Source organism: Centruroides sculpturatus, unplaced genomic scaffold (genome assembly GCF_000671375.1).
Source record: "Centruroides sculpturatus isolate CEXI.00-Female unplaced genomic scaffold, Cexi_2.0 scaffold19, whole genome shotgun sequence".
NCBI lineage: Eukaryota > Metazoa > Arthropoda > Arachnida > Scorpiones > Buthidae > Centruroides > Centruroides sculpturatus.
In genome coordinates, this window is record NW_019386694.1 from 570,335 (window position 1) to 707,375 (window position 137,041).

Consider the following 137,041-nt stretch of genomic DNA (forward strand, 5'->3'; position numbering starts at 1 on the left):
TTTATCTCCTATATAAAAGCGATCACGGACTAGTCTGTTGGACCGGTCTAGTCCAACACACTAAGCAATTCCGACGTTACGTAATGTTTTCCAGGAACCGTTCCGTCCGAACATTTCGCACTCGGATCAGTTTCAATAGTTCCAGTTCAAGCAGCGAAACTGGATCTTCCACTTTTACTTTATAATTCAATCACGTACTTTACCTAGATGTAGTGACAGCAAAATCACGTAATAGTTACAGCTAATTACCTTAATTCAAAATTATGATTTTTATAAGACGACCTTTACGCTTTACTTGCAGATTATTCGACCGATCATTTTTAATATACAGTATTTCAAGGATTCTCAGTGATTGTGATTCGGTTTTAAACGAAATGCTCAGTTTAGAATTGATCATATTATTACATGTCTGGTATGAGATATTATCGCATGTTAATATCATAAGCAAATTATGGCAATCGGTACAAGTCCATTTAAGCATTGCTCTTGAACATTTGTGTACATTTCGTGACTGGATCAAAGAATATCGACAAACTGGATTCGAAAATGCTTGTTTGACGCTCGTCAATTTATTGAGAATAGCAGTTATGAACAGTTATGACTTTAAAAATGAAAGGGTAGCCAAAAGGAAAAGGATGTTCGATTACGAAGGCAGCGAACAACCTATACAGTCTCCCAAAAGCTGGTATGAAACAGATTTTTTTAACACCATAATTGATTCTATAATAAGCTATATGGATTCGAGATTTATGTCTTTAAATCAACATTTTGAAAATTTCGGTTTTCTCTATGATCTAAGCAAGTTAAAAACTAAACACATTCAAGAAAACCTTTAAATATGCAGCCGTATTTATTAAATTCTAACGTTTTCGGTCATATTCAATGACCTTTATTAAGAAAAAACAAAAAAAAAACAGAAAAAATAGAACTCCGAACTTTAAACTTGAATTAACGATACAAGCGTTTTGGAACGTTTTTTAAAAAAGGATATTCTACTGGAATAACTTCATCTCTATATAACGGTTGTCATTATATAACCACAGTAGACAATGTGTTTAGCAAATACATTAACTTAAGATTTCTGCCCTTAAGTAAGTTGCCGCTTCCATCGTTCTTGACGTTTATAATATACTTGCTCGCCAGGCTGCCGATACTTTGCTTGCATCTCGGAAGTTGATAGCTAATCTTTTTTGGCTTGTTTTGCAGATATGCCAGTCTTCAGCGTACCGGAGGTGCTTTTTGTCGCGAACTATTTGTATCAATCTGGCTCGGTCCCATTCAGCTTTGATCTCTTGGGGGTCAGCTAAGACGTAAGTCGCCAGTGCACGGTTGTTCGCTTCTTATGTTTCTCTGGTGTTCTGACAGCCTTTCTTTGAGGGATCTTCCGGTAGCTCCGATGTAGAACATCATATTCTGCCTCCGCGTGTCTGTAACGGGGATTCTGTAGACCCCTGGAAGAGTGTTTTTGTCTACGCCATCTTTGTCTGCCCTTAGCAATTGGTAAATAGTAGGATTCCTTTTGTATATTTTTTTTCGTAGCTGCTCCTATTCGCCTATAGACACTGCTCAGTGAGGCCTTATATTCCATCAGTGTGAACTCTTCTGTATTTTGTACGTTTCGCACCTTGCTACGTGTCTTACTTTGGTTAGTAATAGCTTTAATATTAACTCCATACCTCTTAGCTATTTTATTGATATAACACAGCTTTTCGTTTCTGTCTTTGGTACTGCTGCAGTGTGAGTAAGCTCGTGCGATGAGCGCCCGAATGCAGCTAGTTTGTAAGTTGGCGGGTCGTGCGAATTCCATGAGATAAATATCGGGTTGTACGTAGGCTTTCTATATACTTTAGTGAGAAAATCCCCTTTGCTGTCAAGTTGTATAGATAAATCCAGAAAGTGTATGCGCGTATCACTTTCTTGCTCGAGTTCAATCTCGAGGCCGAACTTGTTGTCATTAATGTCCTTTAAGAATTGTTGTAAGTTGGGTTTGACTTTCCATTAGAACATTAGAATTTGTGTTTCGTAATTCGGCACGAATGCATTTTCTAGCGTTCTTAACACCATTTCACATAAAGTACCCGCCACTGGGCTTCCCATGGCGACGCCCTTCTGCTGCGTGTATATGACACCTTTAAAGTTAAAAATAGATGAAAAAGTTGCTAGATGCGTCAACTCTAAGATCTGCTTTCTTTTCTTTTCTGGGTGCTTGATCTTGCTTAAAAGGAAATCCCGTAAATGGCAAAAACATGGTTCTAGTTGGATGGAAGGGTACAACGCCTTGAAGTCCAATACGGTCATATACTTAACTTCTTGCGACTTCATATTTGCCATTTTATGTAGAAGTTCTAAAGGTTGTTTTACGCTGTATTGATATGGTGGCGAGTTTTTGCGAATAAACTCATTGACAAACCTTTCCAATAATATTGTGGGTGCGCATTCTTTATCAACGACAGGCCTTAAGCTTTTATCGTTTTTATGGATTTTGGCAAATCCAAATCCATATATAATGACAACCGTTATATAGAGATGGCGTTATTCCAGTAGAATATATTTTTTTAAAAAACGTTCCAAAACGCTTGTATCGTTAATTCAAGTTTAAAGTTCGGAGTTCGATTTTTTTCCGTTTTTTCTTGATAAAGGTCATTGAATATGACCGAAAACGTTAGAATTTAATAAATACGGCTGCATATTTAAAGGTTTTCTTGAATGTGTTTAGTTAGTAAGAAATTGCAGTCTACGATGAATTGCAAGTTAAAAAATATTCCAAAAGAGCAAATATTAAAAAGCTGTCAAGATTTACACTCAGTCCTGCGAGTGGGTGAGAGCAGTGACTTCCAACCTTATAAATTATATGAAGAATTACAAACAATGATCCCAAATTTACCCAACTTCATTAAAAATGTGAAACAGCTGCTCCAATACATAACAGAAAATAACTTCAAAGAAATTTACTCAAATATTTCCATTGTCATTCGAATTTTGTTAACATTACCGGTAAGTACTGCCTACGCTGAAAGGAGCTTTTCAAAATTAAAACTAATAAAGAATTATTTAAGAAACACAATGGGCATGGAAAGACTTTCAGCTTTGGCAGTTTTATCTATTGAAGCATATTTAGCATCTAAGATGAATTACGATACAATTATTAAAAAGTTCAGTAAGGCTAAAAGCAGGAAATTTCTGTTTCTTTAATTCTTTTTTTTTATTTTTCTTTAATTAATGTTAGTCAAAGAATATAGTTTTGCATTTTTATGAATAAAAATTTGACAGTTTCAACTGCTTTTTATTTTATAAAATCCGTCTTCTTGCGCCACCAGAGGGCCTCGCGAAATGTACCTTGCCCACATCGAATTTAGGTCTTGCGCCGCCACTGCTCAGTAGTGAAGGCTGAAAACCCATCATACCAAGTAAATAAGAAGTTGTGCGTAGGGCCTGACATATTCAGAATCTGAAAAACTACGAAACACACATTCTTCATCATCAATGAAACAACTGAGTTCTTCGCGGGCAACTGCCTCATTTGTAACTGAAATCCTGAAGATAACAGGCATTTGTGAAAATCCACAGAGTCATATCCAGCGTTGCCATTACTAGTACATTTGTATTTTTCGGGTACATTTTGCCCTTTCGAATACATTGAAAGTACACTTAGATTTTTAGTACATTTTGAGTACATTATAATATTTCAGTACTATTTATGGTACAAAATAATATTTCATGCATTAAGGAAAAAATGTGAAAAAATTAGTTTAATAAAGTCTCAGTAGTGTCAATGCTTGCTAATTTGATTTACCCAATCACAACATACACATGGTGTATGTAGGTCGACATCATACACAACATCATATTTGCATGTGCAACATCATACAGATAGTTGCACATGCAAATATTATGACTCAGTGGTCCTCTTTCACACGTGTCACATTCTGCTGAGGATCTTGATGAAATTTTTCAAGCCACGTGGTCCAAACAATTCAACTCTGTCAAACAAAAACATTGGACAGATAAGGAAATCAATAATTTTAAACTTTTGTCATCAATAATATCAAAATAGCCATTAAGTCAGAGTCGAATTATTACACAGAATAGTTTTGAAATTGTACAGTACAAATAATTATAAACACTTTTATATTATTTTCTACCACTATAATTTAATTCTAAATTATGAAATTCAATTTTAGTAATCTTGGTAAAAGAAATAACTTTAACTTGAATCTGTCCATGCATATTTAATGTATAATTTTTTTTATCCATCACTATAATAATTTTAAAAAATCAACTTTTAATGCTGTATTTAACAAAAAGCCATAGAAACTGTTTTCATAAAAATAAATGAAAATTGGCTTCCAATATTATAAAATGATAGAAACGTTTATAATATTAGAAAATCATGTTAATAATTATATAGATTAAAAGAAAATTCGGGGAAAAATGAACAGAAAATATTCTATTAATTGTAAACGTATTTAAATTAGTTAAATATCAATAATAATCAATTATCAAAATAGCTGTTAAAAGATTAAATAAAGAATGTAATAAATGTCTTGTGGCTTATCAACTGCACTTCGTTGTGCTGAATAAATAAAACATAAAACATACTTCAGTTAATTAATTAATTAATCATATTTGGCACGCCAGACAAATCTCATAATTGTAGTTTCTTTGGATTTTAAGAAAGTCCGTGTACAAATTATTTCATCTCAGGGATATCAAAAAGTACCCAGCATTCATAAAAGAAATTTATAGCTTTCTTCTCATGCATAGTTATCTTCAAATGCTGTGTATAATTGATAATTTTTTTTCAAATTTCCTTTAGGTTGTTCATTTTGTAAAAATTGCCAAACCGATTAACCTAACTATTATTCTGAAAAGATCCTTCAAGATGAAATTTAAGAATCATCGATTTATTTCATAGTTAACAGGTTATGCAACGAGATCGATTGTTTCCATATCAATGCCAGCCTGATACTTGATCTCCCATCCTTGTGAGTGACCTGAACGATCGCAATCTGGAAACACAGTCTCAAGGAAGACGATACAGCTATCGATTGCCAATCTGAAATTGTCATGGTCTTCGCAATTAATAACAATAGAATATGGAAATTACTAAAATTAATTATGATAAATGATAATGCATATTTTATTTTGAAATTAAAATTTCCGAAAGAATCAAATCAATTAGTACAAGGTTTACGTCTTATCTTCGCTTCCATTTTGTACATATATTGATGCAACGGAGTATTCTTAATTACATCGATGTAATCTTTCCCTTGAAAATATATGTCGAAGTTTAAACATCCATCGAACCACCAACCATATTTGTAAACATCAGCACAGTTCAGGTCTTCTAAAAAATCATTGTCGCTATCGAACGAGCTAAAATTTAGGTAATTTGTATAGCCCGACAGATTAGGCACTGAAATATAAGAAATTATCACATTTATTACTCACGCAAATATTATGCGTAATGCTTTAAATTAAACAAGCTGGTGTAACTCACCGTAAATTTTATAGGGATTGGTTAAATATAATCGATATAACTCGTATTCATTTCCAATTTTGAATGTATCCATGTAATTATGAAAAGCGAATCCGCCTTTAATTTCTCTATCGAGTCTCATTGTGTAATTTCCTTGACTGGTTATCGCTGTCAGTTTATCATTGCCTAAATAAAGTACATTAGATATTACCGATACTAAAACACAACTTGAAAAACTTTAATATTAATCAATGCAGAATATTTTACCTAACCAGAAATCACTATCCAATTCACCGAAACCCAAAGAGTAATCTTCCCAAATTTCACGAAAATAATTCGTAGAATTTTCGTCAGAAATTCTCCTATGAAAAACCTTAAAAATTCAAAACATAATTAATAGAAGGACGATGTTTCTTTTGGACTCTTTCTGTTCTGTTGGCACTAAGAGGGTATTTTTATCGGGAACATTCGGATTTAGCCAGGCACCTGAATAGTCAGGATCAGGGCCTAACAAATCCGGGTTAGACCATTCTCAATAAATTTCTGGAGTTATCGGAAGCACGTATTCGATCCCGGATTCCCCAGAAACGTAAACTAACGCTTCAACAGCCTCGGACGTCCGATCACCTACATAAACAGAGCTAACGAAAAACAGAAAGGTCCAGATTTTAAATAAAAAGTTACTTATCAAACTGACCGTCCATCCTCCGCCTTCGGTATCCATATCACAATACACTTGAAAACCTTCAGCATGTGATACTGGCCATATACTGTAAATTCCTGATGAATTTATGCCACTTTCTTTAATATCGGTACAATCGATAGGCTTATATATAGAATGGGATATAAATTTTTCTCCTGGTAGCAAGTATAACCCTAATAAACATATTTAATAATTTTAAATTAATTAATTTAATTAATTATTAATGAAACTTACATCTGTAGAAACGACTATAACGTTCTGGATTTTCGGTTGTTGCCTTCACGTTAAACATTAATTTAGAGCAAAATGCATGNAACATATTTAATAATTTTAAATTAATTAATTTAATTAATTATTAATGAAACTTACATCTGTAGAAACGACTATAACGTTCTGGATTTTCGGTTGTTGCCTTCACGTTAAACATTAATTTAGAGCAAAATGCATGTTTCTGATATAGAAATAAAAAGAAAATCAAACTGATGAATTGTTGCATCTTACGCTACAGAGTTAACTCATATAAAATGTTCGTGAAACTCGTAATTAGGTTAATTCTCCAGTAATCTTAAAACGGAAAAGGATATCCACTGTAAGATAACGCGTCTTAATTTCTAAAAAGTTATCTTTGACTCCTTTCATTGTAATTAATTTACTTCTTCCTCTTAAATTCTATGATAAAAAACATATATTACTTCACTTTAAACTATTTACATTTATAGTACCCGTATATAAATGCTATAATTGTAAAGATTTGCTGTAATTTGGAATGGTCCGTTTTCTCTCTACGTAAAATGCATTATAAATTTTAATGTTGTAATGTGTGAAGATATAATTTTTACTTTCCCTACATTGTTATACATAACAGAGGGAAAGTATTGCAAATGGTGAAAAGATAACCACCGAAGATTTTTATATTTTTGGACTCGGGGCACCTTGAAACGGCAAGAAATGCAAAATTATTCGAAGATTTTTTCTGTATGTCCAGTAAAGTCAGACTTAATAATGATTTTATTCGTTATTATCATGTACAGTTTTTTATAAAACCCTGAAAATTAAGCTTCTTGTCATTTTATAATAATTAAAATACAGGTATGCACCATTTGACCACAGATCACATTAGAAAGAAAAGTCCCACTAAAGAAAGTCCCATAAGATTATAATGGTAATACTATTAATACATTTGCTACCACTCTGAAACCAACCGAAATTTTCTTGTACTTTGCCTATTTTTAGATACATGAATGCTTATCATTGTGTTACTTATAGTTTATGTGAGTAATAGACTATTTCACATACAATTATGCAACTTTCTTTATAAATGTGTTAGTTAATCACATTTCAATCAAGCTTATGGACAATATTAAGTTAATATTGTCTATTATCAAGTTAATGGACAATATTAGGTTTATACTGCTCCGGCATCCTGAATCAAATATATCTGGATCATCTGAATGCACGAAGCAGTAGCGACATTAGCCCACTCCTGTAAAGGACGTCTGAGTCTAGTCTGATACAAGTCTGATCAAATTATCAGAAATTTTTATTGATCTTCGTTAGACCTAAATATGCTTGTCTTATCAATCATATATTTCAATCTCTCACTTCCTAACAACCTCATTGTGGACCAAGTTAAATCCTTGAATACGAAAAGAGATATTTATAGTACAATACATATTGAGTGAAGAGTTGAAATAAATATGGTTAACGTTTTGCGTGTGTGAAAATATAGTTATTACATGTTATAAGAATTTCTTCTTGAAAGTCTTTAAAATGTGACATTAGATCTTAAAGGATATTCTTGTTAGATGCGTAAAAGAAAATGTAGTGTCAAGTATTAGTTATTATTGTGATAACGTCAGAACTCACATAATCAAAATTAAGAAAGAATCGATTGCAGCATTTCGAGTGAACAAGAGAAACCGATTAACTAATAGCAATCAACTTCAGGTGTACGGCATTATCAAACGTATTGACGAATTACAACTCAAAGTTGATTGATATTGGTTTAAGCAATTTTCTTTCCAAATTCATAGAGAAAATCTTAAAACTTACTCAACTCGATTTTCTAGACTCGTTTCTACTACAAGAAAGGAAATTTTTTCTCAATTTTTTCCGAGTTTCTTTTCAATGGTGGCTTTCCTAAATAAGAAGGGGGCTTTAATGTATGATGTAGCTATGATTTCAAAGTTTCCACTGAGCTTAATCGGCCATTTCCTTTTAAGTGACAACACAAGCCATCTTACCACAAATTCTTACCACGTTAAGATACCTAATTTTGCACAAAAGAGAAAATTCCATCACTACAAATACGGAGCATAATCTGTTTTTCTTCTGTGCCAATACGTACTGTACAGTACTTTCGAAATACTTTCCGGAATTTGGTACTTTTATCTAAAAAATGCAAACAAATAAACTGCACGTGACATTTTCATCTAACACACAAAATTAGTAATTTTTCTCCAATTTAGTGCAATTTCAAATTATTCGTATGCAGAGAAAACAAAGATATCATAAAGAAAATTTTATTTGCTATTCGATATAACATATTTTTCAAGTAAAACTGTTAACTAGAAGGAAATTTGAGTCTGTACTGAATCAACATCAAGAACTCGAACTCTGAAACACAAAATTTAATTAAAATAAAAACTATAAATAAAATTTTATTAGTCATCTTATACACTATATATCTTCTGAAATTATTTGTAAAATTACAAAGCCTTTACAACTTAATAGATTTTATTTCTTTTATACGAGGCGTATTTATAATGACACTCATATTTTAACAATTTTAATTTCGTCCTCTATTTTTACTTGCTGTCTGACAAAGAATAATCGTTCAATGATTCTTAAGCACTTCTTGCTTTTGCCCACGAAGCCGTTCAGATTTCTAAGTGTTCTCCATTAGTAAACATGGCATGATTTCATCTGTATTTTACAGCTAATGTAGAATACTTGTTACATTACACTGAAATTCACTTACCGGTGATCTTCATGGCTAACATATCTAACTACAGGGTTGAAAAATACGTCGACGTGATGGTAATTTACGGCGAACCTCAGTGTTATAAAATGGCTGTCTGTTTTCTTTAATGAAGAGCGTTTTGCAATGGACAGCTTTAAGATGAATCTACTTATATATATATATATATATATTTTTTAAGTAAAACCTTGCAATTCAAATAAAAAACAAAACATGAATTTATCCTCATTTGAACGAGAACCGGGAAATAACGTCACTGAAGATTAAACTTCTATAATTTCTTAATAAAGAAATTATTTCTTAATAAAGAAATTATTGGAAAAATATTACCGAAAATTCTTATCATAATTTTGCTGAAATAATTTGTAAGTAATTTATAAGTTTGTAAGAGGAATTTCGTAATGACCTGTATATTTTAAGGTGTTACACCTTGCATAACAATTTCAAAAAGTAATTATAATGACAGTATACCGATTTTTCGATTTCTAATGTAAATGCATTGGAAAATTTCAATTGACTTTTGGTAAATATTTTTGAGCTTTTTTTTTCTTTTCTTTAAAATAGGAATAATCTGAACTATCTTGACAGTGGCAGGAGTAACGAAGCCCATACCCTGTCGATCGTTTATTATGTATGTTCAGGAAGTTTAAGAACAAAGATAAGAATTGATTGCTTATGCAGAGTGTGGAATCGCTTTAGTTTAATGCCCCTAATAATCTACTATTAGTTCGCCAATCGTCGCGTATTTTATTCAGGTACGAAGTTCTCCTAGTACAGTTTTCTTTACTTGGATTTCTTTGCGTTAATATCTTAGTAGGGAAATGATAGCTGCATTAGCGTTACCAACTCAAAATGTAAATTTATAGCTAAATATTTTAACAAAAATACCTGAATCGCATTACTTCCATTATAATTGGTTTATTTTTTACAGCTATTATAAAAACAGCAAGGACATTATAATTCGGGTAATTTACATAGCTGAATCGTTCATACGTCCACTGAATGTAGAAAGAAATAAGTAAAATTGGCAACTCAGCTGCATTGATTGTGTGATTTCATTAGCAATGTAGTAAAACTTAGAGGAATGTAGCTACAGACACGTAACAAAGTTAACATAAACATTTTATTAACATCATGTAGTTACAAAACACAATAAACTGAAAATAATTAATAAAGTTTCTAATTATGAGTTACACAAAAGTGCAAAGACGCAGTTATACGTGAATTAAATACACATGTGTACAGTAATATGTATTTCAAATTCTGTTAAATCGAGGTTTTCCTGTACGAATTTTCAAATCGTCTGATATCACTCCCAAACTAAAATTAAAATAACGCTACACCTTGTGATTCTGGCATTCATAACTTAAAAATTAATGTAATTTTTCGATGATGACAGGAAAGTGCAGCAAATCCTGTCATATGACTTATGAAAGACACTTTTCCGAGTCACGTTTCAGGCGTCACGCAATTAAACGTGACATCCTATGAAAAGTAAGAAAAATAACATATTAACCTGCCAATAACATTATATTCTATGTAGAGAACTCTATATAACCTTTCAACAGTGGACTAGACGGGTATGGTTCTATCCCTAGTAGTGGAGAATAAACGTGGGAAATTTCTAAAGTATTTTTCCACGCGTTTTTTCTCATTACTGTTTCGGAAAAATATTTTATAAACAGTTCTGTCTAGTAAAGAAAAGTCAATTTTTTTTGTTAAATAATTCATTTTTACGTGATTTTTTGCGGTAGTTTTAGGCTAGTTTTTGGCGATACCCCAAAAGAATTTGACGACTATAGTCGTCCCTCACCACTGCCATACGATCGCCCTTGACGACTCTGCGTATGATTGAAGAAAACATTTACAGTTAAAGATTAGAAAATAGGTGTATGAACAAACAAATTGCTAAATATATACTTTTATATAATATATAATTAAGTAATTATTAAGAAATCTTATATTAAAATACACGTTGAGTTCAAAATTAACATTTCGAGAATATCAATTTTTGCGACTCGAAACTGTCCTGAGGTTTAGAAGACCACAAAATACGAAACAGAGTGAACTGGCCATCAAAAATTTTCAAAAATTAAATATATGAATACAAAATTTCCATAATTAATATTATGAAATGTAGTTAAATACAATTTAATGGGAAATTTCTTGGTAACGTTGAAATAATCATTCACGGATAAGCATAGAGATACTTTAGCAAATCTCTTCATACAATTCAACAGCTGTACAATAATTGATTGTCGTTATTGTATCTAAATTTTACAAAAAAATTAACATTTATTTATGAAAAAAAAAACAAATTTAAAATAGTTTACCTTTAATTTCTGTTCTAAACTGAGATCGCGATCATCAAATCTTATATATTGAAAGGCTGTTCGCATCTGAAAGAGAAAAACGAAAGAAAAACGTTTGATTTTAAATTATTTTTATTTTTTAAATAAAATTTCTTACGTTTTTGTATAAAAATAGACGCTGATAATCCTACTAAAATACATAGAAAAGTTTTTACAGCACAAATCATAAAAATACTTTCAATGCGAATTTCACTTTTGAGAAGATAGCAGAAAAATAAAGTAGACACGTCTTTGTTAATAAAGTAGCATAAAAAATCGAACACATAATTGAATGGTCCGTTGAGTTGATTGGTAAATGTCCAAATTTCATGTTGTTGTACTATAATTTCTTCCAATTCAAGCTCCAAGTTTCGATTTCTCTTTCTTAGTAAGTACAGTTCTTCCGATACTTTCTGGAATGCTTTTGATAAAATAACAATAATCATGAAAAGAAAGAAAGCCAGGTACAATAAACCTCCACTGAGTAAAATCATCCATATTCTAGCTTCGATGCTACAGAAAAGTGCTTCGAGTTTAAATAATTCTCTTTTATTTTTAAATCGTGATAAAAGAAAAATACATTGAACTGAAGCCGTAATGTAATAATTAATTAATTGCCAAAATCATTATGGCAATTCTTATGTAACTATTAATTAATGTCATAGAAAACAACTGATTTTGACGAAAGTAATTTAATTTTTTTATTTTTATTGTTAAGTTCAATTTTACTCGTCTGATGATGCTGAATATTACGGCAAACACTAAGGAAAGAAGACAGCCGCTTACTTTAACAAAGATGTCGTTTTCGTCGATCGAATATCAGGAGATACAGGGCGTTTTACTTGACACATAAGTAAGTGAAATGCAAAAATTAAGAAAGAAATGTATCAAGCAGATAAATTCGATGAAGTGTAGATAAAACCTGTTCAGAAATTTAGACAAATAATTGTGGTTTCTCGTGACACGTGAACAGGATTTGAAGAAATTTCATCCGTAAATCATTGACATTGAGGTAAATGATGACAGAAAACATTTCAGACAAATTTCCTGTTGAAAACTAAAGATAAACAAAATTAAGTATCATTAAACATAATAACGTGGTTCGCTTTTTAAATTGATGCATTTAAGTTTAGTACCAGTCGACCCCCTATAACACTGTTGGTTATTCCGTTTTATATGAATTCCATGTTGTACGAGACACTTATATTTTACAAATACGTGAGCCGTTCACAGCCCGGTACACGTATTTCTAAATTCTAAGTGACTCGTACAACATGGAATTCATATAAAACGGAATAATCAACAGTGTTATAGGGGGGTCGACTGGTATTACTAATAAATTTCACTCTAAAATATTCATATTATATTTTAATTATAGTACAGAAAGTCCTTGGAAACATTACCATTATTGATATCCACATTTTCTTGACAATGCATTTTCAAGGCTATACGTGAACTCTAGTCTTTTAAAAGCGCAAAGCTCAGTTCACACTGGCGCGCGATTCGCTGGCGAAAGTGAAAAACAGAGCGAATAACCGGTGAAACATGACTCGTTTGACGGGTTATTCGCTTTCGCCAGCGAATCGCGCTCAGTGTGAACTAAGCTTAAACATTACACTGTCAATATCGAAACTGAATCGACACATCTTTCGTTAGAAGTGGTCGTTGTCGGGACGTGGTTAATATTGGAATTCAATAGTTTACTTATTACTAAATTTATAAAAATAAAGTAAGATGTGAAAAATCGATAAATTCCAATTTTAATTTAAAAATCTAATTAGAAATCGATAATGTAAAAACGTAAGCTTATTATATTTGTTAATAATAATTTATTTATTATAAGTTTATTATATTTGCATATTATTTTATTATATTACTGTACATATTTAAGCAAAATTTAGTATTAATAATAATTATTAATTCAATTTTATGTTAAATATTTACAAAATTTTGAATTTGTCAATTAATAAATTTTTTGAAAGTTATGGCAACACTTAAGTTATTACCACGTGTTTCATACGATTTCAGTACGACAGTCGAGGAGCGAATTTGAACGGGTTGTTGGTAAGTATTTTAAATTGATTTTTTTGACGTATATTTATTAATATAATGAAAATTTACACCTTATTTATCATTTTAATTTCTAAATTGTTTTAATGTCGTAATAGAGCTACAACGTGATTTTTTACTATTTTGTATGGCGATTTTCGAAGTATAAGAAATGACTAACTTAAATTTAACAAATAATATTGAAAGTAATCCTGCTAGAAACATTCAGTTAACAAATAGAAAGATTGGAGACCATTTTGAACCCACGACGACGGAACTGAGTAGTAAAGAGAACAATAGAAGTGTAATAAATACGAACAATGCACGTGTGTCAAAGGTAGGTTAATTGTATTTGGAGAAATTTATTTTATTATGACAATAACATTGTCGCGTTTATAAAATTAAAAGGTGGTAAGAGTTATCATTACACTAAGATTAAATTGATAATACAATACAAAGGTTTATTGTTCAAAAACAGTTTCTAGAATAGGATGCCCTTGGCTTTTTTTACCATTTTTTAAGGCAATAATAATAATAATAATAATGTTTATAAGCCATATACCAACGATTTCTCTTTTAATTTTATTTATAATAGAGACATACATGCTAGACATGTCCAAAACACACAGAAAATTTGAGTTATCACTCATTTAAAAAACGCTATAAACAAAAAAGTCAGCATTACTTACCGACTCTGCACCTTTCCAGCTGCCATTGATTAAGCTTGTCTTCATTGTGGAGCTGCAAATTGGATGGTGGATGTGTACAATGTGTCGTACGACCTCGCTTGCAGTCGTGACTACTTGAAAAGTCACTCGCCTTGCCCATATGACATTTCTGATAGATTTTTTGAGAACTTTTCTGACTCTGAAGAGACTGCAGACTACAATTTGTTAAACATTGTACAGTGGAACCTCGCTTAATGAGCATAATTCGTTCCAGAATCTTATTTGTAATGTGAAACACTGGTTAAGCGAAACAGTTTTTCCCATATAAATTAATGTAAAATGCGATAATGCATTCCATGCTGAATAAAAATACTAAAATATTTTATGTTTTATTCAAAGAAAATTTTACAATATACATTGTTTAGGACGTGAATCATCATATTTTTTCTAGTGTATTGAATAGAATGAACCAACCTGGAATGTGAATTCAAAATTTGCAGAAAACAAAAAAATCAGCTATGTCTGATAAACATTCCAAACAATATGCCAAATTCTTGGGATATGTAAAGACTATAATTAAATATTAGAAATGAATTAATTTGACTAGCATATGCTGCTATCTCATATTAAATTTAATAATTATAAATAATTAATTTTTAATTTAGACATTTTAAAAATTTAATCTGAAATTGGTCATTAAATTTGATATAAGATGACAGCATAACTGCCTACCTCTTGTCAAATTAATTTCTAATATTTAATTATAGCCTTTACGTAGTCCGTGAATTTAGCATATTGTTTGGTGTGTTTATTATATAATGGACGATGGTTGTTGATGTTTATACCTAATATGTCTGGACACAAGTTTGGATAAATGTGTGATCACAGGCGAAACTAATATGCTAGTGGAACAAGTGCTAAACACAGACTGATGGTGCATGCACATAATCTGGGACTTCCCCTCTTCTCCTCACTTGTTATGTGAAACATAGCTTGTCAAGTAAGTCAGTTTTTACAATTTGTTTTGCTCATTATGCGAAACACTCGAGTGACATCAAAGTGGAGTCATGTGACTCATTTTGTACTTGTCTGCCATCCAATGTGATACTCCACAATGGAAATGAGCTTAAATGATAGCAGCCTGAATGGTGTAGCGTCAGTAACCAGTCCTATGGTTTTTTGTTTATAGTGTTTTTTATAAAGCTCAGCAATACTAATAATTCTGTTTTGGAAATATCTATCAAATGTCTTTAAAAAAAAATTTTTAAGAAAACATGTAATGGTAAGTATATAGTTTGCTCATGAGGAATTTCAACATACATGAATAAACTATTTTGAATAACATCAGGTTCTAATTATTAACTTAAGGTTATTGATGTGTTTTTTTAATCAAAAATTTATTTTGTATTAAAGTATATATATCTGTACTACTAGTTTACTTAAATTACAAATTTAATCGGAGTGGCATTTCTTGAAGATAGAAATTTTAGAAAAAATTTTTTATACTTTATGCCTACCTCGGCAGTCAGTATGAAATAGATTCATTTTTGATGATGCATAATGCTTGAAAGTGCTTGAACTAGAACAGCAATTTCCAACCTTTTTGAATTGTGGAGCCTTTTTTGAATCCATTTCTAACGGAACAGATTGAAGAATCCATTTCTATTATGGATCTTCTTAGGCCTATCCCATGTCTTACAAATTAATGGTGTTTAGGAATATTGTTATTGGGGAGCCTAGGAGTAGGCCTAAATTAAGACATAACATAAAATCACGTATAAACGTTTAATGAGACACCTATGGTTTCATTTTCTTCAGTTTTCTTATTTTATGTTCAATTAATGATGATAGCAGGTGAATGACTGCATTTAAGCAGTTTCTGTATTTTGTTTTGGTACTTGTATAAGGAAAGAATCCTGCTTCACAGAGATATGTAATTGAGAAAAACAGCAATACCAAATTTAACTTGGCAAATTGTTTCTTTATCTTTAATTTTATTCAATTTTTATTTATTTTATTTTTGTTGAGTGGCTGCAGAGCCCCTGGAAATGTTTATGAAGCCCTTAGGTCTCTACAGAGAACAGGTTGGGGACCACTGAACTTGAGACTTGAAGCACTTTCAAAATAATGTTTTTACAGGCTACCATTTAATGTTATAATATAAATATTTTCATATGGTTTTATTGTGCATAAATAATTTAATGTTATGTAATCTCTGCATTAGAGTAAGAAAGTACAGCTTGTTTTATGATATGTCCAGGCTATAAAAATGAACAGTAGCAAAGGCTTGTTTCATAGTAAGGCTTTGCTACTGTAGCACAGTATTTACTTCATATCGCTTCCTGGCCCCAGGCTAAGATCGATTTTGAGTATTTACTTCATAAATGGAACAGATTGAAGAATCTGTGACAAGGTTGTTGTGCAATACCAAAAAGGGGGTTCTTGAACTCTATAAAACTTCCAGAGTCCCAAGTATCATGTATTGCCTGGCCAGAATGTATAAAATAATGTATAAGTCTTCATTTTGTATGAAATAAGAAATTTTGATATTTTAATAAAAATTTAATATCAATTATATTTAAGGATATTATTTGATGGTAATTGGTAATTAGTTTGTGATGAAAAAAATGAACAAACAATTGGCTGATAAATTCATTTGCTAAATCAATGTTTCAATAGAAGTTGCTGTTAGGAAAATTATGTGTGTTATAGGTATAACTTGAGTTCTTAACCTTAGAATTACCAGCTAACTTCAGTTTTCTCATTTCAAGTTTTGGAAAAATTGCTTGAGACTCAAGTCTTATAAGATTTACAAAACTGAAACAGAAAACTTGGATTTATTATATATTTTAATTAAATGAGTTTTGTATCATAGGCAAATGAGTAAAATTTTATTATAGAATAACAAAAATTTTTAATGGCTGCTAATAATGTTCTTTGTTATTTTATATATTGATTTTTGTTTTTTGTGAATGTAATACAATACCTATTTATTTGTACCTTTGTAAAAATGTTATATTTTATATATTTATTAAATGTAATTAATGCCAGATTTGGTTTTTTACTATTTTTTTACTTAATACAGTATGTTTTATATGTCTATAAACAGGTACAACCAAACCAACAAATAGTAGACACATACTTCTCCCTTGTTTATGTCAATTCATCCATGCAATTATATATCTTACTTATTAGTTCATATTTTGTTTGCATTTTACATAAACTAATTTTTGCGTATGTTTTGTTATATGTAATTAGCAAAATCTTATCTATTTTTCACTTACTTTTTGCTTAAACTTTTATTTTGTATTGTTTAAAATAAAATTTATCATAAAACTTCTATTTAAATAGTTAAATATATTAATATATCATTTAGTCCTAGTATAAATGTTATAGTCCTGGGAATTCCCTGAAAAATTCTAGTGAAAATAAATGATCAAAAAGTAACTTTTAGCAATATTTTTAAATGTTTAGTTAAACTCTTGTGATCATTTAAGATTATGAAATTATTAAAGAATACTCAATTAAAAGAAAATTTATTGTAATAATGTTTACTGTTTATTATATTGAATTTATGATTATAGTACACTTGCTATTTGAAAATTAATTTTGACTGTAATACATGCCTTACATACAGTAGAGAACTTACGATACATCAACAACAGTAAAAATTGTTATATATTATTTAAGTTAAAAACACAGTAGAACTCTAATTATCTGAGTTCCAGTTAACCAAGGTTCTACATTGACCAAGATAAACCCATAAGTAAATACATTACTATTCTCATATTGTAATTCATAAAATAAGGTTTAAAACAATAACATTTATACCAAAAGGATTTGTTTTTGTTACGTTTTATCATTTAATTTCAATCTGAGACAAGCAATTCATTTTAAAATGTAACAACAATAATATATATTTTTATTCTTAAACCTATTGTATGTATCAGCTGTATAATAAATGTAAAAATTGTTTTTCTTGTACATAATTAAATTCACTAATGTGTAAAAAGAGAGTTGAAAGTGATACCATGTAACTTTTTATATTTAAATTTTAGTCTGAAACACCGATTTCATCTGAGGTTGTGTTGATCCACATTACTTTGAATAGATAATTAGGGTTATACTGTATTTCAATTAATTTAGTTTAAATTTTCAGATAGTATATGTAGAATATGAGCACATGGCTTAACCTTTTCTTTTATACATTTTGCATATAACTAGAACAATTATAAGATTTCTGGTGGTATGGTTGCTTCTTGTTCTATTTGAATTTTTCAAATTAATAGCAAAATTGCTTTAAAGATTTTATCACACAGGAACTTCCAGATAACTGGTTAAAATATACTTTATTAATTAAAGGAATGTAAATGCATTTTGGACATTTTTGCCTTTTATCAGTGCTTTCCTTCAAAGATCTGGTAAATAAGATTATGCTATGAATTAATTATTGTTTATAATTAATTGATGTGTTACATAAATATGAATTATGCTATACAGTAATACCTCAGTTTTCATCGGTTGCCTCAGAATTCGTCAGTGTGCCAACATGACCTCATTGCTAATTTTGCAAAAACAAAGGGTAACCCACATGTTTTCCTGCTCAATGTGTCATTGTTTCTTGTTGTGTGAACACTACCCCATGCGTCTAGCCGAGCAGTTCCATTGCTTTCCTTTCCTTTTCTCCTCCATGGGACCAAAGAAAGTTTCCAGAGTCAGCAGTCCTTCAAATGCCATGTTAAATGTTCATTTATTCTTTAAATTAATCTTTTATATTGATTTCTTATTGTTTTAGCATTAAACAGTATATTTATTCTACATAAAATGTGTGTTTTTAGTATATATTTTGGTGTGTCTAGAATGAATTAACTGGCTTTACATTGATTCATATGGAAATAATTGCCTCAGTTTACATCGGTTTCAGATTTCGTTGATTGTTTTTGAATGGATTATCGACGAAAAACGAGGTATCACTGTATGTTTAAATTAATTATAATTACCATGGAGTGACAACAGGACGATTAAAATTAAATAAAAACCTGTATAATCTAAAATAAAATAATAAATTCATAAAATACTTTTTAAAAAAGAAAGGGTTTTATAATAGTGATGATAACATTTTTTTAATTTTACAAATAATGTTATGTTTTAAACTTGGAATAATGCAAAAAATTAATACTGATAAAATTGCTAAAATAACAAAAATCAAATAAAGTGGATGTATAGACTTCTCTGCATCGACATTGTCCTATCGAATAATCATATGGTGCAGTATATTCTTTGAAGCTGGGAGAAGGTGGCATAATCATAAAATGGACTCTGTATTTGTGCAGTAATGATTGAACAATACAGTGGTACCTCAGGATACGAAATTAATCTGTTCCGACACTGAGATCGTATCATGAAAATGTCGTAAGGTGAATCATTTTTCCCCATACGATTATATGTAAAACCAAATAATTTGTTCTAACATGAAAAACACACTCAAATTAAAGCTAAGTAATACATTAAGAAAAAAACTATAGTAAGGAAAACACTGAAAAATGTGTTTTGTAGTTGTAAATGTATAAATAATCGTAATAGAATAATAATTGATTTAAAAAAAATGTAGTTTTATTTGCACTATACCTTTGAGGATAGACTACGGTGGAGGTGTAAATTGGTGGCGGAAGAGAGGGAGAAGGGAAATGATAATAAACTTAACTTACATAACATAATGTAACAATAACTTAAAAATAACTTAGAAAAGATTTTAAAAAATTAGTGTTGTTTTATTTTTTATTTTTTTTTAATTTTTATCCACTGCTTGTTGCTTTCTTTCCTTCACTTCTATTAGCACTTTCACTGGATAGAGGTCGCTTGGTAAAATGTCTATCCAAAGAGTTTCTAAAATGACTTAAGCAAATGTCATTACTCCGAGCAGCAATATGGCAATTGTGAACCTTTTCGCGGTGTTTCTTTTCAATAAAATCAGTCACTTTCTGATAATACCTCAAAATTTCTTTTATTGAGCGAGATCCTTCCACGACAAAGCAAACACGTAGACTGAGACCAACGAACAGAAGTGAATAAAAAATGGTGCTGCGAACTAATGTAACGTCGTATGGTGAGTTTTTGTTCATATCGTGGAGCAAAAATATGTTTGAATTTCATGTCGTATCCTGAAAATTTCGTATGCTGGGGCGTTCGTATCCTGAAGTACCACTGTATTTAGAAATCATACCATAAAACTTTCAATAAAGAAGAGAATTAATCTAAATACTATAGTAGTGAATCTCACTATATTTGTTAACTGCAATTCCAGTATTTAGGTTATTATTATTTGAAATTATTGTATTAGTTTATTATCTATTATCTATCGAAATTTTCATATTTTCTAAGTGTTGATAACCCAAATACAAGGTTTTATTCGATTTTAATTGTCACTCACACTTTACACCTTTTTTCAAGTTAATTATAATTGCTTTAAATGTGTAATGTAATTCATATTTATGTAACACATGAAGTGGTTATAATTACTAGGATGTTACTATGCAATAAGTTCTATAAAGCAATTTTGTACTTTATTTTCACCATAATATTTGTGTCATGCTAATTACTGATATAATATATATAGTGCAAATATTTATATGTTAAAGTTTGCTTAAGTAAATTAATATATTATCGTCAATTTAATACTGAAAATGTTTTCTGTTTATGTTCAATTAAAATTTTTGAAAATACATAACATTTTCTTTCTTTTATTTTGAATTGCTTATAATTATGTTTAGTTTTTCACTCAGATTGTAACGTTTTTCTTAATAATTTTGTATGATGATGATTTCTCCTGTGCAAGCTTAGTTATATCCAATATGTAAACTATTTTTCATTTACTAGATTTACAAAACATTTCGTTTTTTATTAACCTCTGTGCCACTGTGTATCTCGGTGTTTTCAGTTATGTTACAAAGAGAGATTATTAGCAAATTTGCAAAAACTGCTTCTTGATAGTATTACTGTATTTAGAGAATACTTTGTTTCATACAACACATGCTGCATGCAATTAAAAATGAATGGTTTGCATTATAGTATCATTTTAGCAAACTATTAAATATAATATTGGAGCTACAAAGTATTGCTATTTATTATATGCTTTTGTTTGCATTTCATTCATTTGATGCATATTTTTCAATAACTTGAAATAATTGCTTTATTGTATGGAATTGTTAAACTGCAATATATTTTAGTTTAAGAACAAACACTATTTTTACAGATTATATCATCACTGTAAACATTTTGCATTATATTAACTATTGCATTATATTTCAAAAGATCCAAAGTTATGGAAATAGTGATTGCATGTTTTAAGATTTGAAAAGAAAGCATCTAAAAATGTGCTTATTTTCTTTTTGCATTTTCATACTATAGATTACATATTTCCATATAAATAGTATTATTTTGCCTATATTTATTTTAAATGATCAATTTTAAAGAGTTGTGTATGAGGTACATTCAAAAGGTTTCAGGGCTGGTCCAGTAAAAAATGTTTGAAGTACATGTGAATTTATTAAGAGTTGTTGCCTTCAAAAGTTTCTTCTTCTGCTATATATAGATTCCAGCACTTCTTCCAGTTTTCAAAACATTTCTGGATTGTTTTTTTTTTCTTTTCTGACATTGTTGAACACTCACTGTAATTTTATTTGAATGTGATCAATGTTCTCAAATTGCTGTCTTTTCAATCATGGAAATAGAAAAAAGTCATACAGTGCAAAGTCTGATGAATAAGGAGGGTAGGACCCATGGCCATTTTATTTTTAGTGAGAAACATTTAAATAGAGATAGCTGTATGAGTGGTGACATTGTCGTGATGCAACTACTAGTTCTGAGCTTTCCAAAGTTCTGGTTTTTTTGTCTAACATTTTTATGCAGGTTCCTCAAAACATCCATATAAAAATTTTGATTCAAAGTTGACCTTGTTGAATAAATTCTCAAAGAATAATTTCCTTACTATTGAAAAAAAAAAAACAGCAAGCAGGCTCTTGAGATTGTACAGTACCTCACATTGTTGTATTTTCTTTGTTGTGGGTGGGCCATGATTTTTCCACTGAGTTAATTGTTGTTTGGTCTCAGGGTCATAGCGATAAATCCATGTTTTTTCTCCTGTAATCATTTTTTAAGAAAAATTTTGGTCATTTTGCAAGCATTCTTTAAGGTCACAAATTGTCAGATGCATTTGTTTTTGTTTGTTAGTCAAAAGTTGAGGAATAAATTTTGCAGCAATGTTACTCTTGTTCAAAATATCTGTCAATGTGATGAACTGATTTGTGGAGATTCCAACATTTGCAATACCATCAATTGTTTGATGTCAGTCTTTGTAAATTTCTTCTTTCACTTTTTTCAATATTTTCATCATTGATGCTTGTTGCTTGGATGACCAGGACTTTAATCATCTTCAATAGATATTTGTCCAGTTTTTACAGTCAAATTCAAAACAAAATTTCAAAAATGCATGCTGTTCCTTAAAAGAATTCATTTTTTGAAGCAATAAAAATTTAAATTGGAAGACAAGAACATGGATGTAATCTGAATAGCAAGAAACAAAAACTACATATGATACTGACACGAAATTTAGTGGAAAACTATATAACTATGTCTATTACACACAAGTTCATCACAGGGCTGATTGTAATGCCACGTCACTAGTCCCAGAACTTTGTACCTGATTTTTCACCATTTTTACCCTAGTTACATCCCCACTCAGCTACTTACAGGATATGGCAACTTTAAGCAATACTTGCATAGATTTAACCTTGGGGACAATCCACAATGTGATTGTGGTATTCAGGAAGATCAAACATCACTTCACTTAGTTTTTTGCTTCAATAGTACAATCACATTAGGAATAGTTTAATGAGAGCTGCTGTTCTTGAAGTGGCCTTGCAATCTGTGTCAGCTCATTCACGTACAATGTTCCATCATCTACTCACATTCCTATCTCTTAGTGGTGCTCATGAGAGCACTCGCTCCAGAGCATGGATGGCAATTAGCTTTCATTTCCATTATTTCAACTGTCTGTATATACCTGCCTTTCAACTTTGTATTTTAATTCTTATTGTCTGTCTTTTTTCAGTCTAAATTTGGTAGTTGTAACTTACAGGACATTCTAATTTTCAACGTGAGTGTTGAAGTCAACAATTTGACATCATCAACGACGTTCCAACTTGAGTACGAAGTGTTTAGTTCCCATAATTCCATTCTCAGCAAGATGGATTCCATTCAAATGTCTTACCAATTACCCATAATTCATTGGAAAGTAGCAGTCAACATATCTGTTGAGTGCTGAGTGTGTTGAGTCAGCGCTACCTCAACGTTGAAAAAAGGAACAAATTTTAACGAATGTTGAGATCAGCGCTGAGTCAGCGTTGAAAATTGGAATGTCCCGTTAGATTAGGGTTTGTTAACTTTAGTTGTCTGGTGAGGTTTGTCCTAGGTTATGGTAAGTTAGGTTAGTTAGTGAGTAAGTTAATGTTAAAAAAAAAACATAAATAAATACATAAAAATGATAAAAATTTTGAGGTTTTGCTTGTTTCTCTCTGTCAGTTGTTAGTCTCGTCTAGTTTATCATTGTGTTCATTTGCTTTTTGCTCTGTCTGTCTAGCTGTTAATTAGTATTAAGATTTGCGATCTCATTCAGTTTTATTAGTATTAAGTAGATATAAGTCTTCCTACTAACAGCCACTTGGCACTAACTTCTACACTTAGCTATTTGTGGCTGCACTCAATTATTGGTGTTGCTACACTTGGGTTTTCTTTTTGACCCTTCGGGAGACTATGGTCTTGCAGCCTAAAATCTGCATGCCAACATCAAACATAGAGGGTACTGTAGCCTTATGTATGCCGTTCAGAGGGATCCTACTTTTCTCTACTGTCTATCTCCTCTTTCTTTCCCTCCCCTTTCCCTTACACTCTTTTTTGCCGGCTAAACATTTTGTGTACAGCCTATGTTTTTCTTGTATGTATGTATACATTTATGTATGCACTTCCATATGAATATAATTATTATATTGAAATAGGCTGATAAAATTTGCTGTAATTTACTTTATATCTTTGTTCAATCTATATATATAATCGAGACAAGTTGATAATAATAATAATAATCAGCGCAGAGCCCAAACGGTTAGGAGTTGGAAGCTGAAATTTGGTACACAGTTAGGATACGTCACGAAAACGCACACTAAAAAGGGATTTTTCGAAATGCCACCCTTGTGGGAGAGGGACAGGATCAAGCTTAACACTTCCATCAACAATAGAAGTGTTAAGTAACAATGAAAGTGTTAACAATGGAAGTGTCAACAATGAACGTGTTACGTAACAATGGAATTGTTAAGAGAAAGCGCCGTTTTAAGAGAAAGTGCAGTTGGTTTTCGTTTTTGCAGGAAATTGAAGATATTTTTAGACCCATGTAAAAATTCTCTAATTAGTCTGGAAACGGGGGATCCAATTTTTGCATTCTGTGAAAACGGGTAAGGTTGAGTATAACGTAATAATCTTAATCTTCGCTATCGTTACTTTTGCCCGAGCAACGCCGGACCCACCTGCTAGTAGATTAAATATTTATAGTCATAAAGAAATGTTGATATGATAGAGCAGCTTATTTTCATGAAATGAACAGCAATATTTTTTAACAAGCTTCTTGGTCTGTAAATCCTTGATGTTGACTCTCTGTACAATGGTGGAGTCTAAACAAAATTTGTTTGCATAAGGTAATATTTTCATCAGTAAAAGATTGTTTTATTTCTTCCTCTGAATAAGCTCGTACATCAGTTAAAGTAATTTGTTTTTAAAAGACATATCTAATAACTACTTATCAGTACACAAAATTTGTATATAATATATATATATATACATACAGTAGAGTGTTGTTTATCCGAAAGCCAATCAACAGAACCGTCGGTTCACCAAAAGCATTCCAGTCTGACTGTGTCATGCTGAATCAAACATTTTAGATACTAGATTAACTTGCAAAATATAATTTTTTTGTTTTAATATTTTTCACTATATTTATTTTGTTTGTACAAAATAAAGAAATACAGTAATTTTTAACTTTACAATAGACATGATTATTTTTAAAAATTTGTGTTAGGCTTAACATCGACGAAAATTCAATGCGAAGTGATAAGCAATGGAGAAAAATTTCAACATGGGATAGGTTAATATATTTTTTTGTATATAATCGGTTATCCGAAAAGTAAGTTATCCAAACAACCCCAGTCCCTAATTGATTTGGATAAACGACACACTTCTATGTATATATAAAATATTGAGTACAATAATTTACTACTAAATTTACTTGATAATTTGGTAACTTAGTGTTACACAAAGAAACAAGTGCTTAGTTTAGTATACCAAAATATTTTCGTATGAAATTGTGGATGTTAAGTTATAGTACCGTATTATATTTTAAATTACCACATTGGAAGGATTGAACTGCCTCTAAGGTAGATTTTAGTTGCAAAATTTGATAAAATTTCATGATATATGTGTAATAAATTTAAAAAATTTTTTTACAGTTAGGACATGAAAAGTTCCTGAATATTCTTAAAACAAATTATATTGCTGAAATTGTTTACATTTAGGTTTTGGTTTCAAGTATGTTCAGCTACTAATTGTTATGTATTGCTATATTAATATTGATAAACAAATTTGGTGTTTATCGTTATCTAAGTTTTCTCTAATCTTTCATGTTAGTCAACTTCTGTTGGAAATTACTTATATTATAAACTAAACTGAAACTATAAGTTATGAACAATTAATAACAAAACAAAAATTTATGAGAAATCAAATACTTATTTAATGTAGATAGCTCTATTTAGAAGTATCTGTAAACCTTTTCTAACTAGCAAAATTAAAATTATAACTTTAAAAGTAACCTTAATTAATTTTCAGTAATATTTAACGTGAAAAATTCAAGCTAATTTTTTCAATCTATGCTGTTTCAGTTTTCAAAAAATGTCAACTGTTCTGTTTTTGCATTCTATATTGGAATATACATAAATAATCCTCATGAAACTTGATAAAGTTAGAAAATCCAAACAACCACTGGATTGCATCAGGCTACTTTTCAACAAATATATTTAATTAATTACTGAATAATTTGTCACTAGAGGCATTAGGAGCCATCTCTTATTAAATTTAATAAATAGTAACCTTCAGTAAAATATTTTGAACTGAAGATCATCTATGTAGATTGAAAATGTTAGGTCAAATTTTTCACTTATGGAAATTAATTAAAGCTTTTTAGTGTATGTACTTTTGATGTTTGAAGTCCTTACAATCTCTCATTGGTGTTTTGAACTATATTAAAAGTAACAATTGACTTTTGTTGTACAGTATTGAGGATCACTTCTCACTAGAAAGGTTTTAAGCACCCAAGTATCTTCTAATTTATTACCAGTCCTCCTCCTAAAGTAAATGTGTTAAAATTGTATAATCTTAGTTTTAGTATAAAGCAGTTTTAACATTTGAAAATTTAAATAAGCATGGTAATAAAAAAAACTTAAACCAATGATTCAGTTCATTGACCCCTTTTGTCATTTTAAAATGTTTTTTTTAATAAATTTAAAATTAATATTGATTATTTTAAGTTTAAATAATTTTTTGTTTTATTGTAGCTTACTTCTAGGGATTGATTAGACATTTAGAACTTTTCTTGTTGCTTACTTCATTTTATAAACTTTTTCACAGATCATTTGTTTTCTGCATACATAATGTCTCAATCTCTTCTGGCTATTAATATTTTAGCATCCTCATAGTGAATTTATACTTCAAAAGATCTTTTACATGCACCTTATGCCAAATAATACACCAGATTTAATAATAAGACTATCAATGCTTAGAAAGGTTTAAGAAAATAAGGGTAATTTTTTCTTAAACTTTTCTGAGTAAGTATTGTACTTTTATTTCTGATTTAACCTGTAAAGACAGTATGATAGATAGTCCAAAAAGTTTAAGAAACAAAGTAGATGGTGTAATAAGAGGATGCTAAAATCATAGTCATAGGAAAAGGAGGAGTCATCTGGAAAAAGAATAGATATATGAGAAACTTTACAAAATGAAGCTACTTAACTCCAGGAAGTGGCTCTGAATGAAAGATTGTGAAAATTATAATAATTTTAGTTAAGATGATAGCTATTTTTCTTGAAATAAACTTAAATTAATATGTTAGAGTGATAGTTAGTCTTGATGAATTGAACTGTTCAAATCTATTATCTTTCATTTAAACTTAAAGCTGTAAATATTACAACCTTATTCTATTAAGAATAAGATCTAATTAATACATACCTATTCTCGAAGGAGTGATAATGAATCAGAAAGTAGTTAGTTGTAAAAAGAATGATTTCCAGAAGAGGTTGACCACCAATAAAGTAGAGATTAGTGGTTATTTCGAATTTGATACAAAGAAATTTGATTTTCTTATGCATGTTATTTTGATAATTAATTTTAAAGTTCTTAAATATCAATGCAAATAGAATAATTTGTACTTCTTTGCTAGATAGATCAAAAGTTGTAAAAGATCTAAGTGTTTGATGATTAAATAAATAAATAAAAACATGTTTGTAGTTCTAATTTAGGAAGATGATGTATATCTCATGTTGTTTTATAGTGTGCCGATACTATACTTTTTAAATTAAAAGCTTCCATGAAAATAACAATCTTTTCAAGACTTTACATAACTAGACTTTACATAAATATTTTAATATTATAATTGTATAATATGAATGACCAAAAAGCATTATTTTATACTTACAAGTGAGCTTAACTTTCTGAAATATTTCTCTTTTTTCTATTTTTTGTAGCATTATGATACCCATTTACGTGGACAGTGTACTTCAATAACTTCGTTTCTTCGACTCGAAGTCCATGGACAGAACTATTGCTAGTTGCAAATGGTTATTGGATGTGAAGACCTCCCACCTTAACTTCTTTGCAGAAGTTCATTGCAGCCTTTAATTAAGATTAAGCATAATAAGAACAGATACTGCTATTTATCTTATTCAAAAGGCAGCAATACCTTTTGGTGGTGATGGTTAAAGATGCATTGTTCAATATTAAGTTACTATAAAAACTGACTGAAGTTTTAACTTTGAAAATTTTATAAAAATTACTGATTTATAGTATCTTATCATTTTATACAAATATATGTTTAATATGTAAATATAAGTATATAATTATGCAAATATGTAATTAGTAACTTTTTATTGAAAATTGCAGCCCATATGTGAATGATATAGACTCCCTTGTATGGTATAAAACTACACAAATTCTTTTAATCTCAAAATTTAGTTTTTTTAAGGGTCAACATCAGTGGCATGGAAGGCCAATCTACAGTTTCCAGCTGGACCAGAAAGATTCCAGGATAATGAAACAATTGCATCCCCTGTTCATCTCTAAATGGATTGTTAATTTGGAGATGAACAATGGACAAACCTGTTTATTGCTTATTTATATTTTCAACTATATTCTATTGTATCTTTCAGGAGTATAAAAAAGTAAACACGAAGAAGAAAAAAGTGAAATATTTTATTTGTTTTTTGTCTTTTCTTTCCTTTCTTGATTCTGGCAAAATGAAAAGTGCATTATTTTCGAGAAAAGTTCAGAATGGTTATTTTTATTAAAACATAATCAACACACTAAGGAATACATTTAATTGTAAAAATATGGACTAATTTGAAAAGGAAATTTTTCACTTAAAGATACTTCAATCTGTCTTAAAATATTATAAAATAATAGATCAAAATTAGCAAACAAGTGAAATAAATAACATGCTATTAGGCCAAATTTTTGTTACAAATAAATCTTTAAATGCTTAATTAAAAAGAAGTAGAAATTATCCAATGTTCAGACTTACTTCTCCTTTTTTACTTGAAACACCCAATAGCATCGAATTGTTTAATTCCTGTTCATAAATGCTAGATTTTTCATTTTGATCATTATTGAAATTATATCAGAGGAGGACTTTAAAAATGTGCATTAAAAATTTTCAAATTTTAGTACCTAAACATAATGGGTAGATAGGAATGGGTGAACAATTTGACTGATATCTAATAGTCAGTTTGCCAGTCTGATTTGTTGTAATTGCTGCTGGCAGTCTTTATCATAAATTTTTGCTTCAGAATCATTTTAATTACAAAATTGGATACTTATGTGCAAATTCAAAGGATTTCATACAAATGAATTTTGCTGACTGATACTTTAGTTCTAGTGTTCTTGATTAAAAGCTTCCATGGATAAAAAAAAAACAAAAAATGGACAATTTTTCAGTTATGGCTCCAGTAAGTAGAGCAGTATAATTAGTACACACATGAATCCCTAGACTTTTTCACTTTAAAATATAAAATGAAATTTTCAAACAATATTGATGCCTGGCATCAAATCTGGATTTCTTTGTGGGAAAATTATTTCATTTACAACACAAAAATCTGATTCTTGTGTCATTTGGTTTAAAACTCTGTGGAGGTGCTGTTTTGGTAAGAATTTCACACCTCCAAGACTTCATAATGGTTGAAAACAGACTCCATTGGAACATTTTGAAACAAACTTTATTGCAGTAAGTACTTGTGTCCCAAGACTTCTTCGTGTTGGTAAATGCCTTATTGTTTATTTTATAAGTTATTAAGATAGTTAATGTCAATCCTTTACATTGTCACTGTCTAACATCTCATCTATCTGAGATAAAATAGACAAGAAACGTATTGATAATGATTATTAACTATAATTCTGAAATGGCTTTCAGAAATCGTTTGTGTTAACTTGCGATGAACCATTTCTTTCACTGCAAATGACTTGAATAAATGGAAGTTGCTAACAAAAAGTTTGAAGAATTTTTATAATTTAAAATATGTGCACTCCACCTGAAATTAGTAGTGGCTTGACCCCTACATCATACATGGTACTTTTCCTTTAAAAATGGAGTCGTGCTGGTCATCTATAAGTAAAGTAATAAATTCCATAAATAGTGATGACTGTCATATAGTGAATTATTGCACATTGTTTTATCTGGTGTGTATATATTGCATTATAACGTTTTGCATTATGTGTACACTCATTAAGGAAGGTAATCTTATATTTAATTTTAGCGTATGATGATATTTTTATAATTATAGATATATAAAAAATTCTGAACTTTACTAAAAATCATGCATATTCTTAGAACCAAAAAGGAAAGAAAAGAACATACAAATAATTGCATATAAAAACAAAACCTCTCTACTTAAATGATGTACCAGATTTTTATAGGGTTCTAATATGGTTAATTAATGTTCAGATAGTAATTTGGAGTAGAGAGCGAGGATGCCAATTTAGCGAAAAATCTGCAAAATTTACTTTACTTGTAGGCTAGTCTAGCGGGTTAGAAGATAGAAATGTTAGTTTTTTAGTTTTCATTAAAGAATTTTCGTAATTCATATTTCTATTTAGGGCACAGTTCGTAAAATTTATGAACTCGCATTAACAAAAATTATTTGCAAACCCCTCAATTTTACTATAACGTTTCGATGGATGTAACTGGACCCACAATTCCTGCTTACCGCGCTAATGTAACAGCGCGGTAAGCAGCAATTGTGGGTTCAAGTCGCGTTTTGGGATTCGTTATTCTATCAATATATTTAATCGAGATGGGTTAATGATAATCAGGGCCGTGGAGTTTTGGTGTTTTAGCCGGAGTCGTCAAAAATCCGCCGACTCCGACTCCTTTTTACTTACCAACTTGTTATGTATATAAAACGGAAAAGTATGGGAATCGTGTCAAATTTGATCCTCCAAGTTTTTTTTGCAAATCTACACGTTTGGAGACCTCCTGAACCCTCAAAAAAGTCAGTAAAGGGGAAAAATTCGCGCGCCTGCGTGTTGGCATCGAATTTAATTTCTTTATTTTCTGTTCTGAGATATTAAACAACATCTCAGAACAAGTAAAGTTTAAGAAACGAAATGTGGCACTGTAGCTTGCGTATAAAGGGGCATTAATACTATTAAATTTTGGTTCTTAATGAGGACATAAAAGTGGCCATGTGTCATATCTGTTAATGAATATTTTACTCGTTATTAGCGTTCAAAATTAAAAAAATAAAATAAAATAAAACTCGTCTCTACTCTCAAAGTAAGCTTTTTAGCCATTTTATAATAGTACAGTAAAACCCGTTAAGATGTTAGAATGTATAAGGGGACACGATTTAGTTCAACCACTTTAACGCTTAATAACTAACTCTTGTGTTAAACCATCTGACTCCGATTCTGACCACTGATCACAGAAATTATTAGGCTTCAAACAGAATGAACAAAATCATGCCCCCCTTACCAATAGCGTAGCGAAGGGGGCGGCACTTTTTAGGGGACGGCAAAATTTCACAATAAATAATATCATCTTGTAAGAATTTGAACCATTTTATTTCATATTTTCGTCCACCTACGATTCGGACCGATTGAAATAAGCACAGAATAGTGTTACCATCCGACTCGCCGTCGGGGGATATCGTGCGCAACCTGTCGACCTTTTTTTTCATTTTTTTGCTTGTACGATTCATTCGTAATCACATACACCTCCAAAATCCAATAGAGCTAGGTCACTTGCGTTACTCCTATCCAGTTCTCCCTAGTCGCTAACTGTAACTGATTTAGAATCGGCATGAACTGCGCGTGTCAGGAACTTCTGTTCGAACAAACCTCACCTTTTTAAACTCGCTGACCTCCGGGTCAGCGATTTTAAAATGGTGGCAACACTAGCACGAAATTTTTCATTACTTATTCTGTGACGAAACTGAATTTTAGTCTTTTAAATTGAGATACCTAAATAAGGGGACGGCGAAATTTTCCTTTGCCCCGGGCAGCTGACACCCACGATACGCCACTGCCCCCCACACAGTCTAACATCCACACATATAGGGTACGTTCGTAAAGTCAAACGAGTTAAACGCGTTAGTAACGAATCGTTCGAATAGTAGTAGTCTCGCTCAGTGCGCATGCTCTGCGGTGATGACGTTTCGAACGAAACTCTAACGAAATTCACGAAGGAAAGAGAGAGAGTACTTCGTTAAGAAAATGGCGCCCGACGATATCGATGTTTCTAAATCTACTCGAGTGTTTAAACTGTGAATTAAAAGATGAAATGATTGGAGTAACTGTCCACCCGAAGCAATCTAAGAAAAATATTTCGGATAAGGCTGTACTAGCAAAATTTGTATCTTCGATTTTAGAAATAGCCATTTAGTTCTAAACGAATCGTTCGAAAAGTCTATCGAAATAAGAATAACGATGACGTCATTCTCGTTTAACTCGTTCGACTTTACGAACATACCCATAGAAAAAGCCTCGAATCTTTTGCATATCTCGAAATTTTACGGTGTCCTGAGTCCAAAAATATAAAAATTTGGGAGGGGTCATTTTTTGACCGAGCGCTACACTTTTCATCTGTTATATATAACAGCCGGAAAAGTAAAAATTATCGAATACATATTTATATTATATATTACATATTTGTATATTAGAGACGTCTTTTAGCTTTGAAATAAAAAGTTTCTACGCTCTATCTTTATTAGAACTCTATTTATTGAATCTTTTATTCTGAGGTCACGTGATGATATCAGAATTTCCGGGTCTCTTTCGGTAATAAATCGCCCCTGGTCGGAGTCGGAGTTGAAGTCGGTAGATTTTTACGCGACTCCACAGCCCTGATAATATTAATCATCGCAGAGCCCAAACGGTTAGGAGTTGAAATTTGGTACACAGTAAGGGTACTTCATGAAAGTGTACCAAGAAGGGATTTTTCGAAATTCCATTGCGGGTGGAGGAAGGGAACCCTGGATAACTTTGCTTCTATTGTACTTCTTTAGATGCGGTGTTTAGCTTTTTACGGGAAATCGAACATATTTTTAGACCCATCTAAAAAATTCTCTAATTAGTCTGGGAAGAGGGTGAACCTAATTCTCGCACCCGGTGAAAACGGGTAAAATCGGTTATAATTTAATAATAATCATGCCCAAGCAACTCCGGTCTCGTTTAGTTCTAGAATATTTGTTTGGAATGGTTAAATTTAAACATAAGACAGCAGCTCAACCGCCTATCTCTAATTCAAATTACTTAGTATCTTACTAATTAACCATAATATAGCTCAATGATAATTCAACTGTATTGTTTGAAAACAAATGGAAAACTAGTGTTATTTGTGTCACTTCACCGAGTCATACACTTAATTTTACAGAATATAATGACATCTAAGTTATTTGAAGGGTTAATTACACACTATTTTAGAATTAAATAGATAGATTTCTATTTAATTCTAAAATAGAGTGTAATTAACCCTTCAAATTATAATCAGAATAAATGTACCATTAAGTTAAATAAAATTTAAACTTTAATTATTAAGACGTTTTTGTACTAAAGCCGGGTCCACGTTATTAAACATTTGTACAGTACGTTGAATATGAATTTCGCCTCAAATCGGAATTTATTTCCTTGATAAAAATTTTCAGGACAATTTTTTTAATTTTACTAAATAAGAAAAATCTGAAAAAAAAATGACAATAGAAAAAAATGACTTATCACTTGTCCTTTTACACTCACACGAGGAAAATAACAGTTACAATTTATTTCTATATAAATTTGACCATCCGGAGTATTTTGAAAAACTCCACGTTTTGAGACTTAAAGAACCCAAAAACAAAAAAAATTGCATGTGTGTGTTTGCTGTCTACCTTGTTTTTTGAGTCAGCGTGCCATATAGTAAGCATACTTTAATGATGTTCGTGTGTGCCAAACTTTTAGACTTCGAATAAAGATACTTAAAGAAATTAAGAAAGGATGGACAATGGGAATTTGTAAGTCTATATACAGTATATAAGTAAAATTATAGTCCTGCCAATCCTTAAACTTTTACAGACGTTATCTGTTCAGATACATTTGGCGCGAGACGCTATTTTATCCGTAGATGTACAAAATCAAGGAGGGAGGTAGTATATAAATATATGGATTTTTTTTTACAGTAATTAAATTACTTTGCCTGCGTTTTTACACACGCGAAAAGAGGAGAAAACAAGCGAAAGAGTACTTTTGGGATTAGAATTCTCACTCGCGAAGCACTTTATGCAGAAGAAGGAAACTGAAATGAACCAGTTTCATTAGAGAAAGTTCAACAGTTTGAAGTTTTTCAAATTTTTTCTTACGAGTTGGAGATGTAGTAGTTCGGCAACTTCGTGCAATGACTTTAATAAAATGATGACGATGGACAACGCCGAAAATCTGTCGAACGTGTCATTTTCTTTACGAAAATGATCCGAGAAGCTGCAAAAAAAATGGGAGCAGTAGAACCAATAAAAGGAAGGAAATATTAATAGATAGTTTCGTTCTTATTTTTCTTTAACACTATTTCGTTGTAAAATTCTTTCCTCTTCTGCATGAATGCTGGAATGAAAATAAGGAGAATAGATCTCTTCCATTTCTCATGTCTGCATAAATGCAGCCTTACTAGACAACGCGCCAGTTGTTTCGATGATATAATTAAAATTATGAATTTTAATATTGTCTTTAGAGAAAATTTTATTTCCGCACATTCTGAAAAAGAATATAAACTTCATTTTTGTAACAATGTTTTTTCCTCGTATTTTCATGAGTACTCAACCTTCAATACATAATAAATGGCAATAAACTTAGCGATTATAGAAAAGGCAGAAGAAAATACATTTTCCTGTAAAACATTTTTAATAATCTTATTGCATTACGCGCTTCCCTGGTTGACGGCACTTCATTTTCTGTGATGTTTTATCATCTTCATTTTTTTCGTCTGAACATTTAATTTGTATCTGTATAAAATAACGAGTAACTATGCAGACTAACCGATCGTTACGTCGTTTAAAGATGTGACGAACCTCACCCCACCGAAGTCAGGTGGTGAGAGTACCCCCCACAGTCGTTCTAGGAAGTGGACTCTGACCCTAGAAACTGAACGCCTAGTACATGTACTGTATTTTCTTTTTTTGTTAAATTAATTATAAATGGAAATTTCTTAAACTGAACCTCAATATATATAAATGAGAATGTTTATTCGTTATACATGCTTAGTCCGTTCGACCAATTGCTACGAAACTCGGCAATTACATTCAAATTCTAACTTGGATAATGTACAGTACAGTACATCGCACACGAAATTATCGATTGGATTTCTATATATCAATTAATTTCTGTCGACATTCGACTGCTGGCTTTACATGTTGTGCTAGTATTGGAAAAAATTTAACAAAATAATTAAATATAATTACAAAAAAATGTAATTTAAATAATCTATATATATATACAGTGGAACCTCGGTATAAGACCTTAATCCGTTCCTAATGTTTGGACTTATACCGAATAGGACGTATACCAAACCAACCTTTCCCATAAGAAGTAATGTAAAAATAATTAATCCGTTCTCGTGAAAAAAATGGTTGGCTTTAAACACTTCGCTTTCCTGGCTAGCTCCTGCTTGATTTTTCATGAGATCAGCATGTATCTTTTTAGCTTTCTCGCAAATAATTGCTTTCGATACGATGTCGCCAGCACACTTTTTCAGTTATCCAAAGCAAAAGCAATTTCTCAACATGTCTAATGTCTTCGATCTCTGTTTAGAAATTGATTTAACTCCTTTCGCAACGTTAGCAGATTTAATAATGTCTATTTTTCACGATTGTCGATATCGTCGTTCTCGGAATACGGCATGCAACAGTTAAATCTCGAACACGCATTCCACCTTCATTCCTCAACAATCTCATTTTTCAGTTCCATTGTGATTCTAGTCATTTTTTTAGTTTTCTGTTGCTTTTCACTTGTCTTTTTGCAATTCATGATTAATAAAAATAATAAAATTTTACTTACAAATTAAAATCAGGAGAAATTTAACAAAGTTATAAACTGTGGCACCGCGAACGTCTAGTCTGGTCTAGTATACCTACAGTGACCATATTTTTTGGGGGAAAATAAAGGACATATCGAAGAAAATCAAAAAATATCTCATAAGTTTATAACATTTATTACGAAAATAGTAGCATACATTAAAATTTTAAACAATATAAATTATTACACATACACGCATTGTAAAAATTTAATTAACATTAATTTTGATACTTTTCAGTAGAATTAATTTTTTTTATAGCGCCGTTTCACCGTTTAAAGTTACAAAATTCCATACAGTTCATTTGAAAGTTGTATTTGATGGAAATACATGCTTCTAATTTGCTTACTTTTAAATCAGTTTTTTTCATTCGTCCACCTATTATTCACCAATGAAAATATTCGTTCAACGGGAGCATTAGATCCAGGGAGACAAAGAAAATTCTACGATTTTACAATGTTTTTGAAAACAATTTCTTTTGCTGTAAAATGTTCAAAAATCTCAATCCACCTTTGATGGCTGGTTATTCTGTCACCATCCTTCGATCTTTTCGTTTGTGACATATTTTTTTACACATGAAACTTCAAATAATTCACCATCGAGTATATTTACGGACCAATGATTCGAAATAAAGATATAGCTTTCCTCTACCTTCGCCCACAAAGGGATTTCGCATAATGTGACCCATTCAAACACCTCTATTTCAATAAAAAACATGTCCCAATTATTTAGATAATCTATGCACGTTTGATAAAATGTGTACACAGCATCATTGAATTTTTTGGCTTGTATATTTTCTGATTTTTCTAATGCTAAGACCACTTTTCTAATAACAATAGGAAGAAACCCCTCATTTTTTCTTTCAACTAACTTCAGCTTTAATTAACAAGTGTATCATCCACCAACTAGAGAGTTAAAAAACTATCACAAAAATCCCCATAAGAGTGTCCACCCCCTGGTACTGTCAGTGGGCCGTTTGGTTGGCGACACACTGCACTACTGCGCTCTATGTAGCAATGCAACACTGGTCGTGATGGCGTATACAAAACTAACTTGTTCAATATATTATTAAAAAAAATTTCTTTAAACTTTGCATCAACTTTACAAAATAAAGGACAAAATGCTTATTTTAGAAAATAAATAAAGTTAAAGGACAGAGCAGTGAAATAAAGGACTGTCCTCTTAAATAAAGGACGTATGGTCACTGTAAGTATACCGATAGTGCTACTTGTTCATAGATGACACGTATAATCGAATTAAGTCGTATACCGAGCAAAATTTATTTCGTCCAAACAGGACGTTTTCTAAAGCAATTGTATACCGAAGTACCACTATATGTATAATTACTGAATCACTACGATAATGATACAGCGCGTTTATTTGGCGCTATATTACTGAGACAGGTAGCACAGCACTTGCCTGCATGCAGTGTAGCAGAGTTTTGCCCCCGTACATCATACTTTTCCTGTTATCAGTACAGTCATACCGGTTATGTAACTAACTCCGTTCAGGGAAAAATTTTTAATTGCGATACAAATCGAGAAGTTCATGTATAGTTAATCTAGTCCTCTTTTACGTTTTCCATGTCTGATTTTGACTTTTATCTATCTAACTTTCTAGAGATTAAGGAAGGAGAGAGCAGACGGACGACGGTGGGAATTTAGAGATTACAATGTTTTCAAATTGCAGCCCGATAACCACCCTCTGGTAACCGAGTGGATAAAACTCTGTTACCGGAGGGTGTGGGTTAACGGATCTGCCACATAGTTTTTTTCGCGTTAGTAACACTTAAATTGGAGCCAGCTTTATAAAACTCTCCGGATGTATTCTCCTTGACAAATCGCTCGTGTCGCGTTGCCGTAACGAAATAAACCAAACCAATTCTAATAATTTCTATAAACGTGATATTTATGGGGACATGCTTAACTACCAGGGAATCTGGACATCCCGTTCTTCCCCTGATTTAATCTTCTCTTAGTAACTCATGAACCTATTGCCCCAAACTCCTTTCACTGATATGCTTAAGTTGATCTAACGTTCAGCAAAATTAATGTACAGTACAATACGTGCAACAATTTTAAGGCACAAAGTAAAGCTCAAAGTCTCTGTGCCGGTATTTATTTTTCTTATTTATTGTGATTGCTTCCTCAAATTTCCTGTAGTTATATATTGTGTATTGCGCATTTTATTCACATGTTGAGTATTACTGTCAAATCTGCTTTCAGTATGCTTATTCCACAACTTTCAAAAGTTTTCTTTTCTTTTAGCAACTTCGATTACATGCGAGGCCATTACAACCCGGATCACTTTTCAAATATTAATTAATAGTAGACCAGTGTTAATTAGTAGTCGTTGATCGTCTTCTCTCCTGGGAGGAGGACAACATCTACTTTTCGTCGAATTAACTTCAATCTCTACAACAGTCATTTCCTATCGGACCCACCGGTGTGGTGGCATTCGAATAGGAAAATTACACAATACCAGGCTACCGACGAACACAAAATATGGTTTAAGTGGTTTTCGAGGGTGCCGAGTTTAAATATTTGGTCCATTTTTCGTGAAATTTGATAATCCTTTACGTAAGATAACGTTTGTAGTTATATAAATCAAATACTATAATATAATAGAAAGGTGGAAGTACAAAATAATGTAATGACCTTAATGTTTGTACTTATTTTTTGCTCGGGCAACGCCGGGCTTACCTGCAAGTTTTAATCTAATCAAGTTTAAACATAAAAATAAAATTATCCATTGATTTTCGTGTAAGCCATCCCTCAGATAAATCTGAATGTCTTGGGTGGGAACCTTCAGTTAAAAAGTGATTTAACAAATGAAAGTCTGCTCCTATTTACAAAGTCTCATTTTTTAACATTGCGATTAGTTTATGAGCAAATAAATGTGCTAATCCACTCCACTACAAGTTACTTTTTAGGGAAAAATTGTATATAAAATAAACTAGACAGTGATTTTTGTATAGATTATATTGCTGATAAAGCTTACGAATTTCATTTAAAACTATTAATTTTTTGCTTAAAGTACATATCCTACACATAAACATGTTTAAATATTAACAAAAATAAATAGTGTATTTTTCGACAGTAATAATCATCCATCTAGCGCCATTAGCAAAACAGTTTTCCCGTGCTTATTATGACTTCGACCAGACCCAGTGTTGGGAGCTGGATAATGCCGATTATCATCTGACATCCAAACGGGGAAGTGAGTAAAAAACACTTTCCTGGAGGTGGCACCAAATGGCAATGGCTTTGGCTATTTGATGCCTCATCCTTTCATAATTGTCATAAAGCACAGTATTTCTGTGCACTTATGTAGACTAAACTTCATCTTACACACTACATTCCAGTACTTAATAATGCTTGTTTGAAGTGTGTCTTCTAGATGTAATATAATTGAGTTAGAATATAATTTACACTTAAAGCTCAACAGCAACGGTAACCTTGGCCTTATTAAATCAGATATACTTACAAACAATAATTTCGATGTTCTAGACTTAAGTATCACTAAGGGGTATTATAATTTATTTATTGTACTTTTTTAATTCACAACGCTTTTTAAAACAAACAAAGCATTGTATAGAAAATATATTTACATTTTCATACAAGATGTTTACACAATATAATCTTCATACCTTATCAGTACAGATCACCAATATTTTATAATTAGATGAAGTTTCAAAGTCTTACATGTTAGATTGAATAATTCTTTAAAAGTAATCGAGAATATGAGTTTAAATGTTCATTTATAAAAACGAAAATACTGTATATGATTACTCCAAAGGTTCAAATCGTATACTTTTTATGTAAGAATCTAATAATTTCAAAATTTTACAGAAATAATTACTTATTTTTCTGACTGACAGACTTCCAGATAAACTACATGAAACTTTTGTGAGACTGAGTTACAAGTTGGTAAAATTCATCCAATAATAATTATTTTTTAAACTAATATTTTGCTTTATAAAGTAGTAATAGTTCAATTTACCTTTTAAAAATATTCAACATTAATATTTTCTTTTCCAAATGCAGGTTTGTATCATAAGACTCCGTGCAGTAAAAGATGATGAGAATCAACCCTTTAAAGATTACGAAAAAAGTAAGTTTTATTTTAATTTATTTAATTTAAAATATATGCTCTCTTCCTCAAATCAGTAGTGTCTTGTCCCTGTACATCATACTTTTCTCTTAGCAGTAGAGTCTTGCGGGTTATCTATCTAACTGCCTTCAGGGGAAATATTTGAATTGAAATAACGTGACTTTCGGTTCGAATTGGAAGTTTATGTATAATTTATCGGGGCTTCTTGCCCCTAAGCATTCCATATCTGCTCTCGAGATTAGAGAACGACAAACAGACAGTGTACAACATTGGAGGAATTTATAGGTTATAGTTTTTTTCAAATTGCAGCTTAATTACTTAGGTCAAAGGTGGCGAACTGTTTTTAATTGGGCCCACCAGTGGCCGAGTGAGTAAAATCGCTGAACACTAGTAATTAGTTATGGGTTGTCTCCTCACCAACAGACTGGTATTTGGAGTTTTTTATATCAACACCTTAATATGTCCAAATTCTTATTGAAAATCCTTCCAGAAGGCATTCACCCTTAGCAGCTCTCTATCAGTTTTATTGTCTTAGCCCGTCAATATAATCTAATTAATTAATTTTTGAAAGGAAAGCCACGTCTTAATTTAGAGGGCTCTTATATGGTTTCATATATTTCAGTATATGTGCATTAAAAATATACATAAATTGTAATAGATGATTTTACTGAAAAAACAAACGATATTTTTATAATCCTTAATTTAACTTATAAATTTATGATTTGATATTTTATCAGGTCATAATTGAAAACATAAATGGCTACATGTTCCCTACCCATGGTTTAGATATGTAATTCTTAATCTTCTTGAGTTAATAGTTCACTTACGAATAAACATGGCGTTAAAAATCTACATTCTTTTATATTTAAAAAAAATCTAGCGACGAGTTGCTTAACTTTTCCGGCTTTTATTAGCTTTTACTTAAAAAATAACTTGTATACTATTAATAACAATACAGTGTGGCGTCATCTGTTGAGATTTTATTATTAAAAAATTTATATAATTTTAAGGAAAATTACAAAATATTGTATTTAAGAAAATGTTCGATTTATAAAAATTATTATATAATAATTTTAATTTTTACAGGATGTTATGATTCTGATTATTTTTCATCCAATGTTGATAATGCTTATAAGAGGAGAGAAAGCTTGAATAAATACAGACTTACCTCTACTAGAAAAAAACTTTCCGCAGTATCTCATACAGAGAAATATATTTGTAAAAAGTATATAAATGAAAGAAAGTATCAGTGTACAATGTGTCTTAGATATTTTACAAACAATATTGTTTTGAAGCGTCATCTTTTCATGCACATTAGGAGGATACCATTTTCCTGTCGTATCTGCAAACAACCATTTTTCTCAGAAGATACATGGAAGAAGCACGAAACGAAACATGGCATTCGACATAAAGAAGTAACGAAACCTCTTAATTCATCTACGATACAGTCAGAAAATCTCCAGGAAAGTTGCTCAAAGAAGCGCAAGAAGAAGAGGACGAGGAGGAAGAAACCTCTCAGGATTCACACGTGTAACCTTTGTGGTAAGAGTTATAGAAGGACAAAGCTTTTTATATTACATTGTAAATATCATTTTTACAAGAAGCCTTTTAAGTGTGAAATTTGCAAAAAAGATTTCGTAACTAAACGTGGGTATAAGAAACATCAACTCATACATTCTGACAAAACACCATACTCTTGCGCCATTTGTGAAAATAAATATAAATATAAAGATGCTCTAAGGATGCATTTAACATCTCACACCGCAGAAAAACTTCATCGTTGCAATATTTGTGAGAAAAGTTTTAAACACCACTGTAGTTTATACAGACATCAAAAATGTCACATTGAAATATTCCCGTTCGAGTGCAATATTTGCAGAAAGAAATTTAAACTTGAAAAAGGTTTAGAATTTCATCAGAAAGAAAAATGTAAAGAATTTCATCATTTTTGTAATATCTGCAAGAAAGGATTTGAATTTCAATGTCGTCTAAATGTACACAATGCTATTCACCATAATAATAATAAAAGGCCTTTCCGTTGCTCCATTTGTGACGATAGATTTAAAATTGAACGTGATCTGAAAAATCATATGAAGAGCAAACACTTTGAATAGAAGGAAAATTATATTCCCCATTTTCCTCATTCAAAATTAAATTTAGGTATTTCACATGTTTGGGAGAAGAACTTCAAAGAAAGAAATGTGATATTTTTCATGTCTCTGAAAGTGGTAGATGGTTACAGAGAAAATTTTGCATAAAATGTTTACATTTAAAATAATATTTCGTTGTAACTTATCTGATTTTATGAAAGAACAAACGATGTATAATACTCATAATTATATATACATACATATATTTAATTTCAACCAATTTCGCAATAAGAATGTATTCTGATATTACCACAATACATGTTTCCATATTGTGTGAATCAGAAATTATTCTCAGTTCTTATGTTATTTGAGAAAATATCAAAAAGTCTTTTTACAAATTTCCTTATTCCTTATCATTTTTGATATTTGTAAAAAAATCTTTCAGTAATGAATAATTCATTTGGAAGAAGAATAAATTTGTTTGCATTTCAAACAACTGTCAAGTGGAAGTAGAGTGTAAAAATGAGAGTTTTAGTTTGTAAATTTTTTATTTATTTAATTTAATATTCGTATCTTTAGTTTAATAATCGAAAGTTGCGTTCATAACGATTTTAATTAATAAAACTATATTGATTCTGACAACATTTAGTGTACCTGATGTAAAGTTTTCATGCACAAGATTTATCTCTGTGCACTCCAACACTATATTTTAATAATAGTAACCATAAAATGTGACCAAAATTGATTTTGTAAGCAAAAGACAAGCAACAGAATTTATCGATTTTAGATTTTTCAATTTGTAATAAGAAACTTATAATTTCAGTTGAGAGCTTGTTATATTTCTTGTGAATATAATGTACAGGCAACAAACTTTTTAACGAAATCATAATACAATTGTTCTGTTAATGTAATTTGCTTCTATGTTAAAACCTGTGTTTTGTTTTTAGTTCAGTATTCTATTATTTATTTTGTCTTTCAATTGGTTTTGTAAAAGTTGTCATCCTAGCTTTTCATGTTAACATTTTATTTTATTTGCATTACTATTGAATTTGAAATGAGAGAACTTTGTAATTTTATTTTATAATAAATTTCTTCTACTATTATGTAACTATTTGACGTTATTATTATTATTATTTTTTTTTTGGTTGCACTCACCAATGCCCGCCGAATGCGTAAAGCTCCAACACTGGTAATTGTCTGTTGTTCGTGGGTTTGCGCCTGATAAATCTATCTCTCGTCTCTCCTTTCGCTCACGAATGACGTCAAAACGAGTGGCGATTATGGTCATTGGTGATAATCTCGCCTTTGTTGGTGACGTCATGATTCTAGTGGGTTTATTATAAATGTCCTGTTTATCTGCACGCGCAACACGGTATAGAATTTTAACCAATGAAATTGTACAATTTTCGAAAATGCAGAATAAGAAAACATAGGGCACGAGGTAATCAAAATGTTTCGAGTTACGTTATCCTCGGAACAGATGGAAGTTTTGATAATCGAGTTGCAAAAGCGTACATATTTAGTTAAAGGAGACTTGGAAGGGAATGTTTCCAAATATACTTTGCGGGACGGATGGCAAGAAGTAAGAGATAAAGTGAACTGTCTAGCCAATGGTCTACTGATCTAAGTGGATACATTAAAAAAAAAAAGAGAGAGTCTGTGGCGTTCCCGAACTAAAAGTAAAGTGGCTGCTTTAAGAAAGGATATCTTTACAACAGGTGGAAGGAAAAGAAGTACTCCATTAACAGACCTTGAAGAAAAGATCTTATCATTAATCGAAAACGAAGAATCTGGCTTAGAAGAAGAAAATTTATTTCAGCTTGGAGCTTGCTGTACAACTTCTCTTGAACCTTTACGTGAGTAACATATTTTTATTTATAAATTCGTTTATTATATATTAAATATAGGATATATCAGTGGCGTACCGTGACATTTGATGACAGTGAAGCTGTGTTTCTGTAAGAAACCGACTTCCAGGGGTAATCGGTTAATTGCGCGTTAGGGCAGCGGTCGGCAACCGATGGTCCGTGAGAAAATTTGGGTGGTCCATGGAGAAAGTTCAACATTAATCAACAGAAGGTTACGCGAAGTATTCGAAAGAAATGCAAAATGCTTAGTTGCTTTTTTCACTCATTGAGGGTTTTTATTTCAATCTAAAACCAAATACGAAGTGACTGTTATCAATTAATAACGAATAATAAACAATATTGTGAGTGGGATTGTCGTCCTTGGTGGAAAAGCGCTAAGAATTCATAAATTTATTTCAAACAAGCAGCAATGAACCTTATGGTTGCATTAATTGATTATAATTAAACAAGCGAATTTCATATTAAGATAGTAAAATTGGACTTTTATAATCATTATTCTACAGATTTTATATCGTTTAAAAAAATTCATGATAGTGGTCAACGGAATTCAAAATTGTGAGTTTAGTGGTCCATGAGGTCAGAAAGGTTGCAGACCGCTGTAGTCTAGGGCCCATTCGTATTTCTTCGATAAGCCAGTAAAAACCGTAGACTTCTCTAAATGTATTTTTAATATCACAATTACATTCCGAATCGCTAGCCTGTGTGATATGTTCTCAACAGCAACATTGTGCTATGAAAATACAAGAATTGTACACTTTTTCCCCTGCATCCCCTTATAGATGGAACATACTGAATCATAATATCACTAGTTTAACATTGAAATCTGTAAGTAATACAAGACGGGAGAGCAGAATAAAAGCGGAATAAATATATCAAATATTTTAATGGATTTTTTTAAACTCCTGTCAACTATACAAAACTATCGTAAAAACATACCAGTAAACTCCTATCGGTTGGGTTAAGTTATAAATCTACTCGTGATTGACATAATGGGGCGAGGGCGGCCAAATATCTAGCAGGCAGGCGGCTAACAGCCCAGAACCGGTTTTGGATAGAATCATTGAAAGCGTTATACGATGTTTTGGTGTGTAGTATCCACCAACTAAACCACGTGAGGATGGTGCTCTGTAAAGCGTATGCGCAAATGTCTATAATCTAGCTGCTTTACACCATTCAGACTTTCGCCGTGAAAGCTGTCCCGTTTTCAACAATACAGCGCTTCCATTCCACCATTGATATTCGAATATACAATAGCAATCTTATCGTTATTTTTCCTCACATGTGGTTATAATAAAATATTAATTTTAATTGATTCAAAGTACTTAAAATATGAAAATAATCGCGCATATGTCTTTATAGTTTAGAAAATACAGTAGAGCATCGATTATCCGATCCCCGATTAACCGTCACTTCCGTTAATCGCAAATTTCAAATGTCCAGTAGCTATGTGGCGTTACAATATTTGGCTATGTCTTGCCTACTTTAATATTAGTGTTTTGTTAAATTTTTGCGTGTTTTAGCTGGCAACATTGACTCGAGCATTGAAGGGAGGCCAGTATTTAAACGAGACTTAATTTTCTAATTATGAGTGGTTGTTTGTTTTGTGAGCAATAAAATAATTTTTAACGATACAATAGCGACGATTATTATTTTAAAAAAAATTTGTTAGGCTTAACATCGATGAAAATTCAACGCGAAGTTGGTTAATAGTGATATACTANATATATCAGTGGCGTACCGTGACATTTGATGACAGGGAAGCTGTGTTTCTGTAAGAAACCGACTTCCAGGGGTAATCGGTTAATTGCGCGTTAGGGCAGCGGTCGGCAACCGATGGTCCGAGAGAAAATTTGGGTGGTCCATGGAGAAAGTTCGACATTAATCAACAGAAGGTTACGCGAAGTATTCGAAAGAAATGCAAAATGCTTAGTTGCTTTTTTCAGTCATTGAGGGGTTTTTATTTGAATCTAAAACCAAATACGAAGTGACTGTTATCAATAAATAATAAATGGTAAACAATATTGTGAGTGCGATTGTCGTCCTTGGTGGAAAAGCGCTAAGAATCCGTAAACTTATTTCAAACAAGCAGCAACGAACTTTATAGTTGCATTAATTTGTTATAATTAAACAAGCGAATTTCATATTAAGATAGTAAAATTGAACTGTTATAATCATTATTCTACAGATTTTATATCGTTTAAAAAAGTTCATGATAGTGATCAGCGGAATTCAAAATTGTGAGTTTAGTGATCCGTGAGGTCAGAAAGGTTGCAGACCGCTGTGGTCTAGGGTCCATTCGTATTTCTTCGATAAGCCAGTAAAAACCGCAGACTTCTCTAAATGTATTTTTAATATCACAATTACATTTTGAATCGCTAGCCTGTGTGATATGTTCTCAACAGCAACATTGTGCTAAGAAAATACAAGAATTGTACACTTTTCCCCTGCATCCTCTTACAGATGGAACATACTGAATCGTAATATCACTAGTTTAATATTGAAATCTGTAAGTAATACAAGATGGGAGAGCAGAATAAAAATATCATATATTTTAATGAATTTTTTAAACTCTTGTCAATTATACAGAACTATCATAAAAACATACCAGTAAATTCTTATCGGTTGGGTTAAGTTATAAATCTATTCGTAATTCACATAATGGGGCGAGGGCGGTCAAATATCTAGCAGGCAGGCGGCTAACAGCCCAAAACCGGTTCTGGATAGAATCATTGAAAGCGTTATACGATGTTTTGGTGTGTAGCATCCACCAACTAAACCACGTGAGGATGGTGCTCTGTAAAGCGTATGCGCAATTGTCTATAATCTGGCTGCTTTGCATCATTGATACTTTCGCCGTGAAAGCTGTTCCGTTTTCGACAATACAGAACGTTACGACAATACAGAACGTTACAGACAATACGTTTTCGACAATACGCTTCCATTCCATCACTGATATTCGAATATACAATAGCGATCTTATCGTTTTTTTTCTCACATGTAGTAGAGAAATTTGTAATATGATACACGATGCGGTTATAATAAAATATTAGTTTTAATTAATTCAAAGTACGTTAAAATATGAAAATCATCGCGCATATGTCTTTATATTTTAGAAAATACAAGGAAAGTGGCGCTTACACCGCTTCCAAGGACAATACTGCCATATATAAAATTGTTTGTGAAGCCATCTGTTATAAGAATTTTTATATTATAAATTATTATAAAACTAGCAGGTAGGCCCGGCGTTGCTCATACAAAAGTAACGATAGGGAAGATTAACATTATTATGTTATAGTCAACCTTACCTGTTTTCACTGAATGCAAGAATTGGGTTTTCCTGTTTGCGGATTGATTAGAGAATTTTTAGATGGGTCTAAAAATATGTTCGATTTCCCGCAAAAACTTAAAAGCTGCATCTGCGTCTTGCAGGTCGCTTTCTCTTAACAATTCCATTGTTACGTAACACTTCCATTGTTGACACTTCCATTGTTACTTAACACTTCCATTGTTGATGGAAGTGTTAAGCCTTAATCCTGTTTCTCTCCCCCGGTGGAATTTCGAAAAATTTCTTCTTAGTGTGCGTTTTCGTGACGTACCCTATCTGTGTACCATATTTCAACTTTCAACTCCTAACCGTTTGGGCTCTGCGCTTATTATTATTATCATCATCAACCCATCTCGATTATATAGGCCTATATATAGATAGCAAAATGCTTAATTTTGAGGGTAAAGATAAGTTTCATAAAAATATGTAAATGCTAACGACCAGTAAAATCTTCATAAAATCTTATTCTTCTCGAGATACGATACATGACTCTTTCTATCTCTATTGTATCTACTCTTGTATAGACCTTTGTGAGCGTGTCATTTATTCGATATGCGTAGTAAACTATCAGAGCGCTGTGTCGCCATATTCAAATAAATGTAGATTATAGTGACCTTTTAGATGTTTATTTGCGATAACTACGAAAACGCTTAATGGATTTTTTCCAAATTTAACCAGAAATTTCTCTCATTTTGTTGTAGTACTGTGCCAAGTTTGATAAAAATCGGGCGCGTTTTTATACCTTAATTTTAAATTAGTTATAATTAGAATATCACACGCGGGACGATTTTGGAATTCCAAATCTTCGCTTACAACTCAGACTAATAAAAATCTGTGAATTGAAAATTAATGTGATAGCTCGAAAGATGCGGGATTATTGAAAAATATGCATATTTAAATATAGTAAAATGAGCATACAAGTTACTATAATTATCACATTTTATTTTCTGTTTATTTTACAGAATACATTTTGAAATATTTGAGAAAATGTGCGAAATTATTACATTGTATTTTTATCAAATTTCAGAAATAGAATAGTAATATTTTTTCTTTTATTCATAATAATCCTCATTTGTAAAAATATTCTTATGATTTTCGTCGAATTTTCATTTCAAAGGCCGTTAGGTAATAAGAATCTCTAGTATAGTGATATGACATTCCCCATGCACAGCGAGACTGCTTATTTTGCCGATGCATAGCCATAGTAGATAAGCAATTTCTATACCACCATCCTCCTATTTTATGTTTATTACATTCATTAAATTTCCATACACCTTCTTTGTAATCATCATATGTACTAAATCTTTGATATCTTGCTTCACTCAAAACATTACCTGTAAAAAACAAAAACAAGTATATATTTATATTTACTTATTTATATATACACACTAAGTTTCAATTATTTTCCTGACACTCGAGACAGATTATTTCATCTGAGTTAGAGTTATGGTGAGAATCAGCTTTTCTATGGAATCTGAAATTGAATCGGAACGAGCCGAAAAATCTTATCAAATTTTTCAAGGGTGGTCCGTTCGGATATGTCGAATCTTATTCTTCGAGTCACGGCCATCCAGTCCCACTGTGGATCTGGCCGCACCCAAAATGAGCATGCTACAAAAGGCCCTGTTAGTGCCCACAGGGCAGAAACAGTCAACAAAAAGAAGTTAATCATAATGCTATATAGGAAAATAAACGAATTATTCTTTAACATTATATAATTGTTTAAAAGCTAAAGTCTAAGATCATTTTGGTCTTATTACATTCATGCCCACCACCACCCGAGTGGACAAAAACATCGAACATTCGTGGGTACTCGCCTTGCCAATGGGTTGGCTACGTGGAGTTTTCCGGGTTTTCTCCACATCTATAAGCCTGAATAGGGACCACCGGGTTACCTTTAAAAGACTTCCCGGAGGGCATTATTCCCCGCGTAACGACCATCGTAAACACATACAACTACTATTACATCACAATTACGTCACACTTTACCATAGCTTGGAAGCTTGCCAAGACAAGACATTCAATATTAAATTTTAAAGAAGACAAAAAGAATGAATTACCTGATAAACCTTCACGATAGATATTCTCATCATAATTCAGTGGATATTTTTCTTCTTCACTTCCTATATTAAAATTGCTGTAAGCAGTACTAAGGTATCTTCCATTCAAATCCATCATATTAATTAACAGCAAGTACTTTCCTTGTTTAGTTAAAGAATGTATTTTATCAAGGCCTAAATGAAAATGTTTATTATTTTTTAACAATTATATTAACGTCTTTAGGAATATAATTTTAATATATTTACCTAACCAAAATTCTTTATCCAAGTCACCAAAGCCTTGCGAATAATCTTGTCAATTTCGATAGAAGTAATCTGAAGGATATCCAAAATTACCTCTTCTGTCAATTAACTTAAAAATAAATAAAATAAATAACTTTTACTGCGATTATAAATTTATTTTTTTGTAATTTTCTTAAAAATAAATGATGAAACAACTCACTGTCCATCCTCCTCCATCTTTATCCATATCACAATATACTTGGAAGCAAAGAGGTTCTTTTATTCTGTTTTTAGGACACACTTCATAAATTCCAGATTTCTCAACGCCATTTTCCATTAGTTCTTCGCAGTCCATTGCTGTCACAGGTGTATCTAAAACAATTCACAGTTTATTTATTTGATTATTCATTAGAAAAACTTAAGATAAATTACCGTTGTCTTCATTATCTGTGGATTCTTCGGAGGCATCTCTTTTCTTAGATCGAAAAGAGAAGCCAAAGATCTGTTCAGAAAAAAGAAATAAAATCAAAATCAGGCTGCAGAAAACTTTCATCTTAAGTCGAGTTTTAATTAGAGAAGGAAGTTGAGAAATTTTTATATTAAAAGTAGCAGGAAATGATATTTCTGTCGTAGAAAGATAAGGTAATTTAATTGCTAACATTAAGTAATTAACTGAGGAAAAGTATTTGGAATTTAAGATTAACTTATCGAAAAGGAAATTAGAAGTATAAATCTTATTTTAAACAATAAAATTATAAAAATTCGTTTACAATGATAATAATTTCTTATCTTTTCAATTTTGTATTTATTGATTAATTTCGTGGTCATTTTAATTTATCATTTCTTAGATGAGCCTACTAATGGATAAAACCACTGGTAGTTACTTGGTCGTGGGTTCGCACTTGCCCATTAGGCTTGAATGAGGTCCAGATACAGTTCGAATCACGTTAAACGTACAAAAATTTAATTCATTTGTTAAAAACNGCATAAATTATATCATGAGAAGATTAAAACCAAGTGAATGCAACTTCCCATTTGGGATGTAAAGTCATTAATGCTTCTTAAAATAGAGACTATTACATCAGTAAACACTTCATTGTGTAAAACAATGGTTTTCAAACATATTATGCCTACGGACCCCTTCTCATAGCGAAAACTTGAATATAAACTCCAAGTGAACAACTGTGTACCACTACATAATGGCAAAATTTAAAATTTAACTTTGATTTCTTAAATAATGACGTAAAAATTAAATATAAATAAAACATTTAATTTTTAAAGTAATATTTATTGAAATTACGAGCTAAAGCTTGCTCGTTTTTAAAAAACAGATATGATGTAATGACAACGGAAAAAATATATAATTCATTTGTAATTGGATTATAAATTACATTACAAAAATATAAAATTAATAAGCTTTTTTTAAATTTTATCTATTGAATTTTTAGAGAAAAACATATTTTTATTAAAATAAATAAATTATTTATATATTTTTAGTTATTGAACAGTCTTTATAATTATGAAAAACAACTAATAATTATCACTGTTTTGGAAAAATATTAAATAAATGTATTATATAATATAAGTTTTCTGGATAAATAACCTGACATTTTATGGTAAAATGAAAAACGATACGCGTCATTCGTACAGTACATTTCCAGCAATAACTTTAATCTAGAACAAACATTTACAGAACGTCAAAATGATTACCAATTTATTTATTACTATTTATTTTTAACTTTCATAATAATAAAAATGAGTTCTATTTTCTATTAAACCTTTGGTAGATCCCCTGACGTTGTCCACGCACCCCCAAATTAATTTTAATTTGTCCCCAACCCCATCAGTGGTTTCAAGAATTCCTGGGAGTTCGTAGGAACAACTTTGAGAAACAGTGATCTAGAATTTAATACCTGCAAGCAAGGCATATTAATAGTGTTATACTAATAATGGACAATAAAATAATGTAAGTAATTGCATAATATTCTTTCATGATATTATATAGTTGATTATATCATATGTAAAAGACAATTTTAAGCACTTTTAGATGTTACTTTATTTACACGTATTACACAGATACAGATATAATATATGTTTGTATGTATTCATTAATAACTGTTAACACGAACGTATATGCAAGGAATAATCCTTTAATAATAGGGGTGTCGTTAAACTTGCAAAATCTGATTATTTCCCTCTTCATTTACCACACTTTCTATCATCTTCGAAAAGTTACGTTAGTTTCAAATAATTAAAGTCGTTTCAACAAGTTTCATTTATTTCAAAATTATTTTAAATTTCAGACTATTTCAAGATTAAAAACTTGCCACTTTATTAAAAAGACAAACGATGTATTATTAAAAACAACGCAGACACGACGAAACTGTACGTAGATCACGACCTTCTACCGTGTTATATATTCCTCGCCAATATATTTTTTATCAACTCAACTATCATTTTGAGCATATACTTTAATTCAGATTATTCCTGTAAAAGTTTTCTGTCCTGTTTAGATTATAGCCTATATAGGAGAATGTGGTGCAAGATGGGGCCATGGGATAAGACGGGACGTCTGTTTATTCGTGGTTGACGCGCTTTCATCTAGCCGTTATTTGGGGAACTAAATGATGACGGGACGAGAGAAGGTCGGAATCGCTCTCTTTGTTCGGAAGTAAGACAGTTTTCCACGTTTCGGCAATACTTCATCTAATGTTACGCCCGCTACAAAGTTTCTACAAAGTAAGCACCATTGCGAACTTTTAGATAAAGATATTACGGTATTCGAAGTAACCTTTAAGACTGAAATTGTTTAGTTTTGAAATAAAGTTGACCCGTGTTTGCAGTCAGTATGAAAAATGCACGTTGGGGCAGCCCAAGCTTGGCCACGAATTCTGTCGCTGGCGCAATATAATGCAGCGAACTAGTTTTAAATTCGTTGTCATTGATAATTCTATATCAATTTTTCGAATATATAAAATAATAAATTTAAAAATAATCTTTTTATAGAGAATGAAATATTCCACTTTTAAATCATATCATACTGTAANTGGAATGTTTAGAATGTCCATCCGAAAGTCCGACATTGAGTTCAATGGTCGTAGACTTGACAAAATTTAGAAAAAAACGAGAAAATGTAACATTATTTTAAAAGAAAACAGCATCACGTGAGATATGAGCGAAAGTTCTAAAATTCGAACGACACTTGGGGATGAAGTCGAACGGAGGTTTCAAATTAACTAACGCAAAGCGAACTTTTCCGCGCCCAATCTGGTCGTCTAATTTCACCTGGGAACAAGAAACAGACCAATCAAAAGGTAAAGAGAGAATGGAAACATTCAAATTCAGAATTTCGGGGAGAAATTCTTTATAAACCCTGAGATTCAAAGACGAGAGTGGTCGCTTCTCCCTTTTTAACCTGTTCCTCCTCTGTGTCGGTTTCCTTGTCATCTTGGACTTAATCTTCGTACGCCGACTTCCAGTCAGTTTGGCCCTGGTCCGCCGATTTCCATCGAAACTCCTACAGATCTCCGTCAGATCGCGTGGATAAAAGACTGTGACCAGACTGAACTTTCTATATCCGTTCAAGAGAAGAAATTCTCGACTGGAATTGTGTAAGCATTGTCTTTCCAAATAAACGGCTTGTGTTGTAAAGGTGACTGTCTCAGTACCGACAACCACACCCACGTCACGTTCACACCTTTCGTTCATCTTGATAAAAATAGGGATAACCGTTCTTCCTACTCCTTATCGAAGTAGTAATTGGAGTTCTTCGGAATCTCTTCATGAAATTTAAGATATAAAATAAAAAATAACTTAAAATACCATTATTAATTTAGATGAAGTAGATGAAATTAAATACCTCAATTTGTATTCAAGACGAAATGAGACAGATGACAAGACATTGCATCTATTGAAATCGCTATAAATCTGCAATGCAAGAAAATAAAACAATTCGTAAAATTATAAACAAAACTCCAAAAGATAAAAACTTCACAGAAACAACTAACAGAAGTAACTCTTAAAACCTCATAATAAACCAAAATGCAGAAAACTAACGAAGTGAATGAGAATATCGAAAATATAACACGAAATATAGGATTTGTGTGGAACAAAATCGCAATTGATATGAGGAAACATGTATAATAAATAAGAAATGCATAACAGATCGGGTAAACAAGCTCTATACTCGAATTTAATTCTTGAATAAACTCCCACATTTCCCAATGTATCTGGATGACTTTTTCTATATCACGAACGTTTCTTCTTTCTTCAATAACTTGAATTATCAAAGAGATTAATTTCTGAAAAGAAGTTCTTATCAAAGCAAACAGAATAACGTTAACGAGAAAAAAGTGCAATAAAGTTCAATATGGTATATAACATACGACGTAGAATTTACGTGACAAAAATGATTTCAAACTTTGGTGAAGTTGATAAACAGGGATAAAGAAAGAAATCGACGTATAACAGTTCCATACTTATTACAGTGTTACATATTACGAACACTGCTAAGCGTAAATTAAATATTGTGTTTGAGTGTTCGTGTTGGACACAAATGAAAATATCAGGGTTCAGAAACTTTCTTTGCTTGAAAAATTTAAACACGAAAAAATGAAGATTGTGTTCATAATTAACATCAAAATATAAATTACATTTACTGAAAGCCATTTTAATTAAGTATTGTTTGCAGACGAATTAAATTTCAAGTGTTTGCAATAACCACAAGAAATACATTAGAATAAAGGAAAACTTCTACCATTTTCTGGTATAAGTTGTAAAATCTGTTATTCGTATTAATTTTATAGGGATTACTTTATTGATAAATTCGATTTCATCAGTCGAAAAATTGTTTCGATTAAACAAGTGATACCCATTTTAATAATTATCTTCTTGTTCAAGTTTAAGAAGGAAGCTCACACTTCCTTATCCGTGGCCGAGCAAATAAAAGCACTGTACTTGCAATTTGTCGTGGATTTACACTTCACCAACTTCTGGTACTCATCGAAAGTTCGTATATAGTTAATCAGGTCCTTCCCTAATCTTTCCATATATGGTCTCGATTTTTATCTATTCAACTCCGTTCTCGAAATTAAGGAACAGACGGACAGACGACAGCGGAAATTTATAGGAATAAAATATTTTTAAATTGTAGCTCGATAAAAAAAAATGTTTGTACAATTAGCTTGAATAACTACAATGAAACACTTGTGCGTTAATATCATGGAGCTGGTAAACGACGACATTGGCACTTGTCCTATGACAATATAATTACACAGCCTCCTGGATGTGAGCAATGCTGTTAATTGATTAAACTGTATATATTTCTCGATTCTGATTAATAATACATTAGCCTCCAAACAACTATTTATGTATATTAGAGTAAGAATAACCTGCTATAGTTGTACTAAATTTGTAAGTAATTTTTTCTTAAGCATATCTGGATAAGGTCCAGCATTTATACGGTCTAAAAATCTTTTATACATATAAACAACGCATGTAAAATATGTAATTAAATAAATATTACTAATTATTATATTGAAATATATCTTTATTTGGAAACAGGTACATTGAACATATCAACTACAGAGTATTATGTCTCGAAGCTGTTCTCAGATTCAGAAGACCAGAAAATACGGAGTAAAGGGAACTCGCCATCTGAAATATTTCAAAATATCAATATAATATAAAAAAAATATTTCAAATATATCAATTAATATTATAAAATTAGTTTAAATATACCTTAATCGGAAATTTCTTGGTGACGTTGAAGTAATCATTAGCAGATAAGCATAGAGACACTTTACCAAATCTCTTCATAAAATTCAGCATCTGCACAATAACTTATTGCTATTATTATATTAAAATCACAGAGACATTATGTAAATTTATCCGTAAATATAACAGATTCAAAATATTTGACCTTTAATTTCTGTTCTAAACTCAGATCGCAATTAGCAAATCTTCTTATATCTTGAAAGGATGTTTGCATCTAAAAGAGAAAAACAAAGCAAAAACATTTCATCAAATGTATACATTAAATTAAGTTTTTATTTTCATAAAATCTCTTACTTTTGACGTGGAAACAGACATTACAAATCCAACTAAAATACAGCCGAAACTTATTACAACACAAATTAAAAAAACAAAGATTTTCAATGCAAAATTCATTTCCGAAAAAATTAAGATAAAATAAAGTAGACACGTTTCTGTTAATAAAGTAGCATACAAAATCGTCAATACATAATTGAAAGGTCCGTTGAGTTGATTGGTGTATGTCCAAATTTCATGGTGTTGTGCCATAATTTCTTCCAATTCAAGTTCCAAATTTGGATTATCCTTTCTTAGTAAGTACAGTTCTTCCGATACTTTCTGAAATGCTTTTGTTAAACTAACTGCAAGCAAGAAAAGAAAGAAACAGAGGTATACCAAACCGCCACTCATCAATGTCATCCATATTCCAGCTTCGATGCTACAGAAAAGTGCTTCGAATTTGAACAATTCTCTTTTTTTTAAATCGTGATAAAAGAAAAATACGTTCAAAAACTGAAGCCATAATGTGATAATTATTGTCATAATCACTGTGGCTATTCGTGTGTAATTAATGATAGAAAACAGCTTATTTTGGCAGAGGTAATTTGAATTTCTTAGTTTTATTTTTGTATTTAATTTTACTCTTTTAACAATACTAAATATTACGGCAAACACGAAGGTAAAAGTAACGACGCCTACTTTGGCAAAGATATCATTGTTAACGATCGAGTACCATGAGATGCACGGCGTTTTATTTGAATGTAAAGGCACCAGTATACAAAAGCTAAGAACGAAATGTATCCAGTGTATGCACTCGATCCAGAATAAGTAAAATCTCTTCAGAAGTTTGTGCAAATAACTGTAGTTTCTTGTAACACACGAACATGGATTGAAAAAGTTCCACCCGTAAATCTTTGACATAGAAGTGAACGATGACAGAAAACATTGCAGACATATTTCGTATTCAAAAGTTACAAATGTAGTTGTAATAAGTGGTGAAGTTTGCATTTTGTTCTATTCAGATATTTATAATAATCTTTTCTATGTAGAAACGATTATTCTTGTTTATTAGAAGAATTATTGCAGACAAAAATTGCCGAGTGGATGAAGTCCGTTGAGGTTATTATTCAGTTTCCTAAGAACTATGAATTGCGCTTTGCTATATTCATACTCTTTTATATAAGCCTTGTCTTAATTTAAGCGATTTTAATTACTTCTCATAAGTGTAATTGCATAACTTTAATTTATGAAACTAATAAGTGCCTGAAATCATAGCAGCACTAATTAATAATCTACGCAAGTTGATTTAAATCTACGATACTTCACTTTAATTAGCAAACAATGCAATGAATTGGTACGCTTTCTAAATTGACGTAATTAAGTGCTTTAGAAATCGCTGTAATGGTAAAATATTGTTGTTGTTTTATTCATTAATCGAAGTGCATTTCTAAGACATATAGGATAATTATTTGTTCTCTTAGAAATGCATAAATTATATCATGAGAAGATTAAAACCAAGTGAATGCAACTTCCCATTTGGGATGTAAAGTCATTAATGCTTCTTAAAATAGAGACTATTACATCAGTAAACACTTCATTGTGTAAAACAATGGTTTTCAAACATATTATGCCTACGGACCCCTTCTCATAGCGAAAACTTGAATATAAACTCCAAGTGAACAACTGTGTACCACTACATAATGGCAAAATTTAAAATTTAACTTTGATTTCTTAAATAATGACGTAAAAATTAAATATAAATAAAACATTTAATTTTTAAAGTAATATTTATTGAAATTACGAGCTAAAGCTTGCTCGTTTTTAAAAAACAGATATGATGTAATGACAACGGAAAAAATATATAATTCATTTGTAATTGGATTATAAATTACATTACAAAAATATAAAATTAATAAGCTTTTTTTAAATTTTATCTATTGAATTTTTAGAGAAAAACATATTTTTATTAAAATAAATAAATTATTTATATATTTTTAGTTATTGAACAGTCTTTATAATTATGAAAAACAACTAATAATTATCACTGTTTTGGAAAAATATTAAATAAATGTATTATATAATATAAGTTTTCTGGATAAATAACCTGACATTTTATGGTAAAATGAAAAACGATACGCGTCATTCGTACAGTACATTTCCAGCAATAACTTTAATCTAGAACAAACATTTACAGAACGTCAAAATGATTACCAATTTATTTATTACTATTTATTTTTAACTTTCATAATAATAAAAATGAGTTCTATTTTCTATTAAACCTTTGGTAGATCCCCTGACGTTGTCCACGCACCCCCAAATTAATTTTAATTTGTCCCCAACCCCATCAGTGGTTTCAAGAATTCCTGGGAGTTCGTAGGAACAACTTTGAGAAACAGTGATCTAGAATTTAATACCTGCAAGCAAGGCATATTAATAGTGTTATACTAATAATGGACAATAAAATAATGTAAGTAATTGCATAATATTCTTTCATGATATTATATAGTTGATTATATCATATGTAAAAGACAATTTTAAGCACTTTTAGATGTTACTTTATTTACACGTATTACACAGATACAGATATAATATATGTTTGTATGTATTCATTAATAACTGTTAACACGAACGTATATGCAAGGAATAATCCTTTAATAATAGGGGTGTCGTTAAACTTGCAAAATCTGATTATTTCCCTCTTCATTTACCACACTTTCTATCATCTTCGAAAAGTTACGTTAGTTTCAAATAATTAAAGTCGTTTCAACAAGTTTCATTTATTTCAAAATTATTTTAAATTTCAGACTATTTCAAGATTAAAAACTTGCCACTTTATTAAAAAGACAAACGATGTATTATTAAAAACAACGCAGACACGACGAAACTGTACGTAGATCACGACCTTCTACCGTGTTATATATTCCTCGCCAATATATTTTTTATCAACTCAACTATCATTTTGAGCATATACTTTAATTCAGATTATTCCTGTAAAAGTTTTCTGTCCTGTTTAGATTATAGCCTATATAGGAGAATGTGGTGCAAGATGGGGCCATGGGATAAGACGGGACGTCTGTTTATTCGTGGTTGACGCGCTTTCATCTAGCCGTTATTTGGGGAACTAAATGATGACGGGACGAGAGAAGGTCGGAATCGCTCTCTTTGTTCGGAAGTAAGACAGTTTTCCACGTTTCGGCAATACTTCATCTAATGTTACGCCCGCTACAAAGTTTCTACAAAGTAAGCACCATTGCGAACTTTTAGATAAAGATATTACGGTATTCGAAGTAACCTTTAAGACTGAAATTGTTTAGTTTTGAGATAAAGTTGACCCGTGTTTGCAGTCAGTATGAAAAATGCACGTTGGGGCAGCCCAAGCTTGGCCACGAATTCTGTCGCTGGCGCAATATAATGCAGCGAACTAGTTTTAAATTCGTTGTCATTGATAATTCTATATCAATTTTTCGAATATATAAAATAATAAATTTAAAAATGATCTTTTTATAGAGAATGAAATATTCCACTTTTAAATCATATCATACTGTAATAAATTTATACAGTATATACTGTATTACTTTATTATTTATGTTTTTACGTTTTATTTTATTTATGAAAGCATTTTTTTAATTTAAATATTATCTTAAGAAGAAATAAAATGTGAGATAACAATCGAAATAAAATTTTTTTTTCACGAAAAGAAAATAGTGTATCGTCTGTTTACAAAATAGCGAAACTGAGCATGCGCGAAGTGACAGTATCGTCTGGTAAAGTAAATACGAGTAAGTTCAAACTTTTATATTTATTTATTCGGAAAATAATAATAAATGTAGCCGCTGTGATAAATGGGCGCGTTGTTCTTGCGCCAATATTAAAGAAAATGACAGTTTAATCATTTTAATTTCTCCTTGTATATAAAAATAATATCTCCATCTTACCTTACGGGTGGGGCAAGATGGCGTTTACGTATAATTTTAAAATATTAAATTTTCTTGCTTTTAAAAACGTTCATCATAAATTAAATTTTGTATTATATATTACCAAATGTTGGAGTTGCCGAGAATAAAAAAAAATTATTGTTCTCATTAAAGTGGTTGCCATCTTATGACTTTTCAAACTTTAACGTCCTCATTCTGCCCCACCTTCCCCTACTATAATTGTGTAAGTGCGTATTTACAATTGTGTTAAAGTCATTAGTGCAGAGTTTATTAACTGTCATTTTTATTTATTTGTTTATTTATTTGTAATTAAATAATAGTAATAAGATGTTTGTTTCGGCCTTCTGGGATGTTTTATAAAAATTTCATTAAGTCCGATCATCCTACTCGAAATATGACCTCTTCTAATACCCTGATCTTTAATTACCAAAATTTAATATCATCAATCACAGTAATATGCAAACCTGCCTATATAATTCCAGAAATTTTCGACAAAAAGCACAGCAGTTATTAAGCTTCAAAAAGGATGAACACATTAACATCCTCGCACTTTCTGGCACGACAAAAAACCTTGCAGTAGTGGCCACACGAAGAGGCGATCCAAGAACAAAGCGATCGGATGCATCGATTGCTTCGTCCTTGTGTATTGTTTGGTTTAAGCACTCGTTCGGCATAGAGTTGATCTGAAAAACAAAAACAGAGGTTTCAATTGATTCGAATGAATTTGATAGCCGTCACACAAAGCCAACTCATTACCTAGTAAACTTCGGGGTATAAGCCGAACCATTACTCCTAAAAAGCCAGGTTATTGCAAATTGAATTTCATCCCTGCCATCTAGAGCACACACGAAGTTATATCACCATCGTCATACTTCATGTTGCTATTACAGCTGTTTACATTGAAATTAAAAACATGCATGAACAAAACAAGCCAATGATAAATTAACAGGAAATTAATACCCAAAGGAGCTAATAAAATACCAGTATATTTTAAAGATAATTAATTAGTAATTGGTTGAAAACAAAACCGGATTACATCCGATTGTTTCCTAGACTGAAATTCTTACAGAAGTCAAGCAATTATTTATTGTGACATCGTCACAATAAATAATTCACAATCACAATCACAATAAATAAATATCACAATGCCAGATTGCAATTTTTAATCATATTTTTAATTAATTTTATTTAAAATATATGCTCGCCATCATAAATTAGTAATGGCTTGCCCCAGAACATCATACTTTTCCTCTAAGAATATAGTCGTGCCGGTCGGTTATATATCTAACACCTTTTGGGGGAATTTTCAATTGAAATAACATAATTTTCGATTTGCATTCGAAGTTGCTATATAGGTAATCGGGGCCTATCACTCCTACAGTTTTCATGACTTGTCTCGTCTTACATTTTCCTAACTTCTTTCTCCAGGTTAAGAGAAGACAGGCGACAGTGAAAATTTACAAATCTATAATTTTTTTCAAATTGCAACACAAATTGTTTTATTTCTCTTATTCTTTCGATAGTTATTTTATAACTAATTTAGAATTAAAGTATGAATTAAAGGAATTGCATTAAAATATGCATGTTCTAAGGTTGCTTTAAACCTAGGTATATTTATCTTATTAGTTGTAAGAGAAATATCATTAATTACACTTGTAAATTCTTGAGAAAATAAATATATCGCGCATTATGAATAAACTCATAATGATTGTTTCCAAATGCAGACAATCATCAAGGTTTAGTAGAAATCTGTTCGTATTAAATATCTTTGAATTAATATATAATCACTTCTTGATTTTAATTGAAATCCTAGAGTAGGGGGTGCACAAACTATGGCCTCGGACTAAATTCGGACCACCCACAGGTCCGAAGCCTAACGTGAAACTTATAAATGATAGAAATACGTCCACTATTTGTATATTTGAAACATACAAAATATTTGTGACTCACCTACTTACGACTTATACACTTTGACCAAACTTCGATTAAATACCACTGTCATAGTCAGTAGGTAATATCAAAAGCAACCGATCTGATGAAAGTATCTAATAAAATGTTATTTTAATTTGCGTTGTTTCGTTAAAATTTTGTGAATTCAGTTTACAATTTTTAGAAGTAGAGGACAACTTCAAAGTAGTAATTATTACCAGGATCGATGTCTTCTGGTTGAATGTCACTATTGTTTGCGATGTAGAAATAATTAAATGGCGGGGTAATACGTATGTCGTAACGCGTGATGTCATCACTGTTTAAAATTTGAAATTGTAGAAAAGTAGTTGAATTCTTTATTAGAAATATAGGTTTTGATAAATTGACGTTTCCGTGATAACTACAGTCGAAAGTATCCCGGGGAATGTTATTTTTCGGTGAATTCGAATTGCCATCTAGCATTATTCTTATCCTTCGTAAATGATCAAATGTTATTGGAAGCGTAAAACTTGTTATATAGCAATCTTCTCTCACAAATATTTCGCATTTGAACCGGGTGTTTACATCGATTGTGGTTTCTAATTCATTGTTAGGATTAAACTGGTTTTGATATGTAAACAACGCATCATACATTTTTTCAGTTCTTTCGTCCGCATACGGGCAAAAGTACTCTGGGTAGTTGTAGAAAGTGTGATTCTGGAGACATCTACGAATAGAATTTACTTCGATTTCTGTCAAGACGTGTTTAGTGAAAACATAAGTTTCTGCCTCATCTATTGTCATGGCACGAAACCTAATTTTCGAAAGAAACGGTCGTATCTCTGTACGGATTTTTTCTTCCAATTCTCTGTTTTCTAAGTCAGGAGATTCTCTCGTAACTCTCTCTTTCATCCAACTATAAAAAGCTTCAAACAGACTTACTTCATTTAATGAATCATATATGGAACGCGAAAGAAATCTCATAATTGTTGTTTCTTTGGATTGTAAAAAATCCTGAGTACGAAATATTTCATCCCAATGGCGATCGAAAAATATCCAGCATTCGTATTGTATAAGTCTGTCGTTCTGTTCACACGCAAAATCATGGACCGAACACACATCTTCAACACTTATTTCTGACCTGATATAATTTCTACAAACTTCCTTCAGATTGTTTATTTTGTAGACATTGCTAAACCGATACGTTTTCATCGCAACAGTTACCGACATAAATGGCATGTATCCCCTGGGTAAAAAGCTATAGAAAATAAAATATAGAGTTTAAAAATATAATAAGATGCACACTTTAAAAGTCTTACGGCACTAATTCAGCACTATCTAATAATATATAATGTACGAATGAAAATATATAATTGATCGATGGATAAAGAAAAAAACATACCTTTTTAATGCTAATAATACCTGCCTTGAGACTGGTAAGTATATGGCATAATGTTTTACGAGAGGATCTATTGAAAAATACAAATCAAATAAGGGACAACGGTTTCTCAAATCAGAGATTAATACACGTATTTGATCACCCTCCATATTTTTGAGAAACACATAATCATCTTCCGTAGTGGAAGTTGGCATTTTCTGTGAATTATAATTTGCTCAGTTGCAATTTTCACTTATTTATTAATTTTATTGTTGGATTAATTAATAATAATTGTTTTTGTTGTATTGTTTTTAGTAGTTTAATTTATTATTGTTATGGACTAAGTGATTAATACGGGCATTATAAATAATGACAAACAAAATCGAGCACTAATAAATTTTAGGTGTTTTAACATAATTTATCAGATTGACCGGTCATTATGAATACTGCTATCACCTAGTCGGGCAAAGTGATGATAACACGTTGAATGGTTATCATTTAACATACAGTAGGCAATCAGCACTCGCATCAGAGATTGGCGTGCGTATTGCGTTTAGTACCGAATTTTAAATTTATGCCACCAATAGGTAATCTTGTGCGACATTTTAATTTTGCTTTCCTCTCTTAAAATAATGTTTTCTTTCTTTGATAAAAGTAACGGTCACGAATAATAAGGGAATTGATCATAATTTATTTAACTTATGTAAAATCTGTCAGAAAAAACAGAATGTTTTTAAGAAAGGCTTGGGAGTTAAACCATTTTATGTAATGAAATAAACTTGCGATGTCAGGTCGATCTTACAGATATGCAGTGGCAAGCCGATGAACAATATAAATTTATACTCCTGTATCAACACTATGTGAGTCAATTCGTTAAACTACTAGCGTTAATTAAAAACCAAAAGGGCTGACGGTGCAATATATGTTCTTTTAGACATTTTTATAATCTTCAGTGCACCGAGTATTTTACAAAGTGATAACGGTAGAAAATTCGCGAATAGAATAATGCCATCAAAAAAATGTGTAGTATGTGGCCTGATTTAAAAGGGGTTCTGAAAAAGCCTAGGCAATAACTAGGCTCAGTAGAAAGTAACTAGGCCTAGGGCTCAGTAGACAGATATAATCAAAACGTAGAAAATATGCCTAGTTCTTGGTTCAAGACTAACAATACTAACAAATGGTGGAAAGAATATCGTTTTTTACAACTGATGAAAAATAGAGCGCACCATACTGGAATAAAGTGCAGTTCCTATGAAGCCACGTTTGGAGCAATGTTAAAAGTTGAACTAAAGACTTTTATATCCAACGATTCGTCGACCAACGTTAATACGGAAGAAAATCTAGAGACTCTTTCTAAAACTATCGACGAAGTAAGTCAAAGATGCTCAAACTCTGAAAAATCAGGCACCTTCTAAGAAAACATTATAAAAGATTATTTGATAATGCCATCCTCATATAGCAATATAACTTAAAGATCTACATCGTCTTCACATGAAAAAGATTTAACCACGCTGATTTCCAAACACCAAGATGTTATTAGTATAACAGAGTTTGTGAATTACGAAAAAAAGCCCAAACAGTTAATCCAAGAATAGAAGAAAAATAAGTAGTGTGTTTAAAACAAGGGAAATGGCTTTGTTTAATATTAAAAAGCAAGCAGAAAAAATAATTGGTATATTGAACTCCAAATACACAGCAGCTAATGTTGGTGATACATTAAGGGTTCATGTACTGTACCAGACGTAGATCGAGACCGCAGTGATGGAAACAATATTTTAGGTGTCGTTGCGGTTGAAGATGAAAACCTTTACAAACTGGGTACCAAACATGGCATATTAATTAAATCTATTATATTCTAGAAACCATTTTACTGTTTGTAAAGAAAATTTCATTTCTATTGGAGATGTAACGGGTGCAAAAGTTTCGCTTAGAGAATGTGCAAGAATGTCATCAATTTCTGGAAGCCAAGGCTCAGTAGAAAGATATAATCAAGATGTAGAAAATATGCTTAGTTCTTGGTTGAAGACCGCTGCTGCTGAAGACTTCTGTTCCATGCTGCTGCAAAATTGATTGCAAATGTAATAGGTGCAAATGTTACAAAGATTATTTAATTACAAATGTTATCAAAATCTTAAGCACAGTTAGTTCATATTCCCAGATGATATTCAACTCTCATTTATCCTCTTGGAATTATCATCAAAAATAAAATCGTCAATATGTGCATTATATGCACNAAATTTGGATTATCCTTTCTTAGTAAGTACAGTTCTTCCGATACTTTCTGAAATGCTTTTGTTAAACTAACTGCAAGCAAGAAAAGAAAGAAACAGAGGTATACCAAACCGCCACTCATCAATGTCATCCATATTCCAGCTTCGATGCTACAGAAAAGTGCTTCGAATTTGAACAATTCTCTTTTTTTTAAATCGTGATAAAAGAAAAATACGTTTTCAAAAACTGAAGCCATAATGTGATAATTATTGTCATAATCACTGTGGCTATTCGTGTGTAATTAATGATAGAAAACAGCTTATTTTGGCAGAGGTAATTTGAATTTCTTAGTTTTATTTTTGTATTTAATTTTACTCTTTTAACAATACTAAATATTACGGCAAACACGAAGGTAAAAGTAACGACGCCTACTTTGGCAAAGATATCATTGTTAACGATCGAGTACCATGAGATGCACGGCGTTTTATTTGAATGTAAAGGCACCAGTATACAAAAGCTAAGAACGAAATGTATCCAGTGTATGCACTCGATACAGAATAAGTAAAATTTCTTCAGAAGTTTGTGCAAATAACTGTAGTTTCTTGTAACGCACGAACATGGATTGAAAAAGTTCCACCCGTAAATCTTTGACATAGAAGTGAACGATGACAGAAAACATTGCAGACATATTTCGTATTCAAAAGTTACAAATGTAGTTGTAATAAGTGGTGAAGTTTGCATTTTGTTCTATTCAGATATTTATAATAATCTTTTCTATGTAGAAACGATTATTCTTGTTTATTAGAAGAATTATTGCAGACAAAAATTGCCGAGTGGATGAAGTCCGTTGAGGTTATTATTCAGTTTCCTAAGAACTATGAATTGCGCTTTGCTATATTCATACTCTTTTATATAAGCCTTGTCTTAATTTAAGCGATTTTAATTACTTCTCATAAGTGTAATTGCATAACTTTAATTTATGAAACTAATAAGTGCCTGAAATCATAGCAGCACTAATTAATAATCTACGCAAGTTGATTTAAATCTACGATACTTCACTTTAATTAGCAAACAATGCAATGAATTGGTACGCTTTCTAAATTGACGTAATTAAGTGCTTTAGAAATCGCTGTAATGGTAAAATATTGTTGTTGTTTTATTCATTAATCGAAGTGCATTTCTAAGACATATAGGATAATTATTTGTTCTCTTAGAAATGCATAAATTATATCATGAGAAGATTAAAACCAAGTGAATGCAACTTCCCATTTCGGATGTAAAGTCATTAATGCTTCTTAAAATAGAGACTATTACATCAGTAAACACTTCATTGTGTAAAACAATGGTTTTCAAACATATTATGCCTACGGACCCCTTCTCATAGCGAAAACTTGAATATAAACTCCAAGTGAACAACTGTGTACCACTACATAATGGCAAAATTTAAAATTTAACTTTGATTTCTTAAATAATGACGTAAAAATTAAATATAAATAAAACATTTAATTTTTAAAGTAATATTTATTGAAATTACGAGCTAAAGCTTGCTCGTTTTTAAAAAACAGATATGATGTAATGACAACGGAAAAAATATATAATTCATTTGTAATTGGATTATAAATTACATTACAAAAATATAAAATTAATAAGCTTTTTTTAAATTTTATCTATTGAATTTTTAGAGAAAAACATATTTTTATTAAAATAAATAAATTATTTATATATTTTTAGTTATTGAACAGTCTTTATAATTATGAAAAACAACTAATAATTATCACTGTTTTGGAAAAATATTAAATAAATGTATTATATAATATAAGTTTTCTGGATAAATAACCTGACATTTTATGGTAAAATGAAAAACGATACGCGTCATTCGTACAGTACATTTCCAGCAATAACTTTAATCTAGAACAAACATTTACAGAACGTCAAAATGATTACCAATTTATTTATTACTATTTATTTTTAACTTTCATAATAATAAAAATGAGTTCTATTTTCTATTAAACCTTTGGTAGATCCCCTGACGTTGTCCACGCACCCCCAAATTAATTTTAATTTGTCCCCAACCCCATCAGTGGTTTCAAGAATTCCTGGGAGTTCGTAGGAACAACTTTGAGAAACAGTGATCTAGAATTTAATACCTGCAAGCAAGGCATATTAATAGTGTTATACTAATAATGGACAATAAAATAATGTAAGTAATTGCATAATATTCTTTCATGATATTATATAGTTGATTATATCATATGTAAAAGACAATTTTAAGCACTTTTAGATGTTACTTTATTTACACGTATTACACAGATACAGATATAATATATGTTTGTATGTATTCATTAATAACTGTTAACACGAACGTATATGCAAGGAATAATCCTTTAATAATAGGGGTGTCGTTAAACTTGCAAAATCTGATTATTTCCCTCTTCATTTACCACACTTTCTATCATCTTCGAAAAGTTACGTTAGTTTCAAATAATTAAAGTCGTTTCAACAAGTTTCATTTATTTCAAAATTATTTTAAATTTCAGACTATTTCAAGATTAAAAACTTGCCACTTTATTAAAAAGACAAACGATGTATTATTAAAAACAACGCAGACACGACGAAACTGTACGTAGATCACGACCTTCTACCGTGTTATATATTCCTCGCCAATATATTTTTTATCAACTCAACTATCATTTTGAGCATATACTTTAATTCAGATTATTCCTGTAAAAGTTTTCTGTCCTGTTTAGATTATAGCCTATATAGGAGAATGTGGTGCAAGATGGGGCCATGGGATAAGACGGGACGTCTGTTTATTCGTGGTTGACGCGCTTTCATCTAGCCGTTATTTGGGGAACTAAATGATGACGGGACGAGAGAAGGTCGGAATCGCTCTCTTTGTTCGGAAGTAAGACAGTTTTCCACGTTTCGGCAATACTTCATCTAATGTTACGCCCGCTACAAAGTTTCTACAAAGTAAGCACCATTGCGAACTTTTAGATAAAGATATTACGGTATTCGAAGTAACCTTTAAGACTGAAATTGTTTAGTTTTGAGATAAAGTTGACCCGTGTTTGCAGTCAGTATGAAAAATGCACGTTGGGGCAGCCCAAGCTTGGCCACGAATTCTGTCGCTGGCGCAATATAATGCAGCGAACTAGTTTTAAATTCGTTGTCATTGATAATTCTATATCAATTTTTCGAATATATAAAATAATAAATTTAAAAATGATCTTTTTATAGAGAATGAAATATTCCACTTTTAAATCATATCATACTGTAATAAATTTATACAGTATATACTGTATTACTTTATTATTTATGTTTTTACGTTTTATTTTATTTATGAAAGCATTTTTTTAATTTAAATATTATCTTAAGAAGAAATAAAATGTGAGATAACAATCGAAATAAAATTTTTTTTTCACGAAAAGAAAATAGTGTATCGTCTGTTTACAAAATAGCGAAACTGAGCATGCGCGAAGTGACAGTATCGTCTGGTAAAGTAAATACGAGTAAGTTCAAACTTTTATATTTATTTATTCGGAAAATAATAATAAATGTAGCCGCTGTGATAAATGGGCGCATTGTTCTTGCACCAATATTAAAGAAAATGACAGTTTAATCATTTTAATTTCTCCTTGTATATAAAAATAATATCTCCATCTTACCTTACGGGTGGGGCAAGATGGCGTTTACGTATAATTTTAAAATATTAAATTTTCTTGCTTTTAAAAACGTTCATCATAAATTAAATTTTGTATTATATATTACCAAATGTTGGAGTTGCCGAGAATAAAAAAAATTATTGTTCTCATTAAAGTGGTTGCCATCTTATGACTTTTCAAACTTTAACGTCCTCATTCTGCCCCACCTTCCCCTACTATAATTGTGTAAGTGCGTATTTACAATTGTGTTAAAGTCATTAGTGCAGAGTTTATTAACTGTCATTTTTATTTATTTGTTTATTTATTTGTAATTAAATAATAGTAATAAGATGTTTGTTTCGGCCTTCTGGGATGTTTTATAAAAATTTCATTAAGTCCGATCATCCTACTCGAAATATGACCTCTTCTAATACCCTGATCTTTAATTACCAAAATTTAATATCATCAATCACAGTAATATGCAAACCTGCCTATATAATTCCAGAAATTTTCGACAAAAAGCACAGCAGTTATTAAGCTTCAAAAAGGATGAACACATTAACATCCTCGCACTTTCTGGCACGACAAAAAACCTTGCAGTAGTGGCCACACGAAGAGGCGATCCAAGAACAAAGCGATCGGATGCATCGATTGCTTCGTCCTTGTGTATTGTTTGGTTTAAGCACTCGTTCGGCATAGAGTTGATCTGAAAAACAAAAACAGAGGTTTCAATTGATTCGAATGAATTTGATAGCCGTCACACAAAGCCAACTCATTACCTAGTAAACTTCGGGGTATAAGCCGAACCATTACTCCTAAAAAGCCAGGTTATTGCAAATTGAATTTCATCCCTGCCATCTAGAGCACACACGAAGTTATATCACCATCGTCATACTTCATGTTGCTATTACAGCTGTTTACATTGAAATTAAAAACATGCATGAACAAAACAAGCCAATGATAAATTAACAGGAAATTAATACCCAAAGGAGCTAATAAAATACCAGTATATTTTAAAGATAATTAATTAGTAATTGGTTGAAAACAAAACCGGATTACATCCGATTGTTTCCTAGACTGAAATTCTTACAGAAGTCAAGCAATTATTTATTGTGACATCGTCACAATAAATAATTCACAATCACAATCACAATAAATAAATATCACAATGCCAGATTGCAATTTTTAATCATATTTTTAATTAATTTTATTTAAAATATATGCTCGCCATCATAAATTAGTAATGGCTTGCCCCAGAACATCATACTTTTCCTCTAAGAATATAGTCGTGCCGGTCGGTTATATATCTAACACCTTTTGGGGGAATTTTCAATTGAAATAACATAATTTTCGATTTGCATTCGAAGTTGCTATATAGGTAATCGGGGCCTATCACTCCTACAGTTTTCATGACTTGTCTCGTCTTACATTTTCCTAACTTCTTTCTCCAGGTTAAGAGAAGACAGGCGACAGTGAAAATTTACAAATCTATAATTTTTTTCAAATTGCAACACAAATTGTTTTATTTCTCTTATTCTTTCGATAGTTATTTTATAACTAATTTAGAATTAAAGTATGAATTAAAGGAATTGCATTAAAATATGCATGTTCTAAGGTTGCTTTAAACCTAGGTATATTTATCTTATTAGTTGTAAGAGAAATATCATTAATTACACTTGTAAATTCTTGAGAAAATAAATATATCGCGCATTATGAATAAACTCATAATGATTGTTTCCAAATGCAGACAATCATCAAGGTTTAGTAGAAATCTGTTCGTATTAAATATCTTTGAATTAATATATAATCACTTCTTGATTTTAATTGAAATCCTAGAGTAGGGGGTGCACAAACTATGGCCTCGGACTAAATTCGGACCACCCACAGGTCCGAAGCCTAACGTGAAACTTATAAATGATAGAAATACGTCCACTATTTGTATATTTGAAACATACAAAATATTTGTGACTCACCTACTTACGACTTATACACTTTGATCAAACTTCGATTAAATACCACTGTCATAGTCAGTAGGTAATATCAAAAGCAACCGATCTGATGAAAGTATCTAATAAAATGTTATTTTAATTTGCGTTGTTTCGTTAAAATTTTGTGAATTCAGTTTACAATTTTTAGAAGTAGAGGACAACTTCAAAGTAGTAATTATTACCAGGATCGATGTCTTCTGGTTGAATGTCACTATTGTTTGCGATGTAGAAATAATTAAATGGCGGGGTAATACGTATGTCGTAACGCGTGATGTCATCACTGTTTAAAATTTGAAATTGTAGAAAAGTAGTTGAATTCTTTATTAGAAATATAGGTTTTGATAAATTGACGTTTCCGTGATAACTACAGTCGAAAGTATCCCGGGGAATGTTATTTTTCGGTGAATTCGAATTGCCATCTAGCATTATTCTTATCCTTCGTAAATGATCAAATGTTATTGGAAGCGTAAAACTTGTTATATAGCAATCTTCTCTCACAAATATTTCGCATTTGAACCGGGTGTTTACATCGATTGTGGTTTCTAATTCATTGTTAGGATTAAACTGGTTTTGATATGTAAACAACGCATCATACATTTTTTCAGTTCTTTCGTCCGCATACGGGCAAAAGTACTCTGGGTAGTTGTAGAAAGTGTGATTCTGGAGACATCTACGAATAGAATTTACTTCGATTTCTGTCAAGACGTGTTTAGTGAAAACATAAGTTTCTGCCTCATCTATTGTCATGGCACGAAACCTAATTTTCGAAAGAAACGGTCGTATCTCTGTACGGATTTTTTCTTCCAATTCTCTGTTTTCTAAGTCAGGAGATTCTCTCGTAACTCTCTCTTTCATCCAACTATAAAAAGCTTCAAACAGACTTACTTCATTTAATGAATCATATATGGAACGCGAAAGAAATCTCATAATTGTTGTTTCTTTGGATTGTAAAAAATCCTGAGTACGAAATATTTCATCCCAATGGCGATCGAAAAATATCCAGCATTCGTATTGTATAAGTCTGTCGTTCTGTTCACACGCAAAATCATGGACCGAACACACATCTTCAACACTTATTTCTGACCTGATATAATTTCTACAAACTTCCTTCAGATTGTTTATTTTGTAGACATTGCTAAACCGATACGTTTTCATCGCAACAGTTACCGACATAAATGGCATGTATCCCCTGGGTAAAAAGCTATAGAAAATAAAATATAGAGTTTAAAAATATAATAAGATGCACACTTTAAAAGTCTTACGGCACTAATTCAGCACTATCTAATAATATATAATGTACGAATGAAAATATATAATTGATCGATGGATAAAGAAAAAAACATACCTTTTTAATGCTAATAATACCTGCCTTGAGACTGGTAAGTATATGGCATAATGTTTTACGAGAGGATCTATTGAAAAATACAAATCAAATAAGGGACAACGGTTTCTCAAATCAGAGATTAATACACGTATTTGATCACCCTCCATATTTTTGAGAAACACATAATCATCTTCCGTAGTGGAAGTTGGCATTTTCTGTGAATTATAATTTGCTCAGTTGCAATTTTCACTTATTTATTAATTTTATTGTTGGATTAATTAATAATAATTGTTTTTGTTGTATTGTTTTTAGTAGTTTAATTTATTATTGTTATGGACTAAGTGATTAATACGGGCATTATAAATAATGACAAACAAAATCGAGCACTAATAAATTTTAGGTGTTTTAACATAATTTATCAGATTGACCGGTCATTATGAATACTGCTATCACCTAGTCGGGCAAAGTGATGATAACACGTTGAATGGTTATCATTTAACATACAGTAGGCAATCAGCACTCGCATCAGAGATTGGCGTGCGTATTGCGTTTAGTACCGAATTTTAAATTTATGCCACCAATAGGTAATCTTGTGCGACATTTTAATTTTGCTTTCCTCTCTTAAAATAATGTTTTCTTTCTTTGATAAAAGTAACGGTCACGAATAATAAGGGAATTGATCATAATTTATTTAACTTATGTAAAATCTGTCAGAAAAAACAGAATGTTTTTAAGAAAGGCTTGGGAGTTAAACCATTTTATGTAATGAAATAAACTTGCGATGTCAGGTCGATCTTACAGATATGCAGTGGCAAGCCGATGAACAATATAAATTTATACTCCTGTATCAACACTATGTGAGTCAATTCGTTAAACTACTAGCGTTAATTAAAAACCAAAAGGGCTGACGGTGCAATATATGTTCTTTTAGACATTTTTATAATCTTCAGTGCACCGAGTATTTTACAAAGTGATAACGGTAGAAAATTCGCGAATAGAATAATGCCATCAAAAAAATGTGTAGTATGTGGCCTGATTTAAAAGGGGTTCTGAAAAAGCCTAGGCAATAACTAGGCTCAGTAGAAAGTAACTAGGCCTAGGGCTCAGTAGACAGATATAATCAAAACGTAGAAAATATGCCTAGTTCTTGGTTCAAGACTAACAATACTAACAAATGGTGGAAAGAATATCGTTTTTTACAACTGATGAAAAATAGAGCGCACCATACTGGAATAAAGTGCAGTTCCTATGAAGCCACGTTTGGAGCAATGTTAAAAGTTGAACTAAAGACTTTTATATCCAACGATTCGTCGACCAACGTTAATACGGAAGAAAATCTAGAGACTCTTTCTAAAACTATCGACGAAGTAAGTCAAAGATGCTCAAACTCTGAAAAATCAGGCACCTTCTAAGAAAACATTATAAAAGATTATTTGATAATGCCATCCTCATATAGCAATATAACTTAAAGATCTACATCGTCTTCACATGAAAAAGATTTAACCACGCTGATTTCCAAACACCAAGATGTTATTAGTATAACAGAGTTTGTGAATTACGAAAAAAAGCCCAAACAGTTAATCCAAGAATAGAAGAAAAATAAGTAGTGTGTTTAAAACAAGGGAAATGGCTTTGTTTAATATTAAAAAGCAAGCAGAAAAAATAATTGGTATATTGAACTCCAAATACACAGCAGCTAATGTTGGTGATACATTAAGGGTTCATGTACTGTACCAGACGTAGATCGAGACCGCAGTGATGGAAACAATATTTTAGGTGTCGTTGCGGTTGAAGATGAAAACCTTTACAAACTGGGTACCAAACATGGCATATTAATTAAATCTATTATATTCTAGAAACCATTTTACTGTTTGTAAAGAAAATTTCATTTCTATTGGAGATGTAACGGGTGCAAAAGTTTCGCTTAGAGAATGTGCAAGAATGTCATCAATTTCTGGAAGCCAAGGCTCAGTAGAAAGATATAATCAAGATGTAGAAAATATGCTTAGTTCTTGGTTGAAGACCGCTGCTGCTGAAGACTTCTGTTCCATGCTGCTGCAAAATTGATTGCAAATGTAATAGGTGCAAATGTTACAAAGATTATTTAATTACAAATGTTATCAAAATCTTAATTGCTCGAATAAATAAACTAAAAAACTTTTAATTTTTTATATAATTTATATCAAAAATGAAATTCCATAAGTTTCCTGAAAGTTGATTTTTCGATTGAAGTATAAATTTGTTAATAATACTTTCTATAAACATTAGTTTAGTTAATACGGTTAATAATACTTACTTTTAAAAGATTGAATGTTTTTAAATACTTTTAAATAATTCACAAAAAATAAATAATTCTTAATGAAAAAGTAGAGATATTTTAAAATCAAATTGCTTAAAGTGAATGTAGCTGTATTCATAATGTCTGGTCAATTTAATAAATCAATCAATATTTACCAGACTGCGCGCCCGTGTTAGTCATTATTCATAATGACTGAGCATTATGAATAATGCCGTATGAATCACTTGGTCCATAACAGATACATCGCAAATATGTATAAAATGCAAAGTACCCCTTCATTTTTAATAATTTATCTGAAATTTTTCGACTATTGTTATAAATTTAAATGAATTTTTACTTTTTGAATATGGCGAATATTCAACTAATGATAATATATCCTTAAATTAATGTATTCTAGTATTCCATATTTGATAATTATCGATTTATTTTGTGAGAGTAGCCAAGGGTATAGGGAAATTACCTATATCACTTACTGGCGCACGATCGTGTGATCGGCTCTCTAAACTTTTTATAGGAAGGCGATAATCGCTATATGATCCGAACGGCGAAGTTCAGATGCTCGTCAGGATTCCTTGACACCAGTTAATCAATCTTATTATACGCGGATTAACACGCGTTTGCGATCTGATTCGGAATCAATTTAAGAGACCTTTAAGTAAATTAAACACGAGTAAATTTAATAATTCAAAAACAAAACGAATACAAATATCAATGAACAAGGGATAATAAAACGACAATTAGATTACACGATATTAGCTTGGACTTATTCTATGCTAATGCGCGATCGAGAGAGAGAGCTCACAAATCATTCCAAAACATACGACCTGTTTCAGTTGTCGTCGTTCGTCTTCATTTCTGTAGGTAAGGGACTCCTTGTAGATAGAGTTCATTTACTTCTTCGTATGGGAGATCACTACGTGCACAAAATATAAGAGTATTTTCCTTAAGTTTAGACTCGGGACGTAGTCTATGGGACTCGTTTAAGGGCGTTGGTCATCAGGAGGAGAACTGTGTGGAGTTCAGACGCTTCGGATCTGTCGAAGAACTCCTGGAATTCGGACTAAATTCCCTTATATCTCCTGAATTTCGACCAATCATTGGCCAGTAACTCTTTCGTGAGAACGGACGAAAGGGGGATGAATGAGGAGTAACCATTTCCCATCTGAGTGAGATTTTTAACCAGATAAGGGAAAGTCAGAGGATGTTCTCTTCTGTGAAAGGAAGTAGCATCTGTTATCTGGTTTTTTCCACGTCTAAAACACTAGTTTTTCACAAAAATGAAGTAATATTTTGTGTCGATATTTAAACATATTTAATAAAAATTATTAAATTAACCCAGGGCCTTTCGGGTCTCACAATTTCAATACAAATTCACCTTAAACTATCGGTTCCAAAGTCTTGTGAATAAAGTCATAATAACTAAACTGTGTAACCAAGATAACTACAGTAGACCCCCCTATAACACGATAGATACGTTCCGTGTTTTATGAATTCCATGTTGAACGAGTCACTTAAATACATCAGTCACTCACAGCTCGGCACTTGTGCAGTTTACGGACTACTACAGCTGTTTGAAAGGTTTTCTTCCATAAAATTAATCGATTCAAGACTAATTTACTCAACATTTTCAAAACACGTATAATTTTTTATTAATAATCCATATAAACTATGCTATAAACAAACAATTGTAGGATTACTTACCGAGTGTGCACCGTTCGACAATGCCATTTCTTAAGTTGGTTTTCGTCGCGGAGCAGTGCATCGACGGCCGGCGCGTTTCCTGATAAGTTATTTTTTTGCGAAGAATTTGCTGAACTTTGGAGACATCATTAATAGAAATATAATTTTTATGTCCGTTAAATAATAAATGGTTTTTAGTAGATCCACTGCTCGTTTAAACTCAACGGTTTGTGTAATATCCGCTATTGGTATAGATTCGACCAATCCTGTCGCGACACGAGTCGGCGATGACGTTTTACCGTATTATACGAGTCTCTTTTAGCGTGTTTATACGAATGCGATGGCAATTATTTCGTCGTTTTATACTAATCCGTATTATATTAACCCGTGTTACAAGGGGATCTACTGTAATTATATGCTTCTTATGCCTCTAAAACACCATCGATTGCTGGAAAATTAAATTATGAATGTTACAAATATGGTCTACTATTTATGTTGGATAGGACTGACCTGTGCATATTAAACTATACAGGTGAAACATGTGTTTCACCTGCATAATTTCTGAAGTATTGGATAGTGTTGAATGCAATAAAGTAGGCTAAAAATCGAATAGACAGAACGCAGTAATTTACAATTTAGGAAATTCAAGCAACCGGAACAAAACTTTCACCGAGAAGGCTGGCCTGGTTTCAAAGAAGTGCGGAAAGACAGGCTTAACTACCATTTCTGTGAACTGTGCAATTCTCGGGGCCAAACTAAAATTACGAGTACGTTAGTGACCCTCGGTTTCGCACACTATCCGCAATAGAAGAACTTATAAAGAATTATTTGAGTACAAACAACCCGAAGAAAGTACTGTACATTATTACTTTTGCATAGAAAATTCAAAAGCAAGAAAATTTACTTTTGTAATGCAGGTCCAGAAAACAAATTTTGGCGGTTACTTTTAAAACGAATAAATTACTTACCGTTTTATAGTTTTAAGTACTGTACATTAGGCTGTCTCTCGAAAGCCCGATGCAGGGCACATTTTAGAAAAGTTACACAAGGCACAGTCTTATTTCGTTACACCATCGCGTCACACTACCAGATATCAGGACGTTTTGCAGTGATTAATTTCATTAATTTTATGTACTGTAAAAAACTAGTGTCGTAAAATACTGAAATTTATTATATTATTACTTAATATAGTGCATATATTACGGTTCTTCCTTAATTTCGAGAATAGAGTAAAATAGATGAAAATCGAGACCAGATATTGAGAACATAACGGGATGAGGTCCAGATTAACTATATGCGAACTTCTAGTTTGCATAAGCAATTTTATTATTTCAATTCAAAAATTTTCTCCTGAACAAAGTTAGAAACGTGACTGGTATGACTTCATTGTTAACTGGAAAGGAATGACGTACAAATGCAAGACACTATTAAACTTAATTTAAGTGGATTATAACGATAAATTGGAGCCGGACATGAATAGTATCTAATTAGATATACATTTATTTCAAAATTAACATGTTGAAAATATCAGTTTTTAGGTCTTGAAGGAAAAAAAAGACGAATCTTCATACAATAAGTTAAAAACAATTTTGAAATGTTGTATTTACAAGATCAGAAATTAAATTACTTAAAAATTATTAATTATAGTATATACAACAAACATGCACTATTTATTGCTTTTATCAACGAGCTAGAATATACTACATAGCGTTACTGTGACCATGCTATGTTTAAAGTAATTTCAATTTGCATCCGCCATTTTCATTTATTCGAGGAGCATGCCATTTGTGTTGTGTAAAGTCAACGAGCTAGAATATTCTAACACGTTGTGTAGAAGTGTGCAAAAGAAAGGAAGAGTTTTAATTCTTAATTGAGATGGTGAAGACCAAAATGATCCAACTTAGTTTTTTTTTTAATTTTAAAAGTAAATAACAAGACACTTCTATCTTTAATTAATAAAATAAATATCTTTTGATTCTGATGAAACCGTGTTGTAATTTACCTTGCTTTTTTTACAGACACACTACGGTGACATTATTCAACACTTGGCAGATTATTCACCACTTTATTCAATTGGGACGCTATTTACAAGTCGCGTTTCGGGCATTAGCCCTCTTCAGCCAACTAAACATTAAAATAAACCATAAGAAATTATACATATAAATACGCTAGTAAAACATCCCGTAGATACAAGATTTTAAAAAAATTTTTTGAAAAACATACCTTAAAAGTACATATCACGAGCGTACAGATGTCGTACAGGATGGATAGTTTCATATACTGTATATCAAGTGGACAATAAACAGATTGACAGTACTCGAAGCTGACTGCTTAACGACAGGGCTTTCGAATATGATGTTCTTTAAGTTTATACAAATAATTCAAATAAATAAATTGAAGTTTATAAACATTTTTTTACAATATTTGTTTTACCTGTAATTTATATTCATATATCATAACAAAATTCACACAATAACTGTTGTAACTTTTTTTTTTACGACGAGTTTCACGCACAGTCATCCCAGCGATGCTATTTGGTTAATTTATATATAAATCAGTGAACTTATTTAAAACTATTACATTAAATGTTGTGTACAAACAAATTATTAGCATTTGTTTTATCTGTAGTTTATATACTGACATCAAATTCACACATTATCAGTTGTAGCTTTTCGTAAAACAAGTCTTGCATACAGTTATCCCAACGACAGTATTTGGTCTACTAATTTACATATATAAGTGAGCTGATTTTTGAAACTATTTCAGTATACAATGGAAAATTGTGTACAAACAGGAATTATTATATTAATATTAACTTATATTATTTCCAGATTTTTACAATCATTTATTTATACATAAACTTTAAACTTTGGTGATTATCGTCATAATTATATCCAACGGTCACCAACTTAATTATAATATTTTTATCCAGTTCTCACTAATTTTGATGCTTAAGTTTTTATTTATACAATTGTTATTTTTATTTTTAATAATCTCAAAACTCTCTTTAAATTTTCTGTTATATGTTTTCTTCTCTTTACGTAGAACCTGTATGTTAGATTTATCTATGTTGCAATCGTTTAGTACACAATGACCAGAGAGCGTACAGATGTAAAAATAAATATCATTTGAGATGGGAAAAATAAAATCTATATTATTATTATTATCTATATTATTCTCATCTATATTATTCTCGGCTGTTAGGCCTATATATGACAGAAAGTATGGCGATCGTCTAAAAAATGAAATGAAAAAAAATTCGGGTTTTTTCTGGTATGTATGGAAGTTTGTGTTTCTGTGTCATGATTTTGTTCGCTCTCTTTGAAGCTTAATAACTCCTATACTTTTTGTCCAAAATTTCTGAAATTTTGCATGAAAAATTATTTATTATGCGTATTGACGCTGTTAAATTTTAGTGATTACAGGTCGAGAGAATGGAGAGATAATGGGGGTCGTGTTTACCTCCAATAGGGTCAGACGTAATGACGAATTTATTCATTATTAACATTTACAACTTTTTATAAAACTCATCCCTACCCTCAAAATTAAGCTTTTCGCCATTCGATAATAATTAAAAATATAAAGTTATTTTTTAAACAAAATCTAACAACAGCCGGAATAGTTACGCAACACGTTCCAGGACTTTTTACAAGCTGCTAGGTTTAAAATATGTTTTAAGTTTTTTTTTAATTAAAAAAGCGATGTTAATAATTTTTACCTGATGGTATTTAATGAAAATTGTTTTAGACATTTGTGTTAACGGCATAACGAACAAAAGATTAGTTTACGTTAATATACTTTTGTTATCTAGAATGACGTGTATCGTGCATAATTTCTACACATCTTAATGGTGCAATTTCTATATATCAGTCTCTTGCATTTATTGGCATTTTTTCTTTGTCTATTTTTAACGAGCAAATGCAACACTTTTTCTATTTCCCACAATTATTAGCACCTTATCACCTCTTAAAAGCATTTTAACTTTAACAATGTGGTTCATAACATGACAAAGTTCAAAATGTTGTTTTACTTTGTAAATATTTTCACAAATAAACTATAATTATAATAAAAACACAAGAACCCAAATGAAACAATCTACACTTAACTAATTGTCTAAATTTCAAATCTAGAAGCAAACAAAACAGTCTAGAAATTTAGATTGTTTTGTTTGATTTTACATTGTTTTGTCATGTGAAAAACAGACAATCCTGCTCATCACGCGGTATAGACTTCAATGTTTTGACTTAAAGTAAAATGGCGGTCGGTAGTACTCGTAGTTGCCACCAACAGCGCTGTATCTAAGGTCACAGTCACTCTATGTAGTATAGTGTAGCTGGTTAATCATCCAAACTAAAATAATGCACCCATGCAGTGTAAAGTAAACATTAAGTGTGTAATGGGAGCATCGCTGCTGATTCTTTCGGCCACCCTGTTTGACATAATGAAGCGAATGTGTTTAAGAATTACGCCATTTTAACATATAATAATTAATCTCGACAACAAGATGTCGAAACTCAGTTTGAATACCAATGATCACGAAATATTTTATCGATACAAATTGAAAAATGTTTAATATTTTTGAAGGAATTCTTTTCGTTTTTCAGATGGATTATATATTTTTAAACATTGGATTGAGAAACTACAAACTAAATTAATAAACAAATTTTATTAATAGAAATTTTAAAAATCTAATATTTAACAACTCATTCGTCTGAGTAAATATTAATGTTAAATACTTTTCGCAATGAATTAATATTTTTAAATTTTATCAAATTTTCTTAAACTTATTTTTGGTTCCAGACCATCGATGCTATCGTCTTCGAGAGTATGAAATTTGAAGTTAACGGAACGCATCATTTTCAAAATGTCAGAATGTACGTTAGAAAAGAAATTGACGAAATTATCGATTAATTTGAAACCGTCCAGAAAAACTTCGAGCGAAATAAGGAAACATGCAAGTAAGTTGTTTGACTGCTCAAACGTAAAAACAAGTTCGAGATTGACAGAGTTAGAATATTTGGTAGTGTCAAGAATAAAACATTAATTAAAGTAGTTTGTTATATATTTTGTCTACGAGGACTTGGCATATTAATAGGACGTGTTTTTCCTCTGTTGCTAAAGCCAAAACATCAGTGCTATGTCCTTATTATATATTTTGTCTATGAGGACTTAGCTTATTAATAGGACGTATGTCCTATTAATAAGCTAAGTCCTCGTAGACAAAATATATAATAAGGACATAGAGGCATATGTGCAGGGTGGTTATAATTAAAGTTGCCCTACTCAGACCTGTGTAGAGTCGGTTCTCGTTGACGTATTTTGATGAAACTTAGTATATTCGTTATATGGTCCATGGGGAAAAGGAAAATTCAAAACAAAATAATTAGTTCAAATTTCTACCACTAGGTGAAAAATGGCGCATGAAGAACAAGAAACAAACTGGAAATATGCAAAACGTTTTTATTCACGACATTTGTTCAGTGTACAATCCATTTGCGTCAATCACATGTTCGAAGCGCCTTACAGTGTTCAACATTAGCCCTATACATTTCTTGAGAAATTGCAGCAATATGGCGTGTTATGCTTGCTTTCAATTCAGGCAGAGTCTGTATGGTTGTGGGGGTTATCTGAAAGATCGTGTCTGTAAAGGAGGTATACGAACTCTGCCTGAATTGAAAGCAAGCATAACACGCAATATTGCTGCAATTTCTCAAGAAATATATGGGGCTACTGTTGACCACTCTGTAAGGCAGTTTGAACATGTGATTGACGCAAATGGATTGCACATTGAACAAATGTCGTGAATAAAAACGTTTTGAGTGTTTCCAGTTTGTGTTTCTTGTTCTTCGTGCGCCATTTTTCACCTAATGGTAAAAATTTAAACTAATTATTTTCTGCATTTTCCTTTTTCCCATGATCCATATAACGCATGTGCTAAGTTTCATCAAAATACGTCAACGAGAATCGATTCTATACAGGTCTGAGTAGGGCAACTTTAATTATAACCACCCTGTATTAAACAATTAAAGTAGATTTTGATTTCGAAGATGTTCTATTGGTGGAAGAGAATTCGAATGGCGATATAATCAAAAACCGAAATTCTGTTTAGGTGATGATGAACAATATCAAATATGCATAGTACAACCAGCCACGAACTTCAGTGAAGAAAACAATTTGCAAAGAGAGTTAGTAATGCGAATAGTAAGGAATCAAGAAAATCCTTCTAGACATGGACATAAATTCAGTAGCAGTTTGGACGAAACTCAAACAGAATCCATAAGGAATCAATCGGAATTTGCACACAACTTTATCAGGTTAGCAAAATTTTGGAATAAAAGTTTATTCGTCAAAAGTTATTTTAGTGGAAGATCGTCTTCCTCTTCTCTTCTGTCGGAGACGTGTGGCATATTTCCATTGGGGTGATGTATTCACAGTGTTATAGTTAATTCCTGCTATGGGAAATAAAAATTTATCATTGGCATTTTTGGGTGTTGCCCGAGCATCTGTGTAAACCTGTTATCTATCCATCATATCTTCACCTTTCGTTGAATTATAAAATGTAATAATTTTGAGTTTCAGTAAAGAACCCTTTTGTTCTTCATGATGGATCTACAATACAGATGAGGAGCACATTTTGTTCTCCTTACTAATATAGGATACCAGAGTCAATTTTTCTAGAATCATAATCTCCAAACGCTGGATGACTGAGGCATAACAGTAAATATTTTCCTCGTCTTCGTTTTTTCTATTCTCAGAAACTAACTCAAACTGAAAACCAAAAGAAAAGATATCAGTACTTTTGTATTTTTCATCAATACACACTATAATTTTTGTGAAAACAATCAGTGTAACTATGACATTTTCTGCCACATAAGTAAAAACCTTGTCCAAGACAAATAAATCGTCGCATCCTAATGAACATTTGAAGAGATTATTCAATTTGATATACACATTGACTACAGTTTGATTGCAATATCAGCCAGACACAAAGTGGTGGAAATACAATATAATCCCAGAAACTTGGAACTAGACAGTCTGTAAAACTCATGTTGTTCAAAAAGACAAAAAAATGCATGTAATCTAATTTTTACTACTATAACTTCATGCTAGGATCAAGCAAATAAGTCATTGTTATTTACTGGCAACACTTAATCGCCAAAAACTCGAAGCCATTTTCTGACGGCGAGTTTATTAATTTAAATGCCGTTCTTTTCATGTTATATTTATCACCATAATACTGTGAGGACCCAAACGGGGTCCGAAACAAGGCAATTAGCGACTTTTTGAATGAGTCAAGTTTCATAGCACGAAAGAGCGAACGTAGAGATCGGATTTAAACAAAGAACCTTTTGTCTTGTTAAAAGATTTTAAACAATAGATAAAGTCGAGGAAAACAAGGTTGGAGAGGAGTCGTGTTCCGATGCGACGTTGACCTCTCCCGTTCCCTTTGTTGGGTTTCGAATTGTCACCATGTGACGAGGAGAGACCAATGGAGAGGCTACGGAGGTGGAAAAATCGATAAAACCGCGTTTTCGGGAACGTTACGAAGTCTTGGGTTTTGGTGCATGGTGCTCATTTGCTGGGATTTGGAGCTCACGACAGAGACACAACGAAGGCTCTTTCGACGCCCTGGGAGCTGGTTTCACCAACCCGTCCCGTTCAGAAGCGCCGAGGTCACGTCCAGAATCGCCGAGATTCAATTCGTCAACCGAGAACATCGCGAAAAGTGGTGGTGCGTGCTCGGGGCCATCGTTCTCTGCATCCACTGTGCCGAAAGCACCCCAAGGACCGATCGAACATTCGAACTTTTCCGTTTTTGGGAACTGTTACAGTAACCCATCGTTGGATAGGCTTTTGCCCGACTTATTGGATTTTTGTAAGAATTTATGTATATTATTAAACGGGTTCATATGGTAAACCTGTCTCGGTGAGTCATTCCGCGCCCACACGACAGTATTGACCTCTCGGCTGTCGAAAACACCTCACTCCTAATCGGCTGACCTCACAATACAAAAAACTTCAATAAATTAACCTAATTCTACCATTCTGTTGTTGACCCAATATATTACTCCGCAGTGCCGGCCCGAGGCAAGTTTTAGGATGGAGCGAGATCCTATTATGGCGCCCCCTTGGTCAGTAGCGTAGCGAACATAACTGGCGCTCGGGGCACGACACTTTATTGGCGCCCCCTCCATAAACACATATAGTTTGTCTTGGAGACCATTTGGGCGCCCCTCTGCGAGTGGCGCCCGGTGCTTGATACACCCCCTTGCACCCCCTCGCCACGCCACTGCCCTTGGTTGCCCCAAATTTATACCCTAATTTTCTTTACCACTGATTCGCCCCCTAGGACTTAGCGCCTGGAGCGGCTGCTCCTTTCGCCCTATGGTAGGGCCGGCTCTGTTACTCCGCTCTAAACTGACATGATCAACGCATATTTTCAAAAAACTCCAATTCTATATCTCTAACCTGTAAGTTATCATTTTCCGACTCAGATAATACAGAAATTATTAAATTGTTGTGCCTTACTTAAAAAACACTCAAACCACTCTTGACGTAACGTAAACTCAGCCAATATACTCTCCAGGTCTGTTCCTTCAACCGACGAAACCTTTGTATGTAAACTTTTCTCTAAATTAACAATAGATTCGTCCAAATTTTTTCTCAGGTGAAAACCCAAGCATCCCAAAGGTACGCCATACCAGTGTAATATTTGTGAACAGACTTTTAAAAGTAGAATTACAGTACCGACCCCCGATTAACCGACACCTAGGTTAACCGACCGTCCTAGTCGGCAAATTTCAAATGTCCGCTAGTGATGTGGCGCTACAATATTTGGCTATGTCTTGGCTACTTTAATATTATTTTTACGTGTTTTAGCTGGCAACACTCATTCGACCATGAAAGGGAGCCAGTGTTTAAACGAGGCTTAATTTTCTAATTGTTAACGATACAATAGCGACGATTATTATTTAAAAAATTTTTGTTAGGCTTAACATCGATGAAAATTCAACGCGAAGTAGGTTAATAGCGATATACTAATTACATGGGAAATAATAATATACTACACTAATAATGGATTTTTTCATACTTTTCGGTTATCCGACTTTTCAATTATCCGACCAACCCCAGTCCCCAATTNCACGGAACTGTTCACAATGAAGCTAGTTTTCCTTTCTTCTGTGATGTATGTAAAAAGGGATATAATCTTAAAAGCGATTTATTAAAGCATGTACCTATTCATCTGAAAAATCCATATTTTTGTAGCCATTGTAAAAAAACTTTCAAAACAGAGATTGAACTGAAATACCATTTAGAAATTTTCTGTTTAAAAATACATCCCAAGCATCCCATGGGTATGCCATACAAATGTAATATTTGTGAACAGATTTTTAAAAGTAGAATTACTTTTGTGAAGCATCTAATTACTTACGACGATGAGATACATTTTTATTGTGACGTTTGTAAAAGAAACTTTACAACACAACTGAAATTTCAAACTCATCAAAAAACTAGTCATACCACCAAAAAAAAAAAAAATACAAAACAGAAGTTGTTAAGTTTTAGATAATACGTAAGTAAATATATCTCTTCAGGTGTTAAAATGTGTGATATTTCCTATTAAAAATCTGTTTTAATTATACTTTAAAAATTCACATTGGAAGTCATTTTTCATTATAGAAATTTACTTGTGAAATTCATTTAAATATAATATGACGTATATACAAAGCATATTTTAAGACATAAATATTGTTTCTACTTGTAATGTTCGAGTTTTTCTACATTATTAATAATATAAGTTTCGCAACAAAACGTAACAATATTTAACTGTAAAATAAAGCAAAACTGTAATTTCCTGATTACTTTCGTGACTTTCATTTTATGTATAATGATTACAAATGATTTACTTACTTTGCCCATTATTGGTCGAGTGGATAAAACCACTGTACGGTTGATCTCGAGTTCGCGCCTCTTCAAGGGGCTGGCCACGTGATTTTCCGGGTTTTCTTCACGTTAGTAACACCTAAATAGGAGACAGTTTCACATAGGATGTCTTCCTGGCATGTATTTAAGAATGATGACGTGTAAAATACCTGCNTAATTAAATTAATAATATAAGTTTCGCAACAAAACGTAACAATATTTAACTGTAAAATAAAGCAAAAGAATAATTTCCTGATTACTTTTGTCACTTTCATTTTATGTATAATGATTACAAATGATTTACTTACTTTACTCATTATTGGCCGATTGAATAAAACCACTGTACGGTTAATCTCGAGTTCGCGCCTCTTCAAGGGGCTGGCCACGTGATTTTCCGGGTTTTCTTCACGTTAGTAACACCTAAATAGGGGACATTTACACATAGGATGTCTTCCCGGCATGTATTTAAAAATGATGACGTGTAAAATACCTGCTGAGCAGGGACGTAAAGATCCGAAACACAAGAAAGTATCGTATATAGGTGCAGATAAAATTCTTCGTTTTTGCACCCAGAGTTTGCAACAGTGCAATGAGTCCTATTAAAAAATTATAGCCATACTAAACTAGTAGTAATAACGAAATTTTAGTATTTGATATTGATAAAAAAGATTAATTTTGGTTACAAATATCAACCAAATGTGGTCCAGAACATTCAATGATTCGTTAATTCCTTTATATTACAAATTGGCTGAAATCAAACGAAGAAAATTGAGTTGATTATATTGGAGAAAGAGGAAGAATGTTAGAAAAAGGATAAAAAACATAGACTAAACAACACCGAATCATTTTGGTTCATTCACTGCAATGAAAATAACTGTAAAATTGCTTGGATACATAACCGATAAAGCCATCTAATATTGCTAAATTTAAGTATTTTTTCTTTATCTTTGTGTATATTTTGTTATACTTTCAGCCTCCTTATGTTTCATCTAAGAAATCTGTCAGTGTCACCATTGAATCAAGTGACATTCTTTGTCGTTTCATTAATGGGAGAAATGCTTTATATTGTGTATGTGCTGTGTTAGGTTTCTGTTTCGGATTGTTTACTCAATTTTCGTGGTAAAACTCGTTTGAATTGTTAAAAATTGCTACTCTGGATTGAACTCCAGTTGATAAATAACACTATTTTACGAAGCAAGCTTTTGTCGGCGGTCAAGGTGACAACCTGCCGTTCTGGATGACCCGGAATCGGACGCGTCGATCCCGGGTCATCCAGAGCGGGCTACCCTCGAAAAATTCATGGAGATTTTTCGGAGGGTGGTCCATTCGGACATGTTGGGCCCCGATCGTCTTTTTGTGGGCCTGGCCGAACCCATAATGGACCTGCTAAAAGAGGAACTTTTAGTGCCCACAAGGCGGAAAGAGTTAAAAGAAAGCAAGCTTCAATATTTAAGCTTTTTTTATTATGAAAAACAAGTAATTATACCCTATTGTCATTTATGAATTAATTAATTAATTAATTAATTAAGTTAAAATAAGTTTTCTTTAAATTTAAAAGTTATCTAAGTTATAAAAATTATTGCAGGATGCGATTCATAGACGGCGCTTTAAGTTTTTAAACATGGCGGCGCTCATCGTGTGTTCTTCAATTTGCTTCGAATTCGAGTAAAGTTTTCTTTATTTCTTAATTTAATTTTGATGTACCGATATGTTAAACTTCAATATATACTTTCAATGAGCATAAATATATATTTTATAAGTTTAAATGCATTTTTATTCATAAACCTCATTCGACATTCACCTCAGTAAAGTTTGTGTTAATCTGACACTGTGTTCTTGAACCACGTGTTAGTGACCTGTGTGTGCTTTTTCACCATTTTTTTTTTGTGTTTTTTTTNTTAGCTTTTGCTGAAAAAGTAGCAGTTACACATGAAGCGAATTCGAGTAAAGTTTTCTTTATTTCTTAATTTAATTTTGATGTACCGATATGTTAAACTTCAATATATACTTTCAATGAGCATAAATATATATTTTATAAGTTTAAATGCATTTTTATTCATAAACCTCATTCGACATTCACCTCAGTAAAGTTTGTGTTAATCTGACACTGTGTTCTTGAACCACGTGTTAGTGACCTGTGTGTGCTTTTTCACCATTTTTTTTTTGTGTTTTTTTTTTTTGCCTTTACTATTACTCTGGAGTAAGTTGGTACTAGTTTTGTTGTTTTCTATTCTCTGGATCAGCACAGAATTGTGTTAGTTAGATCAATGGGTTAATCTTTACTTACGTGGACTGTCATGGTCGCACTTCCGGAATCTCAACAGCATTCATCTTTCGAAGTAAATTTAACCGAACTTAACCTAACCTAATCTGTTTTTCACTTTTGGCTGTCTTTCGCAATGGATGTTAGCGAGTGGACGTCGCTTGATTTTTTTCGATGCTTAGATTCGCAGTTTCCAGAGTTAGATGTTGACAAGAGAATTTCATCTGATGTTAAATTTGCTATTAAGTTCGGCCTACAACCTGTTGACGCTGATTGCGATAAATGCGATGGTCAGCGGAAACTGTTATTTAGAAAAGACACTGATTCTATTTATTTTAGATGCTACAAATGTAAGACAAACAGTTCACCTTTTGAAGGAACCTTTAAAGGTAAATTCGGAAAGAATTCGTGGGCCACTATTTATTCATTCATATGGCATCTTGTTTGCATCGAGTGCCTGTTGAGTGACACGTGTTTGGCAGTAGGAGTGAGTTCAAGAACGGCTACTGACTGGGGAAATTTCATAAGACATGCCATGATGATTTCCTTGCACAATTTAACAAAAATTAAAATAGGAGGACCCAGTAAGATTGTTGAGGTCGATGAAATTGTTGTAAGTAAAAGGAAGAACAAAAAAGGGAGGAAATTGAAAGGAACTTGGGTTGTAGGTGGAATATGCCGAGAGGACAAATATGTTTCCTGTGCCAAGTAAAAGATAGGTCTGAAGCAAGCCTTAATTGGGTTGTTAGTACATTAGTTCATTCTGGAACCATCACCTACACAGACGAATGGAAGGGTTACAGTCATATAGATGATTTACAAGGACTCGATATTCATCATGAAACAGTAAAGCATGCTGAAAATTTTGTTAATCCTGTTACGGACGTCCATACTCGAAGTATTAAACGATTGTGGGGTTATTTAAAGAACAAAAAGAATTTTCCAATTCATTATACCGACGATCTGTGCGATTCTTATTTATGTGCCTTTATGTATAAAAAGCTTTTGAAATGGAAAACATTAAAACCAGGAGAACGATTTGAATTGTTTCTTCAGCATTTAAGTAAGATTTATCCTGGAGCCAGTCGTGTGCCAATATGAAAGGAACCAGAAACTGTTCCCTCAGCCCCAAAAGCTATCACCACGAAGGAAAATGTAAAGAGAAAAAAAGAAGAAACGTGTGTTAAAAGCAAAGGGAAAGAATCAACTGAATTAACAAAGCAGGATGCCACTACTGATGTCAGAGAATCTACTTTTATGTACAAGAAGCATAATAAAATGGAGTAAAACTATATTAATTGTGAGTAAAACTTATTTTTTTGGTCTTGCTAGTATTGCACCGTCATGGCGGTGGTCGCGTGTTTTAACCTAACCTAACTATTTTAATAAATTACCAATAATTTGGTAATTTATTAGAATAGGTTATATTAGAATGTGGGATCAAATTCTATTTAGGTAGCCCCAATGGCTGCACTTCCGACTGTTCATGCTCCCAATGGACCTCCCAGAGGGGAGCTGTTGGCAAATCGTGGATTATTTAATATCACTAGTTATTGATTCACGGTAGTTCAAAATAAAACAAAAGAAAAAAAAAAGGAAACGTCTACTAAAAATATAGTTTTACTTTTGGATGGAGGATTATTGCATAAAAAATGAACAATTTGGTCAGTGTCACCTACGTCGGATTTCTAATTGCACATGCTATTGAGATTCCGGAAGTGCAGTCATGATAGTCCACGTATGTAAAGATTAACCAATTAATGTAGTATTTACTTAACTAGTTTTTCTGTGTAAACTGTTCATTCTTAGTTATTAAGTTAGTTTGATGTATTTAGCTTTTGCAGTTTCTGTGTTTTTGGGCTGTTTTCTGTTGTGTTGTGTTGTTGTGACAGTAGGCTGTGGTAGAGTTGTTTTTTCTGTTCTTCTGTCTATCTTGTTTCCCTCTTAAGTTAATTTCTATATTTATTAATTAGTATATTAGGTATTATTTTAGTATTTGTAAGTTTTTGTTTGTTGTTTTGAAGTGTTTGTCAATCTTGTGCTTATGGTTGGATCCAATTCCTTCTTGGGTTAAAACTATTTTCTTACCATTATGCTTTATCTTATAATTTTATTTTTTTAAGATACGTACTTGATATACATTTCCGAAACACATAGAATGTTTTGTTGTTGATAAGTATAAAAAGTGCTATAAACAAAACAATCATAGGACAACTTACTGAGTATGCACTGTTTCATATGCTATTGCTTAAGTTCATTGACATTGCAGAGTATTGTATTGAACGGTGGACATGTAGAAAGTGTGTCTGTGACCTCCCACACTGTCACTTGTGATGTAACTATCTTAAAACATCACTTGCCTCGGTTACATGACATCTCTGATGTATTTTCTGAAAATGTTTTGGACTCCAAAGAGACTGCAAATCAGTTTGATAAACATGTATTTGTCACTTTTACGGTAATACTATAACATTATATGACAAAATCCACCAAGTTAAGATTTGATGATGATTTATTTTTCAGGATTAAGTCCATAAGAACGAAAAAAAAACAGAAGAAATAAATTATCAAATTACTTCAAAATTCAGATTACCATTGCAATCTTTTTCCTTTTTTTTTTCTTTTTTAATTTTTGTATACAATATTAGTAAGATATTTCATCGTGTATAATGAAGGTGAAAAGTATCACTGCTACAGTAAGTTTACTTTGCAATTTTTATTGGATTTTGTGTATTTTATTGTCATATCTTTGTTGAAACCAAAGCACATGCAATACAAAATATTAGCTTTTGCTGAAAAAGTAGCAGTTACACATGAAGTGAAAAAGGGATTAAAAACGAAACCTGAGATTGCAATAGACTGGAAATCCACTTAATGCATTGTCCACCTATCTAAAAAGTAAGAACAAATTTTGAACAATGCGATTGAGTAGAGTGGCAAAGATAGGAAGAGAGTAAGAGAACCAGAAAATTCAGATGTTGATGAGTGTATGTTGAAATGATTAAACGGACATGAGACAAAGCCATTCCAATAAATAGACATCTCCTTAGAGCTAAAGCTGAAGAATTTGCTTGTGACCTAGGAAAGAGTGGTTTTAAAGCCAGCACTTGTTGGCTTTAAGGAAAGAATAGGGTACAGTAGACTTCCCTATAAAATGGGTTCTTATAGTTTGGATTCCTGTATGACGGCTATAGGATTGGTAGAATCTACATCAATAGCGGATATTGCACAAACCATTGAGTTTAAACGAGCAGAGGACCTACTAAAAACCATTTATTATTTAACGGCCGTAAAAATTATATTCATATTAATGGTATCTCCAAAGTTCAGCAAAGTTTTCGCAGAAAAATAATTTATCAGGAAGCACGCGAGCGCCATTCGATGCATTGCTCCACGACGAAAACCAGCTTAAGCAATGACGTTGTCGAACGGTGCACACTTGGTAAGTAATCCTACAGTTTTTTGTTTATAGCATAGTTTATATGGATTATTCCCAAAAAATATATGTATTTTGGAAATGTTGAGTTGAATTAGTCTAGAATCGATTAATTTTATGGAAGAAAACCTTTCAAACAGCTGTAGTCTGTAAACTGCCCGGGCTGTGATTGGCTCATGGGACTTGTAGAACATCAATTTCATATAGAATGGAACATATCTACCATGTTATAGGGGGGTCGACTGTATTTTTTTTTTTTTTGTTGTTTGTGGAGGAAACAGTACTGTTGATGTGCAAGAAGCTGATAGGTGAAAAAGTGATTTGACAGAAATGATTTAAGATAGAGATGCCAAAGACATTTTTAATGCTAATGAAATTGTACTTATAACTACATCCCAAACAAAACATTTTCAAAGATGAGCATTGCTGTGGCAGCAAACATAACAAGGCTTTCTTTGTTATGTTTGCTATAACATAATACTTGTAGTTTGTACAAACATGGATGGATTGGAAAAATTTACCTTTGTTGTTGATTGGGAAGTCAACCAATCCATAATGCTTCAAAAATGTTAAAACCAAGCCTGTGGAATGTCAATCAAACATGAAAGCATGGATGATAAGTGAAATTTTTGAAAGATGGCTTTTAAAAATTGAGGAAAAATTTGGAAAACAAAACTGACAAATCCTTTTTATTGACAACTGTGTGTGAGTAGCCAAGGGCATAGACAGTTGATCTATGTCACTTACGGGCACACAATCGCAAGATTGGCTCACTACTTTTTTTAGGAGAGCGTTATTTAGTTTAAAAACGATCTAGAGGATTAATTCTAGATCTCGTCAGGTTTCCTGACACCAGTTAATCAATTTTGTAGTGTATGCGGATTAACACACGTGTGGAGATGATACAAAATACTCATTTTGATTCAGATACTGAGACATTTCCTTTTTACAAATAAAAACAAAGATTTAATGAAACAAAATAGCAAAATTATACAAAAATGGAATAATTAAAGTGAATGTTTCGAGAGAGAGAGCTCACAATTTCTACTGTAATCATACTACCTCTATATCTATTTCTCTTCTACTGTTCTTTAAGGATTAACTTCAGGTCTTTCTAGGTAGATCTTGCATGGCACATATTTATATATTTTCTTCTTTATCTACTGACTTAACAAAACATGGGAGTCTAATATGGGTGTTGGCCTTCAGGAGATGATATGGAATATGTCTTCCTTCTAGGGAATTTCATGGCGTACTCGCAACTAAGGGCGTTGGCCTTAAGCCCTGGTCACACTATGAGATTTCCAGCCGCGCAGGTGACTGCAACTGCGACGGCTGTTCCCATTAACTAGTAATCCCCCTCGAAAACTGGCGCGACTGCAATCGCAACTAGAAACAAAAAGTTTGTTCTACTCACGACGATTGCAAACACGCATCCAATCAACAAACGCCTTTATGCCACGTCATACAGTGACAACATTGAAAATAGTTCATCATCATGGCAGATAGTCAGAGGATTAATACTTTTACAGAATCGAGATTGATCAAGCTTATTCAGGCTCACGAATACCTGTGGGATTTTAATTCTTCGTTTAATCGAAGATTTTATCTTTTCATGTATTTTCGCCAGCTCTATTAAAATAATCGCCTTTTTTCTTTTATTCATTCCAGAAAAGGAACTGCTTGCTATTTAATAAGAAAAGTGGCTAAAATTTCATAAATACTCTGAAGTAGAGCGTAAAATATCGGCAAACTCACGAAAGTAGTCAAAAACAAGCTACTGTAATTTTATTGGTTTATTATAGGGCCACATGTTTCCAAGTTGCAACGTCAACGAACAATGTGTGACCACGAGAAGACGCGCGCGACTTGCGCTTGTTGCAGTTGCAGTCGCCTGCGCGGCTAGAAATCGCATAGTGTGACCAGGGCTTTAGGGAGCCAATATGGAATATGTCTTCCTTCTTTCGGATTTCGTGACGTACTCCCCGAATCATGCCAAACTCTTTTCATTTTTCATGAGTTTTCTCCAATTAGCTTTTTGGATTCTCTCACGTAAACAGAGGAAAAGGGGATTTATCGAGGGGTTAACAATTCCCAGGGTGACTAAAATTTTAGCAGATAACGGGAAACAAAAGGACGTTTCAACTTCTGTTGCAGGAAGTGTCTTTTATCAGTTTCCCTCGTTTAGAAAAAAACAATTTTCCCACCAAAATCAACGAATATTTTTCGTTTAAAATTTAAATTTTTAATTAAATTATTAATTTGCCCAGGGCTAATTCAGATCTCACATGTGCCCTTTTGTGTATAAATGTTCATATCTGATTCTAAGTGATAAGTACTGCCAGAAGTGAATGAAGTGCAGTGTTACTTTGTTCTACCTGTTACCAAAGTAGTTGAAAATGTATTATTTTGTTTTTAGATGTGTGAGGAAAATGATTAAGAGGGGCATTTTCTAGAGCTTTGCACTAACAATACTAATCACTGCTTGCTACTCTAGCCATGCATATGTTGTATTGCATCAGCAATGAAATAAGGCAGCACACAACACCATTCCTCTGATGGAAAATGTAAAGGTTATGTTTCATCCCCCAAATATGACATCAGTACTTCAACTGATGGATCAGGGAGCAATTAAAGTTTTTAAAACACTATTATTGTTGCCTTGTGGTCCAGAACATCCTGTCAGGCACTTAACCAACAAAAATGATGAGGTCAAGATCAACATGATACAAACTGCTTGCTTGTGGGTTTCACTTGATCCCAATGCTTGGGATCAAGTGAAACCACAACACCGTAGCCAACTGCTTTTAAAAAGCTGGATTCTGTCATTTATAAGCTGAAAATATAGATGAAGAGATTGGGTCTGTTGTGACTAGGTAGATATGGGACAGGTACAGGCATTTCTTTTGAGGACTTTGTTAAATGAATGACAATGTGACAGTTTGTGGAGTACTTACAGATACTGAAATTTTGGCTGATATGATGAAAAACAAAAATAACAGTGTAACTTTAGATGAAGGAGGAGACCAACTAGAACCTCCTGAGAAACCAATTCTGTCAGTAGTGCAGACCATGGAGCATATCCAGGAATTACGACAGTTTGTCAAGGGATATCATTTTCTGGTCACTTAATAAACTTAGGGAGTACATGACAACTCAAAAAAAAAAAAAGAAATATTGAATATTTCATGCTTTCTAAAAATTTGTAAATAAGTTAAATTGTATAAACTTCTCAAAGCCTGATATTTTATAATGAAACTGAACAATTACTGGACTTAAATCAGGCCAATTTATAGCTACTATTAATAATTAAATACTGAGTAATTTGGTAGTAGAGGTAGGCATTAGGATAAAATACCTGTCTGTTAATTTGTCCTCTTGTTCTTTTTAAAATTATTTGTAAAATGACAAATAAATTACTTTTAACTTTTTATTTCAACTACAATTCTACAATTACACTGATGTTTTTAATATAGCATGGGTGAAGGTCCTAAAAATGTGTGTATTTTATATTAAAATATTAGACTGATTGAGAAATTGAAGAAATATATTTTGGTGCTCAAAACTATAGAATGAATTCAATATATATATATTATTATTCATTTAACAGACTTAATTCCTTTTTAAATAGGTAGAGAAAACTTCCTGCCAATGACTCCATTAAAAAAAAAAACCTTTGTTGCTCCTAGCGAATTATTTCTCCTACTATTTTTGCTTTTTTCTAGCTCACTTTAACACCCTCAAAGTCACTTTCTGTTTTCTCCACAAGTATCTAGAGGTTATAGAATACAGACAGGCACATACGTATCTTTTGTAAATATGTATACATATCTGGTCATATCTTTACCACAACTTAAGGAAATGCACTTTGTGCTAAAAACCTTTCTATTTTTGGAGTGTCAAACTCAAAATAGCATCTAAAACTTTCATGATAAACTCTTCATCATCTTTTCACCTATTGCAAACACCTTACTACCAGCTGCAATATTGCAAAAACTCATACATAATTATCTCCTTCACCATATCAATTATTTTTGCTAACATCTGCAATTGATAAATTAACAGCAAATCTCTTCTGTTTATACAGATATTTATTTTGCATAAAGAATGCATTATGTACTATGTTGTGAATCAAGATACACACAGATTTCAGTCTCAGATTGGGAAACTGATTCCTTTTCACCAAAATGCTCACGAAATAAACAGGCCAGTTCTTGACTCACAGATGGATACAGAGACTTGACAAAATCAAATGTTATTCCACTTGCACATCCCTAATCTTCGTCAATGTCACTGTTGTATCTAACAACTTTCACACAAAAACTTTGCTACTTTTTGATTACATTATACATTGAGCAGGACTACTATTCAACTAGGTATTCCAGTTGCATTTTTATGTAAACAAGTCTTGGAGCATTGTGATCTGGCTACCTCTGCCATCAGAAACCTCAGAATGATGGATTTCATGTTTCTTAACTTCATTTTCAAGCTATTCAAACTAACTCTTTTATCTTATTGGCTTTCATGATATGAGACTCACTTTTCTGGTTGGAAGAAATGTATAGAGGACATGATTAGGAATTATGAGAGTTGATAAAACAAAAGTGTTAGTAGTATTTAAGAAGTTGGACTATGATAGGATATTGCAGATGCACATTGAGGAGGGGAATTCATTTTATTATTAAAAGAAAACATGAAAATCTTGACCATAGTTAGAATGGAATTATTTGAATTACAAATATTAATAACTTTAAAATTTAAGTCATTGCAAACAAGGTAAGGAGTGGCATGACATGTTTGAATTATACTCACGCACCAACTGCCATTTTTATATTCATATTGAATTACGATTGCTAATCCTTTCAATAAATTTTTATAATAGAGCAGTCGCGATAATGAAGATGAAACATTATTATTATTATACACTTGAAATATTTTTTATGCACTTTCATATAAAAGTCAACTTTTCTAATGATGTAATATAATTTTTCTTTCATTTCAGTTAATTATGGAGAGTGAATTTCAACAGAGTTTTAATATAAGGGATAGTTTTGGTTGTAATAATGCAATAGGTAAGATGATTAAGACTTCTAATTACTATAACATATTTTATAGCATTAAAAAAGTAGCTATGTCCATGTAACAGAAATGTTTACTTGATAACATTTGATAAAATTTGAAAATCTTTTATGTATAAACCATACAGGTTTAAATGTACTTTTACGTTGTCATTATTATTTGCCCTCAATTTATTTAAGGTTATCAATTAAACTTATGAGTTCTCTAAAACAGAGAGAATTCTGAATTAACTCCTTCATAAAATAAAATACAGTAGAGCATCAATTATCCGAATCAATTGGGGACTGGGGTTGTTCAGAAAATTGATTTTTCGGATAACCAATTATGCACGAAAAAATATCCCATGTTGAAGTTTGTTCAAATCCTTAAGTATCTTCTCATGGTTGTGCCAGTGCTGCCAGCTAAAACACGCACATCAACAAAAATAATCTTGGAGTAGCCCAAGACATAGCCAAAGATTGCAGTGCCACAGCACTAGTGGAAATTGAAATTTGCTGAACTGTAAACTTTCGGTTAATTGATGTTTCAGTTGATCGATATTTGGATAATTGATGCTTTACTCTATTATAATTAGAATTTAGTAGTAATTTATTAATTCATCATTTCTTTATTGTGTTGAGTAAACCTTGATTTGTGTTTTAATAGAAAACTGAAAAGTTACTTTCACAGAATTAAAATTCAGGTTTTATTCTGTTTTTCATTTTTAAATACTGGTTGTTAGGTAGGGGAATTGTCATAAAATAAGATCATGCATTATAGGAATGTCCTGTAATGCAAGATAGGAGGTTAACATGTATTCCTTACTTAAAATGGGCTGAATTCATATATTGAAACAATACATACATATATATTTATCATTGAGATGAGTACTTTGAGAAACATTATTTATTATTATTATAATTACTGCCATTCAAATTTATATTAATTATAATAAAAGGGGAAAATTCCTGTAAGTAATAATTTGTTGAGTTTCCACTGAAGAATAATGATTGTCATTACAATTATTATTATGAAGCATATTTCTTTATAGAAAGAAATATGCTTTATTAATTGTCTATTGATGATTTGAATTGTTTGTACTGTTTATTGCTATTTATGTAGTTTTGTGTTTATGATTATTGCTGTTTAACATTCCCAAGGGTAAGATATTTGAAACATTATTCTTGTGCAAATGTGCTATTTCTTATCAAAGTATTTTGCAGAAAATTTTTCTGCATCTTCAAACTAAACTCTGATGTTTGTTTCAAAGTTAAGATGCAAGGTTTTGTATCATTGATTGGAAATTTTTTTGGACTGGTTTTCAGTGGCGTGTTGTCCTTGGAAGTGGTGAAAGCGCAGCTTCCCTTATATTTTCTAAAATATAAATACATATTGTATGATTATTTTCATATTTGAACTAATTAATACTTTGAATTAATTAAAATTTACATTTTATTATAACCTCATTATGATAAGATTGCTATTATATATTTGAATATCAGTGGTGGAATGGTAGCGCTGTATTGATGAAAACGGGACAGCTTTCATGGCAAAAGTGTCAATGGTGTAAAGCAGCCAGATTATACACATTCGTGCCTGTGCTTTACAGAGCACCATCTTTACGTGATTTAGCTGCTGGGATGCTACACACCAAAATATCATATAATGCTTCCAATTATTCTATCCAGGACTAGTCACTTTCCTATCATTCCTTACTTTTCTTCCCTCTTCTCATTTCCTCTAAAACTCTTCATCCTTCCTTTTCAAAGGCTATGCCGTAAGGTTCGGCCTTCTAACACTTTTAAACATATCATATCATATCCAGGACTAGTTCTAGGCTGTTAGCTGCCTGCCTGCTAGATATTTGGCAGCCCTCGCCCCATTATGTGAATTGCGAGCAGATTTATAACTTACCAGTAAATTGCTATCAGTTTAGTTGTTTTTATGATAGTTCTGTACAGTTGACAGGAGTTTTAAAAAATTCATTAAAATATTTAATATATTTATTCTGCTTCTATTCTGCTCTCCCATCTTGTATTACTTACAGATTCCAATGTTAAACCAGTGATATGAAACTGTGGGCAAAAACTGTTGGTCACCCTGCTCTAGACCATTCATTCATTCATTATTTTATTGTATATGTATAATATATATATACAGATCGGCCCTGCTTTGGTGCATTACTGATTGTACACAAAGAAATTACAATGCTCAGGTATAGATGTTGTACATATAACTCTAATGATGAAGAATTAAAAGTACATAAGAAATAAAATACATAAAATAGTACATCAATAACATGAAAATCAAAATAAAAACAAAAGAAGTTAACTGATCTATATACAACTATATACAAATTCATGACAAGTTGCTGTTAGTATTGAAAAACATGTAAAGTTCACCATTATTATCAAATATATATACTTGATTATACAATACATAAGACACAATAAATAAGTACAATAATCAGCATCTTGACAATCAGAGAGAAATACTTGATATTAAAAGTGTGTCAATGACACCAAAGTACAAACAATAAAGGAAATTTAAAGTATTCTGAGTATGTACAATTTATTTGATATATGACAAAATGTATGGTCCTTAGTAACAATTATTAGAACGAACTAAGATCATTAATTAAAATTATACAATAATCAAATATTATACAACGATATTCATTCTACAGTTCCAAAATACAAATGTCAGATCACAATCTGCAGACACCAGTTAATCCTTGAGTTGTGAAGTAGCCTTGCAGATCACTGTATTATGTAGTCAGTTCTTTGTTGGAATTTAGTTTTTTCTCTTAGATACGCTGGGCAAGTTTTATCCATTGTGTTGTGACAATTCTGTACTCTGTTTTCTCTTAAGCAGTTAGCACACTTCGGTGAGTGATGTTTGTTTTGACAATCTTTATATAAATGATTTCCGTTACAATGGCTACACACATTTTGTTTTAAAGAACAATTTTTTGCAAAATGTCCAAATGATAAACAGCGATAGCACTGTGTTATAGGGAGAAAGTCAAAGACAGGACAGGTTGTCCAAAGAAGATGGATTTTTCCTGCTTTTATGATATTTTCTCTAATTTGTGGAGATACTTCAAGAATCCAGGAAATATGATTTTCATTTTTTTGGTTAAGTGGAAACCTTATGTTAATGTTTTCAACAAAAGTGCATTCAGTATAGGTGGAAAAAATGTACGAGTTTTGCTCAGAAATGTCTAATGCAAGATCCTCTTTATTAATGGTTTTTGGAACGGAAGCAATTTTGACTAATGGTAGTTTTTTTTTTTTTTTTTTTTCAAACGTGATACTAAACCTGGAATTTGTTCAACATTCTCCTTAAAATAGTTTACCTCATTCTTATNTTTTTTTTTTTTTTTTGGCAAACGTGATACTAAACCTGGAATTTGTTCAACATTCTCCTTAAAATAGTTTACCTCATTCTTATGGTTTAAATCTACTGCAATTCCACCTTTCCTAATTTTCTTTATTCAACATATGCCTTGCCAAGCTTATCAGGTCTCATGTTATTAGTTAAAGTACTTTTCGTTTCATCAGAAGTGGCTCTATTATTATCACTATATACTAATACAGTATATGCAGATAGAGGTGGTTCGTCTATAACTTTAGTTTGTTTTATTCCCTTTTGTAAGATATCTTTATAGCTAGGAATGCTAGGAACTTTTTTACTAGTTAGATCATCAAAAGAGGTTTTCCTCTGATTTTGTACTGTTTGTTGAATATCCCTTAGGATTTTTGTAGTTTCATCAATGTGAGCATCTTTGAATTTCTTCAAATCATCTTTAGTAGCTTATCCTGAGAGTGTCTGTTCAATATAATCATATAGATTATTTTTCTTAAAAGTACTTTCCGCCGGTTCTACTACTCTGATGAATTGTGTCAGTACATACGTTAAGTGACATTTCACTCCTAATTTGGCATTTGGGTTATGCTTGGAATATTGTTTAATCTATTGTTTTATCTAATGCCATAGACAGTATCGTGAAATGTTTTGACCTCAGATTCCATACCAATCAAAATAATAGGTTTTAGAATTAAAAAAAAAAAATTAACAGAGAAAATGTAACTTCTGGGAAAAGTTCTAGAAGTTTCCTGTAGAAGAGGTCATTGAGCATTGCTATGACTACCGGCAATGGAAAAGTAATGTTGAAATGTTCTAGACCATCACTGCTGTGCAATTAACTGATTGCCCCTTGAAGTTTGCTTCTTATAGGAACACAGCTTTCCTATCATCAAATGTCGTGGCACGCCACTGCTGGTTTGCCCTCTGAGAAATAAGAGAGTCTACACTTAGTCTGTTATGGGCCTGGGTAACACCAAAATGGGCATCTGGGTGGTGAGAGATGAAGCCTAACATGTTTTGGACAGACCTCTAGAAAATTCCTATGGTTTTTTGGAAACTTGGTTGCAATCTTGGATCCCCAGTGCAGTAGGCAGATGCCTTAACTGTCTTGGCCTTCCAGTGGCTATAAATCACTATTATGCACTGGCACATAGCTCTGTTTTGGTTTGCAACCACAAATGACTTATATAATAAAAATATATAGTTTTGTTAATTAATATTGTTAAATTATTAAAAATAAAAGCAATTTTATTAAATTATTTCAACTATTTCTTTACAATTTTCTTAAATCTACACAATTTCATAAAACCTAATATAGATTGTAAGAAAGAAGAAATAAACAAGAATTACAGTATTAAATCAGACTGTCGAGTTGTTTTGAAAAGATTGAATATTAAAGTAAAGATTGAAGATTGCAGCAAAGTTCACTTCCAAGATGAATATTTAAAGGTAAATGTTACAAATATTAGATATTTGACATTATAAAATGTTTGTCTGAGTTATTGAAGAAGTAGCTAAATATAACCAGCTTCATAAAAACTATATTTTAAATTTAGATGTACAGTGGGTGATCGGTTAACGAAGAAATCGGATAACGAACACTTTTGTGAAAGATTTTTATGATCGGACAATGAACACATGTTTGGATAACGAACACTTCACTGAACAAACATAAAAAAAAAGAAGCAACGAAAATAGCAAATACTGATTGATTTCCCCTTGTCTTCAGGCAACAATTCAAAACTTTTCAGAGCATTGGAGACATTGACATTGACACTCAACTCGGAATATACTGATCAGATAGTATTCCTCCGAACTTTGAAACTCTCCCTTATAATTCCAGTCTTTTATTTTTCTGACAGAAACAATTCTTTTATAGTATTCGCGAGATGTCTGATGTTACTGGGCAGTATGGCTTGAACAAATCTACAGTAGGACGTAGTTCAATCTTATATAAGAAAGATACAGTATAATCAAGAAGACTCAAGCAGCTAAAGGAGTAACAAAAATAACTTCTGAGAAATAAAGAAAATTAAAGAGCTCATAATAAAACCTGAAATGGATCTGATGACAGAAGAATGCCAAGAACTCTTGAATGAAGAACACCAAGAAACTTGGCAAGATATGTTTTTTTATGAAAAAGAGGATTAATGCTGATATCTGCTATTAATTAAAGATCTTTTGAAGACGTTGGGGATGTCAGATCAACGGTCTTAGAATGGCATACAAAGATTGAAATTAATAGGTTTGGGGATCTCTACAATTACAATGCTATTAATTACTTATGAAAATCCTGAAGAAGAGAGAAAAGCAATCGACATTAGACAGATTCTTTAACCCCACAAACAAAAAGCATAACTAATACAAATGCAAGACTGCATATATATGTATTTTTATTATTACATATAAATGAACGTAGTAAGAAAATATACATTTTTTCATTTTTTGGGGTCCCCAGAACAAATTAATCAAATTCCCATACAAACCTATGGTAAATTGATAATTGGTTAACGAACAATTTGGATAGTGAAAAAAGTCTTGGAACAGATTATGTTCGTTAACCGATCACCCACTGTATTTTTTTGTATTGTTGTTAAATACTAGTTCATATATGTAGGGTGTATCTGGACAAAAATAAATACTTTAGGAGATGATTTCTTCTAACAAGAGGAGTAAAAAAATTTATGAGTGTCCGTGTTAGAAAATAAATTGTTTCTGATAAAATTGTACAAATGTCAGTAGATGTGCTGAGATCCTTTTTCTGCTCTGCAGAACATGTCAAACTATGTATAGGGCTGGGTGAAATATGAGGTATATCAAAGGAAGATAGTTTTGTAATTAACTTCTTGTTCCAATAAGCAGCTGCAGTTATCAAAAAGGTTATGGACTTCCTTTAAAAAGTACACACAATTTACTATCGCTTTACTAATACATACTGAGAAATTTATTGAGTCTGAGAACAGTTGCTTTGAGAACCTCCTCTGTTCATCACTCTGACTTTTTGTGGATTATAATCAGATGTAATGGATCTTAATTGCAACCAATGCTGTTACATTAACACTAGACATATCAAAGAAGGCAACAATCATCAATCATAATGCTGTATCTATGTTAATATTAATAAATCACTATAGGCATGGAAAAAGTCGATTGAATAGACATTTTCATGTACTATTCCTATGCATTCACCTTCAGAAATGTGGTTATTTACCATTTCTCCTGATACACCCTGTTATGTATGTTCTAGTGTTTTATTTTATTTATTTGCCAATTTATTTATTTGATCAAAACAAGAGGCAATGCCATTTGGCATGGAAAGTCTATTCCAAAGTGCAAATTAACAAAGCCTCATAAAATATATAACACTTGCATAAAGTTTGCATATTTGCTGCTCTAAGTAGTTTGTCTCTTTTTGCTCCATGATAACACTGGAGAAAGACACTAAATGGAACTTTGAGCTCATAAGATGGTGGACACAATGGGCCTGGAATTCTTTTCAGGACCATTGTGGATTTGGCCTTGCCTGTAATGAGGTGATCTTTTAATTTTGTATTTTTCTATATTTTTTAATAAATAGTTTGTAAATATTATCAACAGTGCCATAACTTGCCATTCCTGTGCAAGAATGGCAATTTGCATTTAGGCCCCTTAATTAATTAGGTTTGGGAAAATAATAAAACTAATACATGCATTTTGGGCACCTCTTCTAAGTGGACCCTGTGTGGGTGCACCTCTTGCACCTGCCTAGTTGTGGCACTGATTATCAACTATCTTAACTATATTAATTTGTATTGTTTGTATTGTTTAGCTTACGGAAAAGAATAAATTCTTCACTCCTGAGAAAATATTTAATGAAGCAAAGATCCAAAGTAAGCAAGATGTTACATGTTTATTTTTGTTAAATGTGTTTAAATATTACACTTTCTTCAGGTGTCTCTGGAAGCCACTGATACATACTGTGTTTTTGCAGATTGGCTGGCATGCTGCACATAACTGCAGGAAACCATGCTAGAAACCCCCAGGGTTACCAGAATGCTGGTTAAACTGACTAAAAATTAAAATTAATCAAATCTAACAAAATCAGTTGTTAAGTAAATGTTAAAGAAAACATTCTTCCCAATACAGTAAAATAATAATACAGTAGAGCGTCGATTTTCCAAAAGACAATCATCCGAAACGTCAATCATCCGAAAGATTTCCAGTCGGCAAATTTAAATTTTCGCCAGTGCTGTGGCACTTCAATCTTTGGCTATGTCTTGGGCTACTGAAATATTTTACGTTTTTGATACTAAATTAACATCTGAAGCATAATTTTTTATTATTTTTATATTTTTCAATATATTTATTTTGTTTGTACAAAATAAAAAAATAATTTTTAACGATACAATAGNTCAGAGGCTGCCAGGATCGTCTGGGTCTGTTGCAGCCATAAGGTTTTTAGAATGTCTTCCCCTAATTTATTATTGGCTAACTGCCTTAGTTTTCTTAGTAAATGTAATGGCTTTTCATCTCCCAATGCCAATATCTAAGAGTAGCACTTTGATTCGCCTTTGCTCTGAGTCTGAGAAATTGGCAAGCAGTCTGGTCTTCAGTGTATTTTAACTGTTTTCGGCTGGTGGGTTCAGGACGATGTCGCTTACTTAGTTCAAGATGTCGGAGTTGAGAGCAGACATGACAGAGTGATGCTTGGTACTGTCTTTTGTAATGCCTGAAATGATGCACTGTGCCTCTATATTGACAAACCACAGCTCTGGGGTCTTGTCCCAGAATGGGGGTAGTTTCAGTGCCACTCTGCTCATTTCTGTGGTGGGTTTGGGCTCCGTCATCTTTGTTCAGCTGCTTGACCAGCATGGAAGAGAAAAGGAGGCATATCTGAATTTCCGTAAATGGTGTCTGGGCTTCGGAAATGGTGTTGAGCTCCCACGTTGTCGGATCCTGTTTGGCTCACCAGTGAGGGGACCGTTAATGGTTCCTCTTGATGGTCAAAGTCAGTTAGATCGGTCAATCCGATTGCATCTGCAGAAAGGATTGTCATGGAGTTGAGTTTATGATTCTCAGACGGAAGGAAGGATCCGAATGTCGTTATCACTAGTTTATTTACCAATAATTACAACTCTGTGTACAGAAGGTTATAAGAATGATGATCATGTAGAGAAAGGTCGGATCACATGAGAGGTACAGTATGTACAAACCTGAACACGCCGATCCAAAAGTGGTCAACCTTGACTTCTGCCATCACGTCGGTTGGGGACGATGGTCAGGCGCATGTTGCCGACCATCGCAATACTTTTTGTAAACTAATTTTCCATGAAATAAACCATGTTGAAACCTTTGTGTGTCATGTCATTGTCATGTTTTCATTCGATATTGCATCTTTCAAAAATTATCATTAAAGTTTGTTAGAAGTTCAGGTTGATTTTTTACAGAATATGTAAGTGAAAGTAAACAATGCGATAGAATTAATCTGCACAACTGATTTTATGATGAACCATAAAATATGAAAAAAATTACAGGATTGTATATTTATTGAAATGCTATCTTAAAATTTCTTTCGTTGATTTTATAACTGAGAGGAACTCATACTAGATACAGTATTGGGTAGCTATACGCCAATGGCATCTGCTGCAAGTTTTCCATTGGGAGCAAACTGATATGCTTCCAGTGTTATAATTACTGCTTAAATTTGTAGTGCCTCTGGGCCCTCATAAGGAGGAGAAGTATAAAGTATAAAAATTTCCGAATTGAGGTTCCAAATTTCAAATGGCTTAATTTGATTAAGTGGTGAAAATATGCAGGCAAAAATTGACATTTGTGTAATGTGCTAGATACTGAAATGGTCAGCTTTTTTATTTAATTTATCAAAGGTAAGGCTTCAAGTGCAATTAATTACCTCTACCAAAAAATCCAGAGAGAAAAGAAAGAAAGAAATAGTTGCACCCCGTTTATACGTTTCTCGGTTGTAAATATTTTCTTTTACATTTCAATAAGACCTTTCATGTATACATTTTTCAATTTTCTAAAACACTTCTTAGTCATGCGTTATTTACTTTGAAATGGAAAAGTTGGAAGCAATTATTAAAAATCCAGCATCGAGTTGCTTAACTTTCCTAGCAACATTATTTAAACTGCATGTGGCTCCATCTGTTTAAAAAAATATTCTAAGTGCTAACGAGCAAATATTTATTGATATTTTCACAATGTCTGGCTGCAATTTTTAATCATAATTTTAATTTATTTAATTTAAAGTATATGCTCTTCACCTCAAAATTAGTACAGTAGAGCATCGATTATCCGACTCAATTGGGGACTCGGGTTGGTCGGATAATTGAAAAGTCGGATAACCGAAAAATATGAAAAAAATCCATTATTAGTGTAGTATATTATTATATCCCGTGTAATTAGTATATTGGTATATCGCTATTAACCTACTTCGCGTTGAATTTTCCTCCATGTTAAGCCTATCAAATTTTTTTAAAATAATAATCGTCGCAATTGTTTCGTTAAAAATTAGAAAATTAAGCCTCGTATAAATACTGGCTCCCTTTCGTGGTCGATCCATGTTGCCAGCTAAAACACGTAAAAATAATATTAAAGTAGCCAAGACATAGCCAAATATTGTAGCTCCACGTCACTAGCGGACATTTGAATTTTCCGACTAGAACGCGGTCGGTTAACCGAGGTGGCGGATAATCGATGCTCTACTGTAGTCTTTTCCCTGTACTGTATATCATACTTTTTCTGTTAGCAATAGAGTCTTAACGGTTATCTAACTCATTTCAGGGGGAAATATTTGAATTCAAACAACTTGATTTCCGGTTTGCATCGGAAGTTCGTATATAGTAAATCGGGGCATCCTTTTCATATCCGGTCTCGAGTTTAGGGAAAGACGGACAGACCACAGTGGGAATTTATAAGTTACAATTTTTTCAAATTGCAGCGCAACAATCCCGCTAAAAAATAAATTTTCCTGAAAAATGTCAGGAACTTTCGAAAGAAAAGCACAGGAATTATTAATATTCAAATTGGTGAACAAAATCGTGTTGCTCCCCCCACATCCATACATACAGAGAACACCCCTGTAATACTTTTTAGCTTTTTTTGACGTTTTAAGATCCTCTGAGTTCAAAAAATGAATCTTAGGTGGTCATTTTTTTTACCAATCGCCATATTTTCCAAAATTTCACAATAAATAATAATAATAATATCTTATAAAAAATTTGAAACACTACATTTCACATTTTCGCCGCACCTACGATTCGAACTGATTGAAATGAGCAGAGGGAAATGAACTACTAATTTTACCCGGCTATGCCATGCGCAACCTGTACACTTCCAATGTTCAATAGAGCTAGGTTACGTTACCACTACCCAAGTCTCCCTAGTCGCTAACTGTATCTGATTTCGAATTGGCATGCACTGCACATTCTTCGCATTGCAAAATGACGTATGCATGCATCAGGAACTTCTGTTCGAACAAACCTCGCCTGCCGTCCGGGTTAGCGATTTTAAAAAGGTGGCAACACTAGCACAGAATTTTTCATTACTTATTCTGTGACGAAACTGAATTTTAGTCTTTTAAATTGAGATACCTAAATTAGGGGACGGCGAAATTTTCCTTTGCCCCGGGCGGCTGACACCCATGCTACGCCACTGGGTCAGGTGGCAGCTTATCACTCTGGGGATCCGGGATCGATTTCGGACGGGTCCAGGAATTTTTCGGGAGGTGGTTCGATTGGATATGTTGGCCTCCGTCTCTTACTATTGTGGGCCTTGCCGAATCCATAATCAGCTTGCTAAAAGAGGCCTTCTTAGTGCTCATGGGGCAGAAAGAGTAAACAAATAATCTATTTACATCAGGGGTAGCCAAACTTTTTTCATCGTCGACCCCCTGCAACTTTTCGAAACCTCACATCGACCCCACCAAAAAGTTTGTGTTACAAGGAAAAACAAAAAGCGCTTACTATTTTAATATATATCTTTTAATTTTACATTTTTTTACATTTATTGTACTGTACAGTACATATGTTAATATCAATAATAATTTTTGTAACTGACAATCAATAAGATGGATAAGCTTGATAATCCTTAGCAAGATTAGCAATATTCGGTTCAAAATTTCTAAGTTTTAGTCTTTTCATCGACCCCTATGGGTCGATATAGACCACTTTGGCGACCCCTGATTTACATATATAACATATCTTGTTGGTTTGTTCTTTATATAAATCTTTCTTCTTAAACATATCTAGACCAAAGTTTGTATGAGTATTACTTAGATCATGCATGAATCGATACTATGCTCTATATCACTACAATGTATCAAGGTATTTATCCTTTACATGTAGTGCCCTCTCTTGACAAAAATAAAAAATAAATGTTAATTGTTATTGAATTGTTCACAATAGATTGTTGGCTTACCTGCCGACACCTGCCGAATAGATTAATGACTACCCAAAGGCACCGTCACTGTGGAATCACGTTAAAAATTTATCAGTTTAGATCAGGGTCCATCTATTGGGAGACAGATCATCAGAGGAGTTTTCTAAACAACTTTGGCGTTTTGGTGATGGCAAATTCACGGAATATCCCGATACTAATTTGATAACACTAGATAAATCACGAATGGATATACGAGGGGGCAATATCGGCATGTAAAAACCGAATTCGTTGCCGAATGTACCTGGTGGAGTTTTTAAACTTTTAGGACTACTATCTCATAACCTACAGTACTAATTATGGGTGGCCGGATGGCCGAGCGGTCAAGGTGGCAGCCTACCGCTCTGGGGGACCAGAGTTCGAATCCGAACAGGTCGAAAAATCCCCAGGATTTTTCGGGGGTGGTTTGTTCGGATATGTCGGGCCCTCACCACCCGGCATCCCCATTGTGGGCCTGGCCGAACTCATAATGGGTTCGCAAAAAGATGCCCTCTTAGTGCCCACGGAACGAAAAGAGTAGAAAAAAAGTACCAATTATGGTACTCTAGGACAGAAAGGGTTGATTGTGTACATCAGCATGACACGAGTGATCTGCCAAGAGGGATCCGTCTTCAAGGAAGATATGTTATGGGAAACCGACTTCTATTTAGATATTGCTGACATGAAGAAAACGCAGAATACTCTACGTGACCAACACGTTAGCGAAACGAAATGTCACGACCAACTGACAGTGTTCTCTGATTTTATCCACTTGGCAACTGGTGAGCAGGACACAAAGGACTTTAAATGAATATACATATTAATTGAAGTACTGATTAAACTAAACGAACTGTAATCAAAACTCCAATTATTGTTACTGTTATATTCAAATAAACCGTTACAGTTAAGCTTTGTTTTCGTGCAATCGCTTATATTTGTGACATAATGAGCAATCCTTATGTTAATTATGTCACAAATGTTTACTAATAATATACGAATACTCTATATTATTTTAAAACTAAACCATTTTATATCGCATTATATAACTTATATAACATGTGTTTCATTAATCTGTAATTCGTATAACAGATTTTAGCTGATTTCGATTGCATTAGTAGATTAAAATTATATTTACTTTAATCAGATGGATGGAAATATTACATTTCTGTGTCGTAAACGGTAAATTGTCTGCATTATTGCTGTAGAATTTAATGCATTCGATACTTTGAGGAATTAATATTCGATTGTGTAACAAAGAAAATGTTGGAAAAATCAATAATAAATACTCTAAACACTAAACATAAATCTAGCATTGTTCAGGTTGATATGCTAGGTTGTCTATTTTGATAAGTATTGTAAATACAGAACGGAATAATTATCAAACGAATCAATAGTAGGAAACTTTACATAATAGAAAGTATTTTAAACAGGACAGATAGCTTAAAGTCTTCTCGATTAAATCACACAATCAAATATATGCGTAGAATCATTGCAACAAACCTCTGCGTTAACTAAAACATCGAAGAACAATGAACAATAACGACAAAGATATTGATAATTGCCCAACGAGTTTATTTAGTCCACTATTTTCTGCTTTAAAAGCGTTTGCCATTGATTTACTTTCTCCTTGCGAATGCATCAACGACCATGAACAATATTCTTCGTCGAAATATTTTAAACTATACACGAACACAGTAGAAGTATTTCTTTGGCTGAAACCATGCGAATTTCTTATACAGATTTTCAAACCCGATTTGTTCTGCGTACGATTGATGAAGGCTTATAAAGAGCACTCGCTTCATGCTTCCATCATCCTTCTGTGTGTTTCTATTTACGTCGCTCTGCAGTTCAGCATCNTATGTCTTGGGCTACTGAAATATTTTACGTTTTTGATACTAAATTAACATCTGAAGCATAATTTTTTATTATTTTTATATTTTTCAATATATTTATTTTGTTTGTACAAAATAAAAAAATAATTTTTAATGATACAATAGTCTTTGTTAGGCTTAACATCGACGAAAATTCAACGCGAAGCGACATGCAATGGAGAAAAATTTCGACATCGGATACGTTAAACTATTTTATCGTACGTAAATCAGTTATCCGAAATATCAGTTATCCGGACAACCCCAGTCCCCAATTGATTCGGAAAATCGACGCTCTACTGTATAATAATTTGCCTGACTTAAAATCAGGAAGAAAGTTTCTGCTTACAATGTGATAAAACATTTAGTGACTTATTGACATTTGTTTTATTAGTAACACGTGCCGCAGAAAAACCTTTAACTGATGTGAAATAAAATTTAACAGTACAAACGTTTTCAGACCCCTCCTGGGACCTTCTTCAGGTAAAAAAAATCGTTTGAAACATTACTAAATATGAAAAAACATTTATTTGGAATGATTTTTTAAAAATCGGAAAGATAGAATGGAATCACATGATCAATAGCTTCGAACGTAAAAGCTTCTACGTCATATCGACAGCTATTTAAATATTTTCCTTTTCTTTAAAGATTTTATGAAGAACTTTGTTGTTAAGCATAAAAAACATATCACATAAACACAGACTACCCCTTTACTTCCTTTCTTTTAGGTTTACGATTCACTTAATCCTCCTGCTGTATTAGGGCCTGCCATGCCAAAGAAAGAGAGATCTCATCTCTGGAATTAATGGGTGATGAAGTGCTGTATGCCCTGTATATCTCTATCTGCTCTAACCATTTGAGATGGTCTAAATAAGAGGAGGTGATAATTAACTTAGTATTTGAAAAGTCTGCTGTTATCTCTGGATCAGACGTGTACGTGGATAAGGAAGTGGAACATTTATTATGTTGAATGTCACGCATGTATGCTTTCAACCTGATCCCAACAGCATGTTTCATTGAGCCTATGTAAATTAAGTCTTTGTCAAAACAGTGGTCCCTATGTGGTACTCTATATACCCCTGGCATTCTTTCTTCCTTAGATTTGTCCTTTCCATTGCATAGAATATCAAACATAGATGGGCATCTTCTGAAGGCTAGGGAGATACCCCTCTGCCATGCGATTTTACTATATAGGAGAACAACACCATAGACAAGTTGCATTCTAGGGTTAAACGATTCTCCAACACAAAATTAGCATCAAGATTAGGTATGCGGAATATCGTCATGGATGCACCGGACACCCCCAAGTTATTTGCATTTGCAAAAATTCACAAACAAGACCAAAAACTGAGGCTGGTTGTGGATAAGGCCAAGGCACCTACATGCAAGTTAGAAATCTCTCTGCACAAAATAATTGCACTGCACTTAGAAGGATACAGATACACAATCTCTAACCTGGTGGAATTAGCAGAGTTCCTCAAGGACATTGAACATCCTAGCTTTATCATGGTCCTGGATTTCCGATCACTGTACTCTTCGATCGAGATTCCTCCTTGTTTTTGCAGCATCAGGGACTTACTGTTTACAATCTTACGCAATGAAGAGTTCCATCAACAAGTTTTAGAGTTGTCCCACTTGATTTGTTACATCTCGATCTTTCAATTCGGCAGAGTTAAGTACATGCAGGGTAAAGGGGTCCCCATGGGCAGTTCTGTCTCTGGGGATCTTTGTGAGTTAGTAATCAGACAATTGGAGAAAACAATACTTCTGAATTTTCTCCAAAACATCATAATTTACAAACAATCATTCTCTGGAGAGATTCTCCGAACATCACCCGATTCTTGGATCAAATGAACAACAATCCCTACGGTCTTACCGTGGAGGTCGAGCAGCACAGTGACTCGTCGGTGCATTTTCTGGATTTGAATATTGACTTTGGAGGACCAATCATACACACCTCCATGTACCGCAAACCATCAGACTATCCAACATCTATCCCGGCAAACTCTTGTGAACCTGTCCAATACAAAATGGTGGCATTTAGGGCCCTAGTTAAAAGGGCACACTCACACTCTTCTACTCAAGGGGCTTTAGAACAGGAGCTGCAATACTTATGCGAAGTGGCCAAACACCATGGCTACCATAACATCATACAAAAAATGTCGCAACGGCTCAGAGAAATGATGTCTCCTTCTAAAAGAGTTAATTCAATAAATGGCAACCAGAAGGAGGATATGCAGAGGGTGTCAATTACGTACAACTCACTATTGAAATCACAAAACTGTAGAATCACACAGCAGAGGGGTATCTCCCTAGCCTTCAGAAGATGCCCATCTATGTTTGATATTCTATGCAATGGAAAGGACAAATCTAAGGAAGAAAGAATGCCAGGGGTATATAGAGTACCACATAGGGACCATTGTTTTGACAAAGACTTAATTTACATAGGCTCAATGAAACATGCTGTTGGGATCAGGTTGAAAGCACACATGCGTGACATTCAACATAATAAATGTTCCACTTCCTTATCCACGTACTTGTCTGATCCAGAGATAACAGCAGACTTTTCAAATACTAAGTTAATTATCACCTCCTCTTATTTAGACCATCTCAAATGGTTGGAGCAGATAGAGATATACAGGGCATACAGCACTTCATCACCCATTAATTCCAGAGATGAGATCTCTCTTTCTTTGGCATGGCAGGCCCTAATACAGCAGGAGGATTAAGTGAATTGTAAACCTAAAAGAAAGGAAGTAAAGGGGTAGTCTTTGTTTATGTGATATGTTTTTTATGCTTAACAACAAAGTTCTTCATAAAATCTTTGAAAAAAGGGAAAATATTTAAATAGCTGTCGATATGACGTAGAAGCTTTGACGTTCGAAGCTATTGATCATGAGATTCCATTCTATCTTTCCGATTTTTAAAAAATCGTTCCAAACGAATGTTTTTTCGTATTTAGTAATGTTTCAAACGATTTTTTTATCTGAAGAAGGACCCAGGAGGGGTCTGAAAATGTTTGTACTGTTAAATTTTATTTCACATTGGTTAAAGGTTTTTCTGAGGCACGTGTTATTTAACTCTGATGTACAGTTGATTGTTATAATTGTTTTATTAGTAGTTACTCAGTGCAGGGCTGTACAGGCAATCTACCTGATCTTAAAAATTTTTACCTTAAAACACCTTCTTTTCAAATTTCACACAATGTGGATGTAAATTGGTAATTTATAGCAAGTTTCTGAAATTTGATGTGTGTATTTTGTGTTTGTGGATCAAATTACAATAAACATAAAAAATACACTTTCAGCATTCCATGAGTATTTTACATCATTAGAAAGAAGGCAAAATTCAGAAATTAAACATACAACTGTAGTTTTTGATGTAATGTTGACAGTTGTACAAGTTTAGAATAAAACATATTAGTTTTTTTGTGTGTTCTAGAGAGTGGTGCATAACCTTACTCAAACCAATATATTCCCTGGGATAAACTGGCATGCCGGATTTTACCATACAGAAATATCTGATTTCATGGTCTCCCCAATAGACATACATGTCGGCCAACCTGCGAAAATACAGCATCTGTGTTTAAGTCTAACTGCCAGAGATGTGAATTGTGCTTGATACAGAGTGTTTGAAAAGTTTGTGTGAGAAATTTTTAATTACATTAAAGTTATTTTTGCAGTATTGTCTATAAGACTTTTAAGTTGTATGTCTCATATTTTCACATCTATATATATATAACCCATTCAACGGGTATCCGTCCGCCCGTCCATCCGTCCTGTAACCGTTTGATAACGGATACTAGAGGCGCCCCTATCGTGTGTCATATTTCAAACATTCAAATTAACAATTTTAATTCTTATTTAAATTAACAATATGAATTATTATTATTCATTTAGCCAATAAATTATTATTTGGTCAATATAACAATATAAATAATTCAGTATATTTGTAATAGGAATTTATTATTTCAGAGGCTTATATCTCATGAAGGGTCATGAGTATTGGTATGGTTCCTTTGCCTTTATTATTTGCACAGGGGGCTACAGTTTGGGGGGTCGTCACCTCTTCACCTAATCTTACCATTGGGACTTTAACACAGCTGTAGAGCATATTGATAGTAACAAAAAAGTCAAAGGAACTGTGCTTCATGGAAATTTGTAAACAACACCCACTAGGGGGCGTCCCAGGCTACTAGTTGCAGTATATTGCACACTGCTTGCTCACAGTTGTTCTGGAATGCCTACACACCAGTTCAATGAGAATGAGAATGCTTGTTTGTACTGGTCAAGTGATGAAGATGTTGGCAATTGAACAGAGTTCTGACATGTTTTCATGCCTCTGGGAGACATTTTCAGCATTTGCTGTAGGCGAAACTGCAATACTGTGGATAAAACTTCACTTTTATTAAAACTTTCTTAAGCCTTTTCCATTTTACAGTAACTTTTCAGACACTGTATTTGAAATTTTAAAAATTTTAAGAAAAAACTTAATGTTTTTAATAAAGTTTCCAATTTTCCTGAAATTTTTTATTGAAAGGATGGAAAGAAAGCATAAAGATGAAAAACAAAAAAAAAATGTTTTGTTTTCTTTTTCTTATTTTGACAAAAACAAGCATTAAATAATCACTTTGTTGTCATCCATCTTTGATTTATTCTCCTTTTATCTATCAGATAGTGTGAGTATGTATTGTAGTATATATCATGTACTAAAGTCAACACAGCAAAAGAGTAGACATTTGTCAACCTGAGCTGGAACAGTCTACGTTAAATATCAATTTGTCAACTCTCACGTCTCTGGAAGGAGACGTAGGAGTTGACAAATGAATCACAGTAATAAAATTTGTAAAAAAAGTAAAGCATTAATATTATTTATGATATTTTTACAAATTCTATTACTGTGATTCATGTCTCCTTCCATTCTTTTCATAGACAGACCTTCAGGCTGACTTATGTCTACTCTTTCACTGCATGGACTCTAGTACTGTACATAGTACAATGGATTGTTGATCAATCGTTTTTGGCTAGACTCGGGGGAAATGACTTATGCGGGAAAACGATTGACACAGGAAATTTATGACTTTGATGTTTTTGTTGTTTATCTCATATGAAATGTGCATTTTCCAGTGATAGGCTTATATGATGATTTTCTGTAAAGCTAAATAATATGGAACATGCACACAGATGTTCATTTATTCTACATTTTAAAAAAGTATTAAGAATACTGAAATTTCTTCTATTTTCTTTTGGTAAGAATACTTAATGTATTGACTCTTTTTTTGCACTTGAAGGTGGTATGGTACAAGTGTCGAAAATGTTAGTGAAATTATAAATTTTTGTCTCTAAGATGTGTTGCTTCTCTGTGCATTAGAGTCTGTAGAGTGCACATGTCCAAGATTCTATATTGGTGAAACAGAGAAAATTAAAGACCAGATTGTCAGAGCATTTAGCAGCTGTAAGATTAAAATACAGTAGAACCTCGATTATCCGGACTAATTGGGGATGAAGGTAGTCCAGATAAGGAAAAATCCGGATAATCGAAATAAATACTTTAATTTGTCTTTTAATGATAATACAACACGTTTTCTTTTCGATGACATATCGGTAATATTAAAAGTAAATACTGTATTTAAATTGTGATCAAATTTTCAAGAAACAAACGTTCGTATTGAATTTGGACTACTACTGACCAACGCTAACAGACTACCTATTGTTTAAAAGGCCCTCTGGTGGCGCAAGAAGACGGATTTTATAAAATAAAAAGCAGTTGAAACTGCATTTTTATGAATAAAAATTTGACAAACTATTTATCGTTTTATGACGAGTAAAATTTTTTCGTCGCGTTCGCGGCTTTTAAGTAATGCATAAACCTTCGAGGCGCGAGGCCCTTCGGACCGCGAGGCATAGGCGGTGGCCCACGTCGTCCATGCCTTACGCCGCCCTTGGTCATAGAAATGATGTAATTTGAATATAAATTATTTATAAATACGTATGTCAAGTTATATTTTTATTACTACGTAAAATATATTTAAGAGTTTACGACCACTGTGCTGGGTGAGACGTTGTTGAAACAAAAAAAGTTATGCATTCCATCACGTACATAAACAGTGTCGTAATTCGCCAAGTGCAAATCAGCAAATTCGTAAAATTTTTGTTTATTTTGAACAATCCAGATAATCGAAAATCCGGATAATGGAGGTTCTACTGTATAATAATTCTCCTATCTTATAATAAATGTGAAAAAACATTAATTAATCATGTAAAAATTGTTTATAAGGAAAAATAATGTAAAAAGAAAAGTTAAAGAACATTTTGCCAAACTTATGCCAATAATACGGGTGAGTTGACAGTTGCATACTGGGAGACTTTTGTTGGATATATAGATGAAAATTCATAATGGAAACCTATGATGGGATATTGTCAGATTTTAATCTGTATGCTGAAGCCCTACTGAGGAGGCCTAATATTTTTGATGAAATGCATTTAGGGGATTTAACAATGAAATAGTGGTTTTCTCTTCAAAGTGGTTTTGCTTTTACCTTTTTTAACTTTAATTTTTATTTCATTTTTGATGTAATGTTTTATAATTTTGAACTTATCTACCCTTTGTAAGTCAGAAAGGAAAGAAAAATTAGATTTTTTGTGTGTTTCTCTATAATACAATTAAATAAGAATTGGATAAATAATCTGACTCCATTGTTTTTAAATAATTTTTTGACTATAATATCTATTTGTTAGGATTATCCTCCTTTATCGAACTTACGACAATAACATTATATACATGGATCCTTATTTGGGACTGGAGGAAACAACCAATAGATGTAAGAAAATGATTGATACAGGAGAATAGATCGAGAATCCACTGTATATACCAGGGATGGGGAGTCAGCAGAAAAATACATGATTCCCAACTCAACTCTCCATCCCTGATATCTATCATAGCATATACCATAATCAATGAATGAATCACAATACAGAAGTGTACTTAACAGAGAAATGTTATTCCTGGTAGCTGATGTGCTATATTAAAATAGCTAGATCAAGTTACAAAATTGCTAAATTACCAACATGCCAACAAGCATCAATTTTCTTTCTTTCTGTGACTGCACTCTCTTTAGCCACTTCTGTTTTCAATTTCAAATTGTTATTGCAATTTTCTTAAAACTTTCTGAAAATGCAAAAAAGCGATAAAAGTGGGAGCATTGTCTTACCTTGTAATATTATTTAAACTCTAATATTTGTATGGTATTTGGTGTTTATTTAAATATCATTAATTTCATTATTATGTTTTTTTTAAATTTTCAGTTAAGGAGAAAGAACAGAGTGAGAAATATGATAATCAGCATTATCCCAAAACAGCAAAATGTTATAAATACAAGATCGATGGGAGGAGGTACAATTTTTCAAATAAAAAATTTGATAAAATCCAAATGAATATTAAAAAGAAATACTTCAAGGTAATGTGCACATCTCTTTCTAAAGAAGACTTCATGTGTAATTTATGTACTCAGATGTTCACAAATTACAAGGTATTGCGAGCCCATCTGTTCTTTCATGTTGGAAACAAACCGTTTCACTGCACAACCTGTAATCGAATGTTTTACTGGGAATTTCTTCTGCGAAGACACAGGAAAGAACATGAAATTGAAAATCAAATCCAAATTGATAATAAAAAATTTGAGTTGCAGTCATCTTCAAAATACCTTCTAGAACCTGTCGAACAGTGGAAGCCATTTCAATGTGACATTTGTGGTAAGCGCGTTATGACATTTAGCCGACTAGAGATGCACCATAAAACACATTCATCTTATACTTGTAAAATATGTGAAAAGGAATTCAGACAGGAATCTCATTTGAGAAATCATCTGATAATGCATAGCGAAGACAGACCTTTCAAATGTGATATTTGTAATAAGCGTTTTAAAACAAAATGCAATTGGAAATATCGTAAAGCAGTTCATAGCGATAAAAGTGACTATCGTTGTGAGCTATGTAAGGCGAGTTTTAAAGCAGAACAGCCTTTAAGCAACCACATGGAAAAACATAGCAAGTACGACTATTCTTGTGAAATCTGTAACAGACCTTTTAAATCAAACAACTCTCTGTGTAATCACAGAGCAAGACATGGTAATAAATGTAAATACTTTTGAGAGAAGTGAAAAGCAAGCCTTACGTATAAAAATAATTTTATAAGACATTGCTGTTAGGGATTGCATTACCGATAAATGGGTAAAAATTGGTTGGTAAATATACTGAAAAGATATTTTTTACTGGTAAAATTGGTAAAAATTATTCAGATGTATCATAATATTTTAAAGTCAAATATTTATTTTTATATACTTTCGATATTTATTTCTTTGTATATATTAAAGACATTTTTAAAGAATTGTATTATAGCACTTAGCTGGACAGTTTAGCAATTTGATTCTTCATTATAATGCCTAGAGTGCAATAGCCAGTTTGGTTGACAAAATGGAACATTTATTTGAATGCGACCACTAGAAATGGCCACTTTTAACCTATTTGATGTTGAAATTTTTATTTGTTGCCTGTGACGCCATGTTGAATTTTCGTGGATGTTAAATTTTTGTTTAAATAATAATTGTGTTTACTATATCGTTAAAAATTATTTTTTTACGTTGAACAAACAAAGTAAATATATTGAATAATATACAAACAAAAAAAGTTATATTTTAAAAGTTCGTTTTAATATAAAAATTGTGATGCATAGCGACATCTAGTATCAAAAACGTTCCAATGTAAACATGAAAATATTGAGGATCGTCAATGAGGTCAACACGAATATTTTCAGGAACAACGTAGGACAGGTTAATTGTGATAACTAAAAATTTCCAGTGTGCTCTTATTTTTTCATGTAACAAAACTTGCACTTGCTTTTCAAAACAGAAGGAAAGGAACTCAGTTGGGCATATTGCACACTGGTTATTTAGTTGCTGACTCACCAATAGGGCAGCAACTACACAATCACTGGTTCTAATTTTTGTATTTGGAATAAAAATTTAGAAATTACCAGTAATTCAGTGATTACTATTCAGTGGTAAGAAAAACAGGCCATAAGTTTGCACTCCCTAAAAGCTTTGTTTAACCTGAAAATATACACACTTTCAAAAGTTAAGCACAGAGCAGAAAATGTTCATGTCTGGAAAGCAATCAACATTTGAGAGGCTGCAATTCACTGCAGAGGTAGGTGGAAGTATGCAAATATGTTATGTTACTATCAATCACGGTTACGTATTGCAAAATATGCAAAACAGACAGTCGTATAAGAAGCCAGCCTTCTGAAGTGTGAGAGGAGTTGCATGTAAGTGCCGAGAAATAGTGTGGAGAACTGTCGTACAATTAGTGTGCATGACTGACGTCTTTCTATGACTTCCAGAAGACGAATGACAGACAGTAAGCACTGGCGGTGTATGGGACGCCTTGAAGCAGGACATTCAATCACAGATGTTGCTCTTTTCTTCGGTGTTCATCATTCCATCATTTCATGGTTATGGAAACAATTCTAAACAAGCCAAACAGTTGTCCAAACACTGTGGCTGGTCACCCAAGGGTTACAAGCCGCGCAGAAGATCACTATATTGCTGTTGTAGCCAAGCGGAATTGAAGAGCAATTTGTACACATGTGACATCAATGGTTGCAGCAGCCATTGGTAAAACAATATCTGCTACTACTGTGCACCGAAGGCTACACATGAACGGACTGTATACCCAAGTACTACGAGTTTGTGTTCCACTATTCGTTCAATCTAAAGACACACAATTAAAGTGGTGTTGGCAACATATAAATTGGACTGTGTCTGATTGGGGCAACATTATGTTTATGGATGAGTTGCGATGTTTCCTGGAGCCAGATGACAAATGTGTAAGAATATGGAGAGAAAAAGGCACACGCAATAGGCCCCAGAACATCATCGAGCATCACGCATTCCGAGGTGGAAGCATTACAGTGTGGGCAGGCATTTTGTTGGGATATTGCATCAACCTGCACATCTATCGAGGGGGTTCTGTGATGGCTGTTCAGTATCGAGATGAATTCCTCGAACCCGTTGTGAAATTGTATGCTGCAGCAGTTAGTCCTGCTTTTGTTTTAATGGATAATAACACACGAACCCATAGAGCTGCCCTCGTTGACGACTACCTTGAGAGCGAGGGAATCACGTGTATGGATTGGCTGGCCGGCATACTGTACTCGCCAGACCTCAATTCCATTGAGAATCTTTGGGACGCCCTCGGCTATGCTGTGTGTGCACGTTTCCCACCCCCTGCCACTCTCACAGAGTTGCAAACTGCTCTACAGGAGGAATGGCACTTATTTGACTCTGGAGTGGTTGATCACCTCATGGAAAGCATGGTTACACTCTGTAAACTTTGTCTAAGTATGAGGGGTGATTATTTACCCTATTAATGTCGGTTTTGTTTGTTTGTTTTGGATTTAAATGTCGTTTTGTTAATGATTCCAATATGATTTCATTTTATACTTTAAGAAAATTCAGTATTGTTTTCATCTTTCTATGTAATTCTTTGTGTTGTTTCATGCATAAACATATTTGCTACTGTCCTGCCGCATTTCGTGTCAACCAAAGCTGTATTTGTTGATTTTTTTTCGCAGTTTACTGCTCTGTGCTTAACTTTTGGCAGTGAGTGTATATTTGCATGCAGAATTTGTCATGAGCCATTCAAAATCAAAAATATGCTAACAGCACATTTGAAAACTCCTATTCAGAAGTGTAATATCTGTAAAAAGGAACTTAAAAATAATTATAACTTAGTGTCAAGATGAATTTTCTGCTGAAGAATTATCAGTTTTGTTGTGAGATATATGACAGATGTTTTGCATGTAAATATCACTTAAAGTGATATTTCACTTTATCATCAAATTAATTTATGATAAAATGCTAAGTGTGTATATCACTTAAAGTGATATCTACTTTAAGTGATATATACACTTTAAGCATTTTATCATAAATTAATTTCTTTAAGCGTCAACTTACTCATCTAACAAAACCTTTGTAATTGTTGTGTATACCAATTATGAAAAGGAAAGTAAATGGAAATACCATTTAAAATTCTGTTTTAAAATACAGGAAAGCAAACTTTCACAAAAGAATTAAATTTGAGAATAGTCTAATTATTTACATTGATCAGATGCATTTCTGTTGACATTTGTTATCTGAAAAGGAGAAAAACGTTAATGAAAAATCTACCTAGAGGCATTTGAAGTGCAATATAAACAAGTAAATGCAGAAATATATAGAATGAAGCATTAAGAAATTTGATATTTCTGTTTTAATCATTAATAATACAGCTTAAGATTAAGTTTAGTCTAGCATATTTATTTAATTTCATGACTCATTTTGCTTGTAGTAGTAATAATTTAAGATACAGCAGATTGTTTCTAAATGATGATCATTGTAAGTACGGAGGGGACCGTTAATGGTTCCTCTTGATGGTCGAAGTTAGTTAGATTGGTCAATCCGATCGCATCTGCAGAAAGGATTGTCATGGTGTCGAGTTTATGATTCTTGGATGGAAGGAAGGATCCAAATGTTGTTATCACTAGTTTATTTACCAATAATTATAACTCTATGTACAGAAGATTATAACAATGCCAATCATGTAGACGAAGATCGGAGCACACGAGAGATACAGTATGTCCGAACCTGAACACCTCAATCCAAGAAGTGGTCAACCTCGACCTCTGACATCACGCTGGTTGGGGACGGTGGTCAGATGCAGTGTTGCTGACTGCTGCAGCCTAGTGTAAATGATTGTGAAGCTAGAGAAAAAGTGCCAGGAAACGCATGCGTCTTCTGGAGCACGTTGTGGTTTTGGTTTTGGCTTGTTGATTCGAGTGCATGGTGCTCGATGGTTTAGGGTCGTGTACGTCTGTCTCTTGGTTTTTGTTTGTTGGTGGTCTCTTGCTTTGTGAAGGGTGTTTTGTCAGACAGTAAGCCAGTTTAAGTCTGTCTATGGAGATAACTGTCTCTTTTTGCCATATGAGGACTTTGAAAAATTTGTCTGTACACTGCAGTACAGGAAAAGGTCATATGGCGGCTGCAGAGGTGGCCATACGGCGTCGTGCCACACGAAAACGTGGGTGCAGCTCCGTAGGTCCTGGGGGCTGAATATTTTCTTTGTCTCGTGACATCTCGTTGGCGTTAGTGTCAGTTGATACATTTGCTCTTTGAGCTGCTGGACAAAAACTGCTGCGTTTGAGTCTGTCATGTAGGAGCGAGGGACTTGCTGGGTAATCATAAAGTCATCTCATAGATGAGTTCAGTGGTTGTTGCCTTGATGTCTTTTTTAAAGTTGGCTCGCATCCCTAGCAGCACTGACGGTAAGACCTCTGTCCAGCGGTCAGTCAAGCAAGTCTTGAGAGCTGATTTAAGTCTGCAGTGGCTGTTCTCCACCAGACTGTTGGCCGCTGGGTGAAAGGCTCTCATGTGCATATGGTTGCTGCGCAATAATTTGGTCAAAGCTCAGAACAGGTGCTATTCAAATTGTCTACCCTGCTCAGTAGTGACTGTCTTCGGTACACTGTAACGCATGACCCACTCACTGATCGCAAAAAACCTTAGCTACTGTCTCTGCCATACAGTCAGTGATCGGGAGAGCCTCCACTCAATGGGTGAACCTGTTGATGAGCTTGAGGCAATATATGTTACCTTGCGAAGGCGGAAGGGGACCTACAATATCCATGTGCATGTGTTCGAAACGGATTTCAGGGACCTGAAGATTTTGGACAGGGCTCCACGTATGCCTATGAACTTTCGCTCGTTGGCATGGTGTGCAGGTTTTGGCCCATATATGAGAGTTCTTTCCGAAGGAAGGCCAAACAAAACGATTAGTTATTAATTTGGTGGTAGCTCTTAACCCGGGATGAGCCAGATTGTGTTTGGTGTCAAAGACTTTCCTGCGGAATTTAATTGAGATATATGGGCAAATTTTGTTCGTAGATATGTCAGAATAAATTAGGGCCTGCATCTGTTAAAGGCATTTTTTTAGCTGCAAGGCCATATTTGCAGAAAATAGTTGTTGTAATTCAGGGTCACTGCTCTGGGCTTGCATGATGCTTGTGTAGTCTACTGCGTTTGGCACCTCAATAGTTTTGATCCGCAACAATACATCTGCTGGTGTATTGTCACTGCCTTTGATGTAGCAGATGTCCGTGCTGAATTGCTCTATAAGGTCTAGGTGCCTTAACTGCCTAGGGGTGCACTTCTCAGGCTTCTGACTAAAAGCGTATGTCAGTGGGCAATGGGTCTGTGAAGACCGTAAACTCCCTGCCTTTGGTCATGTGCTTGAAATGCCTTATTGATGTATATATGGCATAAAGCTTTCTATTGAAAACCAACCATTTCTGTTGCGGCTCCGTTAATTTGTCAGAGAAAAAAGCTAGTGGCTGCATTTTTGGTGTGTCATTCGAGGGGTCAACTTGATTTAGTGAGCTGCTGATAGCTATATCGCTTGCGTCAGTAAAAAGTGCCAGTTGCACATTTGGATTTGGGTGTGTTAATAGCATCACGTTGGCTAATTCCTCCTTGCAGTGGTGGAAGGCATTGGTTATCTTCTCGGTCCACTGAATTTTGCTGTTGGATTTAAGGTTTGATCCTTTTAGTAACTCATTCAGTGGGACTTGTGCATGAGCTGCGTTTGGGACATTCCTACGATAATAGTTAAGTAGTCCCAGGAAACGTCTGAGCTCACGAATTATTGCTGGAATTTTATACGCCAGTATAGGGCTTACGCATTTGGGTAGTGGTTTGTTGCCCTTTTTGCCGACTAAATACCCCAAAAACGGTAGCTCTGGTGCTCTGAATATACATTTTCTCAGATTTACCTTGACACTATACTCGGACAGGCGATGGAAAACTGTCTCTAGGTGAATCTGATGCTGCTCTCTCGATTCTCTGGTGATTAAAATGTTGAGGTATGCAAAGGTAAAGTTGAGCTTTCATTTATGAACCGTTGGAAAATCTACCCAGCATTGGACAAACTGAAAGGCATGAACACAAATTTGAAAAGACCAAAAAAGGTTGTGATCGCAGTCTTTGGGATGTCATCGGGATGTACAGGTACCTGATTGTACACGTGGACTAAATCGACCTTGGAGAATATAATTTTGCTCAATAGGGAAGAGGAGGTCTTGTAGATGTAATGGGTAACAATTGGGAATTATAAGTCGATTCAATGCTCAATAATCGCTCGTTGGTCTGAATTTGCCATTTGGCTTGGGCACCATGTGCAAGGGGCTAGCCAAGTTGGAGGTGCTGGGCCTGCAAATTCCTTTCTCCATCATGTATTGAAACTCTTCAATGTGAGTTTGGCTGTGTGCAGTTGGCTTGGTTTTTCAAATACTGGCTGTTGCTTTGTTATAATGTAGTGCACAGTGTGGTGTTTGGGTGCCCTGGCCGTCCCTGCAGGGTAAGGGTGGAAAATGTCAGGGTACTTCTCCAGGATACTCCGGTATGTTGACGAGTTGGCTATCAGTGTTACTTGAGTAATTTCTGTTTCGATCTTTTTACCCATGGTGGCTAGGTTGGTAATTGAGTCTCGGAGATGCGTGCCCTTTAGGTTGATTAATTAATTAAGTTAACAATTCATATTTTTGTAGAAAGTTGCCGCCTATGATTGGCTTACTCACATCGGCTATTACAAACGGCCACTGAAAACGGCGGTGGAGGTTGAGCCTGAGTGTAACTAACTTGGTATCATACGTTCGTATCAGTGTACCATTTGCTGCATAGAGCCTCACAATGAGGGGTTGTCCTGCGTGCCATTTCCTGAGAAGGGTAAAATGCACACGTCACTTCCGCTATCCACCAAGTACTCTTGGTTTGAAATGGGGTCGAAAATGAATAAATGGTTCTTGTTATCGGGTCTGAAATCACAGTGGGCCATTTTGTGCAATTTCCTTAAGGGTTTTCTGACTGGCAGAAAGAGCATGGGAAGTGGCAGTGTTTTGCCTCACTCCCATATTTCTGGTGATACCAGCAAAGGTGGCTAGCATCCCCTTGGGCGTCTTTGAGCACCGCCACCAATGTGATCTTCCTTGCCTAGACTTGTCTCGGGCTGAGGTAATCATTTGATTCTCTGACTCAGGGATTCTATTTGTGTCTGGAGCTCACTTAACTGGATTTGCATATTATCGGGGCCTTTTTGGATTTTGTTGACATTTGCGTGCGTTACCTCACCTATTTTGTCAGCTATGGTGGCCAAGTTTTCTAATCTGTTGTCAGAGGCTGCCAGGATCGTCTGGGTCTGTTGCAGCCATAAGGTTTTTAGAATGTCTTCCCCTAATTTATTATTGGCTAACTGCCTTAGTTTTCTTAGTAAATGTAATGGCTTTTCATCTCCCAATGCCAATATCTAAGAGTAGCACTTTGATTCGCCTTTGCTCTGAGTCTGAGAAATTGGCAAGCAGTCTGGTCTTCAGTGTATTTTAACTGTTTTCGGCTGGTGGGTTCAGGACGATGTCGCTTACTTAGTTCAAGATGTCGGAGTTGAGAGCAGACATGACAGAGTGATGCTTGGTACTGTCTTTTGTAATGCCTGAAATGATGCACTGTGCCTCTATATTGACAAACCACAGCTCTGGGGTCTTGTCCCAGAATGGGGGTAGTTTCAGTGCCACTCTGCTCATTTCTGTGGTGGGTTTGGGCTCCGTCATCTTTGTTCAGCTGCTTGACCAGCATGGAAGAGAAAAGGAGGCATATCTGAATTTCCGTAAATGGTGTCTGGGCTTCGGAAATGGTGTTGAGCTCCCACGTTGTCGGATCCTGTTTGGCTCACCAGTGAGGGGACCGTTAATGGTTCCTCTTGATGGTCAAAGTCAGTTAGATCGGTCAATCCGATTGCATCTGCAGAAAGGATTGTCATGGAGTTGAGTTTATGATTCTCAGACGGAAGGAAGGATCCGAATGTCGTTATCACTAGTTTATTTACCAATAATTACAACTCTGTGTACAGAAGGTTATAAGAATGATGATCATGTAGAGAAAGGTCGGATCACATGAGAGGTACAGTATGTACAAACCTGAACACGCCGATCCAAAAGTGGTCAACCTTGACTTCTGCCATCACGTCGGTTGGGGACGATGGTCAGGCGCATGTTGCCGACCATCGCAATACTTTTTGTAAACTAATTTTCCATGAAATAAACCATGTTGAAACCTTTGTGTGTCATGTCATTGTCATGTTTTCATTCGATATTGCATCTTTCAAAAATTATCATTAAAGTTTGTTAGAAGTTCAGGTTGATTTTTTACAGAATATGTAAGTGAAAGTAAACAATGCGATAGAATTAATCTGCACAACTGATTTTATGATGAACCATAAAATATGAAAAAATTACAGGATTGTATATTTATTGAAATGCTATCTTAAAATTTCTTTCGTTGATTTTATAACTGAGAGGAACTCATACTAGATACAGTATTGGGTAGCTATACGCCAATGGCATCTGCTGCAAGTTTTCCATTGGGAGCAAACTGATATGCTTCCAGTGTTATAATTACTGCTTAAATTTGTAGTGCCTCTGGGCCCTCATAAGGAGGAGAAGTATAAAGTATAAAAATTTCCGAATTGAGGTTCCAAATTTCAAATGGCTTAATTTGATTAAGTGGTGAAAATATGCAGGCAAAAATTGACATTTGTGTAATGTGCTAGATACTGAAATGGTCAGCTTTTTTATTTAATTTATCAAAGGTAAGGCTTCAAGTGCAATTAATTACCTCTACCAAAAAATCCAGAGAGAAAAGAAAGAAAGAAATAGTTGCACCCCGTTTATACGTTTCTCGGTTGTAAATATTTTCTTTTACATTTCAATAAGACCTTTCATGTATACATTTTTCAATTTTCTAAAACACTTCTTAGTCATGCGTTATTTACTTTGAAATGGAAAAGTTGGAAGCAATTATTAAAAATCCAGCATCGAGTTGCTTAACTTTCCTAGCAACATTATTTAAACTGCATGTGGCTCCATCTGTTTAAAAAAATATTCTAAGTGCTAACGAGCAAATATTTATTGATATTTTCACAATGTCTGGCTGCAATTTTTAATCATAATTTTAATTTATTTAATTTAAAGTATATGCTCTCCACCTCAAAATTAGTACAGTAGAGCATCGATTATCCGACTCAATTGGGGACTCGGGTTGGTCGGATAATTGAAAAGTCGGATAACCGAAAAATATGAAAAAAATCCATTATTAGTGTAGTATATTATTATATCCCGTGTAATTAGTATATTGGTATATCGCTATTAACCTACTTCGCGTTGAATTTTCCTCCATGTTAAGCCTATCAAATTTTTTTAAAATAATAATCGTCGCAATTGTTTCGTTAAAAATTAGAAAATTAAGCCTCGTATAAATACTGGCTCCCTTTCGTGGTCGATCCATGTTGCCAGCTAAAACACGTAAAAATAATATTAAAGTAGCCAAGACATAGCCAAATATTGTAGCACCACGTCACTAGCGGACATTTGAATTTTCCGACTAGAACGCGGTCGGTTAACCGAGGTGGCGGATAATCGATGCTCTACTGTAGTCTTTTCCCTGTACTGTATATCATACTTTTTCTGTTAGCAATAGAGTCTTAACGGTTATCTAACTCATTTCAGGGGGAAATATTTGAATTCAAACAACTTGATTTCCGGTTTGCATCGGAAGTTCGTATATAGTAAATCGGGGCATCCTTTTCATATCCGGTCTCGAGTTTAGGGAAAGACGGACAGACCACAGTGGGAATTTATAAGTTACAATTTTTTCAAATTGCAGCGCAACAATCCCGCTAAAAAATAAATTTTCCTGAAAAATGTCAGGAACTTTCGAAAGAAAAGCACAGGAATTATTAATATTCAAATTGGTGAACAAAATCGTGTTGCTCCCCCCACATCCATACATACAGAGAACACCCCTGTAATACTTTTTAGCTTTTTTTGACGTTTTAAGATCCTCTGAGTTCAAAAAATGAATCTTAGGTGGTCATTTTTTTTACCAATCGCCATATTTTCCAAAATTTCACAATAAATAATAATAATAATATCTTATAAAAAATTTGAAACACTACATTTCACATTTTCGCCGCACCTACGATTCGAACTGATTGAAATGAGCAGAGGGAAATGAACTACTAATTTTACCCGGCTATGCCATGCGCAACCTGTACACTTCCAATGTTCAATAGAGCTAGGTTACGTTACCACTACCCAAGTCTCCCTAGTCGCTAACTGTATCTGATTTCGAATTGGCATGCACTGCACATTCTTCGCATTGCAAAATGACGTATGCATGCATCAGGAACTTCTGTTCGAACAAACCTCGCCTGCCGTCCGGGTTAGCGATTTTAAAAAGGTGGCAACACTAGCACAGAATTTTTCATTACTTATTCTGTGACGAAACTGAATTTTAGTCTTTTAAATTGAGATACCTAAATTAGGGGACGGCGAAATTTTCCTTTGCCCCGGGCGGCTGACACCCATGCTACGCCACTGGGTCAGGTGGCAGCTTATCACTCTGGGGATCCGGGATCGATTTCGGACGGGTCCAGGAATTTTTCGGGAGGTGGTTCGATTGGATATGTTGGCCTCCGTCTCTTACTATTGTGGGCCTTGCCGAATCCATAATCAGCTTGCTAAAAGAGGCCTTCTTAGTGCTCATGGGGCAGAAAGAGTAAACAAATAATCTATTTACATCAGGGGTAGCCAAACTTTTTTCATCGTCGACCCCCTGCAACTTTTCGAAACCTCACATCGACCCCACCAAAAAGTTTGTGTTACAAGGAAAAACAAAAAGCGCTTACTATTTTAATATATATCTTTTAATTTTACATTTTTTTTACATTTATTGTACTGTACAGTACATATGTTAATATCAATAATAATTTTTGTAACTGACAATCAATAAGATGGATAAGCTTGATAATCCTTAGCAAGATTAGCAATATTCGGTTCAAAATTTCTAAGTTTTAGTCTTTTCATCGACCCCTATGGGTCGATATAGACCACTTTGGCGACCCCTGATTTACATATATAACATATCTTGTTGGTTTGTTCTTTATATAAATCTTTCTTCTTAAACATATCTAGACCAAAGTTTGTATGAGTATTACTTAGATCATGCATGAATCGATACTATGCTCTATATCACTACAATGTATCAAGGTATTTATCCTTTACATGTAGTGCCCTCTCTTGACAAAAATAAAAAATAAATGTTAATTGTTATTGAATTGTTCACAATAGATTGTTGGCTTACCTGCCGACACCTGCCGAATAGATTAATGACTACCCAAAGGCACCGTCACTGTGGAATCACGTTAAAAATTTATCAGTTTAGATCAGGGTCCATCTATTGGGAGACAGATCATCAGAGGAGTTTTCTAAACAACTTTGGCGTTTTGGTGATGGCAAATTCACGGAATATCCCGATACTAATTTGATAACACTAGATAAATCACGAATGGATATACGAGGGGGCAATATCGGCATGTAAAAACCGAATTCGTTGCCGAATGTACCTGGTGGAGTTTTTAAACTTTTAGGACTACTATCTCATAACCTACAGTACTAATTATGGGTGGCCGGATGGCCGAGCGGTCAAGGTGGCAGCCTACCGCTTCGACTGAAATAATTAAATCCTAAATATGCGGCCGGATGGCCGAGCGGTCAAGGTGGCAGCCTACCGCTCTGGGGGACCAGAGTTCGAATCCGAACAGGTCGAAAAATCCCCAGGATTTTTCGGGGGTGGTTTGTTCGGATATGTCGGGCCCTCACCACCCGGCATCCCCATTGTGGGCCTGGCCGAACTCATAATGGGTTCGCAAAAAGATGCCCTCTTAGTGCCCACGGAACGAAAAGAGTAGAAAAAAAGTACCAATTATGGTACTCTAGGACAGAAAGGGTTGATTGTGTACATCAGCATGACACGAGTGATCTGCCAAGAGGGATCCGTCTTCCAGGAAGATATGTTATGGGAAACCGACTTCTATTTAGATATTGCTGACATGAAGAAAACGCAGAATACTCTACGTGACCAACACGTTAGCGAAACGAAATGTCACGACCAACTGACAGTGTTCTCTGATTTTATCCACTTGGCAACTGGTGAGCAGGACACAAAGGACTTTAAATGAATATACATATTAATTGAAGTACTGATTAAACTAAACGAACTGTAATCAAAACTCCAATTATTGTTACTGTTATATTCAAATAAACCGTTACAGTTAAGCTTTGTTTTCGTGCAATCGCTTATATTTGTGACATAATGAGCAATCCTTATGTTAATTATGTCACAAATGTTTACTAATAATATACGAATACTCTATATTATTTTAAAACTAAACCATTTTATATCGCATTATATAACTTATATAACATGTGTTTCATTAATCTGTAATTCGTATAACAGATTTTAGCTGATTTCGATTGCATTAGTAGATTAAAATTATATTTACTTTAATCAGATGGATGGAAATATTACATTTCTGTGTCGTAAACGGTAAATTGTCTGCATTATTGCTGTAGAATTTAATGCATTCGATACTTTGAGGAATTAATATTCGATTGTGTAACAAAGAAAATGTTGGAAAAATCAATAATAAATACTCTAAACACTAAACATAAATCTAGCATTGTTCAGGTTGATATGCTAGGTTGTCTATTTTGATAAGTATTGTAAATACAGAACGGAATAATTATCAAACGAATCAATAGTAGGAAACTTTACATAATAGAAAGTATTTTAAACAGGACAGATAGCTTAAAGTCTTCTCGATTAAATCACACAATCAAATATATGCGTAGAATCATTGCAACAAACCTCTGCGTTAACTAAAACATCGAAGAACAATGAACAATAACGACAAAGATATTGATAATTGCCCAACGAGTTTATTTAGTCCACTATTTTCTGCTTTAAAAGCGTTTGCCATTGATTTACTTTCTCCTTGCGAATGCATCAACGACCATGAACAATATTCTTCGTCGAAATATTTTAAACTATACACGAACACAGTAGAAGTATTTCTTTGGCTGAAACCATGCGAATTTCTTATACAGATTTTCAAACCCGATTTGTTCTGCGTACGATTGATGAAGGCTTATAAAGAGCACTCGCTTCATGCTTCCATCATCCTTCTGTGTGTTTCTATTTACGTCGCTCTGCAGTTCAGCATCATCAAGAGAAACAAATTCAAAATTCATTACAACAGATATTGTTACGAGGTAGATCGGAAAATTGCCAATGTCATGGAAAAGTACCTCGTCGCATGCTTAGCGGGTGTCCTCTTAATCTTCGTGTTGATCTCTTTTGTTCCGTCGCTGGTATTTTATCCTGAGATAAAGAGTCAAAAGGGAAGCGATTTCGAAGCTGTGACCTGTTCATTAAATGAAACAATGTGGCTTCTGTATTTAGCCGCACACATTGCATGTGTTGTAGTCTGTTTTGGGCTGATCATGTTTGTCTTCTTAAAGCGAGCTGAAAATTTATCCAAAGAATTAAAGAAGACAAAAATTGGACTGCGCGACTTAAAAATTCGATTGCAAATCACTATGGAAAAGCATGCAGAATTACGCGAAGGATACGAAAACATTAACGAATCATTTTATTGGCTAATTCCTCTGATATACATGCATTTTCTGTATCTCACGTGCTCTCTGACATATGCGGCTACATTTGTTCACATGGATCCAAAACTTCGAGCCATAATAGGAGCATTTGCTGTGTTTCTTGATTGTGGAATCATTTATGTATGCTGGATGGTAACTTCTTGTGTTATGTCGGTGAGTGTTAAAAGGCTGTTTTCATAAAATTATTTAGATTCGTGAATAATTTAATTTCACTCGAATTTTTAATTCTCCATTAAATTATATTAATTTCATAACATTAATATCAACGGAAAAGTTGTCGTAAATATAATCTTTCTAAAATAAGTAACGTGTGTTACTTATGTCTTAATTTAGTCTAAAAAATAAAAAACAAAAGCAATTTTAATATTTCAGCTGTACGACGATTTCAGTTCAATTGTAAAAATGTATCCTGCAAACATTGGAGTTGAAATGAAGTTTAAGGTAGGAATATGTAAAATTTGATGAACATTTTATGGTAAGAGGGATTATTGACTCTAATAATTAATATATTTAAATAGATAATTGGATTTATGAAAAGATTTAAAGGCGAACCCATTGGCATATCTTTTGCAGAATGCTTCTATGTAAAGAGAAATTTTCCGATGAGAGTAAGTATGAAGTATCTAAATTATCATCTAACACATTAAAAATTCTATATATTAGATTAACGTAATTATATTTTTCAAGACAAATTATGTATTGTAAATTTAATTATGTTTTCTTTCAATCGCTTCAGGTTCTGAGTGCACTACATTCCATTTTATCAACAATGATTGAATTAAGTGGAGTCATGGAGAAGAAAAAAAATTGTTCTCAGAATCCTCCGGTGTTTAATAATAGCACTAATCTTTATGTATAAATGAGGATGTTTGTTCGTTATACATGCCTAGGCCGTTTGACCAATCGCTACGAAAGTTGGTAGTTACGTTTAGTTACTTATAGTTTAGATCGTCTCATAAATATCACCCCAAACTTTCGATTGTATTTCTGTAAATCACTTAATTTTTAATTATAATCGATTTTCTGAGTTGCACGTATTGCCATCTATTGGCAATACGTGCAACTCAGAAAATCGATTATAATTAAAAATTAAGTGATTTACAGAAATACAATCGAAAGTTTGGGGTGATATTTATGAGACGATCTAAACTATAAGTAACTAAACGTAACTACCAACTTTCGTAGCGATTGGTCAAACGGCCTAGGCATGTATAACGAACAAACATCCTCATTTATACATAAAGATTAGTGCTATTATTAAACACCGGAGGATTCTGAGAACAATTTTTTTTCTTCTCCATGACTCCACTTAATTCAATCATTGTTGATAAAATGGAATGTAGTGCACTCAGAACCTGAAGCGATTGAAAGAAAACATAATTAAATTTACAATACATAATTTGTCTTGAAAAATATAATTACGTTAATCTAATATATAGAATTTTTAATGTGTTAGATGATAATTTAGATACTTCATACTTACTCTCATCGGAAAATTTCTCTTTACATAGAAGCACTCTGCAAAAGATATGCCAATGGGTTCGCCTTTAAACCTTTTCATAAATCCAATTATCTATTTAAATATATTAATTATTAGAGTCAATAATCCCTCTTACCATAAAATGTTCATCAAATTTTACATATTCCTACCTTAAACTTCATTTCAACTCCAATGTTTGCAGGATACATTTTTACAATTGAACTGAAATCGTCGTACAGCTGAAATATTAAAATTGCTTTTGTTTTTTATTTTTTAGACTAAATTAAGACATAAGTAACACACGTTACTTATTTTAGAAAGATTATATTTACGACAACTTTTCCGTTGATATTAATGTTATGAAATTAATATAATTTAATGGAGAATTAAAAATTCGAGTGAAATTAAATTATTCACGAATCTAAATAATTTTATGAAAACAGCCTTTTAACACTCACCGACATAACACAAGAAGTTACCATCCAGCATACATAAATGATTCCACAATCAAGAAACACAGCAAATGCTCCTATTATGGCTCGAAGTTTTGGATCCATGTGAACAAATGTAGCCGCATATGTCAGAGAGCACGTGAGATACAGAAAATGCATGTATATCAGAGGAATTAGCCAATAAAATGATTCGTTAATGTTTTCGTATCCTTCGCGTAATTCTGCATGCTTTTCCATAGTGATTTGCAATCGAATTTTTAAGTCGCGCAGTCCAATTTTTGTCTTCTTTAATTCTTTGGATAAATTTTCAGCTCGCTTTAAGAAGACAAACATGATCAGCCCAAAACAGACTACAACACATGCAATGTGTGCGGCTAAATACAGAAGCCACATTGTTTCATTTAATGAACAGGTCACAGCTTCGAAATCGCTTCCCTTTTGACTCTTTATCTCAGGATAAAATACCAGCGACGGAACAAAAGAGATCAACACGAAGATTAAGAGGACACCCGCTAAGCATGCGACGAGGTACTTTTCCATGACATTGGCAATTTTCCGATCTACCTCGTAACAATATCTGTTGTAATGAATTTTGAATTTGTTTCTCTTGATGATGCTGAACTGCAGAGCGACGTAAATAGAAACACACAGAAGGATGATGGAAGCATGAAGCGAGTGCTCTTTATAAGCCTTCATCAATCGTACGCAGAACAAATCGGGTTTGAAAATCTGTATAAGAAATTCGCATGGTTTCAGCCAAAGAAATACTTCTACTGTGTTCGTGTATAGTTTAAAATATTTCGACGAAGAATATTGTTCATGGTCGTTGATGCATTCGCAAGGAGAAAGTAAATCAATGGCAAACGCTTTTAAAGCAGAAAATAGTGGACTAAATAAACTCGTTGGGCAATTATCAATATCTTTGTCGTTATTGTTCATTGTTCTTCGATGTTTTAGTTAACGCAGAGGTTTGTTGCAATGATTCTACGCATATATTTGATTGTGTGATTTAATCGAGAAGACTTTAAGCTATCTGTCCTGTTTAAAATACTTTCTATTATGTAAAGTTTCCTACTATTGATTCGTTTGATAATTATTCCGTTCTGTATTTACAATACTTATCAAAATAGACAACCTAGCATATCAACCTGAACAATGCTAGATTTATGTTTAGTGTTTAGAGTATTTATTATTGATTTTTCCAACATTTTCTTTGTTACACAATCGAATATTAATTCCTCAAAGTATCGAATGCATTAAATTCTACAGCAATAATGCAGACAATTTACCGTTTACGACACAGAAATGTAATATTTCCATCCATCTGATTAAAGTAAATATAATTTTAATCTACTAATGCAATCGAAATCAGCTAAAATCTGTTATACGAATTACAGATTAATGAAACACATGTTATATAAGTTATATAATGCGATATAAAATGGTTTAGTTTTAAAATAATATAGAGTATTCGTATATTATTAGTAAACATTTGTGACATAATTAACATAAGGATTGCTCATTATGTCACAAATATAAGCGATTGCACGAAAACAAAGCTTAACTGTAACGGTTTATTTGAATATAACAGTAACAATAATTGGAGTTTTGATTACAGTTCGTTTAGTTTAATCAGTACTTCAATTAATATGTATATTCATTTAAAGTCCTTTGTGTCCTGCTCACCAGTTGCCAAGTGGATAAAATCAGAGAACACTGTCAGTTGGTCGTGACATTTCGTTTCGCTAACGTGTTGGTCACGTAGAGTATTCTGCGTTTTCTTCATGTCAGCAATATCTAAATAGAAGTCGGTTTCCCATAACATATCTTCCTTGAAGACGGATCCCTCTTGGCAGATCACTCGTGTCATGCTGATGTACACAATCAACCCTTTCTGTCCTAGAGTACCATAATTGGTACTTTTTTTCTACTCTTTTCGTTCCGTGGGCACTAAGAGGGCATCTTTTTGCGAACCCATTATGAGTTCGGCCAGGCCCACAATGGGGATGCCGGGTGGTGAGGGCCCGACATATCCGAACAAACCACCCCCGAAAAATCCTGGGGATTTTTCGACCTGTTCGGATTCGAACTCTGGTCCCCCAGAGCGGTAGGCTGCCACCTTGACCGCTCGGCCATCCGGCCACCCATAATTAGTACTGTAGGTTATGAGATAGTAGTCCTAAAAGTTTAAAAACTCCACCAGGTACATTCGGCAACGAATTCGGTTTTTACATGCCGATATTGCCCCCTCGTATATCCATTCGTGATTTATCTAGTGTTATCAAATTAGTATCGGGATATTCCGTGAATTTGCCATCACCAAAACGCCAAAGTTGTTTAGAAAACTCCTCTGATGATCTGTCTCCCAATAGATGGACCCTGATCTAAACTGATAAATTTTTAACGTGATTCCACAGTGACGGTGCCTTTGGGTAGTCATTAATCTATTCGGCAGGTGTCGGCAGGTAAGCCAACAATCTATTGTGAACAATTCAATAACAATTAACATTTATTTTTTATTTTTGTCAAGAGAGGGCACTACATGTAAAGGATAAATACCTTGATACATTGTAGTGATATAGAGCATAGTATCGATTCATGCATGATCTAAGTAATACTCATACAAACTTTGGTCTAGATATGTTTAAGAAGAAAGATTTATATAAAGAACAAACCAACAAGATATGTTATATATGTAAATCAGGGGTCGCCAAAGTGGTCTATATCGACCCATAGGGGTCGATGAAAAGACTAAAACTTAGAAATTTTGAACCGAATATTGCTAATCTTGCTAAGGATTATCAAGCTTATCCATCTTATTGATTGTCAGTTACAAAAATTATTATTGATATTAACATATGTACTGTACAGTACAATAAATGTAAAAAAAATGTAAAATTAAAAGATATATATTAAAATAGTAAG

At 32.8% G+C, this 137,041-nt stretch overlaps 7 protein-coding genes and 1 pseudogene across 11 annotated transcripts; 3 read left to right on the forward strand and 5 right to left on the reverse strand.

The window, feature by feature from the left end:
- Positions 1-5,139: 5,139 nt before the first annotated feature.
- LOC111615611 (techylectin-5A-like) lies at positions 5,140-6,489 on the reverse strand. The gene is made up of 5 exons (XM_023357021.1): positions 6,417-6,489; positions 6,177-6,355; positions 5,747-5,852; positions 5,501-5,665; positions 5,140-5,416 (listed from the first exon to the last, which is right to left on the reverse strand). The coding sequence occupies exons 1-5, from the start codon at positions 6,472-6,474 to the stop codon at positions 5,175-5,177; spliced, it is 750 nt and encodes a 249-aa protein (XP_023212789.1). The 5' UTR covers positions 6,475-6,489; the 3' UTR covers positions 5,140-5,174.
- A 7,012-nt stretch (positions 6,490-13,501) lies between these two features.
- On the forward strand, positions 13,502-42,352 carry LOC111615592 (zinc finger protein 23-like). Its single transcript, XM_023356997.1, has 4 exons — positions 13,502-13,577; positions 13,682-13,899; positions 40,172-40,238; positions 41,325-42,352. Exons 2-4 carry the CDS (start codon positions 13,735-13,737, stop codon positions 42,350-42,352), a joined length of 1,260 nt encoding a protein of 419 aa, XP_023212765.1. The 5' UTR covers positions 13,502-13,577; positions 13,682-13,734.
- Positions 42,353-48,540: 6,188 nt separating this feature from the next.
- Positions 48,541-50,361, reverse strand: LOC111615619 (annotated as a pseudogene).
- A 4,995-nt stretch (positions 50,362-55,356) lies between these two features.
- Positions 55,357-56,756, reverse strand: LOC111615580. 2 transcript variants are annotated; one of them, XM_023356979.1, is made up of 4 exons: positions 55,873-56,756; positions 55,724-55,792; positions 55,543-55,632; positions 55,357-55,458 (listed from the first exon to the last, which is right to left on the reverse strand). In XM_023356979.1, exons 1-4 carry the CDS (start codon positions 56,752-56,754, stop codon positions 55,384-55,386), a joined length of 1,116 nt encoding a protein of 371 aa, XP_023212747.1. In that variant the 5' UTR covers positions 56,755-56,756; the 3' UTR covers positions 55,357-55,383. The 2 variants fall into 2 exon arrangements, with proteins under 2 accessions (XP_023212747.1, XP_023212748.1); XM_023356980.1 differs by lacking the exon at positions 55,873-56,756 and having other exon boundaries at positions 55,724-55,828.
- A 3,201-nt stretch (positions 56,757-59,957) lies between these two features.
- Positions 59,958-63,361, reverse strand: LOC111615617. The gene is made up of 3 exons (XM_023357028.1): positions 63,079-63,361; positions 60,525-62,934; positions 59,958-60,451 (listed from the first exon to the last, which is right to left on the reverse strand). Exons 1-2 carry the CDS (start codon positions 63,267-63,269, stop codon positions 61,878-61,880), a joined length of 1,248 nt encoding a protein of 415 aa, XP_023212796.1. The 5' UTR covers positions 63,270-63,361; the 3' UTR covers positions 59,958-60,451; positions 60,525-61,877.
- A 5,349-nt stretch (positions 63,362-68,710) lies between these two features.
- LOC111615604 (zinc finger protein 99-like) lies at positions 68,711-119,147 on the forward strand. 3 transcript variants are annotated; one of them, XM_023357012.1, is made up of 6 exons: positions 68,711-68,777; positions 81,001-81,158; positions 96,826-96,895; positions 101,569-101,699; positions 104,059-104,119; positions 117,835-119,147. In XM_023357012.1, exons 2-6 carry the CDS (start codon positions 81,153-81,155, stop codon positions 118,677-118,679), a joined length of 1,113 nt encoding a protein of 370 aa, XP_023212780.1. In that variant the 5' UTR covers positions 68,711-68,777; positions 81,001-81,152; the 3' UTR covers positions 118,680-119,147. The 3 variants fall into 3 exon arrangements, with proteins under 3 accessions (XP_023212780.1, XP_023212781.1, XP_023212779.1); XM_023357013.1 differs by lacking the exons at positions 68,711-68,777; positions 81,001-81,158 and adding an exon at positions 87,719-87,789; XM_023357011.1 differs by lacking the exons at positions 68,711-68,777; positions 81,001-81,158 and adding an exon at positions 89,207-89,687.
- LOC111615603 lies at positions 69,122-72,525 on the reverse strand. 2 transcript variants are annotated; one of them, XM_023357010.1, is made up of 4 exons: positions 72,243-72,525; positions 70,883-72,098; positions 69,689-69,822; positions 69,122-69,615 (listed from the first exon to the last, which is right to left on the reverse strand). In XM_023357010.1, exons 1-2 carry the CDS (start codon positions 72,431-72,433, stop codon positions 71,042-71,044), a joined length of 1,248 nt encoding a protein of 415 aa, XP_023212778.1. In that variant the 5' UTR covers positions 72,434-72,525; the 3' UTR covers positions 69,122-69,615; positions 69,689-69,822; positions 70,883-71,041. The 2 variants fall into 2 exon arrangements, with proteins under 2 accessions (XP_023212778.1, XP_023212777.1); XM_023357009.1 differs by having other exon boundaries at positions 69,689-72,098.
- A 12,970-nt stretch (positions 119,148-132,117) lies between the features above and the next one.
- Positions 132,118-132,848, forward strand: LOC111615602. Its single transcript, XM_023357008.1, has 3 exons — positions 132,118-132,337; positions 132,557-132,625; positions 132,703-132,848. Exons 1-3 carry the CDS (start codon positions 132,185-132,187, stop codon positions 132,829-132,831), a joined length of 351 nt encoding a protein of 116 aa, XP_023212776.1. The 5' UTR covers positions 132,118-132,184; the 3' UTR covers positions 132,832-132,848.
- The last annotated feature ends 4,193 nt before the right edge of the window (positions 132,849-137,041 follow it).

Excerpts from the sequence above, each read along its gene's own strand:
- LOC111615611 (XM_023357021.1), bottom strand. The coding sequence starts at position 6,474 with ATGTTTAACGTGAAGGCAACAACCGAAAATCCAGAACGTTATAGTCGT. Across the intron at positions 5,853-6,176 it reads CCGAAGGCGGAGGATGGACG|GTTTTTCATAGGAGAATTTC; the intron begins GTCAGTTTGATA and ends TGAATTTTTAAG. Across the intron at positions 5,417-5,500 it reads CAATCCCTATAAAATTTACG|TGCCTAATCTGTCGGGCTAT; the intron begins GTGAGTTACACC and ends CTTATATTTCAG.
- LOC111615592 (XM_023356997.1), top strand. The coding sequence starts at position 13,735 with ATGACTAACTTAAATTTAACAAATAATATTGAAAGTAATCCTGCTAGA. Across the intron at positions 13,900-40,171 it reads ACAATGCACGTGTGTCAAAG|GTTTGTATCATAAGACTCCG; the intron begins GTAGGTTAATTG and ends TTCCAAATGCAG. Across the intron at positions 40,239-41,324 it reads CTTTAAAGATTACGAAAAAA|GATGTTATGATTCTGATTAT; the intron begins GTAAGTTTTATT and ends TAATTTTTACAG.
- LOC111615580 (XM_023356979.1), bottom strand. The coding sequence starts at position 56,754 with ATGTCAAAGATTTACGGGTGGAACTTTTTCAATCCATGTTCGTGTGTT. Across the intron at positions 55,793-55,872 it reads TGTCTGTTTCCACGTCAAAA|ATGCAAACATCCTTTCAAGA; the intron begins GTAAGAGATTTT and ends TTTCTCTTTTAG. Across the intron at positions 55,633-55,723 it reads GTTTAGAACAGAAATTAAAG|ATGCTGAATTTTATGAAGAG; the intron begins GTCAAATATTTT and ends GTTATTGTGCAG.
- LOC111615617 (XM_023357028.1), bottom strand. The coding sequence starts at position 63,269 with ATGCCAACTTCCACTACGGAAGATGATTATGTGTTTCTCAAAAATATG. Across the intron at positions 62,935-63,078 it reads GTATTATTAGCATTAAAAAG|CTTTTTACCCAGGGGATACA; the intron begins GTATGTTTTTTT and ends TATTTTCTATAG.
- LOC111615603 (XM_023357010.1), bottom strand. The coding sequence starts at position 72,433 with ATGCCAACTTCCACTACGGAAGATGATTATGTGTTTCTCAAAAATATG. Across the intron at positions 72,099-72,242 it reads GTATTATTAGCATTAAAAAG|CTTTTTACCCAGGGGATACA; the intron begins GTATGTTTTTTT and ends TATTTTCTATAG.
- LOC111615604 (XM_023357011.1), top strand. The coding sequence starts at position 89,613 with ATGCCACTACTGATGTCAGAGAATCTACTTTTATGTACAAGAAGCATA. Across the intron at positions 96,896-101,568 it reads TGGTTGTAATAATGCAATAG|ATTGTAAGAAAGAAGAAATA; the intron begins GTAAGATGATTA and ends AACCTAATATAG. Across the intron at positions 104,120-117,834 it reads TAATGAAGCAAAGATCCAAA|TTAAGGAGAAAGAACAGAGT; the intron begins GTAAGCAAGATG and ends TTAAATTTTCAG.
- LOC111615602 (XM_023357008.1), top strand. The coding sequence starts at position 132,185 with ATGCATTTTCTGTATCTCACGTGCTCTCTGACATATGCGGCTACATTT. Across the intron at positions 132,338-132,556 it reads TAACTTCTTGTGTTATGTCG|CTGTACGACGATTTCAGTTC; the intron begins GTGAGTGTTAAA and ends TTAATATTTCAG. Across the intron at positions 132,626-132,702 it reads GAGTTGAAATGAAGTTTAAG|ATAATTGGATTTATGAAAAG; the intron begins GTAGGAATATGT and ends ATATTTAAATAG.